Source organism: Varanus komodoensis, unplaced genomic scaffold (genome assembly GCF_004798865.1).
Source record: "Varanus komodoensis strain SLA01 unplaced genomic scaffold, ASM479886v1 scaffold2, whole genome shotgun sequence".
Lineage (NCBI taxonomy): Eukaryota > Metazoa > Chordata > Lepidosauria > Squamata > Varanidae > Varanus > Varanus komodoensis.
Genome location: NW_025335568.1, coordinates 37,019,105 through 37,163,283, shown reverse-complemented (window position 1 = coordinate 37,163,283; position 144,179 = coordinate 37,019,105). Strand labels below are relative to the sequence as shown.

Genomic DNA, 144,179 nt, shown 5'->3' with positions numbered 1-144,179 from the left:
CCATAAAGCATAAAAGATTTACATTAGCTCCACTTAGCTTTGTGAACAGATGCTCTGTCTTTATAGAACTCCACAAAGAATTTTTCCTCTTTCAGATTTGCCAATATTACTGTCAGTTATTGAGTGCAGCTATGGCATAAGAGAAAGATACTCATATATATATATATATATATATATATATATATATATTATCAAAGAATTAAGTTTTCTTTTTCAGTGCAACCTTTGTATTATGTTTTGGTTTAAGAACGAAATGTTGCACTAATAAAGGCTTAGTTTGGTTTAGCTTGGTTGATGAAAATAAATGTAAGGAATTTCTTCATTATTTAATCTTGTTCACACATTATTTACATCCACTCTGCATAGCCGAATGCAAGGCAAAAAGCAACAAATAAAGTAACTCATGCAAACACCATGTAACTTTGTTTCTATTCCATTCTTGTGCCTCGAAATGGAGCCCAAATCTTCTCAAAAGGTCAGAAAATAAAAGAATTTATTTATTTATTTATAACATTTCTATCCCGTCCTTTGCAAACCCCCCCCATCTCAGGACGGCTTACAATACAATAAATTGTATAGCTAAAACCCTGGAGATGGGCTGAAAAGCTTTGTACAATGTGTACATGATTTTATTTGTGTTTTACAAACTACATATTTATATAAGAACACTTCACCTTTAGCCTAAATAAAATAAGGAAAGAATTAAACATTCTGGAACCCATCATCTGTTGCAGCCCTGTGGAAAAAAAAGTTGTCTCTTCAGCAGTTGGTGCTCAAGCAAAAACAAAGTCTGCAAAAATCCATCAGCACAGAGAACCATTGTGGGCTGCAGGCCCTTTGAAAAAGCCCGTGTGCTGAATATTAACACCATTTCACACATTCCCAAGATGTATGCAATTACCTCAGGGAGAGGAGCTGGGAATGTGAGGTCTCAAGGGCTTGGATAATGACATAAAATAAATTGCAACGATTATCCATGTATTTTTCCAAGAGATGTGTTATTTAAAGCCGATCTGGGCTTTCCAAAATGAAAGACAGAGGAATGTCCACTTTATGAAATTGCTATTAATGCGTGACCTAGAGTTGAAGACAAGGTTAATTATGGGTTTTTAACAGAAGTTTCATTTTGGCTTAATATCAGTGCCTGGCTCTTAAATATTGAAGTAAGTTACATTTTTCAGGGACAATTGCCTTTGAATGAAGAATGACAGGGCTCTGATCTTTGCTGACCCTTACAACTCCCACTGTGTAATCCATAGCAACTATGTTACTAAGGCAACCAGAGAACACGTAGTAGAATAGGATAAAACCATGAAATCTGATGTCATACTTTCTCCAGGATACAAAATGGAAAGTAATCTTTTAAAGTGGACTTATTAAATATTTCACCTATTGTGTAAAAGGGATGAATTGATAAATGTTTAATGGGGCTCCGACTAAAATCCTGGACAGCAAGAAGTAAATATGTTTAGGTTTGAAGTGGATGGGGGTTGAATGCTCAAGGACTCCACCATGAATTAAGCTGGCCATAGGCTGTGGGTTAGCCCTCCTTGTCAAAGATATGACCACTGCATCAAATGGTTCTCTTTGCTTTCCCTCTTATTTCTTGCAGAAATGGGGTTCAGAATATTAACTTTCCAAAAATGAAGAAGCTTTGATTGCCTTTCTGTGAAATCCAATGTGAAATTTAAAAAAGTATTGGATTCCGTAAATCTGAAGAGAACTCTGCTATAACTATGCACTGGGTAGTTTGGTAATTTTAGACTCTAGACTTAATTATTTTCCTCACTTGCGCAAGCTCTCTCTCTCTCTCTCTCTCTCTCTCTCTCTCTCTCTCACACACACACACACACACACACACACACACACAATTAGAAATGTGATGAACAGGACCTGCTGTTGTGGGGGGACCTTTGATCATTCTGCTGAGAGGCCCGCCCTGGACATCTGCCCAAAACTTCTGCCCTGACAAGTTTTGCAGTAGGAAGTCTTTTCAAAATGTAAAGTTCAGAGATGTGTTTCATCACTACAGAGATATATTGTCTTCCCTACGAAAGGTTTGCTAATTGGGTTTTCCCCATCTACCTCCACTGAAACTGATTACTGAACAGGTAATTTTGCCTAAATATATAGTAACTTGAAATTAACAAAAGAAAGAAATGTGTTTCTTCTCTGAGAGGGTAGTAGAGTGAACAATACTAGCTTCTACTTTCTTTTCCCCACCTTTGAAATCTGCTCAGAGGTAGTGCCATCTTAAATTGTAGCCTTGTATCTTTATAAAATCATTTGTATGGGCAGTGTTTAGTCAGGTTCAGGTAGAAAAAAGGGGACAAAATTTTGAACAGAGGTATTGGCTGAGATATAACATTGGCCAGAAATGTACTGACTTTCACACCACAGCCTACTTGCTACCCAATTCCCCCCCCCCCCACTTGGCCTCTGTGCGAGGAATGCTGGTGGTGGGTAGCCAAGCCACATGCTCACCATGAATGTGAACTGCTTTCCACACCTGTGGATATGGCCAGCTCACTGGCAGCCTGCTGGGCTGGTCTTGATGCCAGATGCCCAGCATTCCTGGGTGCGTGAGGAAGCACAAACCCCAGTCCTGTCACCCCTCTCCAATTAATCTAGCCCAATGCAATGACACTGATAGAGTTGCCCCAATGATCTAAGCTGAAGCAGTCGAAAAGAATAAACAGATAGTTCCAATCCATTTACACTGGAAATTAATCTTACAATGAAGATGGGAAAAAACCAACCCTGCACTATTTTGCCACATGGTATGCATGCAAAATTAGTGGCCTCCTTTTGACTGGTTGGGGAGATTTTATGCTGGTGGGGTCTGACTCTTTGGCCTTATCCCCACCAACCCCCTTGGAGCACCCATAGGCTCAGAAGGTTGCCCCCTGGAGAGGTCTTGACATAGTAGCCAAGCAGCTGCCTTCTTTCATTCTCTGCTTGCCAGTCTGCCTGCCCACACACATTACAGCTCCCCGGGATGCAGGGAATGCAACTTTCTGAACTGTAAAGAATTAACTAGACACCATAACACTACTAACATTGACACTACTAGTCAGTTCCTTACACTAGCATTAATTCTTTATGCTAACCATACTGCAGAGTTACATCATTCAGCTATAGCAAGGCTGATGCAGTAGCAGAAGGAACTGTTGCCTACTGCTGTGTAAATAAATGCTTGGCTCACAAAACTTTTATATAGTTTAATTGCTGCCAAAGTATAATTCACAGATGGTTCATCATTTTGTAGTCACCAGACTGTACAAAGCAAATACACTTAAGCAAATCCCATGAACCAACACTAGGCCTGAATTAAGGACCAGGAAGTGGTTCTACCAGCAATTGTTCTAGATCTTTCCCAACTTCATTAAAGCCTTCCAGATGAGTAGATGACTTCACACTGTCTGGTGGAGCTTTCAATTCACTGTCCAGTCAAAAGGAGTTTTAATACCATGAATGGATTGCTCCCCTTCTCTGGGCTATGAGCTCCATCTGCCTTTTCCAAACCATGCCTGTACCAAGAGGATCATATGCTCATCACAAAACCTAGTGAAAACAGATCATGCAACATCATCAATTAAATCCTGAGAGTCAATCATGAAGTGAGAACAAGGGAACCATTTATTTTGCTGATGCTAGCATTTGCTGATACAAAATAAATCATAAGGAAAATAGCAAGTAGGGAAGCAGATCAGGAGAGGCCTTTGAGCAAGCATAACAGCTTTTGAACCAGTTTGCTCCAACTCTTGCATGATTGGACAGCTGCTTCCTCGCCCTCTCCCTCCCATACCAAGTGCCCTAAATATGCTCTGAAGGGTTGTCTAACCCTCTGAAGCAGGTCCAGGGATACAGGGAGCTATAGGGGGAGGAATCAACCATTCCACCAGAAGTTTCCCATTGCCCACAACTTATTATACAGTAAGAACCATCTAATAAGAAAGCAGGAACCATTTAGACCAGGTATCCAATATGACAGTATAGTCAATTAAATAATTGGAGATTACCATCTCCATGTGCCTTTGCCTGAAGCTTAAAAAAAAATGCCCCATTGCCATCATTTCTAGTTGCAGAAAACCCACTATCAGCTGAAAATCCAATGAGCTAATTTAGCCATATCCAACAGCTTCCATCATCCCAGAGGGAGTCTGGACTTAAATATGACTCATATAACAAAGTGCTTCTGAAACTCCACCCACTTCTATATTGGTGTGTTATATACAGTCAGATATCTGAGAATCTCCTCTAAATGCACACAAGCAGTTATATGGTTCTTGGACCCTGGCCAGTGCATCCAATACAAACGCTAATGCTAATGAAGTTTTGTTTAGTAATCAGGATCAATAGAATAGTGTAATTCAAGGGATGTCCCCATTCCTCTCTAGACGCGGCTAAACAATTGCTGCTCTGTGATGGTGACTATTAAAAAATAAAGGAACTGGGCTGGTTAAATCTTGACGTTTTCAGTTCTTACTTGTGTAGAGGACTTTTGTTTATGTTCTTAGCCTGGTTTTAATCTACTTTCCAGGATTAATTATTTTATCAGCTGAAATGCTGGAAAATATCCTTATGTCTAAACACTTTCATGTTTACATTTCAGTTTGTTTCTCTTGGCCAGTCCCCACAGTACTGTTCTAATTTGATTGTGCTGTGTAGCCGACTGATAGAAAAAGACAGCACACAGTGCTCACAGTGCAATTCTATACCTGTTTACTCAGAAGTAAGTCCCACAGAGTTCACTGAGACTTACTTTCAGGTAAGTGGATACAAGGTTGCAAAATATTATCTAGAAAGACTTTTCCATTGAGTCTACGAAACACAAATAAATAATGCACCCTCTATATACAAGAGAGGAATATGTCACTATATTCATCTCCACTGGACTACACTATAATCTAAGCTGCATCATCCTCATCCTCATCCTCATCCTCATCCTATACCATCCAATAGCTAGCAATGGTTAACAGCTAGCAATATTGCTAGTTAATTTTTCCGCTGCTGTCAACAGAAGGGGTTTTTTCTCAGCATCAATGTCATGCAGCAGGATTGTCAGAAGCTACAGTATACAGGGAAGGGAGGGTAACCCTTCTCTCTATACCAGTGATCTCCTGAAACACGCATGCACATGTGCGGGCAGCCAAGTTTAGGGAAATTTCCTCATTAGCACCAAGCCATGTGGGGATTGGGGTTGGGGGCTACAGCAGCACGTGGGAAGATGGGCCAATCCTTCACATTCTACCAACAATCCCCTTGAATGTTGCCCCTTGCATGGCAATTAAAAGGAGGTGAGAAGAAATCTACCCTTAGCACCAATACTCAATTTGGTCTCTGGAGAATAGATCCAGGTCCCTGGGAAACAGATTTGGAGCCAGAGTCTCATGAACCCACTGACACAACACATGACAAAAACCACACGGCTGGTGCTTTCTCTTCCTCCTCCTCCTCCTAAAGGCTTCGTAATCCAAAAGCATGAGAAAATGCCACCTTATTCTGACTTTTGTGGCCTCAGCTCCACTTAATTGGCTGTTGCTTGCCGGGGTGGGGAAATTGGAAGCATGGTAACATCAACTCCTATGTCTTGGATTACTAGACATTACCAGAGAACAAGATGTGGGAGTTGTGGTTTTCCAGCAGCAACCACATGAGTTTCATACTGTCTGGTTCCAGCTTTCTCAAGAGCTGAACTCAGGACCTTCTGGACTATTAGTCAAGTGGCATAATCAGTTAGCCTCTTGTGCCCTGCAGCTGCACTTCCTTTAATCAAAGGACATTCCCATGCACATTCTAGGTCAGAGTACTATCGCTGCTCTGTTGTGTGATTAGCTGGAAAACTACCTGATCCCTGACTGTGGCTGCAATTGCAACTCAGTTTCGAGAAGGAAATAACAGTTGAGTTGCCTCACTGCCAGGCACATGAACTTTTACTGAAGGAGACTGTCGTGATGTGGAATGTCTTTTACCTTCTTGCCATTTCCATCTCTTCCTCTTGGTATTTTTGCCAGAAGCAGCCCCCCGACAGAAGGACAGCCTGGGGGACCCCAGACTCACACCAAATTGAGTCCGAAGGCGAGACTGAGAGCAAAAGGAACGAGCTTTACTCTAGTGCACTGAGAACCAAGCGGAGACAAGGGGGTTTCTCCCAAATCGATGCCTCTCTGATAGTACCGCAAAACAAGCATTATATGCCAATGTAAGCAACCTGATCATCTAATTCTTCCCCTCCTTGCAAAAGGGTTCAAAGGGTTCTTTCTTCTTCCAAGGACTGTCCATTTCTCATGTCCACCCCTTATCTCCCTTGTAATTCACACTTGCTTGGACCAAATAATTCCCTACATTTTGCAAAACAGATTGCATCCTTTAGAGCGGCTGTAGCCTGTTCTTACTGACCTCTTAAGCATCAATTCAATGTTATATCAACTGTGAATTACACTTCGTTCATTCCACTCTCCTTTTCCCCACTCCCCTCTGAGCCAGGAAGCCCAATAGGACTGCGGTTTGGACAATGGAATTCTGGTGGCAGCCAGCTCTGGCAACAGCATGTAACACTGCCACCAGGAATTTAATTCCAATCTTATTAATTAACCTCTCCCTCAAGAATTGTGCTATAAGGGTCCTTCATTGGACCATGTAGTCCTGAGGATGAGACAATGGCATCCACAGCATATGACTCTGGGTTAACAATAAACCATACAAAACATTATTTGTTCAACAAGTGTATTAATTTCAAAATGTTCAGGAACTTATTTCCTTAGGAAATAACAGGGCATATTAATAACTTCTGACTGAGGTGATCTCACTCTTTCCCTGTACAACCACTCCTCACTCTCACCCCTTTCTCTTCTGAATGCTCTTGGACCAGTCTTTATCCTATTTCTCTCGGTTCACTCTTCCCCTTCTGCACTCAGGTTTCTGTCAGCTTCTTCGGTCCCTCATGCCCTTGACAATATTCAGTTTTGTCTCTCCCTGGTTGCTAATGTGTCCCCTAACTATTCTTTACCTTTCCTTTTGAATCTTAATGTTTTTCACAGCACTCCACAAGATTCCAATGAGAAGGCTGCCTCTTCAGATTCGGCTGACCACAGCTGACTGTCAACTGCTGACTGATAGTATCTATTTCTCTCTCCTCACACACTTCCAAGCTCCACTCACACACTCTCAGCCACCAATCAATCATCTCACTCATTCATCCCTCTCTTTTTTTCCTCCCCCCCCCCCACTCTTCTGAACCAATATTTAAAGGAAAACACACATAGCACTTTAAATCATTACAGAGACCATTCAGTCCAGTACAGACTGGGATTCTCCTCCCAACTGACTTGCCATGGGCTGAATGCAGCTCCATTGTCAAATCTAAGATGGATACCAACATGCCACAGAGTTCAGTAAGCTGTCTTTGACTAACTAGTGCATAATGATGAGATATATACAAAATGGCAGCCCCCATACGCTGTCACAGAATAATGATGAGATAGCATAGGAATGTTATCGATTATAGCATCCCAAAACACCCCAACAGAAGTTAGCCTAAGGAAGGCCGCATAGTAACAGCCCTGCAGTCATATGGCAGTTCCTGTCCAGGAGGGAGCAGGGAGAAAGAGTGAGGAACCCTGGGTAAACTCCTGGGGCAATTCAGCAGAATCTCAAAAGAAGGCAGAAGGAGAGACTACGGGTGCCTGAAACTGGTTTGAATCTCAAAGTAGCAAAATGCATTATGAATTACAGTAGAAACATAAGATTGGTGTGAATGGTTGGAAGATTATTAGCAGACATGTGGGAAGAGAAGCCTTGGGAGAAGAAAGGATTCCTTCAATGAAATAACAAAAAGAGGGAGATTAACAGTATGTGAATGTATCCACCATGTATCTGGACATCATGTCTGTCATGTAGGGTATAATGTATGTTTTCTGTACTCTTGCAAGACTCTGATTTGGAAGCCTTTCCCTCCTCTGTTTATTCTAACATGCACTAGAATAAAGCTGTTTTCGCTCTAAGTCTTGTCTCAGACTCTTTTCGGTCTGGGGTCCACCCAGGTTCACCTATTCTGTTTGCCCGGTCCGGTCTGGTAACAGTAATATCATGCAAATAGCATGTGAATGATCTGTAAAATGTTCTGTTAAAAAACCATCAATATTAGAAACCAACAACATGCCAAACAAACATACTACAAACCTTATTCTATAGATTCCAGTAGTGAAGTCTGCAGAACAGAGTTCCATTCATGCATTTGAAATTCTGTTGTGTGCATTTATATTCTACTTCATGCTTTTTTCTAGTTTACCCTCAAATTATATTTTTATCATGTATGATTCACAAATGCAGGTTTAGCAGGAGGCCTGATGAGTAACTCCAAGTTCCTTTTTTTAATCAGAAGATTTGTGTAGCAATTATGGTTTGATGGCCTGTCAGATGCACGCAAGTCACATAATTGGCTCTAATTTTAAAAAGCAAGCAAGAAAAAAGAATATGAATCCTGCTGTACAAGTAGCCAAAGAAAATATGAAAAGGGGATGAGAGGTTAAAATCTTAGTCAACTGTTTTTCCTCAGGAAATCCTGCAGTTTCAACAAAAAAAGAAAACATGTGAGGGACTCATGTTTGCCACACATAAAGAGAAGCTTTCCTTTGCAGGTATTCACTGCAGGAGCCCATTTGGGAGGGTCCTCCAATAACTTCAGTCCCCTGCAGCCTGTTCTAGTTCTACCTAAATTTGCCTGAATGAAAGAGGAACGATGATTTTACTTCATACAGGGCATTTTTTCAAAGGAGAAATCCTACATCAAAAATTGCAAAACAGGTGGCCGACACCAGTGAATGCAGAACTGACTTGCTGAAGGGTTTGGATGTGAAGTATCATACATGGTGGTAAAAGGTTAGGGTGAAGAATGTTCCTTGAAGAAATTAGGCTTTCTGTAATTCTTCGTTAGGCTAGCCTTTCAATCACTTTTCTGGTCCTTGTTGTCATACAAAAATTCTTTGGAAATGCAAACTCAGTGTGTTCTGGGAATTGCTGTACCTTCCACTACTGTCACTTCAACATCTGCAGATCTCAAACACCCAAGAACAGTTTCATTTCATGGATCAACAATGCCTTGCAAATATCGTTGGGATCAGGAAATAAATTATACCAAATGTTGACAGAGAAAATAGTTTAACCTGAATGGTATGGTTTGCACAATTTCCCTCCTCTTGCTGGTAAAGTGACCTTTTCTACACAGTTGCTATGTGCAACACACCATATATTTGCACAGTAATTGAGATACATATTTATTGAAAACTAAAATCTGAGGATGGACTCCCATGTTATACTTCTCAGGACATCTTGGTGACCCAGTATGGAATGTCCCATTTTGCAAGGCAGACAGACTTGAAAGACAGACTTGGTTAATCTATGAACAGGCTCAGTACACCTCTGACTGCCTCAGGAGTCAAACATATAAGTGTTCCCACAGGACTAGAGTACTTTTCCAGAACTTACTGATAGCTGCAAACAGTAATGTGATAAAAGGTTTTGAGTGCCACTGCAGATAAACTGATTATCTCACAACTGACAAGGAGTTGGCCGATGGGTTTTTCAACTCATTAATTTGAAGCTTGGGGTCCCTCCTTCCTCTCTTTCATCTCTCCTGTACCCCGTCCCACCAAAAACACACACAGACCAAGTGCACTTGAAATGCAGCTGCTGTTAGGAAGTGACCATGGTCAAAGATACTGGTAAGTCAGCCCTGTATGTATTTCTGGTGACTTTATCATAGACCACGGCAAGCCCTTCTTTTGAAATGTGTGGAAAGTCACTTGACATGCTTGGTTTGCTACATGAGCCACCCTCCACAAGGCTGAATTTTTCAGATTGCAGCTCCCACACAACTACACTCTTATATGAATCTGGTCACAGTTATTTTTTCCCTTAGCAATTAATCCATCTGCAACACTCCAAATAGAAGCGAGTGGAATAAAATATATAATATGAAAAGAAAAGAATGAAAGCCAATGGAAAGTTGCTTTAATTAATTAGAGAAGCATCACAGAATGTATTCATTCCTCAAATGCCTCATGGAAGAAATTTTCCCTGGCTGATACACACAAAGTGAAATTAATTACTCTTAGTCAAAATGTAAAGACAAATCTTGTCCACAGCTGATTCCAAGTTCTATTTCACAAAAATCCTATTTCACTTAGCAGCATCTAATTGTTTAACATCTGTGCAGCAGAGTTTAAAGAAATGTCTTTTTTAAATACAATACAGGCTGTTACAATAACTCTTGCTTTCCTCTGGGCATCCGTTACTTTTCTACTCTGTATTTTAATAGGATTTTTATAGGTGGTGAACAGATAAATTTATAGCTCTAGGGTTACCCTGCTACCTCTTGGGCTTTGCTCGAGAGAGAGAAAGAAAATAAAGTGTTTTTCCACTGTTAGTCAGAACTGACAGCAAAAAAGAAAAAGAAGAAAGAAGAAACTGCCTACCAGAAATTTGATTTTGCAGGCTTCACAACCTGCAAAGCATTTCAGGACAGCAAAACGAGATTTCCGGATCATCACAGAGGAAAAGTCATGCATCTGATGCTTACAGTGCAGATATGTGCTAGATAACCTTGGACAAGTCAGCATCTCAGCCTTAATTTTCTCTAGTATTGACACTGCACTCCCACAAGTTGGTCTGGTAATAAGAAAAACATGACATTGTACAGCAAAATAAAACAGAAGAGAGCAAGGACCCAAGAGCAGGTGCAATTGCATGCACGGAGCTGCATTCTTTGAACTTGTTCTTCTCCTCCAAACCACGATGCAAGGCAGGCTGTTCTTTAATTAGGGGCACTTTCAAAACTGTTTGTGATATGGCATGGGGTGAGGATCCTGCTGTTCAATAGTGGGGACTTAAGACATGCCACTGAGCACAGATCACTCCCTGTTTTCCAACAGCCTGGGTTCAAATCCCTCCTCAGCCATGAAGCTGTCCACTAAACTAAGCTTACTGGATTTCATTTGAAGCTAAAATAAGTATTCCAGTGACAGGGACAGTATGCCAATGTACACCCAGTTGCTGGAAAATATAGGCTGCTGTAGGTCTATATAGAGAGAATATTAAAGGTGCTGTTGCCTTGATGTCCTTCTTGTGAGTTTCCTGTGGGCAGTGATTAGCCACCATGTGAACAGAATGCTGGACCTTTGAGCTGATCCAGCATGGATCAGACTAATATATACACTACATATATTAATATAATACAATTATGAACTAATATAATTTAAAAGCAGCTATTTTTACATTCCTATCTATGGTTCCAAGTTTAAGGCACATCTGTATGCTTGCAACCAGGCAGAATACTGCTAACACCAACAGTTAGAAGGGTATGCAGCGGTTCCACTGATTCTTTCCTAACAGGTCCTCCAGAGTAAGAAAAAAGATCCAAGTGGTGGGAAAACAGAGAAGGGAGGTGCTGTTGGCTGGACTCCTCTCCATAGTAATATTCTGTAAAGAAGAAAGGCAACGCCTTGTCTGGTAAAATAATCTGCCTGGACTCACCTGTGGAGTAAAATGATGCCTGAAGAAGTTGCTAAAATAGGATGCCAAAGAAAAGTTTCAGGGAAAGCAGGTCATTCTGTTCCTGCAAAATCAATAGGCTTGGGGGGGGGGGGGAGTGGGGGAAAGAAAAAAAAGTGGCCATGCTCACCGTAAGAAAAGAATCCAAATTCCATATGAGTGAAATACTTTTCTTAGGCCAACCAAAGATCACTAAAACTCTGCAAGCTTTTGAGATTTCCGGATCTTTTCACCAAACCAATGTTCTTAAAAAGGCAGATGTGGGGTGTGGAAAGCTGAACATGTAGAATCAGTGTTTGGCAGAATGCACGAGGGCTCTAAGTGTCTGTGAACCTGCCCCATCTCTGTGAGCCTCTGCTGCAGACCTTGCCTGAATACCAGCACAGCTCACCACATGATGGGGGAGTAGAGAGATTCCCCCAAGCCTGCCCACCACTGAAATAAGACAGAGGCCCTTCTGATGGGTGGTTCAGGTCTCCAGGTAAGTGACTTCGGCCCTGTCCTGGACAGGGTTGCATGCCCTCTAAAGGACAGGGTCCACAGCTTAGGAGTGCTCCTCGACCTGGAGCTGTCCCTTTAAGCCCAGGTGATGGCGGTGGCAAGGAGCACCTTCCTTCAGCTTCGGCTGATCCATCAGCTGTGTCCTACCTGGACAAACTGCCTACATGCCCTCCGCCCCTTAAGATCTGCAGCAGAGGCCCTGCTCTGGGAACCCTCCTTGAAGGAGATCAGGAGACAGAGTACACGGAGAAGGGCCTTCTCTGCGGTGGCGCCGCGGCTATGGAATGTGCTCCCTAGAGAGGTCCGCCTGGCACCGTCATTATGTGCTTTTCGGTGCCAGGTCAAGACCTTTTTATTCACTCAATATTTTAATATTGAATAGATTTTCATTATTTTTATTTCAGTTGTGGGTTATTTAGTTTGGGGTATTTGTGATATTTATATTGATATCGTTGTATTTATTGATTCTGTGGTGAGCTGTCCGGAGACCCAGAGTGATTGGACGGGCTAGAAATATCCCAAAAAAATAAATAAATATTATGCTGAGATATACTTTGCAATACCTTGCTATGAACCATAAGGGTCCCCCTATGCTTGCATGGACAGGAAAAGGACTGCTGCTTCCATGCATGGACTTCAGGGCTTGGAGGAATGCTGGATGCCAATTTATTGCCTCGGAGCTGCCCTTTTAGGCCTAATGCTTGCCAAGATTGTAAATGTGTGTCTTTGCCTCATGGCTTCAGGTAACATGTGCTGGTGCTCAGATGACTTAACTGTGCCTTCTTACAAAAGGAGTCCATGCACATGCTACTTTCTATGTATAGGTGTGGGTATGCATGCCCCACCTGGAATCCATACATTAAAGAAAGATGATGTCCCATGAAAACTAGGTCACAGGTGCAGATTTAGAAATATTTCTTCCTTGGCACCCCCATACTCTCTTTCACTGCAAATGCAGAATAGTCTAAGTACCAGTATATTTAGGAAACAATGTAAGACCTTCTGGGTTCAATGTCAAGTTGACAAAGGATAAGGACATGGCAATAGTATTCTAATATTCTAAGATCTTACATAGTTTCCCTGGGTTTTTAGCTGCACTGAACCTTGAGGATGGGTTTGGCTATATTTTTACATCAGGGTAAGTGACCATTTTGGGCCCACAGGAACATGTGACAATCTTCTGAGGGAGCCAAAGTCACATGTGACCAATGGAGGGTGCAGGTAATATTTATTTGATCTCTAGGGCCACAAGCACGTCTCACTTTTCTTCAGGAAAGACAAGTAAACAAAGGAAAAGTATATTCACAAACAGGTGAATATAAGCAATTTTGTCTCCTTTCTTGGATTCCCACTTTTCTTGACCCCCTTTTTCCTCCTCCTCTTCCACCTGCTTCATTGCTTCTGTGCCTTCTACCACATCTTCTGTCTTTTTTCTTCCCACAATATATCCATTAAGAAGGAAAAGATGGAACAGCTGCACAATGTCTTTTGATAGGCAACAGGAGGAGCTGTGCCCGAAGTGAATTTCTCGTAGCTCCCTAGATCATTCACAGACAAACTGGAACTTTAATGAAGGTCTCTGCAGCCTAACTCACAAACATTGTCCTGGAATATTCCGCATGGCAACATAGCCAGCTTTAAGCCAGCCTGTTTAGGATCTGAGATGTTGATTTTGGTTCATTGGTTTTACCACCCAAACTCTAAAGCAGGGCTTTGGCTCTGAGGGCTGTGCTGGGTGGTGCCGGGGGCCTCATACACAAGGCAATGCAGGCACACAGAGTAAGATCGGCTTCAGAGCTTACACTGATCAGGAATACCAGGAATACATTCATCTATGCCAATTAACTCTTTCAATTCTCAGGAAAAGAAATATCAGTGAGTATATCTTTCATGGACATGTGGAGGGAAGAAACACAGTGAACAGAACTTTTAGGAAAGGAATGAGCACCCTTACCTAGAAATTGAAAATGTTGCCACATTCTTTTTTTCTGTCAATCAAGTATTAGGCAGGCAGGAGGTGAAGATAGGATTGTTCCTTTTGTGCCACTCTAAAGGATTTTAATTTTCCAACAACTGGAACTAAGCTGAGAAAAAAACTGCATTACTGAAGGGAATAATGCGCACTTGTGATCAGGAGAGACAATATCATCAAAGAGAATCTATTGATTCAAGCTTTCTCTTGAACAGTCTGGCTTTTATCAGTAGAAAAGAAAAAAAAAATATAACGCTGCACTTTCAGACATGACACAACTACAGTCACAAAGAAATGCAGTTTCCTCATACGTCCCTGCCACTGGGAGGGGCAGAAAAACGCATATGTGGTGTTATGCCTCAGCCTGTGTTCAAAAAGTTTGAACCATACACGGTGGAACTCAACTCACACAACTCAACTCACAATTTTAGTGGTAGACTCATGTTCTTTCAAAAGGTTTTTAAACTAAATTATGCCTTGTGCTGTTTGGGTGAAGCATTCTCCACATTCATTACTCAAATCACATTTATGATGTTCCCAGAAGGAAGGTCAGTTTCACTGCAGATCTGAGGCTCAGAATGGGAGTTTCTCCCTGGCAGCATCCAGTAAGCCAATATGTGAGCTAAGGGGCAGCCCAGTAATCTTCAGGTTCTTAACTCAGGTATTCTTAACCATGACAACAAATCATACTCAATACGGTTAAGTTATATCAAACTGATTAAAAGTCAAATGGGACTGTATTTCTGGAGATAGCATAGCAATTTTTACCCTAAACACTTGCAGATGGGTATGCCCATTCTGGTGGAATATTTTGCCTTGGGTACAGTGCTTAGAACACAAGGCTTTCAACATGAAACATGCTTCAGGCTTCACAGGTCTTTAAAGCAAATATAAAATACCATAGAATTGGAGTGAGGGATGGCATGAATTGAAATTTAATATGTACCCTTCACTGTGTCCAGATCCATCACAATCAAACTGGCTAGCTTTCAGCAGCTTTTATTGTGGCAGGAAGCCTCGTTTGGTGGCTCAGGCCAAGAAAGGCAGACCTCAGGCTTGGGGGATCTACTTTACTGTTGTTTTTCTTACAGATCCTTGTGATCCATTAGCCAGAACTTGGCAGAAAAAATTTGCTGAGCCCAGGATCTTTTTTTAAGATGCCGATAACAAGTAAAGTTGCCATTCCCTCCACACACGAATCTGCTTACCCCAAACTTTATTCATTTCAGCAGTATAATTTAGAGGAAGAGACTAATATTGTTGCTGCTATTGAATTAGAAGTCCAAAATTATCCAGTGATCTATCAGTAGTCCCCGATCTGCCCATCCCTGGTTTAAGCATATTGTCCTTTGGATTTGCATATGGGGTTTGAATTCTGGAGTGCCTCAGCATGCCTCTGGAGGACCTCTCCTTAGGTAGTACTGCTAGGAAAAGTTCTGCTTGAAACTTTGGTCAGCCACCGCCAGGTCCAAGGCAGCTTCATATATTCTGCTCATCCAACACTGTGCTATTCACAAAGACCCATATATCAGTAATTTCAGGACTGTGCCTTTCTTTTTTTCCTACAAGTTCTACACAGAGCTGCTTTTGAGACTGACCCCAAAGCTGCAAATAGTATGAAAAAATGTTATGCGGAACACGGTAAGGGAACAACATTCTGGGAACATATTACATGGGTTCTGAAGGAGCTGCACCAGCTGCCAATCCGCCACTGAACCAAGTTCAAGGTGTCTGTGTTGACATTTATTGCCCTATGTGGCTTAGGATCTGCAGTTCTGATAGAGATGTGCAGATCCTAAGCCATGAATATTATAGCTGCTGGGGATTTCCTCTTAATGGCACTGAACTTGCCAGGCATTGGATATGCAGCAGCCTGAGAGAGGCAGTTCTTAGTGCAGTCACCCCATTACATCGTTCTGTAGGCCCTCCATGGCTGGTGGCCCTCAGAAGCTCTTGGCACCAGCTCTAAACTGATTGGTTCACTCAGACTTTTCAATAAATCTGTGCAGCTGCATTTTGTATCTATTTTATTTATATATTATTTATATACTGGCCCATAGTCACAGGCTCTCTGGGCAGTGTACAGTTATTAAGATTATATCTACATTTATTCCAGCTGCAGATGTCCTCTCCCCTGCCTTACTGGAAAAATTAGGCAGATGGCCTCCACTTAAATACATTCCAAACCAGCCTTTCCCAGCATTGTGCCCTCCAGATATGCTGGACTACAACATCTAGCTTCCCCCAGCAAGCTCTGTTGGGATTTGTAGTCTAGCACTTCTTGCAGGCACAGGGTCATGGGAGGTTGTGCTTGTGCAGCAACTTCTTCCTCCTTCTCTTTTCTCCTCCTATATTCTTTATTTACTTATTTTATACTGTTAATTTTAATTTTATATTATTATGTTTGTATCTCAGTGTATTTTTGTATTTTTGTATTTAATGGTAATTTATTATGTCCTATTCTATTTCAATGTATTTTATTGTGTTGTAAGCCGCCCCGAGGCTTCGGCAAGGGGCGGCATAGAAATGTTATAATAATGATGATGATGATGATGGTGATGATGATGATTAAGAGGTCAAATAGTGAAGGAGAGCTTCTGGAATAGGGGGTGGGTAACTTGTGGACCAAAACATCGGGAGGGCCACAACACCCATGATCCCTCATTGTCTCTGTTGGCTAAGGCTTATGGGAGGTGTAGGCCAAGATATCTGAAGGCCACAAGTGGCCCACCCCAGAGAAATTGGACTTCTTAAAGATATGCTGCCATCTATCACACATCAATGATGTTGCACCTCCATGCTAGTGGAAGACCAACTCATCTGTGGACCAAACTGGCAACTTTCCAGTGTCTCCATATTTGTGTTGCCCACTTCCGGCATGCTGATCTTGTTTTGATTTCTGCTTTTCCATATTATAGCAAGCGGCTGGGGCGAAATTAATTCCATCCGAGGAGGGAGAGAACCTTCCATGGGCATGATGCAGCCCAGACTCTCCTCCCACAAGATCTGGTTCTTTTCCCTTTGGTGAGCCATGCAGTCTCCATGTGACTCCCCCCACCGCCTTTTAGATCCCATTATCTCTTGTAACCTCTCTGCCCTGCCCTTGTGACTGAATGACACCTCCACTGCATGGGGCTCAGCTACCTTCGGGCTTTCCCTTTGTGGAGGCTTTTGTAAACTCTTCTTTCAGAAGTCAAACAAGGCCTTGCAATTATGAAGTAATCCAGGAACACCTCCCCACCCATTTTAACTTCTTGAGCAAGGCCCCATGCAAGCTCTGCTTGAAGGAGATAAATGATAGAGGTTACAGTGACCTGTGATTATCTGAATTGAATCTGACATGGATATACTGGAGTCTAAACATTACATTGGCCCTTGGCAGGCTGTTAAGCTCCAGCAATTCAACCAGCTGATATTTTCCTCCTTGCTATCAGAATGATGACCCAGCTGAAATCCTCATATTCTTACCCTCTGAGGAACTGGAAGCTTTAACTGATCATTTTGTCAGGAAAAACCAGCCATTCTCTCCAATCAAGTGATAACCTTAGGCAGCAATGGCCTCACTCAATTAGCACTTTGCCTTGTAAAACTGGCCAGTGTATATGTTGGCCTGAGCGCTTTGGAAGTTAAGTCAGAAGCAAAAGAACAGCCAAAAATGTGATTGCATTTTATCCTGGGCAAGTTGTAAAAGCAAACGAGAACAGCAGACTTTAAAAAAAATGAGGAGAAAGAAACTGTTCAGCACAACAGACTGTCTAATAATTTTGCCTTAAGGGACAACTTGTGTGGAAAGGAATAGACTGGATAGGTTTTGACTTGGTTTTTAACAATTAATGCATAAATGTACAAGGTTGTTCTTCTAAAAGAATACTTTTCTCTTTTTTGGCTCTGTTGTATGTGTGGGGACGACAGAGATTTGAAAGCATACAGGAGGCTAGGAATGCTATTTAAAGCAAAGAGTTTGTATGCCTCTTGAAATGTTCATAGGATTTCAGAATTTAATTTCGTGAAAATGAAAAAAGAGTACAGCAAATGAGCAAAGGAAAAATAGCAATCTTAACAAAGATGTGTTTTGAACAAAGATGTGGTGGGGGAACTATGGGATAGATTGAAGAAGACGGTAGTAGAGAAAGAGAAGCTAGGGACAGATTTAAGTACCACCTCTGTCCCCTGCTGCTTTCCCATTCTAAGTGGCACTGTAGCTCAGTGACATGTACTAGCATAAAATATATACTTGGAGAGCGCTTCCAGACAGAAGGCTCTTAGCACTACAGCTCAAAATGTATTGTGCGAGTATTCTCTCTTTTACTCCTAACTGACTTTCTTAAAAGTAAGAAAAAAGATGAAAGAGGTGGTGGGAGGATACAGAGAACACTGTTCATCTGACAAAATGGACTCTGTTCCATGAAAGCTTAAGTCATAGCATAGTACCTTAATTTAATGTGTGAAGGAGCTTTTCTATACAAGGATATTGCCGTGTGCTTGTCATTCCATACTAACAGTATGGGTTTTCTAAACAGTATCACGTCCCACCAGTTTTACTTGTTTTTAAATAGGACTTTTGTTGAAGGCTGGTGCTGTGTGTGTGTGTGTGTGTGTGTGTGTTAGAGCAGGGGAAACATGAGCATTATTTTTGGCTAGTGAAAGAAAATAAAATTTCCTCTTGTGTATTTGTATTATCCCACTATACACAGTGCCACCTACAGGTTATATAGTGAAAAAGCAGAAAAGTTCATATAGTGGTTGCTTCTCCATTCTGTGGCAAAACTCAGAGTAAATGCAGTGAGTACATTAATAGCCTTATCTGCATCTCTGTCCTGTTTTAGCTATTCTATGCTGTTCCCTCTCCTTCTCAGTAGTCAGTTTTTCCTCCCACTCATTCAGTATTCAGTGTTTGAATTACTACAGTGTACTTTGTGTGTGAGTGATGGCATGGGGGGAGAGTGACCCCTTAGGATTTTTGTCTAAAGGTTTTTTTAGCTTTGCAAACTCATGGATATCCCACATCAGCCTATAGGTACCTTCTTGTGCATGGGTGCTATGGTTTTTGCTATATAAAAACAACTATAGGAAGACTTGGCTTGGTATTATAGACTGTGAACAAAATGCTTTGCACTCTGGCTCCATCATTCATAGGCCACCTTTGGAAAGTAAAGCTGGTGTCCTGATTTCACATTCGACAGGAAAATGATGAACACCTTAATTTAAAAGATTTTATTTATTACTCAGAGATCTTGAGCCAAGGGTTACCAGCTTTTCCCTTAAGTGCAAGATTTCTGTGCAATTGAAAGGCTGTCTGATGAAGAAAAATTAGGAGTTGAAACTTTCCCCAATGTATCACATCAGTGCTTAGAAAACCTTCTCTCTCTAAATTCTTCTTGCCTATCTAGGCAGTGCTACCGTCCTTCCTTAGAGGGGAAAATAACCTGACAACCCACTTTGGACCTGATACTGACACACTAGTTTTGAAGAGCATGCTGTCTGTCTGAGCCAAAGGATTTTAACTCTTCAGTCAGTCAATACCAGACTCCACCTGTAACTCCCAAGAGATCAAATTCCTCTATCAGTTGATGAAACTGTCCCAAGCCAAGCCCATCAAAGAGAACATCTGATCTCATTTCTCTTGGTTGTCAGGCCTAAGAATTTCTCAGCGGAAAGCTGCCACTAGTGGGGAAGCAAGGAAATCAGCCGTTATCTTGGCGGAAGGAAGAAAGAAGCTGCCAGTTTCTATTTTAGCATCATGGATCTGGAAAGCAGAATCAGTGGATCATCTCTCTAGTCCAACCATATGGTCCTAAAACAGAATATACCAAAGCATCCTGTTTTGATCAACATCATTTGTACCCAACAATAAATTCATCTCAACAAATTCAACAATAAATTCATATTGTACAGTGGGGAATACCATGCTCAATAACCAGTGCAATTGTTCATCACTGGATTTTTAAATGGGGCTATGCACTACAGCCAAAACCATGCATACTCGTTGCAAGCTAGTTGTAAGTCCACTCTACTCCCTGATTTTCTTTTTGCCATATCCTTCTCTGTTTCTCCTTCCAAGTCAACACAGCAGATACCACACCATTCACATTTATATATAATGGGGAAGGGTCTGCGATCATGGACACGAGGTACTACAGTATAACTGCCTTTCTAATCTTCAAGGTCCTACTCCTGCAGTTCTTGCTATATGGCTGCTTCCCGCCTCTTTTCTTGCCATACATCCCTTCTCTGTGAGCCAGTGGTCTGGTAAATATAGCCAGGGAGGAGGTAAATGAGACAGTTCAGTAGATGAAGCTAACAGGTTTGGTCCAGAACCATGTGGATGGAAGAACACCTGGGAAGCATACCAGCTGCTGTGAACTCCTTGCAGAAGGAATGGCATATCATTAAATAGAAGTCACTCGTGCTTGCTTTTTAAAAAAAATGTACCAGTGTGTTAGCATGTACACATTTCTGCATTCAGGAAAGTCTTGTCATTTGTCAAGAATCTGTCAAGTCCTTGTCTTTAAGAAAATTGTTAACATTGATTAGAACAACTGAAATTTGTCACCTCTGCTAATGGAAGTCTGGAAGGAAAGTGTCCAAGAATTCATTTCTGGAGATTAAAATATGAGAAAGAGAGAATCGAGGCAGCTTTGATTTTATCTTCCCCACCCCATTCTTTTAAGTGCACCAAGGGATCCTGTTTAGAAGCATGAATGAACACCCCATGGGGATAAGAGAAAAATATGCAGAAGATCATATACTTGACACTCATGATTTCAAAGTGAAATACGGAAATGTGTTAGAAAACGTCCATTTGAATTAAAATGTGAACTGCGTGGAGTCTGACTTGGGGGAAAAACATATTTAGACATGTTCAGTATAAGAATTAAAGAGAGACAAACTATATGAGAAGGAACAGGCAAGTACTGATGCGAGTCTTTCAGGGGAGTTTCCAATCATTTAATCCACAAATTCTTAAGAATCAGAGATATAGCCACTTTCCTCTTCTTCCTGTCTCTCATGTTTTCCTCCCTCCTTTCAAATAATTTAGTCATTATTTATGTTCTAGTTCATTACATTTAGATCCTGCCTTTTTGTCCTAAATGGAACCAAAGGCATCTTAAATGTCCTTCTTCTTTCCCATGCTATTCCCACAGCAGCTCTGTGAAATAAGTTAGCCTGAGAGTCACTGACCCAGGTGAGCTGGATAACCCACTGAGAACTACAATCTTGATCTCCCAGGTCTCAGGTCAATGTTCTAACTACTACACCATGCTGTCTCTATGTATGTGCAGGGAATATCAAGTTGCACATGTTTCACAGAACCTGGGTATGGCTGCCAACTTTTAAAAAGAAAATACTGGACCTAACTTTTAACAGCAGCGTGATGCACAGAAATTCAGCAGAGGGAACATCTTTCAGCTTCATGTTAGGTGTTTTCACATTAGAGGGCTCCTGGCTCTAGTAACCTGAAGGCATTATGCAGCTGTTTTTGCTTGTTTTTCCATAACTGCACTTTTGTATCAAAGAAAAAGATGAAAAAAGGGGAAAACATGGGAGGATTATAACTGGGGGGCACTGCTGCCTGAGGCACACCCACCCCCAGCTTTAAAAAAAAACCCTTGTGTGATTTATTTGGTTTATAACCCACCTTTCTTTTTAAAGAACCAAAGCAGCTTACACCATTCTCCTCTTCCTGCACTGTCTTCACCCCACAACAGTCCTGTGAGGTAGGCTGGGCTGCGAGTCTGTGCCTGACCCAAAGTCACCCAGTTGGCTCCATGGCTGAGCAGGGACTAGAACCCGGATCACCTCCCAGACCTGCTCTTAACCACTACACCACACTGGCTGGAAGGGCCCTTTATATCCATGCCAAAGGAAAGTGTCACCCAGCGACATTCCAGCGTGCCAGGCCACTGCTAAAGACATCCGAGTAAACAAGGAGGCAGCCTTGAAACAGGGTGTGGGGAGGGACTTGCAAACTCCCATGAAAGGCACCGAGGGGAAAGCCCAGCTAGATCAAGTGGGTCATGGCTTCAGTCCTTTAGACAGGAGCCAGACAAGGGGAAAAAGCTCCATGATTGCAGAAGCGGATTGTATTATCGTTTCTCACATCTGAGCAGCTTTCCTTCAAGTCCTTTTTACTGATATTACTAGCAAAACAATTCCCGTCTCCCTTGTGAAAGATAGACTAGTAGGTAAGGTGATACTTTTTATTGGACCAGCTTCTGTCTCCCTTGTGGCAGAGTCATTAATCACTCACAGCTTCCGCCTTGCAGCAGGGTGGCCTTTAGAAACCACAATTGTCCTTGCAGGAAGCCTTAAATCATCCACAGCAACTGACATCAAGGCAAAGCACCTCAGCACTGGATACCTAACCCATGACCAAAGTACCCTTAGTCCCACCCTGCCTTTGTCCTGTTATAGCTTATTAATTGGTTCCAGCCAGATCCATCAGCTTTCTAATGGGCCACGGCTGTCATCTCTTACCTTCACAGTGCTGACTTCTAGCCTCCTCTAGGCTGGTCAATTCAACGCAGTAAAATGCATACTGCAAAATAACTGTGAAGCATGAAGATTCCCAAAGCGTTCCTCTTAACAAAAGAAGCAGTGTGGTGAAGCTGGTAGCCCAGAAAGACACTCAGGAGATATGGGTTTGAGTCCCCACTCAGCCATGAACCTCAACAGGTCACTACAGGGTTGCTGTGAGGTTAAAACAGAGAGGAAGAGGACCATGTAAACCATGTCAGGATCCTTGCAAGAGGAAAAATATATAGGTAGATGTAAGCATAATGCTGACTAAAACAGAAATTAATAAATTAGAAGCCTATGGTTAAATGTTTGCCTGCTTATTGCAAAACTGGTCACTGCAGCTGTAGGCCATATACACACCTTCTCCTCACTAGTCCTCGCTCGGGAAGGTTGCATGATCACTGCCCAGCCACAGCTGGTTGGAAAATTGAATATTCATCACATCTTGTTTAGAATCCAGCAACTGCCTTCTTCTAGGGAAAGGGCTCTCCAACCAAGCTGAGTATTCTCCTCAACTCCCTACCACAGCCCAGCTCATTCGGGATGGGCCGCCTGACTCTAGGTAGCAGTCTTAGGAGGGGCTGCCATGGGAAGAAGGCAAGATTACTTCAATCCCTACAGCTGCTCCAGCTTAAAACTAGATTGAGGCTTGGCTGTGGTAGCTTTCTGTGCAGGCTGCCTGACTTGGGAGGCTGGAGGCATTGTATCAAAGTTCTTCTCCTCCCTACAACAGCCTAGGGGTGATTTGATGAATATGCAACGATCCAAAAAGCTCATGCAAACTATTATCAATAGCTACTAGTCTTGGTGGCTGTATGGCATCTCCAGTATCAGAGGCAGTATGCCAATGTACACCAGTCTCTGGGGAACCTGAGGTGAACGGGGATGTTCCATTCATATTCCACCCTTGGGAAGTTCTGGGCAGCTATTTGTTACTGTGTGAACAAAATGGTGGACAAGTGGACCATTGGTCTGATCCCATGTGGCTTTCCTTATGTTCTTATCTGGTGGAAAGTTCCTGTAGCACTGCTCCAACTTCAGTAGAATAAATGTCATACTATTATTCAGTTCCTACAACAATAGGGTACTTTTTCCACTGAGCACTGCATCACATGTAGGCCTTTCTGAAACTTGTCTTAATTGCCAGAGACCTAGCCTACCCGTTAAACCAGCCAAACCTGCTCTTTCTAGCAGAAAAATGCAAAACCAAAGCATTAATTAAAAGTGTCCAGATAATTTCACATTAGTTTTGCTTTGAGTATTCTGCCTCTTTCCTCCCACCCCCTTCAAAAGCAGCCAGACACAGAAAAATGGAGGTGAAACTTTTCCTGAAGTAGAGAAGAATATTTTTCCACTGCTTACCTCCATTCCAGGAAAAGACTTATCTGCTAGATTTATGAGAGGTGGGCTACTGTTAAAGGCACAGGAACATAGTCAGAGAAAAGGAGGTGACACTTCCAGTATCTGGAAAACCCTTGAAAATATATTGGGTGGAACTGAGATATCTCCCCATCCAAGTACATGCCTCTCAATTATCTTCATCATGGATTCATAAGTCTCCCAAATAAGCAGAGCCATTCTGTGCTTTTAATCATGGTGTTTCCACATATGGACAGGCATGATCTGGTAGCCATTATTTACTTGGACTTGACCAAAGTCTCTCACCAAAGGCTCCTGAGCAAACTTATCTGTCATGGAATAAGAGGGAAAACCATTGTATGGATCAGTAACTGGTTAAAGAACAGAAAACAAAGAGTAAGAATAAATGAGAAATTCTGCCAAGAACAGATGTTAATAGTGAGCTTCCACAGGGAATCTGCATGGGAACTGATGCTTTTCAACTAATACATAAATGAGCTGGAATTAGGTGTGAAAAGTGAAGTGGCCAAGCTGGCTGAGAACACCAAGTTATTCTGACTGATTAAAACAAAAAGGGATTGTTGGGAGATTCAAAAGGATCTTTTCGAACTTGAAGAATGGGCATCAAAATGACAAATGTGATTCAATGTAAGTAAATGTAAAGCAGTGGACATTGGGGCAAAAAAAATAATAATCCCAGCTTTAAGTATAGGCTGATGGGATCTGTGCTAGCAGTAACTGACCTAAAAAAGGATCTTGGATTGTGGTAAGCAGCTCAATGAAAATGTCAAACCAGTGTGAAACTACTGTGAAAAAGGAAGATCCCATGTTAGGCATAATTAGGAAAATTAAACTGCTAATACCATGTTCCCTTTATATAAATCTATAGTGCAACCACACTTATAATACGGTGTACAGTTTTGGTCACCCCCCCCCCCACACACACACACACACACATATAATGAGTTTGTAAAAGTGCAGGTAGTCCCCAGGTTATAGACAAGTTCTGTTTGTGAGAATGTCATTAAGTCGAATTTGTTTGTTAAGTCAGATCACATGGGTAAGCCAATTGTTTGTCTTAGGATAGAAATATATTTTATCTTTCTATGCATATACAGTTAAGAGACACTTACATATTCACTATAACATTTTAAACACAACTCGGGCATCTCACCATAAATACAGCATTGTAATGCTGATAATAATACAGTAATAATAAAGTAACCACAGGTACTGAAGACGGAGAGGATCTGTATGTATGTGTGTAGGTGTGCTGGTATGCAGTATTATAAAAAACAAATAGAACAAGCAGTTCTTAAAACAGTTTAGAACATTACTGAGATAACATTAAGCGTACCATTAACTGATGGACCTGGGGCTAGAGAGTCAAGGTTTGCTTGTGCTTCTGGAGGCGGGCGGGGGGGGGGGAACGTGTTACCACTGGAGTTGCTTTCTTGAAGTACAGCCATTGTCTTCATCTCAATTGTCTTGTAGCAACTGAGGGCCTGGTTACAAGAGCAAATGCTATAGAAAAACCAAAGGGGACCTACAATCCCTACATGTGCCCCAAAACACATTGGCTTGCGTATGCTGGAGAATGAAAATTTGCAACGACTGTATCTCTAGGGAACTAGACTGCCACTGATGACGTGTCACTAAACACTTGTCCAGTTCCCTAGAGATATTCATGGCTTTTCTGTAGAGATATTCATATATGGTTTATGGCAGTCTGCTCATTTGTAAGTATGGATTGTTCGTAAACCCAGTCATTCCTAATCTTGGGAGTGCCTGTTTAGAAAAGGGAACTAATGTGATCAAGGGATTGAAGCAACTCACCTATGAAAAAGGCTTACAGCCACTGAGATTGTTGAGATAGCTGAAGAAAAATAAAGTGAGTAAGGGAGGACATCTCAGAGTTGCATGGATAGGAAAATATTTTTATTTCTGTCTCGTAATGCTAGAACCCAGGTTTATTCCATAAAACTGACCGGGGGTGGGGAATTCAGGACAGAATGAGAGCAGCATTTGTTCACACAGCACATAGTTATGTTACATGGGATGGCCACCAAACGGAGTGGCTTTAAAAGGGCAGTTGGACAAATTTGTGGAGGAGAAGGCCATCAATGGCTGCCAGTCCTTCTGGCTGTGTGCTGCCTCCAATATCAGAGACAGTGTGCCTGTGTGCACCAGCTACTGGGAGACATGATAGGAAGGAGTTTGTTACACTAGTGTCTCACTTGTAGGTTTTCTGGGAGCAGCTGGTTGGCCATTGGGGGAATGAAATGTTGGTCTAGATGGATGCATGGTCCTATCCAACGTAGCTTTTAAGTTATTAAAAGGCCCTGCTTTCCTCAAAACCCTAAAATACTATCGCCTAAGAAAAGCCCTTCTTTTGCAGCTGGGGTCCTCAAACTTTTTCAACGGGGGCCAGTTGAACGGCAGTGGCGGTGGGCACAGGCCAGCAAGGCAGCAGCAGCAGTGCGCATGGGCCAGCGAGGTGGTGGGCGCAGGCCGGCAAGGCGGTGGTGGGTACGGGCTCACATAATTAAAAATAGATTTTAAGTTATATTTTTGTTGCCTTCAATCCTTTCTTCATCTTCATCTCTCTTTCTCTTCCGCCGGCCTCTCTTCTGTTTTCCACTCCATTTTCCCGCTCAGTATATGCAGGCAATGTGGGGGGGGGTGGGGGGGGGAGAACTGGTGCATGCGCAGTTGAGCTGTTTGGGCAATTTGGGCAAGCGCCATCTCTCTCTCTGTTCAGTTTTAAAGAATGTCTGTGCCAGCTCAGAGCTTGTGGACTCTTGGAGTTTTCTCCGAGTGAGTCCAAAACCTCTGAGGCGAGCCAGATATATGGGCATGGTGGGCTGGATCCAGCCAATGGGCCATAGTTTGAGGACCCATGTTTTACAGTATATTACTAACAACAGCAGCAAAAGTACAGCGTATTACATGAAAGTCTGTGTCATAAGGATCACAAACAAACAAAAACAGTGGAGCCCCTTCAGATGTTGCAGCTCCTGTTATCCTTGAGCATCAGCCATGCTAGCTGAGGCTGATGGGTTGAAGTTTAAAACATCTGGAAAGCATCAGATCTTGGAAAGCTGGGATAGAATAAGGAGGAAATTGTCCAACAGCTGTGTCGAGGCTGAGTGTTCTGGAGAGAGAAGGGAGCTTTTCTGGAGGTGGCCGAGGGAGCCTTGAAAACCCAGTTCTGGACTAAAAGCCTCACCTGCACTGTTTATACCTTGCATGGGAGATTAGTACAGCATGCATGGCCCACAATAGGCTGAACAAGTCTTTTGAAAGATTAGAAATGAGACAGACGTCCAATCAAACCATTCAAAATGGCAAGCAATTTAGTTGTATTGTGAGAACCATAAGCTCTTCCAATGCTACACAGTGGAAAGTGGGCTTTAAGCCATTTTAAAATTTTATTTTATTCTATCTGTGGTACAGCAAGAGTGTGCAAACATCATGTCTCTAACAGCTGCAACAGAGAAATGGAAATGCTTGTGTAAGTACATTTTTGGCATACAGAGCCCTTGCTGCTTTGTCTTTAAAATATTTACACGAGGGGGGAGAAATGGCAAAATAAAGTAACCTACCGCTGCAAAGCAGGATGACAACATGGGGAGAAAGGGAATAGGTGTTTAAGTTGGAAGTGGAGCTTGTTGGTATAAAGGGATTGTACGTAATCAAAAAAGCTCTGCTGGCTGGTGTCCTGTACGGCCAACCACGCATGGTTTTATTGCTGAAGGACTGGTGCTTCATAAATAAGCCCGGCACTGGCTAGCAGAAGTACAATTCAATAAGGGCTGCAAATGTTCTGTTCTCATCTGTATTGACTTTTAGAAAGTACTGATTTTGACATAAGATGAAGGGTGAAGATAGGTTAAACTTCATTAAAACTGTGAGCTGAATTTAGAAGCACCTTCAGTATATCCAGTCTGGATGTATCTTTCCTCTTCAGGGTCAAACGTTGGGGTTAAAGACTGTTTCTACAAATGTCTGACAAAAGTTAGCTGTGCTAAATAGGGTGCCCAAATTTCCATAGCTGTGTAGAAGAGGGAATTTCAGCAGATGTATCTTGTTCAGCCACAGTGCTCATTGGCTGCCCCATGGTGTTCCCAAGAAACCTCCCCAACATTCTTCAGAGCAAACAGTAAAGGTGAGCTGGACTTACCTGCAAACTGTTTATTTTTATCAGTTTTGCTTTCTGTTCAAAGCTAACTCATCCGTGTTCCATGATCTGTGCAGATTGGGCCCCATTCTAAGCAACAGCACTGATTTTCTGGGGCCAGATGTTCGTGGAAATCAGCTCTGTATCTATCCTGCAGAATGCACTGGGAAACTCTGGATTTGTTTGTAGAAACTTGAAGAATGTGTTATTTTATAAGTGAGAAAATATTTTTAAATATTCAAACTACATTTCTTTCCTGCTCTATCAAAGGGTCCCAGAGCAGGATACAACGTCATTTCCCTGTAGCATATTGGCAAGATATGTAGAGCTGCCAGATACCAGCCTTGTTCTGCAGCTCCTCTCCACATTCTTGGCAATTGTGTAGAGTGGAAAGCAGGACTGCACCCACCCTTGACTTTGAAGCACCTGGTAACTTGGCCCCTGATGTTGGGGTGCTCACACATTAGAAAGAACAAAACTTTGGAAAACTGTATGCATGAAGACACTCCTCCTGACCGAGAATCATAGTTCCACTCTGTTTCCCTTCAAGTAGATGCTAGGTAAATACACACAACCATTGTAGTAACTTACTTTGAGTATAATTATATTGTCTGCATTCTTCAGTTAAGTGATAAGGATAAAGTTATTGCTGTCTTGCCCATTTTTATTGATTAATTAAAGTGTCATCAAATTCAACTTACCATTTTGCAAGATGACCCAATCTTATGCTTCCTTTCCTGTTTTCCTGTTATATAACCTGTAAATAGCACTGTGGTATGGTAAATTTCAAATTATACCACATTTTCCCTGTTCCTAAAAAGCAAACTCACCAAAAATGCTCTTAAAAAAAAAAGGAAAGCTAGAGTCATGACATCATCAAAAGAGCCTGTAAACAACTGAGAGTAAGGAATGACAAGTGCATAGCAAATGTTTCTAGAAAAGTTTCTACGGGAAAGTTCTTGGGAAGAGGCAGTTCCTAAAAGACTCTGGTTTCACTTTGTTTAGGGCTTTCCAAGTCAAGCACAGTACTTTGAATTGAGCCCAGAAATAAACTGTCAGCCAATAAATTGACAAAAATACTGTCATCATATTACCATCTGTTTGATTACCAAAAGAAAAAGAGAGAGAAATGAGCACCATGATTAGTTTAAGAGCAGTGAAAACAACACACAACATTATAAGCAAAGCATAATCTTTATGGCAGCCTGCAGTACCCAAGGTTTTCATTGTCTTAACATCCTGAAAGCTGCAGAGGCAGTTTATAAGGGGAAAAAACACCTTATAAGGAAATATGCTGACCCTTGAAACCCCTAGCCTGGCCTCTAAGGTATTCCAGAGCAAGGGATGGGGAGTCATGGTGAAGGATATAAGCTGGATCCAGACCATATCACATTGCAACTTCATCTGCACTAGCAACTTGAATTTTGCCGCCAAACTCTGGTGGTTGCTGGAGGTCATTTCCTTCAGCACTGCCATAAAGTGTTTGCTTTATCTTTCTCTAGTGAAGTGCCACATTCTTGCTGACTTGAAATTTCTGAGCAGTCCACAGGCAGCATATTGTTGCAATCAGACTAGGAGCATCACAGGGTGTGAGTGGCAGTAACTAGATCCCTAGGTGAAGAGTCACTGGCAGTGGAGCTGAGGTGTTAAACCTCTTGCTTGGGTCTGCTCAAAGCCAAACTAGCAATATCCAATTCGTATGAAGTCATTTCAAGGTTCAATTCACAGCCATTTCTACCTCTTTCTCACTAGTCTTACATTAGTGGTGTTCTTGCATGAGTTAGTAGTTCAGAGAACCTTTCCATGATTGCGGAGACTCTGAAAGGGGCTTCACTGGGTTGCAAACTGTTGTCCAGAAAGGTTCCAGTGCTTTGAACAGACAGAAATGTAACCAGGCATTTAACAACATGGGATGAGGCGCAGGAGCTCTTGGGAGACTGATGAATTGGCCATATTTTCCCACAAATTGTCCACTTTTCATCGATGAATCTGCACCTAAAAAGTTTCTGCCTGACATGCAGCAGTTTACAGTACAGGATCCCTGCAGGAGGAGAGAGGGAACACCAAGAAGCAATCCCGAGATCGCTTCACTTTCTTCAGCTTTGGTGTATTAGGCCATAGCTTACATAAGCTCGTGCATTGGACTGAAGCAATAAAGGTGTAATTGGCATATGGTGGAAAAGGGTAATCACTGATAGATGCTGCATCTGTTTAATTAATGCATAACATGCCAATGGTACTTTATTTGGCTAAGAGATATGCACCTATTTGAATTATATTGTTCAGTCATCTTTAATGCACATTTCACGGGCAATCTTCAAATCAGTTGCCTTTTCCACAGAAAAAACAACAAGCTAGGAAGTAATGTTCAAAAGCACTAGCAGCCCGGTTTCTGAGCCTCTCATTGAACATGCATGTTTATCAATGCAACATTGTACGTATTTTCCCCTGTAAAGCAAAATACCAAACACTTAGGAATCACCATTTCCTTACACATCTTTTCTGAACGGCTTATCCCATTTTTAAAAGAATGCCCTCCTATTCTTTTTGGGGTTGATCTCAAACTGCACATGATCATTTTATTTTCCACTTAGAGACTCTTGATTCAGGCTAGGCTCTCGCTTAGAGAAACACACTTCATAATGAGGTAATACATTCTTATTTTTTGTTCATATGGTAATTAATAGTGTCATGTCAGTGCAGTTTTAAAAGCAAGTACATCTTTTCCATTTGAGTTATAAAACATGAGTTGCAAGTCAGCTTGCTTTTGTGCTGTATGTGTTTCTGGAATGTGTACAGCTCCTACCAAGCCCTTGCTTGCATTTACTCTGTAGACCTTGCTTAGGAATATAAGAATTTGCCTTAGACTAAGCTAACTATATAGGTGAATCCAGCCTAATATGACTGGGAATGATTCTCCAGGATCTTCGATCTACCCAGAGATGCCCAGGATTGAAGCAAAGACATTTTGCATGCAAGGCATCTGTTTTCTCAGTGAAAACAATAGCAGCCCTGTTCAGTTGCAAGGCTCCCGCCCAAATCCACACAATGGCTTTGGCACCTTATCAGTGGCAATGAACTAATGCCTGATTTTTAAATTGCTCTACCTGTGTCCGCAAATATGTAACTTTAGTCACACACCCCAATCCAGCTGAATTGTTTTCAAGTGATGCATTCAACCAACTGCATGCTGAAAAATTCAGGTATCTATGAGCATTTTGCTGAATGGAAGGCCCATATAAATCCTTGATCTATATGGGAAAGGCATAGTAATACAAGGTACCTGAACATACAGTGAGGATCATCTGACCTAGTAAATACTGCATTGTATTTGTAGACATAGGTTTAAATTTCAGTCGAGCCCCATCTAAAATCCTATACATGTTTACCTATGAATAAGCCCCACTGAATTCAGCAAGGCTCATTTCTGAGTAGACATGAAGGATTGTGATTGGAATACACTGCAGTACAATTTATCTGCAGAAACTAAAAATAAGTCCATGCCCAGAAGAAAATGATGCAGAAGCAAGCAAAGGCTTATGGATAGTGAAGACATATACAATGACATATCTAAAATCCACCAAAATCTATTTGTGTGAGAACCACAATAGCTATGACACATCTAAAGACAGATAACATCTTTCCCTCATGTTTCATTACCCAAAGCTGATCAAATGAAAATGCTCATAGATCTTCCAAAAAGTATCTTATGATCCTTCATCTGGGTGGTGCCATTCTTTTCAGGTGAGTAAAAGCATCTGAGATAATAGCAATTTTCTCTAGTATAAGGATACATATGGATCAGTGGCTGTGTTAAACTATTTCAAGTGGAAACCTAACCAGGCATTAGCATTTTTTTTTTTTTACTGAAATTGATGCTTGAACTTTTGACAGTAAAAGATATTAGTATAAAATTTGCCTTAAATAGAGTAATTCTCCATCAGCACATATCACTATAATGTATTGCTATATCACTGATATCCTTTCCATACTGTGGCCAATGTATCACCATTGTTTTGACATTATGAGAAAACGCCTACCTCTGAAAATAATGAAGACCAAAGAAGATTCAGTAAAGTTGACAGGAGGCTAAATGAAGCCAATTCAATTCATCCCAGTCAAAAAGTTTCCTCCAAGTCCAGCAAATTCACAAATGGCTGGTTAATTCATTCTGTTTACTCGTTATCCATCATGGCCATAGAGGTATCCTCAGAAGCAAATTGCTGTATCAGGCCTAAGTTGCTTCTCAAATGAGGCCAGTATGACTGATAAAGTTGGCATCTTTCTATGGCTGGTGTTCCACATAAAGCTAAGCATGATCATTTTTAAAAAGAAAAATTCTGTAATTGGGCCACTGAAAACACATGCATAGGTATTCATGAAGCATAGAAGCCAGTGTGAGAGCCAGTGTGGTGTAGTGGTTAAGAGCCTGGGACTGGGACTCAGACAATCTGGGTTCTAGTCCCCGCTCAGCCATGGAGCCAACGGGGTGACCTTGGGCCAGTCACAGACTCTCAGCCCAACCTACCTCACAGGGTTGTTGTTGTGGGGATAAGATGGAGGAGAATGATGTAAGCTGCCTTGAGCCCTTTGTAGGAAAAAGGCAGGATATAAATCAATCAATCAATCAATAAAAAGCACACTGAAGTGGATACTGTTCACCACATTTTCTTAGCCCATACAATGAATAGAGTCTATATCTGGTCCTGTGAGATTGCAATCCTGTTTCATAATTCTGGTTCAGATCAATAATTCTGGTTGTTTAAAGGTTAAATTCCTCAGAGTTAACTGAACATTCACACATGGTTTATTGCTGAGTTACCTCAAAAACAATCCATAGTTTCCAACAGTGGTCATCATGAAATAGCCAAGGAACAAAGCATTCCTTGGTTATTAACTGAAAATGAAAATGGCTTGTACATTCCATTAATCACTACAATTCCCAGGTTAAAGGACCCAGGATACTGTGCATTAATTACAGTACAACAATACCCACATAAAATAAGGGTTTGTGCCCATAAACATACTTATACCAAGGAGAGTTTGTCTTCTTATTTAATATTAGTTTCATACCATAATAAAGGATTATATTGGGAGGTTTATTATATAGACTTCTAAAATATAAATATTATAGAAGTATGTGAACTAGTATTATTTTTGCATCAAATTTCACACTGTCTTTGTGGGATGCTGCACCAATTGGAGTATGTCAAGCCCACCTTTAAAAGAGGCATAATTTGTTTTCTGTTGCTTTATACCAAAAGAGTTTTATTCAATTGCTGGATATATGATGCGAATTTAGCTAAAAACATTTATTGGATTTTAAAGTTTTTACAGGGGAATATGTTCCAGTAGTGTTACTAATATTCCTTATTATCATCTATGGAATGGCCTTTCAAAAGTAGTTCACCTGGTGCTACCTTTACTATGTTTTCTGCACCAGGCAAAAACAGTCCTCTTCTCCAGACATTTTAATAACTGATTTTATACTTGGATATTATTTATATTGTTTTTACCTTTAATATATTTTAACTTACTGATATCTGATATCGGCTGCATATTTCTCTGTTTTATTGTAGGTTGTTTTAATTATTATTTTATGAAATATTATGATCCACTTGGAGAGTCTTCAGACTAGTATAGTAGAATATAAGTTGAATAAATAATAAATGATATTAGTTTTACACACATACATATATATCTATATATCACTAAATTGTAAATTTTTATATGCTAGATGCTTCCTTGGAAGGGTAATGCTAAAATGCATGCCACATGTATTTTAACAACTATTAAGTTGAATTTTGATGTGTTGTACATATCTTTATCTTTCACTTCATCAGTTGTTTTGCTTCTGTACCATTTCTATAGCAATTATTGTGCTGCTGACAGCACTTGTGACTTCTTTACACAAGTGTTATAAATGAGGTAAAATTTAGGAAAAAGTTAATTGGAAACCCTATAAATCCTACACCAGACTCTCACCCAAATGAAGGCTCATTTACAATCACACACAGGTGGATTCCAGGTGGCCTTGCAGGATTTTCCAACGGGCATGTCAGGCATTCCTGTTGATGCTCAGGTCACCTTGTGGAATATGGCGATCGCCCAGGTGACACAAACACCCCAAAGCTCAGTCTTCCCTCTTGAAGAACCCAATCGGCCCCCTGGTACTTGCCAGAGCTGTGCACAATGCAGCAAGAGGAAAGATGGCTAGAGCGCTGGTGGAGGAGCTCAAAATGAATCTGACCCAACATGGTCTAGTGCTCATGATCAAGCCTTTTCCATGGCTGTGAAGGCGATGGTGAAGGCACACGGAAGTGCTTTATTGCTGCCAGCATTGTGTCACTGAGTAAGCTTTCCTAGGTGGTTTGGGGCTTTTACATCTTGGCCCTAAAGGAGACCTGATTGAACCCTGGAAGGCACGCTGTGAGGAATTTGTTTGCCACTTTGAGGATACAATTGTTCAGACCCACAGCAACCTGGACTCTGCAGTTATTCCAGTTCCATCAGCAGAGGCATCCAATGCGCCATCTGATTCCATTCTACTGGATGAATTTCAGGTTTTGCAGCCTGATGATGTGGACAGGTGCTTGGATGTGTCTGATCTATGACCTGCTTGTGTGATCCTTGCCCTTCTTGGTTGGTTGGAAAATCTATTGTGGACGTTCGAGTCTGGGTCCAGGAGATAGTTAATGCCTCTCTCAGACAGGGAGTGGTGTCTTCTGCTTTTAAAAACTCCTTAAGAAACCTACTCTGTACCCAGCCAATGTGAACAATTTCTCACCAATTGCCAACATCCCCTATTTGGGCAAGGTGATTGAGCAGGTTTGTAGCTGGACAGCTCCAGGAGGAAACTGAGTATCTACTCGTAGATCTGTTTCAATCAGGCTTCAGGCCTCGGTTTGGATCGGACATGTCTTGGTTGCCCTGTGGGATGACCTTTGGTGGGAGAGATACCCAGGGAGTGTAACCCTGTTGGTTCTCCTGGACCTCTCAGTGGCTTTCAGTACCATCAGCCATGGTATCCTTTTGCAGAGAGTGGCCAGACTGGGAGCTGGGGGCACTGTTTTGCGGTGCTTCCACTCCTGTCTGGCCAACCATCCCCAGATGGTGATGCTGGGGGACTGTTGCTCTGCACCATGGAATCCCACGGGGCTTTATTTTGTCCCCCATGCTTTTCGACATCTACATGAAACCAGTGGGAAAGGTCATCTGGAGGTTTGGGCTGATGACACTCAGCTCTACCTCTCCTTTTCATCATCTCCAGGTGAGGCGGTGACTGTTCTAGACTGCTGTCCCTCAGTAAGGGGCTGGATGTGGGCCAATAACTGGACTACAAATTTTGGGAAATTATCAACCTCCGAGATAAAATGTGCTAATTCTTACATATTTTGATTAGATTAGAAACAGGTGATAAAGTTGCTGGTTGGGTAACGTTTTCAAGATATTTCACAAAAAAAGATTTATACACAGGCGAGTATATTTGCCTGCAAGGGAGGGAGGTGTCTGATCATCATGATGCCTCGTAACTTCTGAACAAAGTACGGTAGAACAATGAAAATGGTACCACATGGAAGTGTATAACTTTATCTTCACTTTGAGACCAAAGATTATTACCTAACTGCAATGTATTTGTCTGGGTCAGATCTGTACATCATACAGTTTCATCTGGTGGCTTGTGAAAGTGTCATTGCCTAACATTTCAAAGTAACAGTTGTGTGATATTTTTCCTCAGAAGTCAAGATGCCTCAAAATTGTGTAAACAACACAGATAGCTTCTGCTACATTTGTGGCAAGGTTACATTTGTATCTCAAAAGTGCAGTCTGACGACAGTGGTAAAAAAGACAGACCACCTATATTTTGGATGCAAAATAGGGGGTCAGGACAAGAGTGGAGCCCCTCATTATTCTTGGATTACATGTGCAACTTATCTGCATCAACTTATCTGGCTAAACAAGAAGAAAAAGTCCATGCCTTTCACAGTCCCAGTGGTGTGGAGGGAACCCACCAATCATAGTAGTGACTGCTATTTTTGCATGGTTCCCCAATTGCAAAAGGCATCTCAAGAAAGAAGAAGTGAACCGTGGAATATCCCAACAATAAAAAGATAAATTTATAGTGATTGATGTTGGCACCATTCTCATTGCTATCTCATTTTGCAGAAAAGTTATGGAGCACCCCCTCATAATTTTGAATTATTTTGATGCAATTTTTGACCTGAAGCTTTATCCAATTCATACTCAGGACTTAATTTTATTTATTTATTTAGAAGACTTCTATGCTGCCCCATTCGCCGAAGCCTCAGGGCGGCTCACATCAATAAATAAACTTACATAAAATAGTATAAATTAACAGTATAAATTAAGTCGCCCTGGCCAAAGAATAAAATGAATAAATACTATTAACAATTAAAATGACGTTTGAATAAAAAGGTCTTCGCCTGGTGCCGAAAAACAAATAACGATGGCGCCAGGCAGACCTCTCTGGGGAGCGCATTCCATAGATTGGGTGCCACCGCAGAGAAAGCCCTCCTCCGAGTACTCACCCTCCTGATTTCCTTCATGGAGGATTCTGGAGAAGGGCCTCTCCCACAGATCTCAAGGGGCGGGCGGGCATATATGGATGTAAGCGCTCCTTCAGGTAACCCAAGCCGTTTAGGGCTTTATAGGTTTTCCTCTATTTTCCCTCTATTAGTGACCCAATTCTGGTAAAATTTAGCTACTTCCATTTCAGAGGTGTTCTCTTTGTTAGACCAGTGTAAGCTGATGCTCAGTCCAGACAAGACGGAGGTACTGTTGGTGGGGAGTCCATCTGTTTAACTCGGGAGTTTCCAACTTATCCTGTTGTGCGAAAGGTTTGCAGTCCTGGAGTGCTTGTGGATCCTGAGTTGCCATTTGTTGTTCAGGTGGACTTGGTTTCCAGGAGTGCTTTTTATCAGCTCTGGCTGATTTATCAGCTGCATCCCTACTTGGATGAGCAAAGCCTTGACATGGTTATCCATGCATGACAACCTCCCACTTGAATTACCGCAATGCACTCTATCTGGGGCTGCCTTTGAAAATGGTCTCAATCTTGCAACTTATCCAAAATCAGGCAGCCACCCACTGACGAGGACTGTGTTCGTGAGCACACCATGCCAAGTCTTACACAGGCTGCTGGTTGCCGTCTGGCTCACGATAACCTAGTAAGCCCTAAACCACTTGGGAACAGGTGATCTGAGGGAGCACCTTTCTCCATATGTAGCAGCGCTATCACTGCCGTCTTCCTCTGCATCCCTCTTCCAAAGGGGAAGTGAAGGGGGAGATTGCGAGGTAGAGGGCCTTTTCAATGGCAGCACCCGCTCTCTGGAGTGCCATCCCATTGGAGGTTCAGTTGGCACCCATCCTTAGGCACTAACTTAGGACCTTTCTGTTCCAGTGCTACTTTGATGGGTGAATTGTTGGTCAGTTTGGAATGACAGTTTTAAGAGTTTATATTATTAAATGTTGTTGCCTTATAACTTTATCAATTTCATACTAGATATTGATTATGCTTTAATTGGTTTATGGATTCCCTTATAGGATATATTATCCATTGTTGTCATCTTTTTGTTTTACTCAGTTTTGTAGTTTTACTCATGGATTTTTATTGCAATTGGTTTTACTGTGAATTGTGGATTTTATTGTGCTGTATAGTGTATTGTATCTTTTTGGATTTTATTGTGTTGTGAGCCATCCAGAGAACGTATGGCTAATGGGGCAGCATATACATTGAATGAATGAATGAATGAATGAATGAATAAATGTATTTCACTGTCCCCGCAAAATGTTCAAATTTGCCAGATGTTTTTTGGTTTTTGTTTTAAAGAACCTTTTCTTTTTACAGCTGTCAAAAGTGACATGTACATCTTGCCTTTCTGGAGTATCTAGACGTTTGAGTAAGTGTGGAAAAGGTGAAGGATCACACGCAAATGGAGAAGGCAAACTTGTCACTCCATATGGGAGCAAAACCCCCTCACTGCTTTGCTTTTCAATCAGCAGCTCACCATTTGATAACTGTTAAGGCAACCTATATGCAATTTCACATGGTCCATGTCCATGATACAGCTACAGCACTCTGAAAGCAGACACCAGGACACTGGCCAGGTAAGACTCATTTCAGGAACACCTGCAAAGGACAAAAGCAAGCCCTCAAATGTGTGCATCCGAGGCCAACAAAAGTTACAAAAGGGTACCTTCAGTGGAGCAGCTGTCACTGGTGACTAACAAAGCCCTGGAAAAAACAATGCCATATTGGGGTTGGGATCAGAGTGGGGAAAGGAGGACAAGATAGATTCTGCCGCTTAAAACCCTGGGATACCAACTGGAAAGCCAAGGAACAAAGGAGAACAACCTACAGTGAACCAAATCATCTGTCCAGCTTCCCATGGATGCTTCTGCAAAATACCTACACTACATGTGTCATTCACAGGATGCATTGCCATGCTGTGCGAATGCAGTGTTTCTACAATATCGCCAGTTTTTCCTCTTCCACGGTTTTTCTTGTTCCGCCTTTGATACACAGGCAAATGAAAACTACCTGGGGAATAGTAAACATACTGCCTATGAAACCAGTAATGGTGAGAAAATGAAATGCAAGTATTACAAAACCCTCTCCATTTGGAAGAGGCCCCGCTTGTAAACCTCAGAGGAAATGGGAAAGATAGAGCTGCTCAGAGAAAAGGCAGAAAGACTTAACTATAGCATGACAGCACCCTCTCCTCCTGGGTATCCTTGACCAGAAGTTAAATGGCTTCACAGGATCAGGCCGTATCATGCTTGCTTCCATGCTGCAAAGGTCAATGTTTCAATCTAGGTTTCAGACTAGGTGAAGTAATATGGACTGCATTATTTAATTCTAGGGCTGGCTCAGGTGCTATTGCTGCATTACTCTACCCTTATGTGGTAGGGCAAGGAGTGGGAGGAAGCAAGAGCCCTGCAGGATGAGACACAAGTCCAACATTTTGCTCACACAGTGGCTACTTGGCTTTCCCCAGGAAACCCACAAGCAGGACCTAAGTGTAATCATAGCCTCACACCCATGCTCCACAGCAACTGCTATACTACCTGATAATGGGAGGCTGCATGCAGTTATGAGGACTAGTAAACATTGTCTTTCCTCTGTGAATTTGCCCAATCCCCTTTTAAAGTTGCCCAAATTAGGGCCCTTCATCTTGTTGACATGAATTGCACGTTTTAAGTATCACTTAAGCGCACCCTGTTGAAGTGCCTTTCCCCTGCCTCCTAAGTGAATCACACCTAGCTGGTGAAAGGGCTATCATAAGACACTTGCACCTGGCTCTAGGATCCATTAGCTGAAGGGACTGGAGACAGTTTGGACAAGTTAGTCTCCTCTCAAATTTGCCAGTGGTTCACAGATTCATTTTGCTCTGTGCTCCAAGTGAACAAGGAGGGCTGCAACGGCTCCATTATCTGCTCACAAAGAACCTTGACATTTAGATGAGGGTTCAGATATCATAATGTTCTCAGGACTACTTCCTTCTGTGCAGGTTTAAGCCTTGTCTCTCTCTTCCTAACCAACTACACTACCCTGTTCACCGCATTGAACATACGTCAATGGATGGAAGCCTACTGCCTTACTCAGAAGGTGGGAACCAGTTCTTTGCAGATGTAGAAAGAATTTAAATGGGGACAGAGAGGGAGGAATGGGGGGAGGGCAGATATGAGGAAAAAGAGCCAAAGAAAATCCATAGAAGGCATTCTTTCCATAGGAAAAAAATATTTTATTTTTTTTAAAGAACAAATTCAGTTTGAAACAGATGTGGAATGTGAATTGTCATAGATTTGATTTTCTGGAAGGGGCTTACTGCAATGTAGAACAAAAAGCAGATTTCAAATCTATGACAGTCTAGTTAAAAAAAAGAGAAACAATTATTTATAACTCAAGCATAATACTGTGTTACTTACAAACGGGACAAAGAAATTCTTAAATAAATATTCATGGTACACAATTACAGCACAAATATGCAGCAATTTGGCAACCTTTTTATACCTTATCTTTTTCCAGGATACTGTGCAAAGGGGAATGACATGGCCTTTAAACAAGCTGTAGCTAAATACATAGCAAAAGTCAGATTTATACAAAACATCTCGCTTAGACTTTATAAAAAACCAATGTTGCTTTATATACACAATCTGGTTAAGAAAAGATGTTTATTCTTGATTCCATGTGTATTTTTATTTTATATTTATTTTAAAAGGTGAATAAGGCTACTGTAACACCCCAAATCCATATACAGTAAATCTGAAATTATTTACAGCATCTTTACTCTTAGACATGATGGTGTAAATTTCAAAAAGTTCAGTGATCAAGGGGTAACACAGGCAAGGCATTTACAGTAACTTTTCAAAGCTGAATCAAACACCAACTAAAGGAAAAGTTGGTAAGATTGTCATTCTTCTGCACAAGACACAACAGAGATACACGGGGCTCTTCCTTTCCCCCCACGATCGGTTGCCGTTGCTCTCCTCCATTGATTCGTCCAATATTCTCAGCCCAAGTTTAGCACATAATCAGAATGTAACCAACTGACTAAATCAGGAACACTCCCGATTTTTTGTAGTTTTTTGTTTAAAAAAGAAAAAACCAGGCCCATCTATTTCCCCCCTCCCCCAAAATAAAATCTTAATGACTTACAAGAAAAAACCTTTCATGGATGGATTCACAGAGGGGAAGGCTTTAGGAACCAACTGCATCTGTATTGTAGTTGGTTACCATGGTAACCTCCCACAGAATATGCTTCTTCCCCGCTCTGCCCTCCCCTCCCCTCCCCTCCGTCTCTCCTTCTTGGACCAACATCGTTTTCAGGTTCAGGAAATACAGAGAGTAATAATTTCTATGACAGTACATTTTTGCACGTGCTCAGTGGAGGTTTGAAAACCTTAAAATGCTGTAGTTACATGTACTTTCCAGTCCAGAAAGTGAAGTGTTGCTATGGTAACAGGGCTATGTGAAAAGACATCTATTTTGCATAGCACATAAAAAAGTAGATTTATTTCCCCCAGGGTACAGAGGTTGGAGGGAGGACAACAACCATGCTTCAAGCAGAAACTTTATACCAAAACTCTCCCTTTTGTGACCAGCTGAAATACTCCATCTCATAAGGCAAGGGGAAAAACAAACAAAAGCACAAAACAGAAGAAAAAAAACCACATCGGCACATCTTGTTGAAATACATGATGTAGTTACACTAATTTCATGATTTGTGTGTGTGTGTGTGGGGGGGTGTTATTTCCTAATCTACTGGTTAGGCAAGACAGTTTAGAGGGCTTGGTTATTTTAATATTTCTTATTGGTACTTTTTGGAGTGAAGCTCTTTTTCCCCCAGAAGTAGTCGCCCAATTGTTTTGCTTTAATGCTGACAATTTCAGGTGGATTTCACATCTTCTGGTATAGATTCTGTGCAATCTCAATATATAGATATATATTAGTAATCCTCATAACAAAATCTGCTACTTTATATCCCTTGGGTTCTATACACCTATTATAAATAAAGTCATACCTTACTTTTCCCCCCCTCTTGTGTCTAAGTGTGTTGCATCTTAATGGATCCTAAGCAGTTTACCATATGTGCTTTAACTCTGAAAGAGCATACCCTAGTAACAGCAGGGTCCAGAACAGGACTGCCTCACAGAGGCACTGCCAGAAACCCGAGTGTCAAAGGCTTGATTGGAGGAAAAATAAAATTCTGATCCATTTTTTAGAGATGTGAATGCTTTTTTAAGTGATGGAATTATAGCCCTCTTGATTGTTAAGCTTGTGATTTATTTGAATGTCAGATGTTGGTTGCTGTTTTCTTAAACACTTGTTTCCCTGTGATTAGATAAAAGGTGGTAAGTATAGCAGCTATGTTTGCTTTAAAAAACAAAACCCAAACGTCATTTGAAGCAGACCAAGATTTTGCTACAGCTCGTTCAAAGCTGTATATCTTATTGCTGGTACAGGACAACAGCAGTCCTGCCCTAATATGTCACCAGCGGCCTTCTATTGCCTTGTCTTCCAGGCACATTCAGTGACTTACACTCTTCGTCCTACTTTGAGAGAAAGAGAACTATTTTCTTCTGCAAGATGCTATTTGAGCATAACCTTGGCATTTTTCAAGTGCAGGCCCTAATCATCTGCTTGTGTTACTGTGTCTAACCTGCTTCTTAGAACTCCAGATATCAAAGTGCTGTGCTACCCAAATGGCCTGGCTTTGTCCCGTTGATATTCCAGAGGCAGTAGCATTCTATCAGCCCTTCCCTCTCTCTCTCCCTCTCTCTCTCTCTCCCTCTCTGAGCACCACTTATCTTCAATTGTGGGCTCTGGTGATGAGCAAACTTTTGGCTGAAAGATTCCCTTCTTAGCCAGCCCAGGTTCTCTGAAAGCAGTATCCATATTCAAGTGAGGCTGCTATCACAGACAGATGGAGTATGAAATGGCAAAAAACATTACATTTTCCAGTAGCGATGCAGGATGTGAAGTGAAAGAATTCTCATGTGAAGGATGCCAGAATGCTACCCAACTGAAGTAAAATGCAACAAGAACTGACTAAAATCAAGGAAATGATTGAAAGTCTTACTTAAAAGCTGAGGTCTGTATGACAAATCCATAAGCACTAAGGGAGAAGCGCACAAAGTCACAGGGCTTCATTTCAAGCATGATGACTTAAGACTCCTTTCCAGAATGCCTAAAACCATCAGCATCTGTGAGCTGTTCCATCTTCCCTGGGCTTTTTGTACGTGCCTGCATGCCTGCAGCACATGGCTTAGAAGGTGACGAACGCACAGCAACTGGAGTGGTATCTTCTACGCAAATTCTTCCAGCTTCCAAGTAAAATGCTTGTTCACTGAGACATGAATTCTACAGACTAGAGAAGCTGTCCATCTCAAAGGAGCTTTCTGCAACAGGGTGGGACTTCCTATTCCCTGCACTGCACCTGGTCCAGCAACCAGCACAGAGGACCCTCATAACCCCCACCCCACCCCCGCATCATAGACAGCATTTGACCGGAGAGTTTCAAAAGGTACCACGCTACGTGTTCATCAGACCTTGTAATAAATGTTTGCTGGACTCTGAGGCGGCATCTCTTGAACAATGTATACGGGATGTCCATAGTCACCACTGACCTTTTCATAGTGAGGGCAAAAGACACTATCTGCAGTCCTCAGAGGAATAATAATGTCACTGGGTTCAGACCCATTGTTGTTCCCACTGCGTTTTGGAGTGGCTAATGTACTAAGTGACAGAGTTGTCGTGTGCTGTGGCGAATGCTTCCTGTGTCTCCTTCGGTACTTCAACAGTAGAACCACCAGAGTGATGATGATGATGAGGAAGATGATGGACCCTGAAGCTATCCCTGCAAATAAGGCCACCTCTGAACCAAGGATACTGGAATGTCCAGCTTTGCTCCCGTCTGAGTTGGAACCTAGAAGTAAGGTTGGGTGGGGGTGAGGGAGAGAGGAGAGAGAGCGCTAAGTTCAAAATTATCACTGTCCCATCACCATCTTGCACTACTGAGAGACTTAACAGTCACTCGTACTTTGACAAAGCAATTACCTTGCAAAATTGCTAGGCACTAGCTACCCAAGTCGGCCAGTCCTAATAAGCAAAACATTATGTCTGTTCTCTCACTTTTATGTTGCTCCCAGCCCACCCTGTGTTTCCATCGATCGTCACCCATCAGCAGCAAGGACTGACACTGACAGGGGCAGCCTTTGAGGTACACCACGTCTTCACAGATGCAGGTCAGCTCAAGGCCGTTAATGGAGATAAAACAGGGGAAAGGAATTCTTCAAAACTCACTGCTGTCCTACCACTCTTTTCCAGATACCAACTGCATAGAGCCCTACTGCTGAATGTCTGCTCCTTTCTGGAGATGCAACTCTGTTATTGATTCAGGGAAGTTAAAGCAGAGTGAAGGTAATCAAAAACTGTTCAAAAGCTGCGAACAGATTACGTTGTTTTTCGTTTTTATTCTAAAACATGAAAAGCAGTGCCAGAATGAAGCTTGGCCTGGCCTGCGCCAGTTTACCTTGTGCCTGGGTCCCATCTATCAGGGCAGAGTACAGCCATTCATAGGGTTTAGTGCAACTGTTGCAGCACAGACACAAAGGGGCGACTGATACCCTCATACCAGACCCCAGCCCAGCAGCTGATTTCAGCACTTTTCCATTCTCTGTGCAACTCAAGACAGCTGGGATGAAGAAAAAGCTTGCACGGGTCTTCTGAGAGTCAGACGGGGGTTTTGCCTGCCCTGGCGTGCAGCGTCCAGTGGAGCAGCTTGGCCCACTGGAGCTGCAGAGGCCAGAGTTCATAGGTACTGGCAAGAGCTGGTAGCAAGGGGGCTTGCTTGCCACAGGATCCCAGTGTAGCCACTGGCAAAAAGCAGAACAAGGATGCTAGCTCATCTGCAGATCACACTGCAAGGGTGTTTTCGCGTAATGCACTTTGGTGCTCTTTTGTTGAGAACATCTGAAATAATTTCACTCCAGTTGAATGCCCATTTCAAGACAGAATGTTACTGCAATGCTCTGTTGCAAAAATTCTGCATGCTCTAACCTTAGAACCACAGAACAGAATTGTTGATGCTGGCTCAACAGCTGCCAACTCAAGAAAAAATAACAAAAACTTATTTGCATGATAGAAAATAATGCTGCACAGATAAGAAGCCATGAAATAACCAGTGAGGACCCTGATGTCAACTGCTACCGACTATTTATTTATTTCATTCATATCCCACCTTTTCCTCTCCGACAAGGAAGCTTCTGTAACCTTTCTCCTTTCCATCTTTTCTTCACAACAGCCCTATGAGGTAGCTTAGGCTAAGAGGCACTGACTGGCCCAGAGTTGCTCAATGAGCTCCATGGTGGAGTGAGATCCAGAACCCTGCTCTCCTGTGCCCCAGTCCAGCATTCCAACCAGTGAGCCACACTGCTCTCAACAGTCTTGCTCTCTTATTCATCTTGCTGACTTCCTCCAGCCTGTTCTTTCTTCCCCGCAGCAGAGAGAAGAAGCTGATGTTACAGCGATGGCTGTGAGGCAGTCCACTACGTCAACACTTGCCACAACGTGGCGACGGAGAGGGCAGAGGCCTTCCCAGCTGCATGTTGGGAAGTGGGCAACAGAAACCCCAAACGCTGCAACCAGAACCATGCAGACCAGTGATTCCTGGAGCAGAGGATTACCTGGCACAGCTGCAATCTAGGGATGATGTCAGGGTTGAGATCTGCTCAGCAACCACACGCTAACAAGCTCTGACAGGTAAGGGCCAGGTGTCTCCCATGCTATAACAGCAGATGACAGTTTTGCCTTATCGAGTACTAATGAAAACGTCCGTAATATATATTGTCAGAACATAACGGCTGCAATCCAAGACCCCAGCTATGGATCTTTAAGCCTCATCGAAATCAACCAGAATTAAATATGCTTAACCATGTGCTGGACTGCAACCAATTATCATAAAGACCTTTGTCCTTGTAAGCCAGCTTTTACCCATGCAAAGCTATTTGGAGCAATTCCTATTTCCTACAAATCAACAGCATTCTCACATGGAACCATTACATTTCTTTGAAATGCAAATGGAGAGCTTGCTTTTTCAAAAGTCACAATGCTGGACCTGCTACGCATTTGCTTTCTTTCACGCTACAACTGTTTACTATTCAGTAAATCTTGGGGCAGTATCTAATGTTGTCACAGCACTAGCACAAGCCAGTGCTTGTGCAACATCATTCACACTTGCTACGTAATGGAGAAAGCGGGGTGAATTACCACCACATTTTAGCAACAAACCATGTCTCCAAATTTCAGCCACAAATCGCTTTTTCTCTTTGCCTAGCAAGCACTAATGATGCTACACTGCTGTTGGGGTTTATGCTCGTGCTATGACACTAGTGCCAGCACCATGACAGTATTGGATTCTGCTCTCAGGATGCAGCCCTATGAACCTTAGGGGTGACTTCACAGGATACCAGAAACTCCCCTCTCTGTGGAGGAGAAGAATGGTCTTGCAGAGGTTCTCCATGAACCAGTAGCCAGAACAGGTAAGGGTATGAAGAGGCCATGCAGGGGTGGATCAGAAACATTCCCCCTTGGAACAGATGTGGGGAGTGGAAAACTGTGCCAACTACCTCAGACTCTACAAGGTTGCTCTACTGTGTTATATAAAATGTAAGCAAATCGCCTTTAAAATATTCTCCTTCAATGACTAGAAGCTCTCCTGTTTACCTGCATGATCCTTTACAAAGGGACTTGTTGTGGAGCTTTTCCCGTTGGTACCAGCTTCCTGTTCCGGGCGTTTAGTTGGATCAGCATTATTTGGGGACCCACCAGAATTGGGAACTGAAAGAACACAAATGATTCACTACAAACTAACAATAATGTGCTTTATAAGCTGGTTATCAATTTCCATGAGGCATGAATGGCTTTGAACAGAAGATCCTTTATGTGAGAATACAAGGAGATATGAGAATGTAATTTTCCCCTTTAAAGCAAGCAAAAAAAAAAAAAAAAAGAGGAGGAGGAGGAAAGAAAAAAAGGGTGGGGGAAGCTATATAGTTATTTCAGAGATTTGGATTGTGAGGCTATCAGCAGAAAATGAAGGGGATTCTTGAAATTGGCAGGAAAACCTTTGCAGATGACATTTCAGCATAGCCAAGCAAGTTGATTGACTACTAAACCAACCTCTAATTAGAAAGAATAATTCTTTTCTCCCTCTCTGCACAATAGGTTATCTGTATATGAGAAAAGAACAATGAACAAAAACCTCTCCTTTTAGTGAGGTTTTGTAACAAACAAGCCATGGCAACATTAGCTCCCTCTCCTTTTCATTTGTTTTAAATTATCTTGAGCTGCGAAACTGCACTTTAATATTTAGAATACAAGCAAGAATAACTGGAGCACATGTTGTTCACGGATGACCTTCCAAGAAGAGCTCTCCAATGAAGAGATCTTATTGCATTACCTCTCTTCCAGTAAAAATTTGTCAGTAGCTTAAATGCAGAAAATAGGCTTTGCTTTCAGAATTTAGAGGAAGGTGGACTAATCGACTCCACTATTTCATGCTGTTTCACCCTATTCTCAGATGCTAAGGCACTTGATAGGGCCCAGGAGCTGATCAAAGTTGCTTAATGAAAAACCCACACTACACAGTTGCTCTTTACCTTGTCCAACTTTCATTAGGATCTTCATGGCTTTTGTCTGGCACACCCCTCCCTCCTGGTTATCCAAGCCTTCCACTGATCCATTGGATGTTGCTGAATGGAAAAGAAAGAAAGAAAACAAAACAAAACACTAAGTGAAAGACTTCAGGTTATCAGCAGGTGCAGCCACACAAAACAAGAGTACCTGAAAGCAGATACCATCTGTCCAAATGTACTCCTGTTGTTCAGGTTTACCCAGAAAAAGTTGTGAAATGTCGACAGCCAAGGGAATGAATACACCCACCAAGACAGGCTGTGTTATATACCTAATGCTGGAATGCATTATCAGGTTTCAAATTTATCCAGGCATTTTTCTTTCGCAAACAATCAACCGCCTTGTTATTATGCCACCAGCTGAAAGACACCCATACCTCCACTCCCTTGGAAAAACTAGGAGTTGGCTGGAAACAACAATAAGGGGAAGTCCTGCCAGGCTCAGCGGAGCGAGGAACTTGCATTCCACTGGAGTTCTACAGATTAAACAAATGGAGCTGTCGAGATTGCAAAAAAGCCGAGTGTTGGCTTTTATTGACAATTCCCTGCTGCTCATTTGTATATTCTAGTACCTGACCACAGGGCCCAAGTCTTCAGAATTAGGGACTCTGAATCTACTTCCCTTCTCACCTTCTTCTAAGGGGCAGGGAAATTGACCAAGTTTGCTTTGTTTATTTAGCTTATTTTAAATATTCATGAACCAGTTGCATGTATGCAGATTCTAGAGCAGTGAACAATAAAACATACACGTCGCTAAAAAGAAAAGGCATAAAATAAAAACAATGGGTGGTCAACTGAGTAAGGTTTCCTGAAATAGCACAGTGCCGGTGCCTGTCTGAGCTCCCAAGGCAGGAAGTTCCACAGAAATGGAAAGGATCGTAGGTCCGTGTGGGACCACCAGGAGTGTGCCATCTGATGATCTTGGTGCCCAAGCAGGTTGCTAAGGTACAAGGCACCATATGCGTGGTCCTGGTTCCAAGTTGTTTAGTGCCATTCCTTCAACAAAGGAATCACATGCTAAAAAGTGGTGGCACTAGACAAAAGCTGAGCTGCTACACACGTCAGCACCAGCTTTTGGACAAGCCTTAAAGGCAGCCCCAAATAGATCCTGCTGCTGTAATCCACTCTTGAATAATCCAGTCTTTAGGCACATACCCTGATATTCTGAGGTTTACAGAAGTGGGAACATGCGCACACGAAGATATAACAACTAAAGGTGAATATCTAATAGTATGAGAGCAATTCACAACCAGCATTCCATTTCATACATTACATTTTTGTTTACCTTAGCAGAAAGATATAGATATCCAACTGAACTGTATATGCATATCCCCATAAGACAGAAAGAGAGAGAGAGAGAGACTTTTCTATCAGCGGTAAACCCCAGTACATTACAAAGGTTTCACTGCAGCAACCCTGCTATTCCAGTTTCAAAAAAGCTGGGGAAACAAGCAGATCAGCTGGAAGCGAAAAGAGAAGTTCGATAATAGTGGTCTCAGATCTCAAGAAAGCTGCCAAAGGAATAGTTTGTGCATTGCCCCTCCTGGATGCCCGAACTACCAATCGGAGAATCTGGGGCACAGGTGGGGAGAGGGAACTCTGAAAGCCAGAACGGAGGGAAGGAACCTGCAGGCCTCCAGTTTGCACTGAAATTCTATATTCACTTACCTGGAAGTAAGTCCCAATGAACTCAGTGAATCTTACTTTTGAGTATATATGTATAGGGCTGCACTATTAATCCATGGCATTTAAAATTAAAGTTATTAACTAAAAGGATTTCGAAGCTGCAAACAATCTTTTAGGTGCTTCAACAGAAAGAGTGAAGCAGATAGTCTGATGATGAACAATGGATAAAGACAGACTTTAATACAGATAGCCCCACTCAATTTGTTATCAACATGTTTTAAGTACTTTTCCTGTGCCCCAGTGTCCTTCTGTCTTACAAGATACATATGCAACAACATCTGGCCACCTACTCAAATATTAAAGAAAAGGAAAAAGGCCATGAAAGTACTTGCAGGGGGTTCCCATTGAGAAAAGGCAATTAAATGGCACTTTTGGTACTAAGAAGACTCACCTTTTCATCTAATTTAGATAGGGCCCCATAAGTCTTTTTTTTAAGTTATCCCACATGTTTCTTTGGGGAATTTTAAAAAAAGTATACCTTATGTACATTTCCTTTTTTCTTCACAACCCTGTACTCCTTTTCACTGTCTTCCCAGCCCCATGTTGATATTTTTCTTTCTCTAATCTTCTCACTAGCTGCAAACACTAGGAACTTTTTCCATTCCTTTGATCTACTTCTTGCTTTTGTTCTACTTCTCCCTCCTTGTGGGTGTAACATAATTCCTCCCTACATGAACTTCCCTTCTTGCATCTCCCTCCGTATTTTCCTTAAACCCAAGACTTCCACTCTTAATTTTGTTTTCCCACCTTAAACAAAAGTAGTCAACCACATCTCATCTTTTCATTTTCTTACTTTTTGTGCACACTTTTTTGAGTAATTTAGTGAAAAATAGATCTGATGTGTACATCTGCACTGCCAGGCACGGAAAATAATGGAGATGTATAGTTTTGTTTTGTTGAGATCTTTTTCTCCCCCCAAGAGAAAAGAAAATCAATACTCAGAACCAGTTTTCGACATAAATCAAATGCATCTTTTTGCTGTGTTTTTTATGACCTCGTTGTTTCTGCCCTTGTGCTTGTATATTGGACAACAGTGCAGTATACAGAAATACCAAACTGAACTTCACTAGAAAAGATACCTAATAAACAGTGACCATCATGCTCTTCTTAATGCTAAACTGAAGCAATTCACCATTCTTTAGTGACCTAGTTTTTAGCTGATTAAAATGTAATAGAACTGAATGTAGTGTCGTTCTCTCTTCAAAAAAGGGGAAAAAACTTAGCAAGTGATTCAAGCTATAGCGACAGTCTAGACAATTCATAGCTTAACTTCTACACAATAAAACAAAGAAGGATGAAGATAAATTCTGCAAGCAGTACAGCCGAAGGATCCATGTTAGATCTTGCATGAAACAGGCCAAACAGATTGAAGAAAAGAATATGGCACAGAAGGCAGTCAACATATTATTACATGTGTAAGGCAGAACGCCTTGGAACTGTGTAGGACACGTACGTAGGACAATGCTTTTATAGTTTACCTCATCCTCTGACAACTTGTCATAGGCCCCCTTCTTTCCCGAGGCTGGGAATGTTCCCCTCTGTTCATACCTAAGGTTGACCCTTTCAAGATACAGCTCAAATGCTCATCCTTGGCCTTCTTGTTCTCTCTTATCTAGGATCAGTTCTCCTTCAGCTACATACACACACGTTTCTCTTTAACCTTGTATTTGTAAGCACTAGGAAGACATCGTCTTTTTCAACATCCACAATCTGTCTTGATTTCTCAGAATCACAGTTTCAATGGGGTTTCTAGGATGTGCTGGAATTTTACATTCGTATTTACACTGCAGAATGTTACAGTCTGGAGGCATGGAGACAATTTGGCACGTGATTATGTAGCAAAAGGCCTTGTGCTGAACATTAACCAATATAAACTGTCTATTGCAGGAGTCAGTAGCTCCTTTTCAAGCCAGTTTTCTCTAGGAATCCTCACAGGAATCTAAACTGCTTTGCTTCTGATAGGCAACCCTACATTCAACATTAGGTAAAGGTAAAAAGTTCTCCCTGCACATGCTCGCTTGTCCTGTCCAACTCTAGGGGTGGTGCTCATCCCTGTTTCAAAGCCGAAGAGCCAGCGTTGTCCAAAGACGCTTCTGTGGTCATGTGGCCGGCATGACCGACTTTCATGCACAGGACGCTGTACCCTTCCCGCCAAAGTGGTCCCTATTTAGGGGCAAGTAACGGGAGCTCACTCTGTTACGCAGCACCAGGGATTCGAACTGCCAACCTTCCAGCCAACAAGCTCCTGCCAAGCCACTGCGGGGCTGGGCAAATCCATCAAGCTTGACTTTGCTCATGGTCTCCTTTGTCTACTCCTACATATTTTGTCCCCACTTTAATTGCAATTGCATTTTTAAAAGTCTGACAGAATTCAATATTTTTTTCATATATTAATATAAATCAAAGGTTTTTCAAAATATATGCATGTTGATTACTATTTTCAAAATGTACACTGAAGGTGTAAACATTTTTGAACGTACTAATTTTTGCAAGTAAATTTTCCATTGAATATACCATGCTTGTGCCTATTTTTTCAAATATATACATTCTTTGTGTGAATTGTATCAAATGTACCCATTCTTTTTATGCATTTTATTTTGTAAAGTGTATCACTACCTTCAAAAGGTATGCATTTCAGTATCCATCTGTTGGTTTCTTCCAAAATGTAGATTTTGGAAGATTATACTGAAGTTCAAACCAAACAACTTGCTCACACATTCCTAATCTGAATTGAGAGATTCATGGTTTTGATGACTAAAATCTGTCTCCCCCTGCATGGGCTGTATTCATTATGCATGTGTTTTATGGTTCTACAATTTTAGTATTTCCTGTACTAAAATTAGTATTTCCTTGAAAGACTATGGACAAGTATTCAGTTTATTACATTATTTTACCACCACGGAGGGGCACTATTTGTATTTTTGTATTCTCATGTTCCCTGAGCCCAGTGAGGGTAGGTTGCTGGAACAGCTAAGAAACCACTCCAGAACTCTATGACAAGCTGCAAGTCCTGCGTGGAAGCTGCACCCAGGAAGGGTGACTATATCATGACCAGTATATGCAAGATGTTTATCAAGCCACCAGAACATACAAACCAATCCTGTGCTGTTCTATCCAGCTTGATCCAGCAAGCATCAAGCTGAAGAATGAGTAAAATATCCTTAGATTATTTGTACTGCTCACTAAATAGGGGAGGAAGTAGCAGTTTGGCTATAGAGGCTTGGAGCTTTTGTCTGCTGAAAGGCTCTGCTGGTGGCAAACTACTACTTTTTTCTCCTTTTCCTGTGGGCAGCACAGCAACAAGAGCACAGTGTTGGAGTCCTGGACTGCTGAGAGCAAATGCACTCTTGCTTTAAAAATAGGTTTATATTTCTAAAAAATGAGGCAAAATGAAACTTTACCCCAGCCAGGGGCCAACAAGGTGGCTTGCACAATTCATTATCTCATGTAAAGAAAGGCCTTAAAACAGTAGTGGGCAAGATGCAGGCTTGTTAGAGCTACTTTGTATGTTCCTGAAACCCCAGGATCCACCAACAAGAAGCAGGGAAAAAAGATATATTGCTAGAATTAACTAGTAGAGTGAGTCAGAAGCCCTTGCTGATCTCCAAATCATTCAGAGATCTAGAAGTAGACTTACCTTCCTCCTACCTCTGACAGGACCTTAGGGACATGCTAGTTAGAAAGTCAGGCAAAACAACTCATCTCCCACTTAAACAAGAATAAATCATAGAAACATAGAAACAGAGCGAGTCAGAAGGGGTCTCCCGGGCCATCTAGTCTGACCTCCGGCACCAGCCAGCTCCGCTCACGACATGCCCACCATGTGGACGTCCAGCCTATCCTTGAACACCCGCACCGATGGGGCCTCAACAACCTCCCGTGGGAGCCCATTCCACACCCTCGGGGTCCTGACTGTCAGGAAGTGCTTCCTGGCATCTAAATGGAACCTTGGTCCTGCCTTCCTCTGCAGGGGAGAACAGGTGAGGTATAGAAGGAAACTCCTGACTCCATCCAGATACACATTAAGTCCCGAGAGACCCAGTGACTAAATTGTACCATGTCACTATCTACACACGGTATAAGAGAAATCCATTGGAAATGCATGGAAAAATATCAGCAGCACAACAAAAGCAAAACTATTGCAGTAACTGGTAGATGCTTGAGACTTCACATTAGGGATGTCAGAGAAATGTGCAACAAGTTCAAATGTGTTTGGATTTTAGGGCTTTGACCTACAGATCAAATCATTTTTGTGGGGGGTGGGGGGAATTAGCTAAATCACATTGGTTGGTGAAATTCTGGTTAAAAATCAAGTTCCATCAGTGAACATATAAAGAACACCACCTGATAATCTACAAAACACAAACAGAGCACCATCTGTATATATCTAGTCCAAATATATAAATTCACATTCAGCACTGCAAGTTTCTTAGAAACAAACCAATGGTTTACTAGTATCAAAAAAAAAAAAAACAAGTAAGAAAAACTCACACCATAAATGAGAAGGTTTAGCTTATTCATCAATGATTTCAGAGAGCCTTTCCTACCCCAATCAAGTCAACAGTAAGGTACCCAGTGACTAGACAGACATCACTCTATTTCATTTTTAAAATCTCACATGTCTGTATTTTTTAAACAAACTTGCTATGTGGGAAGTCACAATAACAAGAAGCATATCTGAATATTGGTATGTACCAGACTAGAACTGCAGAAAATGTCTCTCCACTTGGTAAACAAAGCTTTTAAATCATTTTTATATATTGTCCTGTGGTACCCAACCTGCAACCCACCAAGGAGCAACGAAATACCAATGTGACTGATATTATCTGCTGCTTTAGAATTTAGAATATAATTTGTAATTTTAAAAATTGCATTACATTGATTTCTTGTTGCTTTTGAATAATTTGTGAGCTGCTTTAAGTACCTTAAATTGAAATGTGGTATATGTATGGTTAATAAAGTAAAAATACATGGTAGTCCACCAGGGACTCAAACAAACGATTTTTTCCAGTCTGTGTAAGACTGCATAATGCAACCACATACATTGCTGTGGTCTGCTCAGTATGTCACAAATTGTGCTGGTCTAATGCAATGCATAGTAAGCAGCACAGTGTGGTTTGATGATCAAGATGTTATTAAATTTATCTCGCCATCTCAACTTGCATTAACTGGAGTTATAATACTATAAAGAAAGCAAGGTTAGAGCAATTGTAACAATAATTCCAAACATGTTTGAGTACATGGTTGGCCTTCAATAGGTACTTCATACATTAAAAACAATGGAAGTCCTAAAAATGAAGGTTTGATCTCTTACATTATGTGCTTCAAAAACTGTGCTACCCCTGTTTAGAATGAAATGCATTGTACTCTTAATGCAGAGGAAAAGAAATCACTGAGATAGACAGGCAGACAGACAAAAAGACTTTCTGGGTTATGATTTTTATAGAGTTCCCAAGGAGTGGAAGTAATATTACATTTTAATACATCTTCATTTGATTGTTATTACTCTGCCTCCCAGGAGGCTAAGCCACTGCCTGAATCTTGGCTGTTTTTGATATATCAAGTTGGTAACATTACTCTAATCAGATGGAGAATTAAGCTGTTGGATTTGTGCCTAGATACAACCTTTCATTCACAAAGAGATTAAAAATGAAGGCGAAGACACACAGACAAAATCAAGACTCATTCCCTATTCCAAACAGAATGAATTCTTTTTAAAAAGAAAATTGTTTTGTGATGAAACCACAGATCCGAACAACCAGCTACAACTCTTATTTTTTAGGTTTTAGATATTCCAGCAACAAAACTGCAACAGCAACTCTATTTTTGTTTAATGTGATATCCTTTGGCATAAAGTTGTGTGCCTCAGTCCATTTGGGCTAAGTAATGTGAATGATACTTCGGATCCACAGTACCCTGGGAAAAGAGGCTATGTAAAGCTGAATAATACTGAGTAAAGGAGTATCTATATATGCATACTTGTAATCAACTGCTATATTTCTCGAGCAAAGTACCTGTTTCCATTACACAGTGTAAATGCACATTTCATTTTAAATTGCAGTGTTCGAAGGTTGGGAGAGATTTGTAAGAGAGAGGGTACAACCCTTCAATGTTTATATTGCATTACTTCAACCACCTCCACTATATTCTACATTTTAGGCAGCCCTCATTTTAGTTCAGGGGTCTCTTCTTCATCCTTCTACTTGCCACAAGAATCCAAGCAGCCAGCAAGGAATGTGAAATTAACTCAACTATACCCAAGCCATCCAGATATTCTGGAAAGACAAGAAAGGAATTTAAAGATACATGTATCTCGAGGTGCAGACCCAGCAATTAAGATCTTCCATCAGAAATCCTTCCAATATTAGGCAGGTGTTACCTGGAAAGAGGATCCTTTCAGGGGAGATGCCAAAATTGAGGAATCCCCTCCCAAAGTATTTGCACCTTCATTATCATGTTTTTATTATATTTGGAGTTTTTCCTGTTTTCTCATTCTTTCATGGTGCAATTCTATGCCTATTTAGGCAGCTGAATACTGGGAACTGCAGGACTTTTTTCTGTCTGAAAAGGCGTAAGACAGTGCCTTTAGTCCGCTTTGATCTACCTTTTAATATGTATGCTCCCCTGTTTGTCTTTGGGTTACCGATGACTCTTGATGTGTTTTACTGATTTTGCTGCTGTTTTTATTATACTCATATTAATTACTTTATTGTATTAGATTGTTTACCTCTTCAAAACTTTGTTAGGAGGATGAATATGAACATTCAAATAAAACACTAAACAGAAAACAGTGAAAGATCCTCCCCCCTCTCCCCCCCCCCATCAAGAAAATCAAGAATCAAGAAAATGCTGCATGTGGCAGTTTTTCTATATTAGCCTAGAGCAACCTTCCCCTACATCAACTCTTGTCAGATCCAACCAGCATCATGAATGGTCAGGAATGCTGGGAGCTGTAGTCTTAACCATCTGGAAAACACTGTGCCAGAGGAGGCTTCCAACTAGTTCTCTCAACTATACTTCCCAAAACCCTAGTGTTCACTGAAGATACCCCACAACTGACAATAACACACCTCCAAATGATATCAAAGCAATGTCCCAGTTTGCACCCCACTGCACCCCACCATGGCTTGGTGAGATGTGGCAGCCACAGGCACCAGACTGCCAAGCTCCAGCTCCACCTTCTTCTGTAATCCAAACCTATAAGGAGCCATGAGTTTTGGGTGGTTTGTGAACCATACCAAAAAGCCACATCAACAGAGTCAGTCATAAGCAAATATGCCCAACAAGGGTATTTCATGCATCAGTCAGCAAATGACTAACATGCACAGCATGGTTAAGAAGCCACCATGGCCAGTTAACCACCTGTGATCCTGTAAATTACACCACCAGATCCTTACAAAAATAAGAGGTAGTATCTTTGCTCAGGAACAGAGGTTGACAACTGATAGTTTTTAAGAGGCCTTAGAATGAGTTGGGAAGAGGTGTCCCTTCCTATAGTACTATTTGTCTTGTTGCTGCTGATCATAGAGGCTTGGGGATGTTGCCAAACAGAGGCAAAAGTAGAGTGTGCACAGAGATCCCTCTCTCAGCATGGGAGGGGGACACATTTCATTAGTCTTTGCTCCAAGGTATCCTGTGCACTGCACACACAGAGCTACTGATTCCTAAAGTTCTGTACATACAGTTCAGAGAATATGACCAGAACACAAATTACCAAATTATGGAAATTGCAACGAGCTCAAACTTCTCTTCCTGGGTGACCAAGCACAGAGGCACTTTGGTTGCCATCCTCAAGCCGCTTTCTTTTATTGTCTTCAGTGGGATTACAATGAAGTAGTACGCAGAGTACAGTACGGTCCATCTCACAGACAGTAACACATATTATCTGAAGCTGTATTTTCAGAAATTAAGGTTTTTAAAAGTTAAGAATCCTGCAAATATGAGCTATTATCTAACTTTCCCCAAAAACTATCCTTAGAGACAGATAAGCAATAAAAGATACTGTCAAGTGGACAGGGAGAATCACCAAAGCTTTAGCTCAAATAAGAGCAAAATGAACTATTCTTGATGCAAAGCCGTGCTTGATCTAATGTGAATTCACAGGATTACTGAGTACATGGCCTTAAAATTAAAAAAAAAATGGAAGGAAGAAGAAAGTGTATTTGCTATAGGATTGCATATCTGTGCCGCAGATGCTGTCAGTTGTTTGTACTGTCATTAAATGCCTTCCTTGGTAAAGCGTAAAGTAATTACTTCTTCTTACACATATGTTATCTAATTTTATAAGACAGCTTTAAAAACACCCAGACCCACACAGACAGAAAATCCACAAATCAGGTGCTTGTTGCTGGAAGAGTTATAAACTGCATGTAAAGCAGCTGTGGTGATCTAAGTACCATGTTTTAATTAAATTGCATTAAATTTGTTTTTTAGAACCAATGTTCTGATCCTGATCCCCGAGCTTGGCAAATATAGATGCAACTCTCAGAGAGGGTTAAAAGCACACAGAGGCCCTCCATTGCTGTGCTTGTTGATCTGTAACAAATTTACATAGGATGAAGTCTACTTTAACTAACAAAACAAAATACAGTACTTTCAGTGTAAATTATCTTTAATCTTTGAGTTAAACATCTTTCTAATGCTAGTGTTAAGTTGATCCAAATATAGATTCTGCATAAATACACATCTATTGTTGCTTCAAGCAGTGTAGGTTGCTAAGTAACGTTTTGTACATGCGGCCACCAAGTAGAGGATCAGCTGATTCACTCCTCCCAACCAAAAGCCCCTACTTTAAAAAGTCAAGAGGATTCACAGAGTATCAAAGGAGAGGAGGCTACGATCAGGTACCTGCCCATCATTCCTAAACCCACCTCACCTGAAAATTCCTCTCCACTCCTACCATGCAACTACCAAACCCTTTCTTCTCTCTGCCTGGTGTGTATGTTCTGTTTTCTTAGACCTGCAAAGTTAATCACTGAGACTTACTTATTTTAATCTCTAACCTATGGAATTGTTCAGCAGTTCATGTACGTATATATGCACACACACTTCAAGAAAGAAGACTCCATAATTAACTATCCAGTGTGTGTAGGACAAGCAATGCCCAGGTTCGCCTTAACAGTCTAGTGTTCCTGAAGTCCAGAACACTTTCTTCACAATGCTCCACCCTGGTATTCTCCATTTGAAGGCCAAGTATGATTCACACCAGCTGACTCCTATGCCCAAACTCCTCACCACTACTGGCCTCCTTTTCAAACCAAACCCTTCACAGAAGAGCTGGCAGATGAGTTTCTGTGTGTGCACAGCAGCATGTGCCTATTTTCTCCAAACCCATTTAAGTATGCTACCCAACCAAGTAGACTATTCATTAAACAAGGGAAGCACCACTTGTCTCCCCACAACCACCAATATTCTCTCTCGAGGCTCCAGCCCCCTTTCAGCTGCTCCTGGCACAAAAAAGGAGGTCAGCAGATGGTACAAGCAGAATAAATCTGGTTTCACCACTATAGGTTAAGAGTTTAGCTCACAGAAGCTGACATTCTTTCCACAACTCAGCATGTATCACACTAGTCTTACTAGTTCCGATTTCTCATTTACATTCTTTTCTGGTCCCTAACTGCAGGTCTTTCACAGGAAAGAGCCTGTGTTTCTTTATTACCATTTACCAGCAGAAGCAGGCAATTTGTAGGCCTCAGTTTTGCCCTGTAACTCCCATAATCCCTCACCATAACCTATGCTGGTTCAGGATAGAGGAGTTGTGGGGCAACAATATCTGGAGGTCTACAGGTTCTTCATCCCAGCTGCACAATAAAGCACAGCACAGCACAGAATGTATGTCGGGCTCAGCCCCACAAGGCACAGCAGCTGCACATCTGCTTTTTTTCCCTTCCATAAAGGCAAAGAAATAACATCCAATGTCCAGAAAAGCTAATGGAGGCTGCAAAGCAAGGAAGGCCTTGGCAATCATAGGCGGCCTATAAATACATGTAAATAAATAAATAAAGCAGTGCCATTTTGTAAGTTTAAGTTCTTGGCTCATTTTCTCATTGTCCTGCCTATGGTACCTTAAACGCGTTCCTCTTCCAGTATTTTCTTAAATTGCTAAAAAAAATGGCTTGCTTAAGTAAAGCAATAACCTAAACGTTCATCACAGTTAAGAAGTGTGTGCAGCACTGTTTTAGTTAGTATGCTTTCCCTGTCAGTAATGCCTCATAGGAATGTTATTTGTTTTTTACAGCCTTTCAGGATGGAAAGAAAAGGCAAAAGTGTGTTAACACTACAGCATAGCATGAGAGTTAACACCAATACTCTCTTCCCACAATAGATGCAGGTGCAAGCAAACTTGCTGAAGGAATTAACAGGTTAGGGAGGTATAGGCAGTTCTCCCAAGGCATATATATATATATATGTGATAAGCAGTCACTGTTGTCCACCAGTCACATCACAGAAAATTTGGAAATAAGTGCCCAGTTCTCAAGCAACTTCAGTCCAAACAGCATCAAAAATGCATGCACTAATGGGAAGTCATGTTTTATGTGAACTACTTAGGGATTTTATTATATTTAAGTCATATACATATCAGACATAGCTATAAAAATAAGACTCACATTCACCAAAATGAAATTATTGTCTTTAATGCTAAAAGGATGAACTTGCATCTGAAAATGCATTAGCTTTGGGAAAGGGCATCTGAATCCCTCTCCAACAGAGTACTAAGTTGCAGAATCTCTTCCTCTGGAAAACCATTAAGGGCATGATCCTGTGCATGTTCAGAATGGGAAAAGAAAGAATCCCAGCACTCTCAGCCATGCTGGCTGAGGAACACTAGGAGATGTAGGATTTCTTTCTTTCTAAACTGGCATAAGATTGTGCCCTTCTTGTTACACTGAAACCATCCATACTGTGAACAGGAATTACAATTAGCTAACACTGTGTGCACCGTCACATGGTACCTTACGCAGTTACACACGCAATGCAGACAAATCCCTGCTTCAAAGCAACTCATCATCTAAAACAGACAACTCAGGGAGAGAGAGGCACAATAATAAGAAAAGGAGAACGTGGGCAAATGCCAATACATGCACTTAAAGCTTGGTTACACCTTGGAGGCAGAAGATAAGCTAAAATCCATGCAGAAAAGGGTGGAAATCTTTAAAGCAATACCATAATTTCTTTTGCTAGATTCTTGCTCTGAACAACAGACTAGTGTTCTATAAAATTCAAAATCTTGTTTCCCATATTTTTATTTTTGTTTCATGAATCCAGAGTTGTGCTTGTTCTATATTTTTTTCTTCCATGGGACCAGCGTTGCAATTTACATTTTAAAATTCATACAGTTGTTATTCTGTAAACTCTCCAGAGTCAGTTTCTAGATAGTCAGGAGTACAATCCTGTGCATACTTACACAGAAAAAGTCTTACAACTTCATTCACTGGTTAGGGAATGCTGATAGTCACACCACTCCTTTTCTGTCCGAACAAGTATAGGATTGCATCCTAAATATATCAAGTTTCCCAAAACAGATTATAATTTTACTCCATTTATACTCTGCTATTAGAAAGCCATTCAAAAAGGCATGAAAAATAATCCCTAGATCCAATTATGATCTTCTCTTTAAATAAAATTGAACAGAATGAATAAAAGAAGTTCAGGTTTGGATTATTGGTAATGATACACACACTCATTCATAGGAAAAAATGCTGGGAAGATAATCTAAAAATAATCTGGGACAATATTGTCCACTAACTCATAGATTCACCATGACTGTTCCCATCTGCCACCTCAAAAATTCCTAGTTTGTTATTTGATCCCTTGTTCAAGAAAGGTTAGAATAAGAAAAATATAACAAACTCCTTGTGCAGTCTACTGTCACTAATTGCATGCAATGATATTAATGACCCTATAATTGCTGTAAGAGCGGCACTGAAGTGGAAAACATCATCTTGAGGCAGGGTTCATCTCTAGGTGGTAGGACATCACCATTGACTGAGTTAATGCCTAGTGACATTTTAGAATATAACACTACAGACGAGAAAATGTGCCACTCGCATGCCTCTAATGGCTTAGATGGACATGACGTTATTTGCTGTGACTGCAGAGAGTCCAGCAGTAACCCCAATGAAGTGACACAGTCAGGGTTTGCCCTGCAGATGAACCTCATTCCTTTCAGGGGAGATATTCTGTACTATAACAATCTAGTGCAATTTTCCACATGTTTGCTTCAATAAAAAAATACCTTCATCTCCTGCTTTTATTCCTAGCACAAACAGAAGTGTGCTTTATTGCACAACACAAAAAGCTATTTAGATCCTCTGGCTATTGTCTGTCACAAAAATGATTTAGCATTTTTAAGTCTCTAGATCAGTTATGAATCCTATCAGAAGTTACACACAGTTGTGGTTTTTTATGGCCACATAAATAAATAGGTGTGCGACCAAAGTTACACATATAATTAGATTAAGTGCTATATTTTGAACTGCTAAAACTATTGGTTTCAATGGCGGGAGTGGGGAGCTTTTAACGTTAATTTGAATTTTAATGTTAATTTGAATTCTCTGCACCCCAGCATGAATGTGAGCTCCATCTTTTCTTTCATACAATAACAGCAATACAGGCCTACGTGCTGGTGTGAGGATTACCAAATATGTTTTCATATACTTTGTCATCAGTCTTAAAGAGTTCCTGGAATACCAACAAAGGAAAACTTCCTTGCAGACAGAATAGGAAAGCCTTCCTTGTTAAACATTTAAACCTTCATTACGAGCTGTAGGATCATACTCCAAACATCTTCTAAAAGTTAGCTGAGACTAGCCTTAACTATACAACCTATGTGCATTGCATGCTAATTTTGCTTAGCACGACAGTAAGCCAGTCTTACGACACTCCAAGAGAAACATGCATGCAAACGCAGTCTTCTACACATGGGAAACGGAACGAAACTGGGTGTTGCATGCGTATGAAGTTTCAGGATTCAGTGCTTAGAGGTATGGAAAAACTTCTGAACCCTAGCCTGTGAACTGCTTATGCAGTGCTAGATGGATGAACAGTATTGCCAGGGCTGACAACATTGATCGCCTGCCGCCTGCGGGACTGAGTCACCTGCCCACCTTCCCTGTTTGAAAGTGGTAAGCAGGCTTGGATTCAAGACCTCTCCATCCCTTTCAATTAACTGGCACTATCAAAGAAAACATTAGAGGCTATCTGCAGGGTGGCTCTGCCAATGCATCACTCTTTCACAGGATCAGCATTCCTCCACATTCAAACTAATGCTGTTTGAACACAGCTGTGATACTATTTCATTTTCCAGAGAGACACCAAGCTTTACTATTAGGCACTGGGCAAAGCATACAATGAGTTCCCTAGCTTAATTCTGGAAAAATTAGCCAATCGTTTTTAAGAAGCTACAACTCCAGAGGTATTTCCTAGCACCTAAAAACCTACTTCTGAGTAAACACAGGGCATTGTGCTACACAGGTGCTAACCATATCAAAATTTTATTTATTTATTTATTAAAACATTTTTATGCCGCCCCATTCGCCGAAGCCTCGGGGCGGCTTACAACATAGACAAACAAACAATAACAGTTTGTCCACTGATTTAGGCAAGATGCGTATTTAACTTTGCTTTTTTTTAGTCTTCCAAGTGTGGGAAATGCTTCATGGGTGTTATGATCACTCTTTCCTTTCCGTCGGAAGATAAAAAATATCCAGAGCATGCAGTTTTTTTAAAAACTTTATTGCAATGAAGGGAACAGAAAAGAATGGTTTCCTTCCCATTTTTCTGTTCACCTGAGCACATGCTCGCCTCCCCCTTTTGAACCCTGCTCCCGGTCGCTTCTTCCCTCCTCCTTTCCCCTAATTGGCTGGGGTACCGGGAGTTTACAATCTTTCCGCCCGCCTACTCCACGCTGCCTCAACACTGGCCCTTCTTCCCAATCCAGCCCTGCCCCAGGTGGGCTACGATAGGCTCATTTTGTTCTGCCAAATTTGTCAATAAACCATCAGGAAGTATTTGGCCCTCCTGCCTATGTGCCTGTTTCCCCACACCTTGTGATATCTGATCTTACCCCTCCTCTCCTTTGGGCTAAGTAATTTTCTTTGTTACCTTTTTAAATCTTTCTACTCCCTTGTTTCAAATCATCCTTTCACATCTATCAATGGGGAAGAATTCTTCAAATCCACCTGCTGGTTTTTGATTTTGCTCATTTTGCTCATGCAAGAAGTATTCTGAAGTTATTAAGTCAAAGCATCTAATCCCTTTCAGATCTTCCAGAACATCACAATTTGATAAGATATAATTGGTGTACCTTATTTTCATACAGAGGATGATAAAGGTTGCTTATTTAACATGCTACTACCCAAAAGTGTCTCTTGACATTTTGAGGTAGCAACTATTTAAACCTAGCAATGTTTCCAAGGAAAAACTAATTCCAACAAAATAATATGAATTATTTGTAAAACAAACATCAATGGTAGTCTTTCCAGTTTTTCTGCCATTTCTAAAATGGTGCAGGAAAAAAAAACAGCATCATCCATACTTGTGTGTGCAATTCCAAGCATCTTTAGACAGAAGCAGTTTTTCAGTCTAAACTTGCATAGGATTGTGCATTTTATTTTTGGATTAAGACTCCCCCCCCCTCCAGACTCCATAAAATTAAAGTTTAATTAAATAAATCAAGAGGAGCATTATAAATAAATAATTACAAGTGAGAACCTATAGCTAGTGCTTGCTGTCACGCTGATATACATGCTATAGTGTGTGCGTACTACCAGTACAATTAAATATGTATTTTCTGTTTGCCTACCTGTTAACTAGTTAGGAAAAATTAAGTACATTTCAAAAATGTATTATGTTACTCATTTAAATTTATTCTGGTGCTTTTTCACAGGATCTAACACTTCAGCAAGATGCAAATGACTCCCTCTGATTTTATGAGAGTTCTTCAAATCCCACAGCAAGATGAAAAGGGCCGTAGGGCACTCATTTTGCAGAGTTTTACAGTAGTAGTTAACTTTACACATGGGAGTAGTCCTACTTAAGTCACAGAGATGCGTTATATACATAAAATTAAACCTCTGCATGTAAGCCTTTGTAATACACTGGCTTAAGTCATTTATTATCTTTAAAGCATTTTGGTTCGTTTAATTCTAATCTGCATAATGAATATATAAAGGCTCCTTGAGAAGAGAAATGGCCCTCTGTGGCATTTTATCCTAGGTATTGTTAAATAATTTACAAAGGAGACAAGGGGTGGGGGGTCTGGAACATCATAAACAAACACTATGGAAAAGCTGGAAATATTCAACTACATATATTATAAATAATTAAAACCAGTCTAAATCTGGGCAATTCCCACACAATTGCTTTTCTCTTCTAAGCCACCATTCCTTGTTTCTCTGCTGCTTTGATATCTAGTATGCACTGGGAAGAGGAAGTTCCTTTTTTGCTCACTAGCTCCCCACCTATTAACCAGCAAGAGCATTTTGGTCTCTCATTTATTATCCCAGAGAACAAAGTAGAGGTACTTAACAGATTTCCTGCAGTAGTACCTTTCCATCTAGTTTTGAATGAGCTCTACTACCAGTGCCGCCTAGGTAATGGCACTGTATATGAACAAAAACAACCTCCAGTAGTCGCATTAGTACGTTTACAAGCCCCTTGCGGACTGGGAAAATAATTTCAATGGACTGTAACTCCATTAGCCCACCGTGCTGACTAGAAGCTGAAACTTTGCAAATCCTGATGGCTCCCCCCCACCGCACCTCAGTAATTTTATTTGTAGGATTTATATTTAATTCAAACAGAGCTGAATTAAACAAAAAATCATTTAACAGATGAAAGAAGCAAACCTTCCGTATCATCTTACAGTAAGAGGAATTGACGGTTATTCATTTTGTTTTCCAAGGACATAGAGAAAGAGGGCAAACAATGTATTTTTCGCCAACTGACTGAAGGTGACCTTTAAGAAAGGCATTTGCCCATAGTAAGAAAAACAAGTTATAGTCTAGAGATCTGCAGTTCTTATAGATTTAAGCTTTATTTTTTAAAGCAGTTATGCAAAATGAAACAAGGCCAACCTCTTGAAACAGAACAAGGCATAAAGAAAGTGGGCACATGAAAAAAAGAAGAAAGAGAAGGCTGAGTCAGCAGTAAGCCAGGGAGTAACACTATTGTTAGGGATAAGAAGCATAGCTGAAAGCAAAAGTGGAATTGTGGTTTGTCTTTGTTTAAATTTTGATTTAAATAATGATTTCAAGATTGGAAACATATTTATTTTTCAAACTTAGGGACAGTACAAGCCAGCAATCTAAACTGCTCTTTGCCCTGGGAAACAAAGCACTGAACACTGTCATTTCAGATACATTTAAACAGCAAAAAGAGAAAACAGGCATGCTCAAGACTGACCATGTGGTGAGGTGCACAAGAACCGGAAATCCTGTGACATAGTGAATATGTGCACGAGAAAGCAATCAATGGACTATTTTGTTCTGGGTAAGTCATCTACTTCTATTCTTGACCAAATGACAAGAAAAACTCACAGCCTACTAAGATTTGGTGACACAAATAATATATGAATAAAGCAGTTTTGTTTTGAATCATGAAGGACTTTTTACTGTGGAAACCTTGCTTGCTTGCTTGAGCTAGCTAGCAAAAGTGAGTAGTTCACGAGAGAAGGCAATGTTCGGAAATAACCAAACTACATTTACAGTCTTGGGGAAGTGGATATCCAGCACTGAATTTAAGGTTGTCTGCTAGAAATCAACTCAAGTTTGTGAACAGTTGAACATTCTTTTCAATGAACATCAAAGCAAAGACTTGCACAAGAGACAAATACTCTTTATACAGCTCAGTTTGTTCACATCTATGTAGCCGGAGCTTATGCATCCTGAGTCAGCGATATGACTTCCTCAAGTACAAGGTAACCAGCAGCTATAGCATTCTTCCATCCAATAGGGTGTGTGTGGGGTTTTTTTAATTACAAATTTGTTCATAGTTTTTATTAAATCTTAACCACAAGGTAATTACATAAGTGGGTTAACTGAAAAAGTTGACAAAAATGAAGGAAAAATATATTTTATTCTTCTGTCATGAAAGCCAATGATTATCCTAGGTAGACTGCTGATCTAGGTACTAACTTGATGTAGCACGTGAAGCTGTTTTTTGTGTTTGGGTTGCAAAGTTCAAACAGGGAATTTGTGTATCTCCCAATTCTAAGAAAAGTAGGCTAGACTTGCATCTGACGCTCCTGCATTTTACCATGGCGAAAATGCAGTGAAGTTCTTCATTTCAGATATTATACCAGAAGTTAAAATAGATACGCTTATGGCACTCATTCAGTTGCTATCCCATGCACCTAAGTACTGTGTAAAAAACATACCTTTACAGTTAAAGGGTTAAATTGGGGCTAAATGAAAATAACACTGAGATCAAAATAACTGTAAGTGGCAGAATAAAACTGGAGTCTGTCCTAGAGATGGGTTTTGATGAAGCACTAGCATATCTGATAATATGAGCAGGAAAATCTGAAGAAAACATTACTGTTCAGGGCGTCAGCCACTAATGGTCAATGGATAATACTTTCTTGTATTTTCATTATTGTATACAGGAAACTTACAGCAATTCTAAATTAATCTCTATTACTCTACAAGATGGTTTACAAATTCCCTTAAAATAATAAAATCAAAATTATCCATCCCTTCGTCAACTAACTTTATAAGGCAGCCAATACTGTAATGCATATACCTGATTATGTAACTAAATAGAAGGTTCTGTGTTGAAAGGGCATCTGAAGTGCATTAAACAATATTTTAAACAATATTTCAGTTGTTCTTCAGACACCTACTCAAGCATGGATAGGAACAAAATTTCGCTCCAGTTTTGCATTAAACTGTGACAATCATGCTGCAATATAAATATGCTTCACAATGGACATATCTGTCTAGTCAAATCTCTTTAATGTCATCTCTGAACTCTGGATTAGATTTTTTGGGTGGGGTCTTGCCATAATTGGTGATTTATGTTATGCTGAACAACCAACTCAGTATTTTAGATAATTGAATTGGATCAAGATCAGAGCATTCACAACGCTGCCCAGAAGATAGAGAGAGAAAGAGAGTGCGCGAGCAAGCGAGTGCGTGCGCATACCATTGATTTCCACAGCAAGGGATGACTTCAAAATCAGCTACACCTCTACCAGTATCTGTGTTGTGACTGAAAAACTGCACAGCTTTCAGAATCCTGATTGGTAAAAAGTTGAAGACAGAGAAATAAGAGCTCTTAATTTTTCTGCCCTTCTGTCTCAATCAGTTCAATAAATTCTGTTTCCTACTCCAAAATTCTATTCCCCACAAAACAGTCTGCAGAAGAGACTTCAATGGGATAATCTGTTCTAAAGCTAGCCTATCTCTGTATTGATAAAGACATGACCAAAAGTTGCATCCATGCACATTTCTTTGAAAGAAGCTTTCAACGACTATTGATGTTTGCATATAACACCTCCATGTTAACTGTGCTCAGTTGCTTTTCTAACATAAGAAGTGTCTGCCCGATAGAGTTGACAAACCAGATTGTCAAAGGCACTGAATTAAAATGAATTGGTCTGAACAAGCTTTGCAAACATCCTAACAAGTCTAGTATTTGCCCCTACTCAGAAAATTTGCAGGAGATTGATGGACTTATTCACTTCTTCCTGACCCACCAGCTCTTTCTGTCTCCTTGTTTAGGGGCTGCATCTTTCTACTAAATGAGCCAGCACAAATCTTCCTACAACTTTCCTCGGAAGCTCCCGGCTTTATTTTAGTTTGTTCATCTATTTGAGTCCCAGTCTTTGAAATAATTGATTCAGATGTCTGATAGAACTTAAAAGCCAAACAAATTTTAATCTTTTTAATTTACTAATTCAGTTGCAACAAAAAAATAATTTCATTGAAATATTGTACCTAGAACTTCTGAAACAATCATATAGTAGTAGTTGTTATTGTCCAGGGTCAATTTGCAATAGATTTGGGAGCCTTCTTTCCTAAAAAAAGGAACAATTCCTGCTATTTTCCCAGCATCATGCCTTGTTGCTATGATTAATTACATTTTGCAACCAAAATAGTACTGTTAGTGATACGTTTACATATTATTTAATATAAATAAGATCATATAAGGACATGAGCAGCTAAAGATGGGAGGGAGAGCAGAAGTAAAATTCTGCTATGTGGATGTCTGATTTTTATAAAGAAAATAAATACCTCACTGAGTTTCAGCTCAGGGATGTATATTCACAGATGATCTGAAAGCAAACCTTTAAGGCACCATTGACCATTCATGGGTATCATTTTGTCAAGGCATTTCTATTTCAATCAATAATTTTCCCTAAAATATTGTGTTAAGTCTAGTACCATTTCTAAGGCACCAAGCTGAAGGGACAATGAATTCTACAACCCCTAAAGAATGCTATAATCCTCCCGGAAATGTAATGTCTATTATACCATATTGCCATAATGAAATAATTATACAAAAAATGAAGAAAATGAGTCCTACTTATGGATTTACTCAGAGGGATTACTGACACAGATACGACAAAGCTGACAGTCTACCATGAAGTTCCATTTGTGTCCATAACTCTCAAGTCATAATTAAAATGGTGCCATTTATGTCACAGTTGGCCTACTGTGGAGAATTAATCCCCATAGCATTAGGTAACTGAAATATTTCATCCTCAGAACCAGCTATTTGAGCACAGACAGACATTTTTATGTTGCACTTTTTCATCAGGCCTACTGGCAACTGTCTCTTGTTTCGACATTATACTTTTTACTCAAGCAAAATAAAATTCACTGGTACTTTTTTCAGAAGTCACAGGCTACAGCACTGAGTTCTTCTGCATTTATACCAACCAAGAGATCAATGTCTTAAAATGTGATCTTACAATCAGAAAATTACATTTTTAAATATTCCGCATTTGTTACTTCATCAGCTCTCTGATTGCTGTTTTAATTACACTGCATTTGCTAAATTATTTGCCTGTTATTTTATTTATAAATGAATTTACTAGAAACAAGCAGAATGAATCTAACTTTGAGACACCTCTTTACTTTCTAGTTATTTTTCCTCAATCTGATTCAATTATCTCTCTCTCTCTCTCTCTCTTTTAGTTAGTTAAACTTCTCCCAAGGGTCCAGCAAGCCAAGTGAGAAGACATACACTTGGCATATGCCCACTTACTTGGAAAAGCCCTACTCAAAGCCGTGAATTCACTTTCACAAAAACATGCATTTAATTTCCAATCTGTTTTAATTACATTTTATCTGCATTTTACCATATATTTATGGAGGAGATGGGGAAAGAAAAATTTACATGCAGAGAAATTCCACACGCATTAGCCCGACATTCAGTTTTGGAAACAGCAGTGAATGCATTGGGAGCAGGGGAAATACTGGCTTTTTCCTGTTCCTTCTCATAGACTACAACTGTATAGGATTAACCACACCAGTACATGGCCATTTCTATGAATCTGTTGAGGAACTGAATATCTGTGCCTGCCTCTTTTTTGAGGACTGGACTGGCAAAATACCTGTAATTGTGGAGCTTTCTGCCAGCATGTGTCAAGGTGAGGAGTGTTCCTACCTTTGTACTGTATTTATGCCAACAGCATATTAAATATACAAGAAAGTGTCCTGCTTTTCTGTAGTTTCAGAGACAGAACCTGCACAACTTTTACCAAGGAACCATAAAGCACTTAAAATCACACAAGTACAAATTAAAATCACTTTTGGATGCAACAGACCTATTTGTGAATTTTCTTTCCCAAGGAGAAATTACTCCATGTTAGGAGTTCCTTATTTTTTCTATATAGAACGAATACTTCACTTACTGTACTTACTGATTTATTTTCTCTCTGCACATTCTTCTGTTTCCTTAATCTAATTTCCAAAGTTATTGTTTTTTAAAGTTGTAGTCTATTATAATTCATTTATACTGCTACATTCATTACTGTGAAGCATTGAACAAGTATTTACAGACAGATATCATTGTGATACCAAAATGTTGCTAGAGAGAGAGAGAGAGAGAGAGAGAGAGAGAGAAAAACTTTAAAAGAGAGAGTAAAATTTCTTGTACCACAAAGTTCTGCCAATGTATACTGAAAAGCTTTCTTTCTCCATCTACTGTTTGGAACCAGATTAAGATACCCATGTTTCCCATAAATTGCATTACTAGCATCACTACCAAATTACACAGCCTGCAGCAGTTATACGAAAACCTGGAAATAAAAAACAGGATCTAAAACAGTAGGGAGGTGGTTAATAATAAGCTGCCATGAAAATACTTTAAAAGAAAACAATACAAATCCTTTAAGCTTCTTAGTTGATTGAATATAATGAATAAATTAAGAAACAGCAAGACAGAAACATGGGAAACAAAATTCACTTACATATGATGTAATAATCTTTGTTTCTCTGAAATTCCAGGCCCCAAAGGTTAGGGCTGAACTCTTGAAACTTGATGGTAAACTTAACATCTTGATCAGGCTTGGCACAGTTGAGTAGAGGTGTGTTGTCCTTTTTAATAGTGCAGCTATCTGCTTGGTCTTTATCAACCATATAAACTTTATAGTACTCATACTGGCCACCAGTTTTAGAGTCCACCTTTGGGCATATAATATCCAGTTTGTCTCCTATCTTTGGGTATAGTACCAGTCCTTGTCCAGGATGGAATCTAAAAGAATAAGGAAAAAATGGCAAAAGTGAGACATTTGATAAAAGGCCTCGTTTGAGACATGTCACTTTTCAAAAGGAAGGGGAAGCAGAAAGGAACAAATACAGTTTGGAAAACAATGAAAAATGGTCTAGGCCAGGAATGACAATATTTAAGAGCAATGGGAAGGCTCCCCCACCCCCCACCAACAAATCTGCTTTGGCAGCAAGATAATGGATCAAAAGAAGCAGATGTGAAGAGAGAGCAGGGATGCGCACAGAAAAGCGATACTGCAGGGGATGAAAGTCTTCTCCCCACCATTTTAAAAGAAAAACACCTGGCAAATTAAGAAGAGACTGTTCTCCATAGTGAGACATTTCAGGTGGAAGGTGGTGTTGCTGTGTCTAATATAAATGTTCATGAAATACAATGGCCGCTGGTATCAACATGGGTTTTTTTTTTAATCTCTCAGACTGGCAATTATTTCATTAATTATAATCACATTAATATCCTGCCTTTTCTTCCCTTTGCAGGAAATCCAAGGTGGCATCTATCAATCTCCTCATTATTATATCCACTAGGCAAGGCTGCAAGTCTGTGAAGTAACCCATGGCTGAGAGGTCCTGCAACATCAGTGCTCTAATCATTACACTACACTGCCTCTTCACTGTGATGACATGGGGAATCTCTGGCTCTAAGGTATGTCACAGGCCCTAACCAATAGGGAGCTGTGATGGGTTTTGCTCGATTATGCATTATGTTTGGTTTCCAACTAGCAGAGGCACTGGCTGGCCCCTCCCTCTCTCAGGCTCCTACACTGACAGGCAGAAAACCAACATTTGACCTCCATTTTTGACAATGTCTTTCCAAGTTTTTGCTGATCCTTTAGGAAAGCTTAAACTATCACAAGAAAATCTTCTCCACTCCTCAAAACTGTAATTTTAATTCACTTCTTCTTCATAAAACATTAACTTCAGAATCAAATGGACAACTGAAATATTTCAAAGTATTTATTATTGCTACTATCAGTCAAGTAACTGCCCTTATTTTAAGGTACTGCCTTAGCAAATAAATGTTTAAAAATGGAAATAATTACTAGTAATATTGTTTCAACACAAAATTAAGATATGGTCCAGTAAGCAACAAAGGCTACTGCAATTTTTTTCTCTAAGATGCATGTGTTCAAATTAATGTCCGGAAGCTCATCTTTAAAGCTATGGATACAATATCCCTCTAATACCTACAGCGGAAAGCCGTTTTTTCCTTTTTTTAAATCATTCTTGCCAGCCATATTGCCATAAAGATCTGCCTTAACAGAAAATGTTTTTGAAGACTGAAACAATGTCTTTCTAATGAATAACTCTGCCCAACAGCTTGTGTGGGTGTGTTTGCGTTGGCTGGTGCCCCACTTTCTCTCTCTCACGCACACACATTCTCACGCACAGAAGCACATACACGCACAAATGCACATGGACATACAGATAAGTTTCATAATAAACATCTTAAAAAAGAATTCATTTATCTTGTGTTTGATTAAAGTAGTTCAGCAACTACCTAGCCTGTACCATAAGTAGAAGATGGGGGGGGGGGTGCGCCTTACTTATGAGCTAGACCTGTGCCTCAAGTTGCCTAAAAAATAGATATGGTACAGCAGATCTCCCAATTTTTTTGGCAGTTTCATTCAAAAGTATGACGAATGTGTCAGGTTTATCTTAACAAGGTTGGTGGCTTTCATTCAAAAGAACTGTAGCAAAGCAGGAGGCGGCCTGATAGCTAAGAAATGTTTTCAAATATATGCTTTAAAGGTGATGTAAAGAAAAGCATACATAAAAATATGTTTTCTAAGTCACCCACTGTGGTGGTGTTTACTTAAAAAACTATGAATTCATCACAAGACAGGCTTATAGTGCAGATGTGACTGTCCAAAATTTTACAATGGACAGTAATAAAAAAGCTATATAAAGCCTCAATTCAGAAGTCAGAAAGTTTATATATTTTAAATCCTTGGATGCATTATCTCAGGGATATATATCCTCTAATTGTTTTGGACTTCTTGGACTACTCAGAAGCCCTGACCATTACCCACGCTTCCTGGAGCTTATGAGAGTTATAATATAAATAACTCAAGGGCACCAGCTTGTCTACTTTCGTGTTATATTAAACAGGAATGACACTGAAAACAGATTCAACTTTAAATCCAAATTCTCTGACTTCATTGGCTCATTGTAGGGTACATAGGTCTGAAGATTTGTCTTATGTTAATGAGACTTCCCTATGAAGATCATAAGAGAGACAATGTGGCACAGTGGTTAAGAGGATGGGTCTAGGAGTCAGGCAATCTGGGTTCCAACTGCCACTCAGCCATGGAAACTGGGTAGCTTTGGGGCAGTCACAGACTCTCAGCACAACCTCCCTCACAGGGTTGTTGTTGTGGGGATAAGCATGACAATAGGAGGAAGAGAATGATGTAAGCTGCTTTGAGCTTATTGGGGGGAAAAAACAGGTCAGAAATCTAATAAATAAACAAACAAACAAACCATAGGCTAAACAAGATCAAACGATATTCCAAGTGGTGGTCCAGTGAGTAACTATGCAAATCACACCTGTCAGTTTCCCCTTTCACCCTTTCAAAACAACAAAAGCTCTTTATTCTCCAACATACATCAATCAAAGCATAACCAGCAAAAGAGTGTATGAGCAAGCAGAGTCTAGGAATTGCCTCTGAGAGCCCTCCTTTTGCCCTCCTTCCTGGGCCCCACACCTCTGGAGACAGTCCAACCTCTTGGCTATGCACTGCCCCTCTAGCTGGCTGGCCCTTCTCACCTGACACTGCACCATGGGGTCAAGGATAGGATTGGGCTCATCTGGCTCCTGTTCCATGCCCCCTCCAGGCAGGTGCAGACTGTGGCTATTCTCCACCTGAACAGCTGGAGAGGGCGGCCTAGAGATAATCCCTCCGGCGTCCTCCATCTCGAAATCCAGAGGCCGTTTCCCAGGGCTCATCCTATTCCCCCTCCAAATAGTCCCAGTCTCCCTGACCTTGAAATGCACACCAAGAACAACTGCCTCTTTCATTCTCAACAACACCCAGCACGCACTGCCACAGCTTGCTTAGCTTATGATGGTTCAAAAAGGCCCATTGGCTACTAGATGCCCCGTACATCATCCCTGCAAGAGGACATGGGCTGCATACCAATTTAAGCCATTTTGCTTGTCCGTAATCCAGCCAGGTTCCCTGGTTATGTATTAAAAGGTATACAATGAGGTGTAAGCCCTACAGCTAATTAAAACCTCTGGTTCAAGCAAAAGTGTAACTAATACAAAATATTAAAAGTCTTCCAATTTTCTGCCTGGTGCCAAACCAATGTTGCCAAAGTCATGTTCTCTAAAGAGTTCAGCTTGAAGCTTCACTACAAGGATAGCTTAATTATGCCCACAGCAGTTGGATGTCTTCAGGAGCAAAGGCATGCCATGCAAAGCACCAAATCCAAATGCAGAAAACTGTGCTATAAAAGCAGCCATCCAGCTGTTTTTCTGTCCTTGCACTGCAGATTTTTAGTCAAACAAGAAGCTACTGAAATTAAACAGGACACAAGCAAGGAACACTATATTGTTAACCCCCGTGCACACACATGTGAAGGAGCCTGATTAGCTTAACTAATGTTATTTAGTTCTAGCTTAAGTAACCCTATTTGCTTTTGTAAAAAGCTGCTTGCTTAGCTCAGTTAACGCCATTTGCTTTCTGTATAACTGCTTGCTTTGGAGAAAGAAAAAGGGGAGGCAAAAGAATGTTAGGCAAAAGAATGTTAGGCAAAAGAATGTTGATAAGGTAAGATAAGGGTAGTGTGAAGAGGAGGACCCCCAAAACAAAGGGCTCCCTCTCCCTACAGCCCTCTCCCTACGCAAGGCCTGACACACTGTGATCACGCTCCCCCTGTGAGGGGATTGGACGTAGATAAGCACCTGCACGAGGACAGGCATGCAGTGGACATGCAGACCCCGTAAGGGGATTGGGCAAAGGGTCAGGCAGACTCTGGGAGGTGATTGGATGAGGGAACAATGGGGGTGAGACTGTGTGAGAAAAAAAGGAAAAAGAAAAGCTATAAGAAGGATGTGTTGATGGAATGTGGTGTGTTGCTTCTTGCCTGTGTACTGGGAGGCTGACACCTGGTTGCTTTTCTCAGCTGAATAAAAGAATCAAATGAATCTCCGCCTTGCTGAACCTTATTGGCATTTGGTTTAGGGGTCTGTAAGTCACCTGGCTAGCAGGGACATCAACACATGCATGATAAAGTAGACAGAGAACATATTACTTTTAGGGCTAGCATACATGAGCAGATGGACCTGATGAACAAAATTGGTTTTAATCTCTCTTTGTCTGCCTTAGCCGCCCTTCTCATGGCTGCTACAGCAGAAAATATGGAGCTGCATATGGCTGCTAGGATCCATTCCAGCAGCCAAGAGGCACAGCCTGATGGCACCTTTTGCCTAAGCAAAGCCAGCTTTTACGCTGACGTACTGGGGCAAGCAATTTGAACACGAGATACATGGTCCAAAAACAGCTTCCAATTTACTTTTAATCTAAAAAGGTTCACCTTACTCCTAAAAAGTCAGGTGGAAAAGCAGCATTTTAAACTTGAAATCCACATGATGAATTAGTATTTCAATTTTTAACTAGTATTTTAAAACAAGGCCTTTGCCTTTGTCAAAGCTTGTATTTGAACAACACACTCTATAAACACTGTAATTACATGAAAGCTTTGTTACAGGCATGCCCGCATGGCCCTCATCCTAATTTCAAGGAGCAGATGAGGGAGCGGGAAGTGGGACGGCATCAATGGGTTGTGGTCCCCAGCCCCCAAGCATTTGGAGCTAGGGACAAAGAAGCCGCAGGCTGAACACAGGACTGGCATCCACATCTCTAAGGGCATGTCCACCAGCATCATCACTGGCATTACTAGCAGGCACATTACTGAGGGCATGGCAGTGGGTAGAATCCTGCTCCCATCTCCTTTTTATTGGATGTGTGGGGTGGGGGAAGGCGTGAATATCCCTTATTCGTTCCATCAAACGTTAGTTACTGTGCTGACGTGTGCATTAAAAACTAATCCGCACAGAGAGGTGCTTCTCAAAAGGCTCCTGCCACAAGAGCGCCCATGGTGGGGAAGGAAATGTCTCCAACTAGGTCTGCAGAACTCAGCCCTCTCAACGTGAGGGCTGAATCCTATTTCAGAGAAGCTTTCAGAGGCTGGACTGGGACCCCAGGCAGCAGTTTCTGTGCCTGCCTTAAATGTCACAACAGATGTTCAAAGACATCCTTGTAGTATTTAATTTCTATCTGGATTATCAAAATCTAAGTTTAACAGCATAAAACAAAGTTTTAAAAAGTTATTTAAACTTCTCTGCTTCTTTATACAGCTTGTTTTACTATTCATCATTGTTAACTGAGCTTCCTGAATCTATCTCCGTAAAGGAAGAGGACAAAACTAGTGCAGAATCACCCCTCAAAAAATATTTCCATCAGAAATACAGACATCAGATAAACACCATATCAACCAATTTTCTTTCGCTTTCTACATTTGCTGGATTGTATGTAAAACTACAGAGGAGTCAGATCCTTCTTTTGAGAAACCTATACAACATTATCAACTTACTAAGACTTTGACTCTCTTTACTACTTTACACCTTCCAATGTCTGTCTGTCTGTCTGTCTGTATTTATTTAGAATATTTATATGCCGTCCTTCCGCAGAGCTCAGGATGGCTTACATGAATAAATAAAAATAGTAATAAAAACATAATACAAATAAATTCCAGATCCACCCTGGCTGCAGATTAAAACATAAATAGCTAATATTAAAAGTTATTAAAATATTGTTGAAATAAAAAGGTCTTAGCCTGGCACCGAAAAACAAATAACAACGGCGCCAGGCAGACCTCTCTGGGGAGCGCATTGCATGGGCAGGGCGCCACCGCAGAGAAAGCCCTCCGGGTACTCACCCTCCTAATATCTTTCACGGAGAGTTCCCAGAGGAAGGCCTCTGCTGCCAATCTCAGGGGGCAGGAAGGCATACGGAAGAAGGCGTTCCTTTAGGTATCCAGGTCCCAAGCCGTTAAGGGCTTTATAGGTAATAACCAGCACCTTGAATTGAGCCCGGACTTCGATGGGAAGCCAGTGAAGCTACATAGCAGGGATGCCAGGCATTCTCAATGAAACACTTCTCTTGAAGATATGCTGCTAATTATGGAAGATACTGGATGCTAGTAAGTAGGCCAACTAATCAGGCTACAGTTGCAGGACTATTGCTCACAATAAAGGCTAGTGATAGTGAAACACTACTGAAATTAACAGACCTTCCCAAGTGATACATTAAATTTACTTGAGAATTTCCAAAGATCTCCAACATTAAATAGCTGAAGAAGTGCTTTCCTTACCTATCCTTAGAAACCAATTATCTGCTCACTGTTCCTCTGAATATGATTGCCAGATCCCAGCCTAAATTTACTTCCTGGAAGCTCACTAAGCAGGCATTCTCCAGTTATTTATGTTCTAGGCTTTCTCACTGTCAAGTCAAAAAGGCGGGGGACAATGGATCCATACCACAATCGGAGGAATGGAGACTTTTAATTTCACAGGAAGGAAAACTTCGATACCATCGACCATGGTATCCTTCTGGATAGGCTGGCGGGATTGGGGGTCGGAGGCACCGCTTTGCGGTGGTTCCGCTCCTATCTCAACGACCGATTCCAGAAGGTGGTGTTGGGGGACTATGGCTCTGCGCCATGGCAGCTTTGCCATGGGGTACCGCAGGGTTCCATTTTGTCCCCTTTACTGTTCAATATCTACATGAAACCGCTGGGAGAGGTCATCAGGAGGTGTGGGCTGCGGACCCATCAGTATGCTGATGATACCCAGCTCTACCTCTCGTTTTCCACCAATCCAGGTGAGGCAGTGGCTGTACTGAACCGGTGCCTGGCCGAGGTAATGGGCTGGATGAGGGCCAATAAACTGAAGCTCAATCCAGACAAGACGGAGGTCCTGTTGGTTGGCGGTTCGGGCTTCAGAGAAGGTGACCTGAACCTTGTCCTGAATGGGGTTGCACTCCCTCCTAGGGACAAGGTCCGCAGCTTGGGAGTGCTCCTCGACCCGGAGCTTTCACTTGAAGCTCAGGTGACAACAGCGGCGAGGAGCGCTTTCCTCCAGCTTCGGCTGATTCATCAGCTGCGCCCCTACCTGGAGTACGACTGCCTTGCAACAGTGACTCATGCGCTGGTGACTTCCCGTCTTGACTTCTGTAACGCGCTCTACGTGGGGCTACCCTTGAAGACGGTCCGGATACTTCAATTGGTTCAGAATAGAGCTGCCAGGCTGCTGACGGGGACTGGACGTTATGTTCACATGACGCCAGTTCTCCGTCAGCTTCACTGGCTCCCCATTGAAGTCCGGGCCCAATTCAAGGTGTTGGTAATGACCTATAAAGCCCTAAACGGCTTGGGTCCTGGTTACCTGAAGGAGCGCTTACATCCATATTTGCCCAGTCGCCCCCTGAGATCGGCGGGAGAGGCCCTTCTCCGGGAGCCCTCCGTGAGAGAAATTAGGAGGGTGGTTACTCGGAGAAGGGCTTTCTCAGCGGTGGCGCCTAAGTTATGGAATGCGCTCCCCAGAGAGGTCCGCCTGGCGCCGTCGTTATTTGTTTTTCGGCGCCAGGCTAAGACCTTTTTATTTAAGCAACATTTTAAATGCTAAATACAATTGAATTTTATCTGGCCAGGGCGGCTTATTTTATAATGTGAGTTTTAATTAAGATTATTTTATATGGATTTTAACTTGTTTTATCTATGTTGTAAGCCGCCCCGAGGCTTCGGCGAATGGGGCGGCATAAAAATGTTTTAATAAATAAATAAATAAATAAACTACAATAAGGAATTGCCGCTCAGTGCTGGAACTTCACCAGGCACAAATCCTTAAATATGGTGTTGCCAAGGAAAAGATCTGACAGCTTTAAGGGGAATTATCTGTCAATAATGGCAGAGTGTTGTAGAAGCTTCTCAATCAGGGCTAGGAGACACATAGCCCATGGACTGCACGGACCCTTCTGGTTTTAAGTGCAATCTCCAACACCCCTTAATTTGTCTCTGTGGAGCTTATTGCTGCCAGCACCTTTTCTCAAAGCAAAATTTGGCTTCAGGTTGGTACTGCAGTTTGCCACTAAAATATGACCAGTGTTTTGCTGATGCTGCCACAATTCAGCAGTGCAACATCCAGAGGGTTTTAAGAGGGACTGAAAGGAATCCAGCCGAAGTTGCCCCCCAAAGTTATCTAGCCCTGTTCTAGGCAATCTTATCACAACAACAGATTTGTGCAGCAAAACTTCTAATAGTGTGGATGTTGCTTTTTACAACTGCAACACACTTAACGCATTCCATTCTCTTAAGAGATAAGAAATGTACACAAAGAAACATAAAGGCCACTTGTAATTAGATATGGCTCTTACATGCAACAAGCTTGCCTCATTCTTCTGTTCTGCAGACAACTGTGAAAGAGAATGATAAAAGTGTTGCTTTATCAGAAATGTTTGCCAGAAATGTTCATCTGTTGCCCAGGACATACATATGGGGAAGAAGCACAGGTGCCCCTTCAGCACAGTCAAGCCCACAATATTGTGACCGGGTCAGAGAACACAATAACCCACACTCAAGGGCTGACTGTGGGTTGAATGTGGGCTATCACTTGAACTGTGGGTTCTAGTGTATTCTGAACCCAGTCAAGATTGCAAATCATGGTGAAGAGCCCACAGTTAACAAACCAACAACAAATCATGACTTCTCTTCATGGGTTTTTCTTGGTTAATAATCATGGATTATTAATGCAGTTAGGTTCAGAAAACACGATAACCCATGGTTCAACAAGAAACTACAGTTCAATAACAGCCCACACCCAAGCCTTGAAGGTAGTTTATCATGCTGTCTGAACTTGGTCAATATTTGAGACTGTGTGAATACCAAATTATGTGGAAGCACTGTTTGATGATTCCCTTTTGGATAATTCATGCAGAATCTTTGTCCTAGGTGTGGTCCATTGTGCATTTATGTCCATTTATGTGGTGGATGAAAGAAGGTAAATCAGTCATCCAGTAAATATCCTAAGGATCATTTAAATTGGGGCAAGTTTGCAACAGGAAAAAAATAATTCACAGGTATCACATACAAATGGAGAGTGAACATTTCCACAACTTTGAAGCAGAGGTGCTGAACCATAGGCCTGTAGGCCAACTTAATCCTGCTTGAGGAAAATCCAGTGCAGCTAGTTTCACCAAATGGCCACACCCACTTACCTGGGCCCCATTTTGTGCTGTCCTGACTTTTGCACATTTTGAGCCCATCCTAAAAGTTGAAATGGCAGATAGAGGTCTAAGCTAAAATATGCAGTTATTTTGGCTACTCCGATCACTAGAATAAGACAAGTGAGAGCACCAAAGCTGAATTCAGTATTTTTGGATAGAAAAGCTTCAACGCCTCTGCTTTAAAATGTATTGTCTATATTAGCCTCAACTCTACCATAATTTCTTTTCCAACTCACTGTAGCTAGTCATCCACCTGGTTCCCTCTATCAATATTTTCACATGACACTAAAACTGTATTTTCAATGTTCCCACATCTACAATGAGAATGTAGAACCTACTTCCACTACAATGTACATTCCACTTTAGGATCTGCTCTATATCCAGTTTTAAGAGTAGGTACCCAAGGAACCAGACTTCTAAAATAACCTGCTCACACATACACTCACGTATTAATCCACATCTGAGTTGTAGCAGATCAGGCATTCTAACACAAAACTCTAAAACTGACCAGGAGAACTGAAGAGTGACCTGGTCAAAGGTAAGCAATCAATGCTCATATTTTATATATAAGGAACATTGAGGCTGAGAACAAAAAAAAGTTACTAGAAAAAGGGCAGCCATTTTGTGAGTTCCATTTTACTTCTTACTGTCAAACTACTGAGAGACAGAAACACTTACCGATCTAGTAAAAGTTACCCAGGCATTCGTAAATAAATCCTGATCTATGCACTCCTTCCTTCACAAGCTCGTTTTAGTACATGAGCATAGCAAATTATCATAATTTGGTGACTCTTTCACCTCTAGAACAGTTAAATGAATTGACCCAAACTGTTTGCCTGTATTCAAGAGGCTGCAATAAATAGGTAAATGTTTTGTAAACACAGACTCTTGTTTACTAGCTAAATTTCAAAGAAAAATGCATTTTAAAATTATTGATTACTGGTAGGTGTTGCACAGCACGAACAGGGGATCATACTTTATGCACTACTTTTAGACATGATTTCAGTCCAGTAACTAGCAGCAATGCTGCGCACTTCATGATTCTTTCAGCTGCAAGCTTTATCTGTTAGATTTCCCAAACAAGAAAATCTCTCCCATTGGCCCCCCTCCACACACACACCAAGCTGCTAGGCTATCTAGTATCTGAAGAAACAGTAAACTGGAAACTATGGTAAAAATTAGCCAAATTTAGCTGAAACTATTCATTATAAATGCTGCTTTCAGAAATTACCTATTTGCATGGTAGTATTAATTGCATTTATTTACCTGTAGTCATGTGAGAAAGCAGTTACTGGATGCCATAAATACTTATAACACTTAAAGAGTTTTTATCAGTTTGTCAAATCAATTTAGTTTCTCACCAAAACAAAACAAAATTAACCTTATGGGCAGCAGCTTTTGTCTACCAAAAATGCTTTATGGATATGAATATTCTATTTTAGAATTGTATTATTACTCTGGTAATATGAATAATCACTCGAGCCATATGAATCCAGTCAACTGAGCTGGACCCTTGTCACCATCAGAAATGCGCCAGTCTATGCAGTAGAAGCTGAATTCTGCAGACATCACTGCTGTATGATAGTATTTTCTTCAACTGTTCTTGAAACAGGAAAAATGCAGAACATCTGTAGTAAAATTAGGAATGTGTCTCTACAGAAATGAATCTGCCTATAGAATTACTAGAAAGGAAGAAAGTCATAGGTAGATGCAATGCAATTTGATGCTCATTCCTCCTATTTCTTGATGAATCATGGATGTGCCCAGCTCTTGACCCCATGACCCTTCTCCACATTTTAGTACTCCAGATCCCAGGCCCCAAATTCTTCTCCCTCCCACACCTTTTTGTTTGTTTGTTTTTGTTTCTATTTGCTTTTCCTCCAAAGGAATACACAGTTAATATGGAAAGAAAGAAAACTGTTAAGCTCTTAGCAAATGTACTCACTGGAAGAATGTGCACAGAGAAGACTTTGAGGGAAAAAAGACAAAGAAATGTCACTCTGGGACTAAAGGACCTGGAGGAGAAAGTAACATCTATTCTACAGCATTTATTTTTAAAAATGGTAAGCCTTATATACACAGAAACACATGCAGTCACATTTTAAAAACCACTAAATGCAGGAAAGAGTCACCTAAAATAACAAACCAATGAATAATTGAGATAACAAATCGAAAGTAAAATGAGAATTTACAATTAAAAACCCCTGCTCTTCAAAAAGATAGTGTTTTCTCGATAGCACTTTACTGCCCCCTTTTGCACTTTAACATTAGAACAGGTTTGAGCATGAATGCACTGTTGTGAATCCCAGCAAGGTAACAGAGGACAAGAGAAATGTAGGTTTATAGAGGAATGCTGTCAAAGGCTGTGTTCTGAACCATTATAGTAATTACTGAAGATGTAAACGAGTAGCGATGGAACAAGCCAGTGAACGGAGAGCTAAATCAAAGCGCTCTGCAATTGTATATGTATATACACACTTCAGAGGGGAGGTCTTTTCTGTCAAGCTACCTTCTTTTGTACATGTATAAAGGTGAAACCTATTGTTGGTTTAAGCTGGGTTGTTATACTTATGGGGAAAAAATTAAAGAAATGTACGATGGTACTGTTGGCATTTGTAGAGTGTTCTATAAATAGTACTGCTATTCAAGCTGGTCATCAGACACTCACATTCCATAAAGGGGAATAGCAGAAATCCAAACTAATTCTAATGCCCTGCAAGCTTACAGGACAAAAACCAGTTAAACAGCTCTGATTTGGAATTGCACTAGTAATTGCAAACTAGTAGTAATGTGTGGCCATTTTCCCGTATACCTCTTCCTTTTTTAAAGGGACCAAATCTACCAACTAGGGACTGGTTATTTACTAACTACTAATTCATACTGACAATGGGAAAAAAGGCACTCCCTCCCTAAGTAACCTCATATTCCATTTGACAAAGCCCATGTGTGGTGTGCGCCTTTATATTTAAACTTAATCCATTTCCCTCTGTCATCCTAAAATTACTAAACATGTCACAATAATATTAGATTTCCCTGCCTACAGCACTGAGCAATTGAAGCTTCAGAGTAATGAAAGCCGACTCCCTTTGATATAAAGACTGTTGTTTCATTTTGTAGCCACAGAATTCAAGAAGAACCTGATGCTGTATTAAGGTGTGTGTGTTTTCAAAAGTACATGGCACAGAACTTTTTAAAAAATGCTGTCTGTGTAAAGATAACCAGCTTGCTTTTTTTAAGTTACACACACAGTGTCTGCTGCAAAAGCCTGTTGACTTGGAGTATGTTTGCTGGACTCTGCAAACAGGGAAGCAGGAAACATGCTTTTCCTGGAGAATTGCAGAGATTTAGCATACATGAAGAAAGAGGGAAAGTCAGAAGGAACCTAACGTATGTCTCTTTCAGAAGTCACAGATATTTCAGCTCTAACTAAGCTAACAGACCAGCTGGCATCTGCCAATGAGTTAGCTCTTCTAAAGGGCACAATTAAGCTGGGACAGACTAAAGGGCATTCTTGTTCTACTGCTGGACTACCACATTCTCCCCTTTTAGAAATCCTTTTGTCAGCCAGAGAGTGAGGAGACAGCCTTAAAAGTTGTGAGACTGTCTCTTAATTACCATTTGTCATCACCTGCACAGTCTTGTTCTGAGTCATATAGAACGAACAGAAACGGGTGGGGACTGTCTTGTCCTGTGGCTGGAATGTTAAAGCCACAAGTATGCCCTATAATATAGGAGATTTTGGTTTCCCTGTTCCTTGAGAGAGAAACAGTTGTAAGTAAGGAAGCCACAGGGGCACGGAAGCTCACTAAAACACCATTTCCAAGCTGGGCTGTGGTGCAGTTGCTTCTTCACACTGGCAAGCTGAATAGCTGAGGGCAGTTTTCACCAACGTTTTCTCCTCTAAAGCCATTTTTTCAGTGACCTCATGATATCACTCATGAGAATAGTTCCAACACACATACAGGCCTAGCAAACCTCAAGAATTAAAATTACAAGGTGCATTCAGTAGGCGAACTAAGCTGCTTGGTACCCACAGAAAAGTACTAGTCACACAGATCTCATAAAGTAATTGAAAATGTGCATAGAAAATGCATGAATCAGCGCCATCTATTTTCTGTATTTTAGAATTTATATGCAGATTTTCCTAACATTTGTGCCAAAGTATTCCCACTCACGCTCTGTGTGTTCTGTTCATGCTCATCTGTTTAAAAATAATTTAAAGGGAAGATTTGTTAAGAAAAAGACAAAAGGAAAACCAACTCAATATCCCCAACCTGCCATCTTGATTTAATTCTGATATCTGTAACACATAAAAAACAGAAATGGTTGCAAGAAGCAACAAACATGTGTCTTTAAAAGCAGGAAGAATGTGGAGTGGATTGGAACAACACTGCACCATGTTATTCAGTGCAGGCAACAGAACAGTAATCACGCCAGCATCACTGCAGCCCATAATCTGAGTTCTGTTGAGATGCTTTAGGAACCAACACCATCAATTGATGATGTTCAGACAATCACATCATGATGCCAACTGCATGTAAAGTCTCTGGATTTGCACCCATTCATGTCACTGCTTCACACCTTGTGGAAGTGCACACCTTTGCTATCATGCGCACACTTAACAAATGGCAGTAGTTGATCCTGGCTTCTTCTGTGTACCTTTAGGACATATGCTTGAAAATAAGTATGTATCAGTCATCGTAAGACTTCAGCATCTAGGGTTGCATCCAGATTTAAACAGGATCAAACTGTGCAAATGGAAGTGGACTTTTCCACTACCTCCCTCCCACAACGATTCTTCCAGCTCTCTGAAAATGCTATACAACGACTGGGTTCGAACAAGCATAACTATCAACCATAAGTTGTTGAATCACAGATTGTTGTGTTGTGTGAACCCAACTGCACTAAAAAGCATTGGTTTGTTAACTACAAATAATCTACAGAGAGAGCCACAGAACTGTTGGACTGTGAACTATGGGTTGCTCAAGGTTAATAGACCATGGATTGTTAACAATGAGTTCACACACCACAACAACCTACTTTCAACTCAGAGCCTGGGTTGTCATGCTGTATGATCCCAGTGAGAGCAAGTCAGTTGATCTTATTAAATGCACTCAGTTGTAGGATGGGGGGAGATCCCCCCAAATCAGGCAGAGACCATTCCTTCTCACTGAAGGTCCTTCCTATCACAGAAGGTGAATCATTGATCCAAACTTTAAAGTGCATTCAACAGTCAAAACAGATTTGAATCTTAGACTGCTGAATACCAGGAATAAATGACAAAGATTCAGACAACCCTGTGAACTGGTGTATTTAATGTGGTAGTCTCATTATGTCCAGCTGCTGCTATTCAGTGGACCAAGTTATGCCATTAAGTATTCTTATTTCCTACCAAGCAAGATTAGTAAAAATCCTGCTCAGAGCCAAAAAAGGCATTACCTGGAATTTGTATTAAGTGCCTACATCTTACACCAAATAAAAATTAGTCCCCGGTAGGATCAGGGGAGAGGCTGTAACTCAGTAGTGATCTGTTTTGGATGCAGAAGACTCCAAGTTCAATCCCCAGTATGGCTCAAAAGAGCCTGAAGAATTACTGCCAATTAGAGTTGGCAATACTGGGTTGGACGGCCAAAGTTCTGACACAGGATGAGGCCACTTCCAATGATACTACCAGAAAAGGTGCTCTTGAGTTCCAGACTAGGGAGTCCTATTACTGCTCCAGAATTGAAATGAAAAAAGATGTCGCTGCTATACTTTTAAAACAGTCTGCTTTGGCTGAGTTTTTGTGAAATGCAACCATGTGGTTTTTTCACTTTTCTAGAAAACCCTGTTTCCTACAACAATTCAGCAAGAGACCTGAGAACAGGCTTAGCTTAATCATGTGTATGTAATTGAAACATCTTCCCTAAAGTTTAGCATGGTGACAAGAGTGAATATACTGTAGCTTCATTCTTTTAATGACTTTAAATAAGTAAGGATTTGGTTTGCAATCCTTTAAATAAAGAATTGGAATGGCACTTATTTGGAAGATTGAGGCATGGACACCACACAAGTTTTAAAAACTATTAACCCAGGTTTTAGACTGCAATCCTAAGCATGCTTTCTTAGGAGTAAACCTCAGAAGACAGCATTTAAATTGCATTTCGGTAAACATACACAGGAATGCCCTGTTGGTGCCAGCCAAACTGATTTTTCCCTGCTCATTTCACAAATAAAATCCAGAACTATTCTGAGAAATGAAAAGAAAAAGGGAGGAGAGGGAGAAACAAAGTTTAAGCATTACAGAATGATTAAACCAGACTGCTCCTGAAATAAAACTGAAAGCTAATTAAACGTGAAGAAAACAACTGGAGTGTGGACAGAAAATGCAAAAGGACCGTAAAGCCCCTTCCACACAGGAGTCAAGATGTTCTTAACTTCAAATGGAACTTTTACCCAATCAAGCGTACAGATCAACTGCTGCTTGGGCACCAGTTGAGCAGATGGCAAACACCAGCAGGAGCAGACCTGCAGTGACGTTCGCCCACTGGAGAGTCAGCATTACAGCGATGCAGAGATGCAGATACGAGATACTCTGCCTGGATTCTTGAAATCCCACTTGCCACACGTCACTAAACTGGTAAGCTTCAACGAGCAATTTAACATTCAGGAGTGCCAATGCTGGCTTGTTGTAAAATGAGGTCTGGGCTTGAGTGGAGTCTTATTTTTAGCCTGGAGAGACAAGCTGCTTCATCATCAAATACATTTTCAGAGGAGGATGCAGCAGCTTTTGCAATGGCGCATCATGGCCCCCACCTGCCCAAGGCAAAGGGCACGAACCCCGAGCCTTCTAGCTGCCATGCATGGAAGCCAACAGAGCAGCAGCAGAACCTTACTGCAGCATGGGACACAATGATGGGACAGCAGCATCCCCTAGAAGAGCTTGCGGGCCACAGGGCTGGCCACATGGCACCATGCTCTGCCTGCCGATAGCTTGCTGCCATTGCCCTCCCAGCCTCGCCCTGCCTAAAGGCAAAATCGGTCCTGGATGGCTCAACAGAGTATGCCTTCCTGTCCAAGCCAGAACAGGTCAGTACTGCTAGAACAGCTGCAGGCACTATCGCTGTTTCACAAGCCCGGTTCCATAGCACAGCCCCGGTTAGAGAAATAAGCATGACGCATCGAGAGTCCACACATTCAGTTGTCATGGCAACCACCACATCAGCCCACTAACCATCTCATCTCATGAAAGGCCCGGAAAGAGCTCTTCCCCTCAGAGCTCTCTGGGAATTGAGGTAACTTGAAGCAAGAAAAAGCTTTCATCTCACTGGAATTTAGGGAAATGGAAGTAGCAAGAGAATCCCATTCCATCTGCTTTTTGTAAAAGATCCACCCAAAGTGGGAGAAAACTTTTTCCTAAAGCAATCTTGGAGAACATTTCCTGTCCGTGAGCTTTCTGCGTGTGCCAAGCTCTGGGAGGGTAGTGATCAAAAAGAAAGGCTGGAAACTAAACTAAGCCAAAGTTTCTGTGTCCCTACGGCTCAGATATCGTATGTTCAGTTCCTTTTCAGCCACTCTGCTATCAGCTGGATTGATTGATTGATTGATTTCTATTCCACCTACGTATTAGCCAAAATGGCTATACTGTACATCACTAGTTGCTACAGGCTTTTACTAAGCTGCATTTGTGCACATTAATTTCTTGCTGTTCTTGCCTCTTTCTCCCTGCATTCCCCTATAACATACTAAAATTTAGATAGCAAGTTGCAACTGTTATCAGCACTTCCCAACTTCCAAGTGCCTGATCCTGTCTTATCTTGGCATCTAAGCAGGGTCAGGCCTGGTTAAAATCTGGATGGGTGATTTAAATGTTATGAACGGCTGCATGGGTGGTATAGAAATATAAAATGATGGTGATGAGAACTGCAGGTCACCAATAACTGGAGGGATGCATGTTCCACTTTTCCTTGCTTTATTGTACCCACTGGTTACAATCTGGAAAATTTCTCATCCCAAATAAAAATGGTGTGGGGTTGTTCATTTCTGCTTTTGAATTCTGCTTTTGACTGCTGAATTCTACTTTTCATATAACTCAAGCTGGCTATTACTCATCTCCCCCTAATCCCACTAATTCTACATCAGTGAAATAAGATATATTGGCACAGGTTTAAACGTGCTGCAAAACCCCAACACTGGTGACTGAAAGGTCTTAGAAGAGTTAATCCTTGGGTCTATTCTCAATCAGTCCCTTGGCCTTCACAAGTTTTCCATCAATATTTAAAGCATGCACCAGGTACCATTCACCTGTTGGGCTTTATGGTTCATTCACAGTGGAACCCTATACAAAAAACAAACAAGTAACAGTCACCACAGGACAAAGGCCAAATGATTTCCAGGCACTATGTCCCACTTTTTAAATAATGTGAGCAAAGGATTGCCTGCAGCAATATGTAACCTCCCCCTCTGAAACTCTAGCACAGTCGAACCATCACATAAATGCAGAGTTTTAAAATCTACCCATCTACTTAGTTAAATTGGTTACTTTGGACTTCATACATTATTCTACAGATTTGTCATGACTGCTGCAAATTAACCATGATGGAAGTGTTTCAGCAGGAAATGGCTTCAACTGCTGAAAAACTTTAGAAACTGACTCAACTGAAAAATTCCCCAACCTCTTAATATATTTCTAATGCTTATGATGATAACTAACTTGAAGACTGAAATACACATATTTTGGAGAAAAGATGGAATGATGAGCTAATCACAGTCTTTCTGCTTACATTCTCATGGATGAGGCAAAGAAAAACTCTGCCCAACTAGATCTAACTGTTCTCTGAAGTGACAACCAAACTGGAATGTAGTGAAATGACATGCCACAGTCCATTGATATGTTTTCTAATTCTGGTGTATCACCTTTACCCGCATTGTCTAGGCCTGTGTTGCAGGGAAGCCTTTCCCAACCTGAACCCATCCAGATGCATTGGAGTACTACTCTCAGGACTAAATGAGAATTATGGGAGAGAATTTGGTTCTGATCCGGCATGGCTCTTCTTATGTACCCAGATGCTAGACAAAATGGGAGGAAGGGAAAGATAAAGACCAAGGAAAAAAACAGAGCCCAAAATTAATTACCTTAAGCTGTGACTTCACACAAATTTATTTGCAAATATTTCCCTGTCATTTCTTCCCTGTTTAGGCCTGTCGAATTTTTAACAACTTTTAGCAGTTTAGTGGAAACAGACTGGGATGCACTTTCTCCCTTTCACGAGCACCTAGAGCCTCAGGAAAGGATGGAAAAGGTAGGGGAAGTGAGAATGATGGAGGAGATGACACTAAAATCCAGAGGATCTCACTGTGAAGGGAAAAAAAAGCATGCATTCCTTTTCACACCCAAACTTCCCTCATGGCTTTGCTTTACCTTGACAGTTGTCAGGAGAGCACAAAGTAAAAACTAAACTTATCTGCAGCCACTCTGGATCAATGTGCTTATTTGGTACCTGTATTTGGTGCTTATTTGGTCCACAGTAATGTGCTTATTTGGTCCACAGTAAACACCTCCTAGGACATTGACCAGGTCAGGCTTCTCATGTCAACTTCCCACATCTCTCTACCTGCTCAAGACCAACTCCAATGTATATAATTTCTGAAAGGGGGGAGGGACCAGTGACAGCCCCTTGGAAGTGCTGCTTAACACCCAGAGGAGCTAACACCAGCTGTCACCTTAGAGGTTCCACAAAGTGATACATAAAGGTAAGGGGGCTCCAGTGACCACAAAAGGGTTTCTGTTGCAATGAGTAAAGGCAACAAATTGACCTCAGCCATCATGTCCCCTGGGATATGGGAAGGACCAGGAGAAGGAGGGGAAAAGACATCTCTTGAGCGGACCATGAGTTGTTCCATGAACATAGCTTATTTGCAGGGTGGCTTCTTCTGACACAGAGCCACACAGGAGAGCCGGTGTGGTACAGTGGTTAAGAGTGCTGGAGACAACTCATCCAAGAAGTCAACTGGGTGACTTTGGGCTTGTTACTGCCTCTCGGCCTAACCTACCCCACAGGATCATTGTTGTGAGGATAACATGGTAGGAGGAAAACTTGATAAGCTGCCTGGGTTCCTTCTTGCAAGAGAAAGAAAAGCAATGTATAAATTCGTTATAGTTATATTAATATTTCACCCAATACTTGGGGCCAAGTTTTCCCTATCAGATTATAAATTGAGTGCTGTCTATAGGTGTGAGAGAGATACCTTTTCAGCAATGACAGGAGGATGAAACAGGTTTTGCAAGAAGGATAGGACATGGAAATGGCTTGCAATAGGAATATAAGTAAACATCATTAAAATGCTGCCCCGGCACGCACCCAGGAACTATTCTTTGGGCTGATGTCTGCCTTGCACTGCTTTAAGAAAAAAATACTAAAGCGAGGTATCACGAAGTAATGGCTTATTTCATGTATTGTGAAGTTTCTTTGCAAACAGAAGCATAGTCTCCCAGCTGCAAATGTCAACATACAGAAAATCCTCATTTGAAAAGATGTACCCAGGTAAGTGCACTGTTAAGATTTGCATTCCTGTTGGTTTCAAGGGGTAATACAGAGAAGCATGCTTGACAACTGCTGCACAGGAAAACACTCAGAGAACCGTCGCTTCTTCCTTTATGCTGTATCAACCTACACAGCTTTATCTGCAACTCTTCTGAAATGTGACATGACAGGTAGGTTCGAAAGCTAAACGCTGGATAATGGTTAGCAAACAAATGACACTGGTTTTTGCATTATTTCTTTAATCACTTTAACCCTTGTTCCAACAGAAAGCATAAGGCCAGAGTAATTCAGCTGCTTCTTTTGTCATTTGCCTTCCATAAATATGCACCAGTCTGTATTTGAAAAGCTGAAGGAGGCCGCAAGCTTGCTGGACATTTATCATGCCCTGTTCCCTGTGAACAAGCAAATACTTTAGCTGAATAGCCCATTAGCAATCATTGTCAAATGCAGAAGGCAAGGTGCTTGGATGTGACCAGCCTGTAAAATAGAGGACACTGCCCTGGGCTTTGCACATTATCTGTGGCCAAAGTGAATCTTTTGCTATAGGTTTATGATGGTTATAGTTTGGATGCTGAAAATCATCACAAAGCTGAAGCCTTTATGCATTACACAAACATACTCATTTCTCTATGGCGCATATGCTAAAAACCATATCAACTTGGAACAGCTTGTCAATTTCGGTTTGGAAATACAGTTATGGCTCAAAAAGATTTCAAAGAAATTGCACAGAGGAGAAAATATATTGTGATGATTCTTTGTAACTAGCCGGCTTTTTCAGAATATGCCAAAATTCAAAGCACAGTGACCCACAAAGATAACAGATTACAACTAGCAAGGAAGTGCTAATATATGGATTTTTGCCAAACTTACCCTGTGACCTACTTCTCCAGAGACCCTGCATTTTCTTGCAATTCAACTTACTGTTCCTATCATATAAACAGCCTTGTGATACAACTTCTCATTTGTTTTGTGGTAGCATAGTATGCAATAATAGTTGATTAGCTTACGGCCTTTTTCCTTCTGGTTCTTCTGCAGAGTTATTTTACGAGGGGCAGTTAAGATCAGATGTACTAAAGAAAGCATGTAGCCTTCAATCATTCATTTTCCTACTTACACAGCTACCATAAACCCTAAGGATATAAGGCAATTCAGTAGGGATAAATTCCCTTTTAAGACAGCCTAATTCCATTGAAATTAATGCAACAGAGTTTGGTCCAACTGTTTTAACATCAAGCAAGTCCACCATGGCATTCATCTCTGGATTTCAGCCTTTCTGAAATAAAACACCACCTGGAATAAGCTCTTTAGTTTATCTGGGATTCTTGAGGAAAAAAAAAACCCAATGGATTTTTTTCATTTCTTTCTTTTCTCAAAGGTTATGAAACTAGCAACTTTTTTTTCCAGAAGACTCATCAAGCAAAGGGAGGAAGACAATATGGAGTGTTTGTTTTAGCTTCTCCTGCAGAGTGCAAGATCGAGAGCACTATCTGAAAGATGGCTGGAATCAAAAGCCTTCTCTTTTCTTTTTGGATGACCTCAGCACTACCTAGCCCCTTCACTCTCTGTTCCTTGCCAGCATGTCCCTGTCTGAATCCCAAATAGATTAAGGAAACAAACTCCAAGTGCAGCTAATCCTACAGAATGGCTGTCACTGTTAGGGCAGGAGTTAAAAAGAAAAATCTTCTACATCTGAACAATTGCAGAGATCCGAAGTTTTAATCAGCCCAAATCTCAGCAATAAAAAGGCAGTAAATGAAATCTACCTTTACCATATTATAACGCCAATGAGCAAGAACTGAGCAGCTTTTCTTTATTGCTTTAACCAGCCTGGCCACAAGTAGGCCTTTCAAACTTCCTAATCCCAGTCCCCCAAGTTTTTTTTCCAGTTCTCACATAATACCTAGCAGCCCTGAAGCAAGGCCCTTAGTTCCAACATCCCTTTCATAGACATGTCATTTCTAACATCAAGCTAATCTATATGTTGCCATGGTATCCCCCTTTATCTGTCTTTACATCTTATGAGCTGCATGGATTTACCACATTATTTTTATCTGAAAGACAGAAAATGGTGGTTTTATTGCCATACAATCAGATTACTGCTGCTAGTTTCTCTATGCCTTTTTACCATACTTCAATCAAAAGGGATCACTTTCTTTATACCCTGCCCTTGATTTACATTACATCTGTAAAGGCCTAGTCTGGGTTGTAATCCCCTTATTAACTAGGAGCAGAGTTGATTTGCCTAAAAATAAAAGCAAATTGTGTCAGACCTTTTCACTTTGTTTTTGATTCGGAACTACAAAATGGATTACTAAAGAAATCTTCAGAGTTCACACGGCCGCTATACTACTGAATTTAAAATGAGAATTAAACAAGTTAAACAAGAGGAGGGATGTCAGTGGTTTACATTTTCCATCATGGGTGAAGGGCTGAATAGGGTTATGTCTTTGTATGGGCTGGCTTTACAAAAAACAATGAAGCCACGGGAGTTCTGTTCCCAAGCAGCTCTTACTGGCTTGTCACCATCACCCCTCCCTGTCTACTTTACATTTACCAAATACAAATTAGGGGGATCTATGACTTGGAAATATGAAATGGTATTAAGTCTTAAACCCATCATCTAGGCTTCCTAGGAACATGTTTTACTTAAAATATATTAACCAGTCGATCCTTCTTCACTTACTCTCTCTCAAACTATATAGAGTTCAAAGTATATGTAGGAGGAGGAGGAGAATTAACTTGCAGGAAAAGGAGACAAGGTCTGGTAAATAAAGGAATAAAGTTTTGTCTCCCCACCATTACCAGCCTCAGAACATTGTCTATCTTTGCATCAATTAACCAGATACAAACCCATCTCAGTGAAATTTCTCTAAGGGTAAACTTTCAACTTGCTTCCCATTAAAGAAATGTTTCACGAGCAGATAAATGTACTTGAAGCACCATATTGAGGCTGCTTATGCCCCTTAAAATAGGACAGGAGAAGAAAGTGAGGTAAAACCTTTCTGATTTCAGTTTGACTTTCAGTCACCACCTGACAGCAATTACTGATTGCTAAGAGCTGCTTTACTTTAGAAGGCATGCAGTTAAGAGGTTTTGAGATAATTGATATAAATATAGCAATTATGCTTCCATCTGATTGTGTGTACAATGGGCTACAGCAAATGACCAAATCAGAAATTCAGACTTTACTGTCAGGAAGGTTCATGTAGCCATGAAAAGACATTACCTGAGTTAGGATCTTGATTTCGTGGCAAGAGAAAAGAAAGTGTTTAACGACAGGAACCCTGTAACATTTTCCTGAAGAGGGGCGGGCAGGCAGGCAGGGAGAGGTAAGCTCACTGCAAACAGAGTGCCTTACATCTTCTTAAGCATGTCCAGGGTGTGTCTTTGCCTTTCAACAGCAAGTGACAAAATTACAAGTTGAGACTGCCAAGAAGAAATGGTCTTAGTGTGAGCCTCTAGTATGAGCTCCACCTGCAAGGCAAGTTATCCTAAGAGTCCTGCTAATGTGAAAACACCTGAAACGCTTTGGGATATGTTACATGTCTCATTTCTCTTCAAGGAAGGGACACCACCAGGTATGTCATTTTCCGATTATCTAGAAGTACCCAACGATTCTGATACATATCCAGTCGGAGTCAAACATGTTTACGTACAATCTATTTTATTTCTCCAATGTAAGTCTGTAACAGTTAGGGTTAAGAAGCAAAGCTTCAGGATTCCCAAATAAATCCTTGCCAAGAAGGAGGGATATGAAACACATTGCAAGATAGCCGCTTGGTAACTCTTTATGCTTTAGGGGCTTTATTCTCTTGTGAAACAAGACTGTCCATTACTTACTGTTTATCATCCTGACAAAATGCTAGGAATGGGGATGTGACGGCACTAACAATCCCACCCCCGGTGCTTTGTCCCCACTTCTCTATATTAAAACTGACAAGATTAACCCAAACGCAAACGGTGGAGCACAGTTCAAGGGGCTATTCATTCGGTGGTGAATGTGCATTTGTTTGCCTACAAAAAAAGAATAAGAATTTCACAAACAAACAATGAGAGACAGGCTGGTTTATGCCCCTGAAAAGAGGACTTAAAGAGGATCCATCAATTGTAGGCCATTTTATCAGTCTCTGACAGGTTAGTGTTTATTCAGGCTATCTGTGGCAGATTTCACGTGTAACAGGTTATCATTAGAGGTTTTTTTAGCAATTTGTTTGCTTTCCCTTGGTAAAACTATGTCTTGTTACGGAAAAGCATCCTAATGTTGATATGTAAAGGCTTAGCTGGCGGATCTTCTGCAGGTTAGGAAGGAAAGCTCAGTTTAGGCAATATTATTGATAAGTAAACTTTCATGTCCTCCTCACTGAAACCAACCTAATAAATTTTAGTTAGTGGTTTTTAGAAGGTAGGCAATTGTCACACTGTCTCCAGCAGAGAAGCAGCACGATACGGTAATAACTTTTCACTGACTGGAATAATGGCATAGAAATATCCACGGCTGATAACCGAAGTGCCACTGCAGTTACACAAGAGTTTACTTTACCATGTTCACCTTATATCTCGTTTCCAGAATGTTATTTCAGAACACAAAATTAAGATCCAAGTAAAATATTCCTTTCCACTTATTAATATGCTTGCAGCCTTATGCAAAGCATGTCATAGAACATATTCCTTACAGATTTTTATTTTTAAAGGAGTATTTTGATCAAGAAGCTACTAATTTAGAGCTCAAGACAATTGATTCCGATCACTAAAGGCAGTCTGAGAACAACTGTAGTTTAACAGATTAGGCCACAAAAAAAAATGAGCCACTGTCTTCTACAGTATCATCACATATTCACTAAAATTCTTATTTAATTGCTTTTCAGCACAATAGATTTATGAATGTTCAATGGAAATAATTTATTCATCTTCCATAAGTGAATTAAATGCTTAATGTCAATTATGGCAGTTATCTCTACAAAGGATGGAGCAGATTTACAGCACAACCCTCCACATGTTTACTCATGAGGAAGCCTCACTGTATGCCACAGTACTTAGTCCCTAGAAACTGACTTCCACATTCTACTTGACAGGGGATCTCTGCAAAAAGACAGCCTTTTGTTTATGAATGACTCATTCATTATTCTTAAGGAAAACACAGAGATGTATTCTGAAATAAGTTACGGTAGACTGAAGGTTATCAGGTACATACTACGCACCCACACAAACTCAGGAATGTCTTTATAAATCTGTCCAAACGCCACTTCTAGCATGCCTTCTGCAGTGAGGTGAACAAGCCGAACAGATGAATCCAAGTACATTTAAATGACATCAGCAGATACCTCTTATCTGCAAGGAATACATTTAAGGTAGGGAAAAAGCAGGGGCTATTCATTCAAGTCATAGTTAGCAGTGCTGTTGATAAGATGGGGGGGGGGAGATGGATTCATGCAACAGAGGGAAGTAGTAAAACAGAACCGCTACTTTGGGGACAAGGCCATACGCCATTAATGGTGACTGAAGCAAGCCTTTTGAGAGAAAATGCAAGTGTTTTGGCTAACATTGGGAGGAGGCGGGAGAGAGAGAAGACAGGTTAGGCCTGGAAGCCACTGGAAGAAGAATGACCACTGCACAGAGTGCCATTATGTATTGGAAGAGTGACCTCTGTAGGAATAAAGCAATCACTAGACTGCAGCAGCAGGCGGGAGAACACCAGTCGCCTCGGAGGCTCAACTTTACACTATCGCCCATTCAAGTATGTGCAACTTGCCACTCCAGCACAACAGAGAAATTACACCATTCCTTTTAAGTAAATATTGTCCTGTTTGTTTAAACATATTTCACACCCGCCCTTTTCTAGGTTTGAAGGAGAGCTACACTAAGCCTGGATCCATGGTGCTAACTGGAAGCAAGGGTTGTTTTCTACACACAGGGTGGCAATTTCTTTGTATGTCTTTCTAGGGAGGGGAAGAAAGCACTGCTGAGTTGAGCAGGAGGGCTCAGGATGACCTAGGTTTCTGTATTTTAATGAAAACAGCCTATTTGCATTTTTTCATATTAAAAGGAAAAAAAAAACTCATCAAAGGCCACTGCCCTGGCTGTAAATCTTCCTTTGCTCAGAAAGGGGAAAGGGGGAAATCTATAATGGAATGGAAGAAAAAACAATGGAGTCAGAATGTGATTTATTAAATAAACTCCTGTAGTTTTTAGATCTAATTCCAAACTTGCATCATATCAGCTAGATCCCAGGGACCTGCAAGCAATAAACGCTACCCAACCAGAGAGCTATTTCACACTGATGAGACAGGCCATTTTCCCAATGTGTTGTTCTTTTAAAAGGTATTTTAACAGCCATTTAACTGTGTTTTATAGAAAAGCTTGTACTCTGTTCACATCCAGCAGGCTCACTCAGAATTTACAGGCAAGTTGATCTCCTTGTTTCCCAAAAAGTATTTCCAAAGAAATCATTAAACAAGGCACTGGTATTATAGCTCCTTAAACATTATTCTCTGCTGCTAGCTGAAAGAATTTCATTTACGCTCCTCTGAAAAGTACACAAAGAAATCCAACTCAAACAATGTTTTGTTAGATTTCAAAGTTTAGCAGAGCCTATTTTAGCAGTGGTAAAACACTTTCCAAAGAGAAAGAGGAATATCCCACTGCCGCTTGTCATGTCTCTCCTTTAACTGAAATATATGTTAAGTTTATCATTAGCCACCCCCTGCATAAGACCCTCCATATGCAGTGCCACCATCACCTTGCCCCTCAGCCGTCCCGCTAATCCACATAGTACTAGTGGATCACATCTTTGCTTGGTCTCTTTAACCCGGTGGTTTTATGAGGAAGGGAAATTTCTTCCTTGGCTGCACAACCCAACAGAGGACACTATCTTAAATTAAGACAGAAATTCCTACTGCCAACTCCCACCTTCGAGTTCCCTGCATCATCATTTCCCAGAGAGACTCCCTCTCAGTTCAGGTCAGCATTTGTAGGCCTTTACCCTCCCACAACGTTCTCCAGGAGTTTCTGAGGGTCGGTCGGGGTCTCTCTCAGACAGACAGACAGACATGGCAGTGGTCTTTCATGACTCATCAGCCTGGTTTCTGCCAGCCAATGTAGAGGCTGCGACTTCACTAGACCTAATGCCAAGGTAGGTACGAGTTTCAAGAGCAGGAGGGAGAGGGCAGCCGATTCCCCTGCTTTCTCACGCACACGCCTCACTCAGCACCAGCACAGCCCTGCCCTCGGCCTGACCAGGGGGGCCTGCCTACGCCCGATGCGTTGCCACAAGCCGCCGAAACTTCCGCGAGGTTCCTCCAGCCCGCGAACCGTTCCCCATGGTTCGCTTTGCCGTCGAGTGCTTCTCCTCCTCCTCCCTCGCCCCATGCAGCCTACCTGTGCTCCGCCACCTGGTCCCCGAGGGATACGTGTGCAAGGGCCTTCCCGCGGGCCCTTCGCGTTGCACGGAAAAGCAAGCGGCTGGAGGATCCTCGAGAGAAGGATCCAGCTGGCGGGCAAACGCTGATCTACCTCTACGGGGAGATCAATGGAATTGCCTTTGCATCGATGCGCCCAGGAGCAGTGGGGCGCACGCATGTACGAAGAGTTTCTCTGCACACACGGCCACCTGGAACACTCATCTCCGTGTAGCGAGGGCCCAGCGACTCGGACTCCTCGGAAGCGGCGGGGTCGGGTCACACGGGGAGAGGGGGCAAAGCCGAGGCCCTCCCGCTCCCTTCCGAGGGTCGAGCCGCTCCCCGGGGCCGAAGCGCTTTCGCCACCCGCTCGCCGACCCCTCCGCGCGCTCCCACCGGAAGGCGCGCCGCGAGCGAGGGATCCCGCGGCCTGGCTGGGGGGCTCGGCCGCGCGAGCGATGCGCCGGCGCCCACCTGCCCGCCTCGCACCCGCCGGGCGGAGGAGATCCCGGCCCCCCGGGCACTTACTTGGAGTTGGAGGAGTTCCAGTAGATGGGCTCCAGCACCAGCGAGCTGGCCAGCGCCGTCCGGCACAAAAGCACCCAGATTCCCCAGCAGCACCTCCCGATCGGGGATCCCCCCCGGCGCGCTACCATGGTCGGGGGCGCCGCCGGCGGGTCCTGCCCCAAAGGCTCGCCAACTCCGCGGCGCCCGGACGAAGAAAGACGGCGTCCACAATCCTCCCTCCAACAAGGAGCCACAGCGAAGGCAGATCCCGGGCAGCCAGCGAGCTTGCCCTGGCGGCTCAGCGGGTCCTGCAGGGCACGGCTGCCGACATGGAGCCGCGATCCCGAAGTGGGCGCAGGCGCGAGAAGAAGGAGAGGCGCCCGCCACCGGCGCCCGCCCAGCGGCGAAGGAGAAGGAGAAAAAAGGAAAGCCGCCGGTCGCTCAGTCCGCTGCCGCTCCGCTCCGCCCCAGCTGCCACCTCGCCCCCGTGGGCGCCCGCGACGGGGAACGGACCGCAGGCCAGAAAAAAGGAAAGCGAGGATCCGCCAATCCCCGGCGGCGGCGGCGGCGCTTCCTTCGACCGCTCTATAAATCCACCTGGAGAAGGAGACGCAGCAGCAGCAGCAACAGCAGCAGGTCCCGCCCGGCGGAGCACCCGCGGGGCTCCATCGCCCTCCTGGCCCGGGCAGCCTCCCGAAGAAAAAGCGGGCTCCTCCAGGCGCCCGAGCCCGCAGCACCCGTCTCGGCGGGGCGAGCCCGGCGGCGAAGGCAGAGATGAGGCTCCGGCGGGCGGGCAGCCCGCGCCCGCGCCGAGGAGAACGGAGGAAGGCAGGGGAGAGCGCGCGGAGGAGGGCGGCCGGCGGGCGCTCGCACGCAGCCTCCCGGCGCCGCAGCCCGCGCCTCGTCCCCGCCGGCGCGCCCCGCTTCCCGGCTCAGCGCTGGCTCCTGCGCGGCTCGCCGGGCTCCTGCCGCGGACGCCTCCCTGGCTGCAAAGGCGAGCGCGAGCGAGGCTCCGAGTCCCCACTCGCGCGCCCTGCCTCCTGCCTATAAACCCGGCCGCCCCCCTTCTCCGGCAACTCTTGCGCTGGTTGGGTGGCGTCGCTGTCACTTACGCGTACCTCGCTCCGAGACACATGCCCCATATTCCGAAAGGGGCGGGCCTTGCCGGGGAAGGGAGGGCGAGCGACAGGTAACGCGCCTATCCAGTTGCTCAAGCCGCTCCGAGAAGGAGCGTGGCAGCCCGCGGGGGAGAGCCCTGCTGCCCGTCCGAGCAGATCGTGGTGCCCCTCTGAGCATGCAAATGCGCGGTGCGGGAAGGTGCACGGCTGCAGGGCCGCCCTTGGGTGGGGGCTGGGCCGCAGGCGGTGTCGTGCTCGCAGCGGAGGAAAAGTTCCTTGAAGTCCCCCGCTCGCCGACCCGGTGCGGGAAGAGGCTCCCCGGGCTGCAGCGGGTGCTCCTCCCCTCTGAATCCCGCGGCAAAAATTTCGCCCTCCCGTCCAGCCCCCGTTCCACGTAGGACGCCTCCGTTGGAGTGCGATCCCAATCCTTAGGCGTCTCTCACTGCACTCCCGTGCCCATGACCTCACTAAACTCACTGGGACTTGCTTCCGAGCATCCAGGAATGGGGCTGTATTGATAACTCTGCTGATTTCACTTGGGAGGGGCGGGAGGACCGGGCTGCAGCGAAAGGCGCCGTGCGGCCCTGCTTGGCGCACCTGGAAAAGTTCCTCTTCCTTGCCCCCTGCCAGTTGGGGCGGGGACCCAGGGGCAGAATTGGGGTCAAAATTCTCCCAAGGATCCTCGGTCGCGGAGGGGGGGTGCGAGCGATGGCGCTCCGACGGCCAGCCGCCTCTAGCGGCCTCTTTTCCATCGGCGGCGCGGTTTGCCTGACCGTGGAGGGGAGAGGGGTCTACTCAGCGGAGCCGAGCTCTGAGGCGGAAGCATTGGTTCCGAAGGGAGAGCTGCCCGGAGCAGGGCCCTGAGAACCGGCAGTGCAGCAAGTCCCCCCGCCCGGAACGAATCGCCGGGTCTGCCGGGCTCGCACAGCACTGGTGCGCACAATTCCATAGAACCACAGCGCCCACTAGTGGTCGTCGCGAGAACCGCAGCCAATTGCAACTTGCGATCCCCTCGCAGCTTTACCCTCGCTGAGTTCGCTGTCTGGCTTCTTCTTCTTTTTCAATTAACGGGGCTTCCGGAGAAGTTGAAGTTGGTTTGGGATTACAAAGAAATCCTGGTTGAGATCTCTTCTACCTAATCGGTCGCTAGCCAAAACAAAGGAACGCCAACATAAAAGTCCGCGAGAACTGGTTGAAGCCCATCTGTTACGAATTATAAATTATTTTAATTTAAGGGTTTGTGGAGCGGAGGGGTAGAAACTCAGAATTATCTGAAACGATGTGAATTTGCAATGGATAGAACAATCAAATAATTGTGCTGTATTTAAGGATATGCAATATCTAATTTGGAACGGGTCGGCTATTATTAGATTGATTTTTTAACATTTAAAAATAGATACAATCATGCCTCAAACTGTTCTTTGCAGATTTAGGAGTTTAAAACTTTCTCCAAATGTTGTTTCGAACTTCAGAAACAATAGAAATGACAAAAGAAAGGTTAAAACCATGCTCAGTTTTGTTCTCTTTCTTCTCTCATTAAAACTCAACCTTTTCCTAGCATTTGAATTGAAATAGCCTGAAGAAGTCATTATAACTGTGGGTATTAATATTTTCAAAGGCACAAACCAAGAATTGCCTTTTAATATCACGCACTAGAGAAAATAGTAGGCCAGTTTGTTGGATGGGGTGGAGGCTTTTGAAAGAAAGAAAGAAAGAAAGAAAGAAAGAAAGAAAGAAAGAAAGAAAGAAAGATTCCTTTCGAGGCAAACTGTTTCTGGCCCTGTTTGGGCAAATTAACCAGAAGCGAAGGGTTGGACAAGCTGCCCCCCCCCCCCCACTCCGCTCCCGGGCTTTGCTAATTCCCTTTGGAGACCCTTTGCTCCGAATCCTCATCCAGGGTCTCCACACCCATCCGGCTCCGTTTGTTTCTCGCGCAAAACTGCTAACGGGCACTAAATAAACTTTTAATACGGTGCGGTTTGGAAAAGACGCGGCGCCTTCGCGGAAAGCGCAGGAGATTCGCTCGCCCTGCGCGCACCTAGAAACAGTGGCTGGGGCCAGGCTTGGAGGAAAGAGGACAAGCGGCGAGGCTGCCACAACTGTTGCGCCACGCCGAAGGGTTCCAGTGCGCAAACTTTTCCTTCCCGGTTACCGTTTCCTAAAAGTCCCCGAGATCAGGTAAGCTTACCTAGCCCTGCTTTTTTAGAAGCGCGGTGGCTTTGCTGCCCTGGGGTTGTATCCTAGGTTAATCGGCCTATCCATTTCAATAGGTCTACTCTACGAAGAAGATAGTCGCCGGATGCAAACTATCTGCATGGGCTGCCCTTGCTAAAGGGAGGGTAGTTTCCGCTACCTGCTCTTCTGCGGTGGTGCTGATTGTCCGGTGGAAACGAAAACAGGCTGAGAAAACCAGGATAGCCAGAGCAAGCGCCAGCGTTTCCGAAATTAGTGCCAGCCTGGAGGCTTTGAAGGGCTTCCCCTGCCCCGCGGCTCTCCCCTCCTCCGGAATCGGGGTCAAAGAAGGGGATCTCCCTTCGGATTAAAGCACATCTGGAAAGCCTAAAATAGCCCCCGGGAGGCTAAATATACAGCACGGAACAAATGGGGCTTGGCTGGAGATAAGGGCAACTGTAAATAGCCACGCTTGGGGCTAGGAGCCTTTTCTAAAACAGAAGTAAAAAGAAGCCGGCGAAGATTTCTGATTGGGTAAGCTATTCCATTTTCATTTTCAAAGCCAGCGGCTTTCTACGAGACTTTTTTCAGGGAAAGTTGCAAATACTTTTAAAGATCTTGAAAAGCGCCTCGGAACACGTTTAGATGGAGGCTGGGTGGGTACCTTTGCCCTTTTCTCCCTCTGCCACTTCCCCACCCCCGACCGAGCATCAAGAACTTGCATATCTGCAGGACAGGCAGAAAATCGCCCGGTGGACCTTTTCCAGGCATTGCTGTGCGAGTGATGGAAAGAAACGCTGCTCCTGGTGAATTCGTGGCTGTCGGGGAGCTGCCGCGACAAGCACGGCAGCCCCGCCGGGGCGGGCGTGAGAGACGGCCACCCCGCGATCTACTCCAGCCCCATACGCTTGTGGGGTTTACTCCCGAGTAACCACGCAGAGAGGATCGGGACCGCACAGCCCCACGGATCGTATGATCACTGCCTCTTTCAGCGACCCGGTCGAGTCCTCCACTTCCACTGGAATGGACGCAAGAGCGACTGGCCAAGGAGGAGGCCAGTTGGCTCGGGATCTCAAAACACATTTCGATGGAAACGGCTTTCGCCTTAGCAATCACATCAAAAGTTTGGCGGGAGGAGAAGCGTGCTCAGGATCGTTGACACTGCTCGTTTCCTGAGGCTATTGAATTAATTTCAGAGAGTTAATGTTTCTTTGCCCCCCCCCCCCCCACGCCCTAAGTCTGGACTAACCTGAGTGCAGCCAGAACTAGAGCCACTTGGTTTTCCCAGGTGACCAAAATTGCTCCAGTGCTTCCTTCCCCACCCATCCCCACAGGGGTCAGATACCTGCCAAGGGTTCCTAACAAGAAGAACTGGAAAGTTAGAGTGCCAATGACATGGCTGCTCTTGTCCTTATTCAAAGGAGCCTTCTGTGCCCTGGGAGAAGAAACGGTTCTTCCTCGCACAAGTACTTGGAATGCCCACTAATAGGCCACACTCCCAAGGAAGTGGCAGCTGGGTGTTAAACGGGTATCTGATCAGCAGCGTAAGGAAACCCAGTTGAGCTTTCCGTTGTTTCTGGAAAACCAAGCTAGGGGCCTATACATAGCGAGGGAATTGGGTGCACAAACTTAAGCTGCAAGGACCGAAAAACAGAATCAGACTTATCAGATCCGAGGGAGTGCTCAACTTGGTGGAAACATGACCTTTTTAATTTTGCTAAAATCTAGATGAAAACCCCAAGGAAGCGACTCCCTGATGCATTTGCATGCTTGCTTTCTCAGATGTAAATCCATCTAAAACGAGACTTTCTGCTATGCGAGTGTCCGCTCTTGCATTGCAGCCCTCAGTTTTGTTCATACTGTTTTAAAATAAAACAAGGGGCAATTATTATAACCTAAAACAAATGAACAGAAATCACAAGGGCGTTTCTGAGGCCATCCTTTTGTCCAGAGCAATTTATTGTATAACTGGTATCTGAGACACCTGCATGACCCTAACCCAACCCCACTTAGAAGCAGAACCTGCCAGCCTTTAAAGCCACAGCTACCATCTTCTCAGCAGCCTTTACTTGGAAGTAATATCCACTTGCACTGCACGTTCTTATGCATGCAGGCATCAAACCCACCGTGTTTAATGAGATGTACTCCCATTTTATAGGAAGTTATTAATTACATTTCTATACCACCCTCAGCTGAAGCTCTCTTCCTTTGATGAAATCATTAGAATTTTATTCTAACCAGTCACCATTAGGACTGACTTTCTGGGTGCCATCACTCACTGCCTCAAAGTATGAGAGCCAGTATGCCTCTGCCAGTAAGAGGGTATCCTTGACATTAAGAGATGCAGTTACGGTACATATTGGGAGCTTTCAGTGGCTGGGATTGATCCTCTGAGAGTAGGGTGAGTGTTTGAAGAATCTCATTCCTTCAGCTTAAACAGAATATACTTCAAAGCACCCAGAGCAACCCTTTCTGCAGATCCAGCCCACAGGCTTTTGCTTAGGCCAAGTCCAAAAACTGTATCTAAAAGGAAGGATATCACTTCTGTGGAGAATCCAACACAGGAAATTGAATCAAAATAAATTAGCTCTAAGGAAAGTACCTTTAAAAAATTACCCAGCCCTTCTTTCTCAGAAACTACCCCAAGCCACAACTTCCTTTTTTAACTGTACTTCTTTGGGCTGCCTTGGTGGGACCAAGGCCAGTCTTTGAATGGATCACAGTAATACATCAGAAGGCAGCAACTGTTTCCTTGTAGTTACAGGAATCAAGCATCAAGTCCATGTTCTTGGATACATTTCTGAGAAAGAAAAACAGGCAATTGACAGCATGATGTTTCACTCCAAGCAAGGACAGGTAACAGGAGAGCAAGAAGTAGACCTAATAAATAGGGGATTTCTTTCCTACCTTTTAGGAAGAATAGGTCAGCCATCAGTATGACTCTTTAAAAATACAGTACAGTATACTAGAAAACAGAACTTTTATATATCACACTGCATTTGAAAAAGATTAGAGGATCCTCACATACCTAAAGGCACTTTGCAAGTTCAGACAGGAAGAAACCTACAACTTCCAGCATTCCCCAGCCAGCCATCCTGGAAGTTGCAAGCCTTTCATTTGTCTAAACTTGCATAGGATTGCACCTTAAGTTTTAAAACTATAGTTTGCTTCTACAAACAGCAGCCTAGGATTATTTTTTTTTTACAAATTAAACACTACTCTTCTAGGTAGTGAGTCATCTCTAGAACAAGGTGGGATGTTTCTGTGTTTGTAGCTAAGAATGCTAATCCGCAGTGCAACCATTTTGTTGAACAAAATGAGTCCCTACAGGCCCACACTATCAGCACCCTTTTGCTAACTGCAGGTGTTCATAGAATATCAAGGTATTCTCTAGATATATCTCCATCCACTTGAACATGTGGAAGTATTTTCATATACTGTCCCAAGAAACTACAGGAAATGTTTGGCCTGCAATAAAACTGGGATTATTTTGTGTTCAAGCATTTTAAGGATACCTATTAACTCAATAGCTTGTTTCAGCAAGCTTGTACACTCTCAAGCAGAGCTGCGAAGTACTAATCAAGAAATAAGGCCTTGTTTCTATCACTAGCAGAAGCTGCTGTAAAATAATTTCACTCAGTAGTGTTAAGTATTTTGCACGCCATGAGTAATTGGCTAACCAAATGCCCAGTTTGTTTCACAAGTTGGAATGTAGTGAAGGATTTTTGGTATCCCCTTTCACGGACAGAAGGGCTTCTTCAGTCCATGGAAGGTTTTGATTCAATGGATCATATCAACTGGTGGAATGACAAAAGTGTTTTTGTGCAAACTGTTTATACTCCTCCCGCTACACACACACAAATTGGAGGGTTCTTAAAATAGCATCAGAAGTGGCACTAGGAGCTCCAAGGGAAGATAATGAGAAGAATTGCTTCTCTTGCTTCAAGCAAGAGAAATCCACTCAGGAAGTACTTGCTCTGGCAGAACCACCCCAGATTCAGCTGCAAAATGAAACAAGGCTTTGTGTCCATCCTTGCAAAGAAGCAGATCCTCAAAATTCTTTTAAAGGTAAGTGCTGCTTTTTAACCTTTGAAGAATGAAACAGCAACAGTACTTGGATAAGGGACCACCTGATCAGAGGAAGATCAGCAGGAGACCCCTTTGAGGGCACCATTTCTCGTAGAAGCTTGTTTGCAAGTTACGTATTGCCTCCAAAGCAGGCGCTCCCTCAAGAATTATTAGACTCCACACACTTGTTCTTTAGAAACTGTGTGAAAATACAGCATCAATTTAGCCTTTTATAATTTGCTGTTTTAATGTTTCAACAGTTTGTAATGTTTTGGTTGTGTTAAATTGTATACTTCCTTGATAGCTTTTTAGCAGATCTGGCAGTATACAATTGTTAATAAATACAAACTACTGAGGATTAAAATAGGCTACAGTTTGCTAGCTATTAGGAAAAATGCAAGTGGAAGTAAGAACAGAACAATGCTTACAGCAGTAATCATTTATTACAGACATTCTCAAATATTTTGACTATTCAACTCTATTTCATCATCTTTTCATCCTGGACTCTGAGCAAACAAAACAGGAGGCTGCTTTAGATCAGGGCCACATTCTGAAAACCTGACAGCAAAGATGTTACATACTTGCAAAATGAAAAGGGCACCATCACTTTTTGATCCATTTTGAGTCAAATACTAACATTAGGAATGCTGCAGTTCCAGCAAAAACAGTACATGACAACTGAAAAATAAAGATCCATACAAATTTCATGTTAGATGGATTAATTTTCAATCTGGTGCCAAAAATATTCAGAGATTGGCAACAATGAGCAGGATCCCTTATGTTCTGTCTCTGAAAGGCGGGAATGTTAACTTGCTTTCAACCCTATCTTCATTATTTTAACCACAATTTTACACGAAGAAAAAACTAATGTTTAAACTGTACGATGTGCTATGCCAGAAAATAAGTGCATCAAGTGGGACATCGATTGCACTAGCCTAATACCACAAACAATGATATTAAGCAGGCAGATATGCTGATGCATGCTTTTGGGGTCACAGCAGTCTCGTTAAATATATATCTATATCTCTGTGAATGAAGTGTTATTACTGGTCAATCCTACTCTAGTGGGAAAGAAATCAAGGGCAAGTTCAAAGAACTGTGGGCAAAAAACACTTGTCACATGAGCAGAAGTCCTCTAATGCAGCAGGACATTCTAAACCTCTCTTCCCCCATGTAGTCTCCTCCGTGCCACCAAATCTGCTCCAGAAAGTCCTCCAACCTTCTGAGGCAGACACTGAAGGCCTGTGTGGGGCTGCACAGGAAAGAGGGCAACCCCTCCTTTGTACTTACTAAAGCAGTTCCATCAGTGGAAAAACTGAAGGAAACCAACTCTTTGGCTCCTAGCCAGAAAACAGGAAAAGAAAAGGAGAGGCTTAATGGACGAGATAACAGTAGCTTTATTTTGATGACGCTCTTGAGTCAGCAACAGCCATTTAATGGCACAACTATACTTGTTGCAATTATAGACTGAAACTTGGCATTAAAAATATGAAAAATGCTGGAAACCTTAATACTAGTGTGAATTTGACTGTGGGGAAACTGTGGTCCTGTTCATTAACAAAAATATACATGCACTAAAAAAATTTACTTAAACGTATGAATTTAAGACTTCACTTTATTCGTCAAATTGGTTTATTTACACAATTGGGAATGCTGGTTGATTTTTATCAGTGGAATAAAAGCAATTCTAGCAGAGACAATACTGAACTCCCTTGACACATCTCCAGCAACACTGACCAACGTTTTCCTTACCTGTATCAGGAACATCAAGCACAATAGTTGGATAGTATCAGAAGACACCAATATAACAAACCACTGAGGATCCAGTACACTTTTGGGAATTTACCAATACTTTTGCCGAACTTTAAAAGGTCAGCAAAACCAGCATTAATAGTTAACACCAGAGTATAACTCTGAGATCAGTGGGTCAATAAAAACCTTATCAGACCATACATAATTCATAAAATGACCTGACCTGCATCAAGCCACTTTATCATAGAATCAAAACAGATGAGAAAAGATTATTTAAGAAGACAATGATCTGATAAGGATTTAACTCAACAGAAGTTAAAATAAGAGATGCAGAGCACAGCCCCTATTAGAACAAGCTAACTTTTCAGATGTCCAAAAAGAAAAAAAAACTCACAAAAGAAAATAAAAAACCCACTTCAACATGAAGCTACTATACAAAGTTTGTTTCATTTTCGATCAGAGTTCAGAGCTGAAATTTAATCCTGACTCTTTAGTGAGAATGAGAGTTTTGGCCTAGACTTTCCCTTGCCTAGGATAATTTTTTGCTCTTCCTTTTGCTGACGTTGTCTTTCTTGTTCTAGTTTCATCCTCTCCTCATGAATTTTTCTTTGTTCTTCAACAATTTTCAATTGTTCTTCAGCCTATAACATTGAAACAGTAAAGTTTAGGTAACGCATTTTGCCATTTTCACATGGTACTTCTTGTTCCAGAGTTACTGAAGAAAGAGTCCAATGTTGTAACACACCAGGAAAATGCTACATTACTAAATTCATTAGCATCAGGTGAAAGGAAAATGGCTGCTCATGCATTTTCAAGACAAGAAAGCAAATGCATACTCTAAATATGCACTTCTATAATGTTCTGTAATTATCACCCAAAGGGAACTAAGAAACAATTTTTTAGTTCTTCTCAATTACAAATCCAAAGCATTCGCTGTTTTTAAAAGTTGAAAATCCTTTCAAAAAAATCCAGCATGCTCCAGATAGGCAGTAAAGAAACTGCAAACCGAATTAAGAAGTTTCTTTCTTTCAAATTCTCTTGTGATTATATACCTAGAGTCTAGCTTTGATGAGGTAGGTTAAGATCCCAGAAATCAGGCTTTTTAATAACAAACAAAAGACCATGTTTCACTTAAATATGCAAAAGAGCGTTTGCACACTGCTAGATTATTTCACAAAAAAGTGAAACTACATCCAAGTATGTTTTTCCATTTCCACAAAATAAAACCTGCTGTTAAAACATACTTATCATGTAACTGTGAAACTCATCCACTAGCACTTATGCAAACATTTGTGGAACCACACTAGAGCTTGTTCTAGTTTAGTTTGGTCTCAGACCCCCACCGCACAGCTACTCTGGAGGCTTCCCAGCCTCCTGGAGCCAGTTCTCAGGGGCTATAAGGAAGCTATATGGCCTACACAACTATAATGTGGCATAGCACTAAATGCTCTTAAACTGATTGATTTCAATGGGCTTAAGTTCTTAATACTCCACCAGGTTGTAGTCTACCAATCTTCTCCTCATACAAGTACAATCCTATGCATGTTTACTCAGACACAAGTCCCACTATTATCAATGCGCCTTACTCCTATGTATATGCACCCAGGACTGCAGTCTATTACTTTTACTTACCAATTTAGCTTGTGCTTCTGCGATTTTCCGATTATTCTCTTCTAGTATTCGTTCTAGCTCCTCACGCTTTGCACGCTCTTCCTCCTAAAGGGGAGGACAGGGTAAGATGTTAGAAAAGTAAAATACTCACTCACCCATCTGCACTAGTCTTCCTAGGAATTCCTTCTGTGAACTGACTTAAAGGGGCAGCTTTATAGCCACCATATTTGTCTTTCAAACAGCAAACTGTGCAGCCACTAAATTTTGTCTCTAGCTCTAAATTTAAATCATCCCTCCCAGTCCAAACAGCAACCAACTAAACCCTCCCTAATCAGAGAATCCTAGCCAGTTATTACTAGTATTTTAATATCACACAAATCAACAAGGACAACTACAAAAACTGGATAGTATTTACCAAATTAAAAGAGTAATATATAAAATATAAATAAAGTGAATAGTTTGTCTCACCAATCATGTATACCTACGTATTCTTTACCTATACTCCTTTAATCAGCATTAAAAGTTGAATATTTACTGTCTTGTCCAGTGTCCTGCAGAGTGTGCTCCTCGGCTGCCATACGCGCCAGCTTCCTCTTTAAAATGATTTGTACTGTTAGCTTGGCAATGCCTGCATCAGCAGCTCAACCATTTATAAAGAAACAACATACAAGGAAGGCTGAGCTGAGGAATGCAGATGTTTACGGTAAGAAGGAACAAAAATATGTAAAACATTCCTAAGCAAACAATTAATAAGAAAAATACATTTACTGTTAGCGTAAAGTACAAATGGTAATCCATATTCCGTGGAACTATGGGTTTCCTTCATGGGCAAATGGACTGAACATCCTATAGTGTGACAAGCTTCAAGACAGTATAAAACTGTCTTTCTACAAGTTAAACTGGAATTCAGGAATCCAGGAAACTATGGAAATCAAATCTGAAATTGAGTTTCCTTTATAAATTTATAGAAACTTTGTTATGCAAACCATAAGCAAAAAGATTGCAAGAAGTTTCAAGAGTAATTTCAGTAACCATCATTAATATTCAAGTTATTTTAATATTTGGAAGTTTTTATAATTAGCCTGAGGTCTGCACAAAAATATAGTTAATAGGAACAAAGCAAGTATGCGAAGAAAAGATTTCTTGCTATGTCTAGTAATCAGCTACAGGTTGGCACCCTTCACTCCAGGAATTCAAGATTATGCTGTGCAGTAAAAATCCTGATGATATCACTCAGTGTCTTGCTTACCAACTGCTGTATACGTATCTACTGAAGGGTGGGGTGGTGGGGGGAAGGAACCATTATTTCAGCCAAAATCAATTGTACGAAGATTTTCAATTTTGTTTTGATTTTTAAGTAATGCAGCAGTTGCTTAAAATCAAATTTTTGATTTGTTAAATTTGAACTGAATTTACAGCACATGCAATTATTTTTTTTAAAGATGCTGTATCATAAATGAAAGTCCTGAAAGGAAAATGTATCTTAATGAAGCTTCTCTCCTATCATCAACTAATCAACTAAAGCCACCTAGTCAAATTGCCATATAAGGGAAAAAAGTATGAAGTAAGTTGTCTAACTCTCAGCACTATTTTCCATAAAGTTTAAAAGAAGTACAACTTCAAAATTTTGGGATCCTGGAGTGATTAGTGCTGGCAAGCATTAAAACCTCCAGTAGCAAAGTACTGTCTCACAGAAAGACATTTTCAGCTTCTGCTCCAGCTGCTGACAGAAGAAGTCACATGTTTAGCTCAACTTCAGACAAAGACAACCTGCTCTTTTACAACTCTCTAGTCTAGAGAAAAAGAAGTAGTTGTTAGTAGTCACTGAAAAAAAAATGGATCTCATGAATCTGGCATTAGCCTTTTGTGAAGATAGTGAATGGGATCAGAGTTCCAGAATTAGTCCACTGTGTTTTCAAGAAGAATGCATGATTGCCTTAAAGGGAGAATAAGAAAATCTATTTGTTTGAGAGGTACTGCAGCTCAGAGCTGGACCCTGCTTTTAATTTTTCTCCCTGACTGAAGGCATAAAGCCTCTTACAGTCTAGGTAAAACAAAACAAATGGATACATGGTCATAAATTGTTAAACCCATTCCCCCGTAAGAAAGGACTGTGGGTATATCCTGCAGCCATGGCAAAAGTTTCAAACAATGCTCAAATATGTAGGTCAGTTCCATTAAAATTCAAGTATCCTTGCACAGGTTTTAGGAGAGTAACCATTTTAGGTATCAGTGGGCTCCTCTGAATAAGTTAGAAATTAGGTTTCGCAGCAATGCAAGTTTATACAAGAAGGGAATTAGATTTGCTGTATTCCATCTCCTTCTGAACGCAACAGGAGGCACAACCCAACACTGAAAGTTTTGCCATGGACTGTCTCTACTTTCCAAACGACCGAGCGTTACCTCTCTAGCCTTTTGTGCTGCAAGTTCAGCTTGTCGCTGTCGCTCGAGTTCTTCGAGCAACTGTTTTTCCATGATGCGCTTAGCCTCCTCCACCCTGCGGAGAACTTCCCGCTCAATCTCATCTTTTCGTTTCTCCAGTTCTTCTTCTACTCGCTTTGCTACAAGCTCCTCCACTCTTCGAGCCGTCTCTTCTTCAATAAGCTTCTCTTCTATTTCTTGTTGCCGACTACAAGGACAGAAATACTAAGTCAAGAATTTTTGCCACCTCATCTAGTCCAATTAAAGATTATACCATACTGATTCAACATGACATCATATACAAAGAACTGTACAAAAGTGTGTGTGAGCTTGTAAGTGTGCACAAAGGATACAAGTAGAAATATATAATATGGCATCAAGTATTGTGTTCTGCCATCAATGGCATGAGTCTTCAAATGCAGCAAAGGCAACCATATTGCAATATACTATTGTTTTGGATCTTAGCATTCTATGTCTACATAACCTATGAACTAACCTCAGAAATGTTTATGTGCCATGCTCAAGATGAAGCCTGTGACAAAGTACATAGGACATTGTATAATTTAAGTCTACACTGCCTTCCATACCTAATGGCAAAAAGGTTAATACATTTCATAAGCAGCAAACTGATGTGCTGTGTTACAAAAGAGAACCATCACCAACAGTACATTCTAACACTTTCAAAAATTCAAAAGAGAACTTATTTCAAGCAGTGCATATAATGCAGATAAAAGGCCAGACTTTTATTAAGGTCAATACATAAAAAGGCCTATGCTAGTGGATAACAATACAAACTTGAAGCAACAACATGAGAAGTCCGTCATCAGTCAAATATCTGCCTATTTGTTAAAATGCAATTTGCACATCATTTCTTTGAGCCAAGCAGATGCTTAAAATAGAGGTCTAATGGTAACTAGAAACAGAAACAAAGCAAGTCAGAAGGGGTCTCCCAGGCCATCTAGTCTGACCCTCTGCTCCAGCTGGCTCCGCTCAGGTAATCCCCAACATGCGGTTGTCCAATCTTTTCTTGAACACCCTCACTGAGACCAATACCCTCACTGATGGTCTCAACCACCTCTCTTGAAAGTCCAATAGAACTACAAATACAAATAGATCGGTATGATAAAATAGTTCACTGAAACGAAGTTCAATTACATATATTATAGAATTAAAACCATAAATAAAAATGTTAATTTTGAGCTTATTTACTTGTCCATACTCTTTAACAGATAGTTGTTTCATATTTTAAGTGTTTTTTCTACAGCCATGAGGGCTAGAAGCACTGGGCACAACTCCAAATTAAAGCATGGAGAGATATATGCTTATGTCCTTCCTACTAAAATACAGTATTTAAAAGTCATTCATTCTGCTGGGTAACAATCATGCCGAAATGAAATTTATTGTTTAGACTTGTACATGCATGCCACCTAGAAGTCTCTCAAACTGCCAGCTGAGTCTTACGACTAAGTTAAGTGTACAATGTGTCATGCCAGAAAAAGTTAAAGTGAGGTACAGTCTCCACCCATAAACACACGTCCTGCACTACCCCATACTTTGGCATTTGTTGTGCAGACTGGAAAGGAATTGCTTCTGGCTACATGCAAAGACTGTGTGGCTTACGTGGACTGGATTTTGTTATTCTGTACACTGCATTCATGATACAACTTCATGGGGCTTGCCTGCCTACCCCTAACCTTAAGTCATGGGCAATTCTTCAGAATGTGCTGCCCAAAGATTTGTAATACTAACGTATGAAAAACATGTATGTGAAAACAATGCAAATCATTACATCCTTCTAAATAAGAGAAACTCACATATAAAGGTATAAGACATTGCCTTATGTTTGAAGATCCTACTATGGGTTTTCTCGATGGGATGGGAAGAGGGTGGCGTGGAAGTGAGAAATTAGATCTTAACTCCTTTGTCATGGTCAGCCTCAGGGCTGATCTCTGCCTCCAGAAGGGTGCGGGCCCTACTAAGATGGTCCACTCCCAGAGCCGGATGGATGTAGATGGATTCCTGAGGGCTCTGGGGGATTTTCCGGCCAATAAAACTGGCGCTCCTGTTAAGGTCCTGGTCAATTTGTGGAATAAGGGGATGAGCAGGGCAATTGACACAATCACTCCTAAGTGTCCTCTCCCACCTGGCAGAGCCCACTTGGCACCACGGTATACGCCTGAGTTGCGGGCAATGATTAGAGCACAGGTGGAGAAAAATCTCGGGACAAATCTGACCGAACACACTTACGTGCTCATTATCGAGCCTATGCTGTGGTGGTGAGGGCGGCGAAGAAGCAGTCTGGTCAGGAAAATGATGTGGTTGCACCTTCAGCAGCCCGTTGTGATGACTTTGCCCAGCACTTTAAGGAAAAAAATCACTTCAGATTCACCATGATCTGGACTCTACAGTTGATATGACTCCAGAACGGGAGGTGTCCACAGCCCCGTCTGGTCCATCATTTTTGGATGAGTTTCAGTTATTGCGGCCTGATGATGTGGACAAGGTGCTTGGAATAGTATGTCCTACCACCTATCTTCTTGCCCCTCGCCCCTCCTGACTACTTAAAGAAGTCAGTCACCGGACTGGTGCCTGGGTCTGGGAGGTTAACAACGCCTTGCTGAGAGAGGGCCAGGTACCTGCCCCCTTGAAGGAGGCAGTGATACAGCCTATCCTGAAGAAGGCATCTCTGGACCCAGAGCTGGCCGCCAATTTTAGACTGGTGGCCAACATCCCATTTTTGGGCAAGGTGTTAGAGCGGGTGGTGATGGGACAACTCCAAGCACTCTTGGATGAAACAGATTATCTGGACCCATTTCAGTCTGGCTTCAGACCCAGTTATGGTACTGAATCTACCTTGGCTGCTCTGTATGATGACCTGTGCAGGGAGAGGGACAGGGGGAGTGCATCCCTGTTGCTTCTCCTGGACCTCTCAGTGGCTTTCGATACTATCAACCATAGTATCCTTCTGGATAGGCTGGCCAGGTTAGGCTCTGCATGGTAGTGGTTCCGCTACCTGGGCAGACGATTCCAGAAGGTGGTGCTGAGGAACTATAGCTCTGTGCCATGGCAGCTTTGCCATGGGGTTCAGCAGAGCTCTATTTTGTCCCCCATGCTCTTCAACATCTACATGAAACTGCTGGGAGAGGTCATCAGGAGGTCTGCGCTGCGGAATAATCAGTGTGCTGAAGGCACCCAGCTCTACCTCTCTTTTACATCTACTTCAGTTGGGGTAGTGGATATACTGAACCGGTGCCTGGCTGAGGTAATGAGCTGGATGAGGGCCAATAAACTGAGCCTCAGTCCAGATAAGACGGAAGTCCTGTTGGTGTGCGGATCAAGGTTTCAGGTAAGTGATTTTGACCTTGTCCTGGATGGGGTAGCACTCCCTCTAAAGGACAGAGTCCGCAGCTTGGAAGTACTCCTCGGCCTGGAGCTGTCGCTGGAAATCAGGTGGCAGCAGTGGCAAGAAGTGCTTTCCTACAGCTTCGGCTGGTCCATCAGCTGTGTCCTTAACTGGACAAACACTGCCTAGCAATGGTGATTCATGCTCTGGTAACCTCCCAGTTGGATTACTGTAACGCACTCTACATGGGGCTGCCCTTGAAAATGCTCCGGATACTTTAGCTGGTACAGAATAGAGCAGCCAGGTTGCTAACGGGAACTGGTCGTTATTCTCATATAGTAGGTCCTCTATCAGCTTTCCAGCTGAAGTCCCGGCCCAATTCAAGGTGCTGGTTTTGGCCTATAAAGCCTTGAATGGCTTGGGACTGGGATACCTAAAGGAACATCTCCTTCCTTATATGCCCTCACGCCCCTTAAGATCTGCGGGAGAGGCCCTGCTCCAAGAACCCTCCCTGAAGGAGGTAAAAAGGATATCTACTCAGAGGAGGGCCTTCTCTGTGGTGGCACCCAGGTTATGGAATGAACTCCGTGGGGAGCTGTGCCTGTCGCTAAGTTTATATTCTCTTTGGTGCCAGGTTTAAAACCTTTTTATTTAACTGTTATTTTAAAAACTAATTTACATTTTAATGTTTAACAGTTGCTTTTATTTAACTTATTTAATTGTATTTTTTGGTTAATTGTTAGTAATTGTTGTTGTTTTAATGACTGTAAGCCATCCAGAGATGCCATGAATAAGGGACAGCATACAAAAGTTTTAAATAAATAAATAGTAGCTTCTGAAGGTCTCTTCCCTAGCTTAGTGCCAAGTAACCTTTTAAAAGCACTGTTTGGCAGGGTTTGGATGCAAACCACGTTCTATACTGCTGATTTAGAATCCATTTGGGCATTTAGTCATTCCCTTTACTGTAATTTAAAAAAAAGTTAAGCCAGTTTTAGCCTATGCATTGCATAAACCAGGTGTGCCACCATTTTTACAATACACTTGACTGAGCTCACATGACACAGTAAGCCACAGTGGCATCACATGTTTCTGAACCCAATATGCTTCCTGAGTCTTATAAGCCAGCCCAGCCCACAACAGCTTCTTGCAGGGTTTGTCTGATCCTCTGCGGCATTGCATACTGTCCAAATCCAGACAAAGCCACCAGTCAGTCACAGAGCCCCTTTGCAAAAATGACAGAAGGGTTTGACAACCTAGCCAAGTGGTTATTAGGGGGCAGGCGGTGCAACCCATCCAAAGCACCACTGGGAAAGCCGGCAAAGGCATCCCCGCACCCACCACAACTGCCATAAACAGTTTCAAGTTCACCACAATTTGACTTTATGATGATGATGAAATTAAAACTATAATCTGAGATCATGAAAGCAGGCTGTCAAGCTCTCTTTCACAATTCGAATGGGAACATCAGTGGGGTACACCTCCTCATGGAGGGGCTACCCATGGTCCCCCCCCCTTTTATAAAATACCCGTATTATGTGTGCAAAGAGGTGTATTCATAATAATTTTCCCCTAAAATCTTCCATTGCATTATCTGAGCATTTGGGGTTCAAACCAAGGGGCATGGGGTAGATACTGGTGAGGGAGTTGCCTGCAAATCATATCTAACACCTACCCACCCTCTACGATGCTTAGAAATTTTCACCCTTAAAGCTGTTAGCATATGGGAAATTTGCAAAACTAGAAGAGAATCATAGCAACAAGAAGTGGGTCTTCCTTTAAAATGTGTCAAATGTACTAGGATTCCACGCCCCCCCACAGCAGTTTTCTGGGTAAGTGGCAAAATGGAGCAGATGCTTGCGACTTGTTAGTACTCTCCTCCCCCTGGGATCCTACTTGGAAGAGAATTGAGATCATATTGCACAAAACACTAATTTAGGCAGGATCTTTGTTTTTGGAGCATTGGGCCCTCAGTTAATCACACTTGGAAAAGTGGGAGCAACTCAGGGCCATGTAAGCACTCTTCCAAAACAAAACAAAACAAAACACAAAAAACCCTCAACAACCTTAAAGAGTCTACTTTTAAGGGTGCTTCTCACAACCTCATTTCATCCCCCCCCCCAAATGTTTTTTGCAACTACAACTGCACCTTGGGATGTTTACTTTGTGTCTCCCAGCAAGTGTACAGCATTATGCTGGGGGGGAGGGGCAGCAATTTCACAGGAAGCCCCACCTCCACTCACTTTGACTTACTCCAGTTTTGCAGGATCCCTCTGTGCTATTAGGAAAGGGGCTGCAAAATTGGAGGACAATTAGGGAAATGTATGTCCTCAGCTTGCACAAAACCATGAGATCATGCTGCAGAAAGGGTAGAAAGATCCTCTTTCTGCAAATACAATCTAGTTTAGCAAGAAGTCTTGCAGACCAGATCTGTCAAAATTGAGAGAGCCTGGTAAAGTGTAGGGAATGGGAAATACTTACCTGCAGCCTGGGCTACAGAGGGTAGGTGACTGCTGGATTTGGCCTGCAGGCAACTCTTTCTCAACAGTACACATCCCAGGCTCCCCATTTTTAACCCCAAATTCCACGTTTGCATAAATGATATATTTTTCAAGGAAAATGTTATGAGTACACCTAAAAATAATGCAGGTATTTTTTTTTTAAAAGGGCCCCCTCTAAAGATAATGTGGGGCGGGGGGGAAGGTCTCGGAGCAGCACTTTGTGTGTCCCAGCTGGGATTGTAGAAGAAGGCTGAAAAGCCTGCCTTCGTGATCTTTAAAAAAAAACAACAAAAAACCCTATAAAGGCTTGACTAAAAAATCAAGCTGCAACAAGCCCAAAATAGTTCGTGGCAGAAGTGGGGGAAACCTGCAGAACAAACTGTAGAGGAAACAGGGTAAAAGGTAACTCAGGAACCATGATGTGTCAGCTCATTTGTTGCACATATCACACAGTCCCTGTGGTAGACAAGCCACAATGTGTGGCATGTTCTACAGTGCAGCTTGTTGTGTGAAGACAAATGTCTAAATGCTAATTGCTCTTCAGTACTAGCTATGGATTCTTGGATAATCAGAAGTACTTAGTGGCTACAGATCACTTTATGCACCTTTAAATTCTACATTGCAATTTGAGTTATGTATCAAATGTTTACTTTTCATTAAGAAATGATACTTGCTTTCAGTGAGCACTCTATATAAGGTTATAACAATATACTTCACAAGTCTTATGTGGGCTTTCTGACACACTCAGAAGCTTGTGCATATAGAGCCCAGGAAAATGAAACTGAACAACCAGAGCTAGAAATCTAGAGATTTAAAAGACAATAGTAAAATCGCAAGACAATGTGGCAAAGCAGCTTTAATTTATACTTGGAAAGACTACTGTCTCTCCAGGCTGAAAGATCATAATAGTTTAATTACAACAACTCAAAGTCAGTTCAGAGATTGCTTGTGTGGCTTTTTCATGGAAATGACTTATGAAAGAAGAGTCTATATTATTTCTGAATAATATATTCACAGAACACAATGCGTAGGTGTGCAGGGGAATGAAGAAATTCTAATTTACAGAAATTGTGATGCACCTTTCATGAACAATGTTATTAACAAGTTAGACCATTCACATGCAGGATTTTAACAGTGTTCATCTACCAGCAGAATGGAAATTGCTGACAGATCAAATTACCCCTCCCTCTGCAGACCCACTCACTTCCACCTAAGGTTTATGGGACCCTGCAGTACAGGGTCATAAGATGGGAAGGAGGGAAAGGTAATCCCATAAGTCCACACGCATAAGCTTAGATTTATCCCACAGTTATATGCATGCATAAACTCCTGGATACTGTTACTCTCACGTAACGCAGGCCCTCTACCAGCTTCGGTGGCTTCCAATTGAAGTCTGGGCCCAATTCAAGATACTGGTTTTGACCTATAAAGCCCTAAATGGCTTGGGACCAGGATACCTGAAGGAACGTCTCCTTCCTTATATGCCCTCACGTCCCATAAGATCTATGGGAGAAGCCCTGCTCCGGGAACTCTCCCTAAGAGAGGTAAAAAGGTCATCAACTCAGGAGTAGGGCCTTCTCTGCTGTGGCACCCAGACTCTGGAATGTATCCCCCAGAGAGGTATGCCTGGGCACCAAGTTTATACTCTTTTCGGCACCAGGCTAAAACCCTTTTATTTAAACAGTATTTTAAAATGACCTTCAGTCGTTCTGTTTGTTTTGTGATTGTTCTGTTCTATTATTTATTGAAATTGTTGTTTTATTTGTTCTTTTAAATATTGTAAGCCATCCTAAGATCTTGTATAATAGGATGGCATACAAAAGTGTTTAATAAATAAATAAATAGGCTATAGTTTTGAGGAACTATAAAATGCAATTATTTCACATTGCTTATGAAAGTAGTATTGATGTAACAGGAAAAAGATCCTGACTGAACTTAGAAAATAAAAGAAAACCCATGCTGGATCAGACTAAACATCTTTCCGGTTGAGCATTCTGTTCATTAAATAGCCAAATGGTTGCCTGTGAGAGGCCCACAAGTAGATTATGAGTGCAAGAGCACCCTCTTGCTCCCAACAACTGATATACAAAGCCATACCATCTCTGATATTAGAGGTAGTATAGCCCTATCTTCCATTAATTTGTCTAATATTATTTAAAGCCATGCAAGTTGACAGCATTGTGTGAAGTATGTACACTGTTAACCATATGATTTTTTTTTATTTTTCCCAGTCCACAAAGTGTATCAGTGAGAACTCTTAACTAAATTTAGTAATTTGTGTTGCTTATCTGCATGTGTGGCATTTGACAGTTTTAATGACAGTGACCTATAACAACAGGAACAATTTTGCTTGCTCGCATCTCCATCTCTGGAAACAACATGCCTCACATTGAAGCTTTTATCAACATACTCTTCATCAAGCCCCTGTACACAGCACCATACTTGCTTCTGCTAAGGAAAGCTTGGCTCATCAGGAGAGGAATGTATCACTAAATACTTCAACATGAGGTACAGACAGATTCCTTTAGAGTTAATGCTCTAGTAGCAGTATAATGAAAGCAAAGACAAGCAGTGGCCAAATGCCAAGGTGGAAAAGCAAGGCCTCCAATAGGAGCTGTTTTTTGTCCAGTGCAAAGAGCAAGTGTGATATCCACCTTTTCATTTCCATATCAGTACCTAACATGCTATTATCACTCTATGAATAATCACTGTACTTTTACAACATTCAATACTGCAAACCCTATTATAAATTAAAAACAGTATGAAATACTGTAAAATACTGTCTAATTACAAAAGAGCAAGAAATTATTCCAGGAAAGCATCAATTTAGTACAACTGTGTAACATTTTCATCAAGTGGATCTAGCCTAGTTCTCTCCATCCCCACCCAAATGTCAACCTACAACAGCCCTAAGCTACGGGTAGTGATTAGCTCTGCTTATTACAGGCATTAGATAAACCAAATATCCAATCAGAGTGCTGAATGCTCTGTAGAGAAAGTAAGTGCTCAGCTGGGCATTTCAATTATAAAAGGTGAAATAACTGAGGGGAAAATAAAAAAGACTGGGCTGAGGCTGGCTGGTGGCTGCACAGGAATGACAAGTCAGTTGTAAGTTATAAAAAAGGCCTTACCTATAAAAGATGAATGAAGAGGTGGCAATCACGAAAAAGTGCTGGTTGTATTAAGCTGTTGTGGGAGAGGATGGGCATTTGTATCTAAGACAGGTGGCCAGACGGAAGCAGCATTGTCTCACGTGTTACATGGGACCATGGTCTATTCCCAGTAAATATGTACAACTACCTTTCATCATTGAGTGACCATTTCAGTCTCACTTTTGCATAATCTCTCATTTTTAAATCAGAAACGTCCTACAGCGTCCTTGCTCGTCCCTATAGCCGCTTCCCTCGCCCGCGCGCGCACGCCACCAATCTATTTCTTTAAGAGCTTCTTTCCGGTTTCATCCGTAACCCTCTCCAGATATTAAACCAAAAAAGCCCCAAAGCCCACTGCTACCGCTACCTCTCCAGGCTTCATCCAGAGCTTCCCCAAGAAGACCTGTCTTCGCAATCTTCCCCCACCCCAGATCTCTTTTCGTCCCCGCGCCCGGGCTCACATTTTTCGCTGCCGCTCGAACTCGGCTTTCTTCTCCTCCTCCTCCCGCTTCTGTTTTTCATCGAGGCTGCTGCGCTTGCTAACGGTGCGGCCGAAGATGTCGATGCGGTCCGGCGGGGAGGAGGCGCGTTCTCGGTCCCTGTCACGTTCCCGCTCCCTGTCGCGGCGGGACGGGGCGGTGTTGGAGCGGGACCTGGAGCGGGACTCCCGCCGCCGGCTTCGCTTGCCTTCCCGGGACTTGGAGCGCTTGCGCGCCCGCTCCTTCTCCCGAGAACGGGACCGCGAGCGGCTCCGGTTCTTCTTGTTGTGCTTGGAGCTCTTGACGCGCTTGGAGTGGGACGAACTCCGCGACCGGGAGCGGCCCATCCCGAGCGCCTCACCTGGCTCCGCGAACGCCGGCCTAGCGGTCCTCAGCACAGGCCTGAAGGCACCCCCGACATCCACGCCGCTCGGCCCCGCGCACCAGGACAACCTCGCAGGCTAGTCCACCAAAGCAGGCCCGAGGCCCAGAGGCAGCTAGACAAGATGGCGGCTATCCGACTCCGAGACGGGAATTCTCGTCCTTCCTCCCGCCCCACAATGCACCGCGCACGCCCACAATGCACCTCGACGTCGCGCCTTGGAAAGGGAAAGCGCCGCAGTCTTGCACGGAAATATCCGAAGTAGCTCGAGTGGTCTTTTCCTCAGGTACCCGAAGAACGGCAAGGGCCCTTCGCGGAAAAAGCCGAATGGGTCCGAGCCGAACGGTATATTACGGAAACGCCCGAGCGCGCGAAAGAAGTGGAAACAGGAAGCTCAGGTTCGGGGGAAAAAAACTGGGGAGAGAATGCATAGATAGAGCGGAGCTGAGAAATGGTGACAGGTCCTTCTTTGTACGAGCCCCAGTATCACTTGTGGGGCGTGGAATTTCTGCCTATAATGTTGTTCGTTCCACGACTGTGTAAGCAGTTCTACTTAAATTGATAAATTTATAGATTTCATTTCTAAACATGTCTAGTCTTCATTGATACATCATACTCAGGCTTGCATGTATGATGCAAAACTTGCTGAGGTGTTTTTTTGTTTTTTGTTTTGTTCCAAAGCAAAACGCCCGTCTGTGTTAATAGTGATGTCAAAGATATTTTAGGTTAGGGCACTTACTATTGTAGTAGCGATGTGAATGAATACTAATCTCTATAAAAACTTTGGTTGTGCCAATTTGCTGGCATAACAAAGTGGAACACCTGAAGTAAAAACAGCTGGTAGGTTTTGAAACTTGGATTTCATTTCATTAAAATGACCTCTTTAGTACTCCATGGCTAAGTTGTTGTATTGTCCTGGAATCCTTTCAAATATTTTAAGTGGCAGGTTAGCATAACAGCTGGATTTTATATTTTTTAAATTTAGAAGTTCTTTTCCCCTCCAAAAACCCCTTTTGATCCAATGAACTTTTCAAAAAGCAGTAAACAACATTGGAGAAATTTGAAGTCATAGAATTGTATAGTTGGAAAGGGCCAAGAAGGCCTTCAGGTCCAATATTATCAAACAGTTTGGCTCAGAGACCCTAAAGAGAGAAGATGAGATGTCCATACCTTAAAATGAGGCTTCGGTGAGGGTGAATTGAACCTAATCTTGAATGGGGTTGCAGTCCCTCTTAGGGACAAGGTCCACAGCCTGGGAGTGCTCCTCGACCCAGAGCTTTCACTGGAAGCTCAGGTGACAGCGGTGGCGAGGAGCGCTTTCCTTCAGCTTCGGCTGATTCATCAGCTGCGCCCCTACCTGGAGTACGACTGCCTGGCGACAGTGACACACTCGTTGGTGACTTCCCGACTTGCCTTCTGTAATGCGCTCTACGTGGGGCTGCCCTTGAAGACAGTCCGGATACTTCAATTGGTTCAAAATAGAGCTGCCAGGCTGCTGACGGGGACTGGGCGTTATGTTCACATGACTCCAGTCCTCCGTCAGCTTCACTGGCTTCCCATTGAAGTCCGGGCCCAATTCAAGGTGTTGGTGATGATCTATAAAGCCCTAAATGGCTTGGGTCCTGGTTACCTGAAGGAGCGCTTACGTCCATATATGCGGCAGAGGCCCTTCTCCGGGAACCCTCCGGGAAGGAAATGAGGAGGGTGAGTACTCGGAGGAGGGCTTTCTCTGCGGTGGCGCCCAATCTATGGAATGTGCTCCCCAGAGAGGTCCGCTTGGCGCCGTCATTTGTTTTTCGGTGCCAGGCAAAGACCTTTTTATTCAAACGTCATTTTAACTGTTAATAGTGTTTATTTATTTTATTCTTTGGCCAGGGCGACTTATACAGTTAATTTATTTTATACTGTTAATTTATATTATTTTAATTGAAGTTATTTATGTTGTGAGCCACCCTAAGGCTTCAGCGAATGGGGCGGCATAGAAATTTTCTAAATAAGTAAATAATAATAAATAAAATGTATTACTTCAGATCAACAAGTCATGATGGACTTAAGTTAACTCTCAGAACAGAAGCAGCTTATGAGTCAGTCCTAATTTTATGAAATAGGAGGAGGGTCCTGCTTTACTACTGTCCTGTTGATGGGATTTCCATGGGCATCTGGATGGGAATGCTCGACTAGATGGCATTTTGGCCTGATTCAGCAGGCCAGAAAAACTGTGGCTGTCTAATACTGAAAATCTACCAATCCATATTTAAAGCTCAATTCTAACCATGTTTTTGACTTACAAGCTGAATTAACAGGAAATAAATCTCTGTCACATAGTGAATAGTATCTTACATATGACTAGGTGACATCTGTGAGGGTGCAATCCTATGCAAATTTAGACAGACTAAAGGTCTACAGCTCCCAACATGCTTCAGCCAGTATAATATGCTGTGAGGTATAAAATTGTACCTTTAATTTATAGAAACCCAGCTGAATATAACAAGACTTACTGATAAAGTGTTATCAGTTAAAACATGCACACTCTTTTGTGTCATACTGTCTGGTTGCAGTAAAGGTATTTCCCAATTGTGAATGTTTGATCTGTTAAATGTGTTCCTTTTCTTTCTCTCTTTAAAATCATTTCTAGTTCCACAAAAGGTACTTAGGTCATGTTCTATTTTCTTGTAACTGCACTGGGTTTAGCAGAATGTATATGTGGATTGGCCTCTTCACAAACAAGAGATGCCTAACATCTGTGAGATCAGGAGAGCATCTGGGTAAAAATGTTGGCAGACATTCAGAGCAGGTGGTGATGTGGGAAGCAACTGTTTTATCTTTTAGAATGGGTTGGAAAAATACTCATGAGGCATTAAACTACCAAAACACTCAAACACTTTTGAAAAGGAGGAACTACTGCATTAAAAGGTCAGAGGAAAAGTCACTGCAATAACAACTTTGGGCATTGTGAATTACGCATATTTGCGATAAGGTGAATATGCAACCTGCCACACTGGCAAATGTCAATACTAGCTGTTCTGCTAACGAGGGGAAGTGGAAGGGAAGAGAAAGAATATTGAGAAGTGAAACTGAAATGTGTGAAATGTGAAGTTAATTTTTGTGAACTGCCCAGAGAGATCTGGCTATTGGACAAAATAGAAATGAAATGAATGAAATGTTAAAAAATCACATATTTTGGATGTAAATGCCACTGTCATAGGCAAGATTTGCATGTCATAACAATGCAGCCTGTGAGTAAGCTACAGGCAATCTGGATTTCCGCCTGCTTCTTCCTCCTTGGCCCTCCTGGGAGTATCCCAGGGGATGCCTTGGCACAACTGACCTTGTCTCCTCTTTCATCAAAATGGCCGTGACACTGATTGTGCCCCTGTGGCTTTCCCCCTTTTTTTAGAATTCTGATTTGATAGGAACACATCCTTTTTCGGAGTGCCCAGGCAGCGCACTGAAGGGGCTGTCACTGGTTTGCCAGCCCTTTAAGCAACATCACTTTGCTTTCTCTAGGCAGCTGTTAAAAGGTGAGCTGTCACAAGGAAGCAAAGCTGTGAGTGATTTGAAATGGGGTGGCCAGTAGATTACCCTTTTTGTACCAAGTTCTGGTGGAGGGGCGTGGTAATTCAACCTTATTATGGATGATGCTGTTGTTTTTCCTCTTTCCATTGAGAGAAAGCCCATGCAGTACAGCTATATATAAAACCAGCCTTCCCAAAGTAATCCTGCCATCCTGAACTTTTGGGCTGCTGCTCCCAGATTTCTGACCACTGAATAGAGCTGTTGGGAAGTAAAGTCCAAAATATCTGGATGTTTTAAAACAGACAGTGGGTATACTGTATGTATCTTGTTGTCTATTCCTTTTGTATGGTGTTTATTTCCTGTACAATTGTGTATATGAGACAGAAAATGAAAGATCTTCACATTTGATCTCATGGTGAACAAATACATCTCAAAGGTGGTTGTTAGGGGGAATGCTCTCTAGATTATTATGTCTGCCTCTTGTGTCAGCCACTCCATACCAGGAGAGGCTCTTTGTTTTCTATTTCTTTCTTTCTTACCTTGTGCAGCTACTTAAAAGCCAAGCTCCACACAGGCTGTACAGGGATAAATAGATGAAACAATTTTTTAAATGAAAAGAGCATTCTGGACTTTCTCAAGTATGAACAACAGATGCTATGCAATAGCTATGAACAAGAGTACTCCTTTAATCTTTTGTTGGATCATTGGAATGAAAGATAAGCATCAATATCTTTCAGTATCAATGTGTATTTTGGTATATAATTGATTTTGTGAGGGCTTTGGTATATAATTGCTTTTGTAAAGACTTTCTGTATAAAGTATAAGCAACGGTTTATGAAAGGGCATTAAGGGACTAGATAGGATATAACTAACTTCATAAATGTTTGTTTAATAGCCTTAAAAGTGATAGATAGACCTAGTTTGAATGACATGACCGAGAGTTAATTTCTCCTTGAGAAGCTGTGATGCTTGCCAGTCGCCTTAGGAATATGCAACCCTTTACCAGAGGCTGCCATGCCTTGTGAACTTGGCTGGTGAAGCTATCTGAGAGATGAACGATCCTTGCTAACCCATGGTCTGTTGGTACAGTTAAGCAAGCTTGTTTAACCCTCCGTTATTCACCACTAGCCAAGTTCACATCTCGCTAGCAACAACAATAAAAGAGTCACTCCTTGGTCTAGGACTGTATATTCGTAACGGTTGCTTATGTGTTGCAGCTCTTCAAGGGCAAAATAACTCATAGTCTGCTCAACTGTCATGCATACTTGGCCCATACTATCATGCTGATGTCTTTTCATGGGATGTGGGAAGCACTTGACTAATACATTAAAATAACTGTGTGCAGAAAAGAGCTTGTGTCTATGGCCATTTTGTCTTTCTACCAGTGTTTCAAACACAGTGTTAAAAATTCTGCTAGCTCTTACATCACAGGGTAACCTACCTCACAGGGTTATAAGCAATGATAAAATGGGGGTGGAAGTGGATTATGGAAGCCACCTTGGGTTTTTGCAGGGGAAAAGACAGGGTATAAATATAACAAATAAATGTGGCAGAGGTTATATTATGGACCAGATTATCCCAGTCCTTTGCAGAGGAAACACTTGTATCTAGACCCTAAACTGAATCTGTACTATTAGAATCCTTCAGAACTGATTGGAGAAAGATATGGAAAAGGGCATTCTTCTCAGAAACAACATTCATGTGTGACATGCAGATCTTTTCTGCCCTTGCTTTTACAAATTCAAGACCTATCAGTGCTGCTGTGGAACTAATAAACCAGAAAGCCAGACATCCAGAGGCCTTTCTAAGGACTTGTTCACTAGAATTGGTAAATTATAAACTTTTCGAAGGAGTGGACACTCTGGTAAGGCAAAGCAACTCAAATGAATGCTTATATTGTTATAATTGTCATCTCTGAATACCTTCCCTGTTCAAGAGAGCTCACATAGAGTAGGGAATAATCAAATTCATCCTGCAACTGAATGCATCAACTCTCTCAGTCACACCAAGATGCAAGGCTTTCAGTGTGTCTCATCACACTAGAATCTCAGACACTTGTGCCACAAGTTGCATCACCTTATGGACAAGAATACACAAGGAAGCAAGTGACTTCTTGTCCTGATACTGTGCTCTGTCCTCTGTCTTACGTCTGGTCATCTGCATCTCCTCTGTGATCCTACCTTGTTACAGCTAATGTGGATGACAACCAGAGAGAGAACTTTTGCATTGCAGCTTCCCACCTATGGAATGACTTCCCAAGGGAAGCTTGCCTGGCCCCACCATTACTCTCTTCTAGCTACTAGGCCAAAAGAAGGAAGCCTTTGTTTTGTCAAGGGCCTCATTCACTCCAGGTAATCTTACAGGGATCTCACATTGGCTGTGGACAGGACCAGAGCCAACAGGGCGTGGCCCAGGCCTTTCCCTCTTTCTGCCAGCCCCTTTTCTGCCTCTCCCTCTTTCTTCCCATGAAGCAGGCCATCAGGGAAGCGACAGATTGCTCATGCCAGTGGTCTGGTCTGGTCCCAGGCAAAGGACTTTTGAAATTAGGCTAAGGGCTGCTTGAACTCCTAGAACCACAGGTTGCCTGCCTGTGTACTAGGCAAACTCTTTTTATCCTCTCAAGCTTTTACCATTTTAAAAAAAACCTTGCTATTTCTTTGTTTGAGTTGTTGCATTTTTCTTCTAATTATTTTTTTTAATTTATTTTAATAGTGTAAGCCACCTTAAAACCATTTAAAAGTCAATGCATTTTATACCCTTGGATAAACAAGAGTGATAAGATCTTAGTTCTGTGGTTAGTTTAGATAATAGCCTAGCAGCCAAGTTCTTTGAAAGACACCTGGCCTTCCTGATTACTCCCCCAGCTGCACTGAAAGGGCTTGAACTTGAGGGCTCTGTGCATGTCAAAACACACAGAAGCAACGCAAGAAAGCTGATAACACAGAGGCCACCCCGACTTGTTCCATCTCTTCTCCATCCCGTCTTAGGGGCAGTGCTTTATTCTGTGCTCCTCTCCTGGATGCATCCTGACACAGCCTTTATGGCAGGTAGGAGCAGCTTGGCTTTGCACAGTGCTCCCAGGTGAGTGGTACATTCTTAGGTGCCTCTTTTGTGCCTCGAGAAAAGAAGGCGTGAGGGCCCCCCCCCCACTGGCCCTCTCCATCTTTTGTCACATGTCCCTCATCACCAGCTTCCCCTTTTCTGCTTGTAGAAGGAAGAGAGGTGGTTGGAGTTATTTCAGAGCACATCCATTTCTGCCTAAATGAGGCCTTCTCCTTTGTGAAACCAGATGGTGCCTAGAATGGCTGAATTCGATTTCTGCAACTATTCCTGGACTGAACATGATTTGGTTTCATTGATGGAAATGAATGTTTCAGGAACTACTACCAGAAATCCAGGAACATGATCTAACAAGGAGATCAAATTTCTTGTGGGTCAAACTAGGCAGAAGACATTTAGGGACTTTTTTAAAAAGCCACATCTTTATAACTATGAATTTCCTCTTGGCTTTGGCCTGCTACTGTATGAGAACTCTGATTAATCTCTCAATATAAGAGGAATAGAGTTTGCCAAGTTCTAATGGAAACCATGTCTGGTGGGACCATTTCTGTTTCTTGTTGTACCCTTATCAGATAGAAACTTTTAAAGCGTCATTCTGTTTCAGCACTGGGGGAAAAGGCAGCTCATTTTTAAGTAAGGTGCTGAAAAGAGAAAATGAAGTTAGTGTTTCAGCAGACTTCTCAAAAACAAGCTGTCTATGGATGCTTGAAAACATGAGCACACTGTACCGTGAAATACTTGCTTGAGGCTTGGCACATGCGTCATGAGCCCATGTTAGAACATCCATTCTCATCTCAATGGGGGAATGGCTCTGTTATTTATATATTTATTTCTTGAATTTGTTTACCACTTTTCTCCCAACTAGCATATACGCTTCCCCCTATTTCATCCTCACAACAACCCTGTAAGGGAGGGATGAGAGAGAGTGACTGGCCCAAGGTCTCCCAGGGTCTTCGTGGCTAAACGAGCGTTTGAATTCAGCCCCTCCTGCTGCCATCAGTCTCAACGTGCACAACCACACTGGTTCTTAGTCACAGATGTGGATGTTTCGGCCAGTTTTGACTTCTCTCTGTTTCACATTTTTCTTTCTCATCTGGAACTTGAAGACTTTTTGTTAAAGTTCACCTAATACATGTATTTTGCGAGCACTTTTGACTAACAGACACTATTTTTGCAAGCAATTTTCCTAATGTACAATGATGAGGACTTTTAACATTCTTTTCTCTAATGTGTTATTTTCATATTTCCATGTACATGGTCCTCTAAGATAATAGTTTTGATAAGAGAACTCCATTATAAAATTCTGAGAAATACAAATTTTGAGAAATAACTCTTTGTTTGCATTTTGCCACAAAATTGTAAAATGAGGTAAGTTCATATCAAAAAGCAGACCAAATGAAACACAGAAACACACAGAAACAGAGCAAGTCAGAAAGGAGCTTCCCGAGCCATCTAGTCTGACCTTCAGCTCCAGCGGCTTCGCTCATGACATGCCTTCCATGTGCGTGTCTAGCCTATCCTTGAACAACCTCATGGATGGGGCCTCAACCATCTCCCGTGGAAGCCCATTCCACAACCTCGGGGTCCTAACTATCTGGAAGTACTTCCTGGCATCCAAATTGAACCTTGGTTTCCTGAGCTTCGCTCTGTTGGAGCACGTCCTGCCCTCCTCTGCCGGGGAGAACAGGTCTCTATCCACCTCCGTGTGACACCCCCTCACATACCTGTATGTCACCAACAGATCCCCTCGGAGTCTCCTCTTCTCCAGGCTGAAAAGACCCAGTTCTCTCAGTCTCACCTCATACGGCTTTCCCTGCAATCTGGCCACCATCCTTGTGGCCCTATGATACACTGACTCTAACTTGGCTACATCCTGCCTGTACTGAGGGGCCCAGAACTGAACACAATACTCCAGTTGTGGGTGCACCAGAATCCTATAGAGTCCTAGTAATACCTCTCTTGATCTAGAAGCCACACTTCTGGCTATGCAACCAAGGGTGGCGTTCGCCCTCTTGACCGCCGCATCACATTGCTGACTCATGTTTAGCCTGCAGTCAACCAGCACCCTGAGATCCCTTTCACAAGTGCTGCTCTCCAGCCACTTGTCACCTAACCTGTACTTATGACAGCTATTCCTGTGCCCCATATTCAAGACCTTGAATGCCATTCTGTTGTTTCCTGCCCACTTCCATAGTCTGCCCAGATCCTTTTGGATCTGGAGTACCTGCTCCTCAGTTGGTTGGATTGCTTTCCTATCCCTACTTAGTCTTTTGTGAAACAGAAACCGCATAGTGACAGATGGTGCACTTCTGAATACTAGATACTAGGGACAAGCAAGAGCAGATTTGGAACAATCTGGATTGCCACAGTTGGAAATAGAATGGTGGACTAGACTGGGGCGGGCACCCCGTGGACAACAAAAATGTTGAACTACAGCTCCCATCTTCCTTGACCTCTTGCCATATTGACTGGACCTGATGGAAATTTGTTTATTTATGACATGTATTGCCCAGGTTTCATTATAAAATAATCCCAAACCTGGGTGCAGAAGCAATAAAATGAAGTGAAATCATTGTAAGCAAATGTCTTCCCCAAACATTAAAATTCCCGTTTACTCAACACTGGAGTACTGTGTCCATTTCTGGGCTCCAGAGTTGAAGAAAGATGCAGACAAACTGGAAAGGGTTCAGAGGAGGGCCACAAGGATGATCCAGTGACTGGAAACAAAGCCCCTGAGGAGAGATTGAAAGAACTGGGCATGTTTATCCTGGGGAAGATTGGCGGGGGGGGGGGGGGAGATATGATAGCATTCTGCAGGTACCTGAAAGGCTGTCACAAAGAGGAAGTGCAGGACATGGAATAACAGGCTCAAGTAACAGGAAGCCAGATTCCAGCTAGATTCCAGAAAAACAGTTCCGGAGTGGTAGAGCAGTACAACAAAAAAACCAATTACCCAGGGAGCTTGTGGGCTCTCCCACACAAGAGGCATTCAAGATGCAACTGGACAGCCACCTGAAAGGGATGATTTAACTTGGAGTCCTGCACTAAGCAGGAGGTTGGATCCAGTGGCCTTCTGGCCCCTCCATCTCTATTATTTTACAATTCTGTGAACACCGAAGCAATGGAATGCACATTCAGAGAGACCTTTTATTTTATTTATGTATTTATTAAAACATTTCTATGCCGTCCCATAGAAGCCTCGGGGTGGCTCACAACGTAAAATAAAATACAAAAATAACAATATAAAAATAACAATATAAAATAAATAACAATATAAAAGAAGTCGCCCTGGCCAGATAAATAAGCAAATACTGTTAACAATTAAAATGACGCTTAAATAAAAAGGTCTTCTCCTGGCGCCGAAAAACAAATAATGACGGCACCAGGCGAACCTCTCTGGGGAGCGCATTCCATAGATGGGGCGCCACCGCAGAGAAAGCCCTCCTCTGAGTACCTACCCTCCTAATTTCTTTCACGGAGGGTTCCTGGAGAAGGGCCTCTCCCGCAGATCTCAAGGGGCGGCCGGGCATATATGGACGTAAGCGCTCCTTCAGGTAACCAGGACCCAAGCCGTTTAGGGCTTTATAGGTCATCACCAACACCTTGAATTGGGCCTGGACTTCAATGGGAAGCCAGGGAAGCTGATGGAGGACTGGAGTCATGTGAACATAACGCCCAGTCCCCGTCAGCAGCCTGGCAGCTCTATTTTGAACCAATTGAAGTATCCGGACCATCTTCAAGGGAAGCCCCACGTAAAGCACGTTACAGAAGTCCAGACGGGAAGTCACCAGCGCATGTGTCACTGTCACCAGGCAGTCGTACTCCAGGTAGGGGCGCAGCTGATGAATCAGCCAAAGCTGAAGGAAAGCGCTCCTCGCCACCGCTGTCACCTGAGCTTCCAATGAAAGCTCCGGGTCGCGGAGCACCCCCAAGCTGCGGACCTTGTCCCTAAGAGGGAGTGCAACCCCATTCAGGACTAGGTTAAATCCACCCTCTCCGAAGCCCGATCCGCCAACCAACAGGACCTCTGTCTTGTCTGGATTGAGCTTCAGTTTATTGGCTCTCATCCAGCCCATTACCTTGGCCAGGCACCGGTTCAGCACAGCCACTGCCTCACCTGGATTGGTGGAAAACGAGAGGTAGAGCTGGGTATCATCAGCGTACTGATGATTCCGCAGCCCACACTTCCTGATGACCTCTCCCAGTGGTTTCATGTAGATGTTAAACAGCAAAGGGGACAAAATGGACACCTGTGGTACTCCATGGCATAGCTGCCATGGTGCAGAGCCATAGTCCCCCAGCACCACCTTCTGGAATCGGCCATTGAGATAGGAGCGGTACCACTGCAGAGCAGTGCCTCCAACCCCCAATCCCGCAAGCCTATCCAGAAGGATACCATGGTCGATGGTATCAAAAGCTGCTAAGCGGTCCAGGAGAACCAACAGGGACGCACTCCCCCTGTCCTTATCCCTGCACAGGTCATCATACAGGGCGACCAAGGCAGATTCAGTACCGTACCCGGGTCTGAAGCTGGACTGAAATGGGTCTAGATAAGCAGTTCATCCAAGAGCGCTTGGAGTTGTCCCGCCACCACCCGCTCTAACACCTTGCCCAGAAACGGGATGTTGGCCACTGGTCTATAGTGAGTGGCCATCTCTGGATCCAGTGACACTTTCTTCAGGACCGGTCAGACTACCGCCTCCTTTAAAGGGGCAGGCACCCGACCCTCCCTCAGAAAAGTGTTAACCACTTCCAAGATCCAGGTCCCAATCCCGTGCTTGGAATTATTTATTAACCAAGATGGGCAGGGGTCCAATAGGCAAGTGGTGGGACGTACTCGTCCAAGCACCTTGTCCACATCATCGGGCCGCAATAACTGAAATTCATCCAATAATACTGGACCAGATGGCAGCATTGGCGTCTCCCCAGAAACCTCTGATTCATTAGTGGTGTCCAGCTCGTGACAAATCTGAGCGATTTTCTCCCTGAAATGCATGGCAAAGTCATCACAGCAGGCCTTTGAGGGTGGAACCTGATCTTCCTTAGGACCTGGACGAACCAGGCCTTGCACCACTTGAAAAAGCTCCGCTGGACAGCATTGTGAGGAGGCAATGGAAGCGGGAAAAAACCTCTTTTTCGCCTCCCTCACCGCCACAGCATAGGCCCGATAGTGGGCTCTCAAGCGTGTTCGGTCAGATTCATCCCGTGATCTCCTCCACCTACGCTCTAGCCGTCTCCCAACCTGCTTCATCGCCCGCAATTCAGGTGTAAACCAAGGGGAAGAGCGGGCTCTGCCCGGTGGGAGAGGACGCTTAGGAGCGATCGTGTCCACAGCCCTGGTCATCTCCCCGTTCCACAGTTCGACCAGATCCTCGACAGGAGCACCAGTCTTGTCAGCCGGAAACTCCCCCAGGGCCTTCAGGAATCCATCCGGATCCATCTGGCTCCAGGGGCGGACCCACACAATCAGGTCTGCACCCTTGCAGAAGAAGAGGTCACTCTCAAGCACAAACCTCACCAGGAAGTGATCTGACCATGACAGGGGAGTCAAGCATAAATTCCACACCCTCAGACCACCCTCTTCCTGCCCCATCGAGAAAACCAGGTCCAGAGTGTGTCCACGTTCATGGGTCGGGCCGGAGACATGTTGAGACAGCCCCATGGCCATCATGGAGGCCATGAAGTCCTGAGCCGCCCCAGTCAGACCAGACTCAGCATGGAGATTGAAGTCCCCCAGGACCAACATCCTGGGGGTCCTCAACACCAGGTCTGAGACGGTCTCCGTCAGCTCAGGCAGGGAGACTGTTGGGCAGAAGGGTGCACAGTACACCAACAGAATCCCCAATCTGTCTCGGTCGCCCAACACCAAGTAGAGGCACTCCAGCCCTGGTCTCGAAGGGACCGGAAGTCCCGTGAGAGAGATGGAGGCTCAGTAGACCAAAGCGACCCCCCCCCTCCCCTCCGGGCGTGAACAGTGCTGAACCAGATACCCGGGCGGGCACAGTTGAGAGAGGGCAACATCCCCCCCCCACCCAGGTCTCCGTTATATAAGCCAGGTCGGCCCCCTCATCCACAATCAAGTCATGCATGAGGGAAGATTTATTATTGACCGACCTGGCATTGAGCAGCAGCACCGTCAGGCCCGAGGGGCGGTTGACAAGACTACCTGGCACCCTCTGGCTGGGGGCAAAACCAGAAGGAGGGATAGGTGTCAACCATCTGTCCCTCCTTCTACGCGGACACGTTAAGCCCCCACCACTGTTACGTCCATTGCCCAAGACCACCCCAATGGCGGCGCCCCCCCCCCGCACTCCCCAGGAAACATAAACGTCGACATGGCCAGGGACGACTCCATAAAAACAGATTAAAATAGAATAAAATTATAAAAACAAAAACTCCCCCTTCCCTAACGTTCACAACGGCAGGTGGGCCAATTACAACAAAAGCCCCTGGCCAGCCCAGCCCCCCGCTCGGCCCCCAAACGGCGGCGACCGCCCTTTTCAGATCAGTTGTACGATGACTTTGACCGATTTAGCCAAACACACACATGCATCTAAATAGCTAGTCTGAACAAGAATTGGTGTACATATGATAATGAGAACTTAGGTAATTGCAGTTATCATAGGAAGGCACTTCTACAAATTCTAGTGTAGAATCAATCAGTTAATACGCAATGAAAAAGTCCTAAGAATATTGAACACATAAAGCAGAATGGATAAGTTTCTTGTCCACAGGTAGGAACTGAAATGTGAAAGTGGCCCACAGCCCTGCCAGGTGTATGAACTGAGAACTGCTCTGCACAGAAAACTAAGGCCTGGTTATGTGTCCAAGTTTGGAGGGGCTGGGGAAGTGGCAAGGCAAATTGGGACCCTGAAGCTAACTGGGAGGGGAAAAAAACTCTGAGGAAGGTTTGCAAATCAGGAAAGAAAAAACAATCCATAGGGGTTTGTCTCTAGGGTGATGCAGTTTTAGTAGATAGAGCCGATCTCTTCTATTCCTACAACAATTTTATCAGCTTTTCTAAGGAAACAGGAAACTTGTAGCTTAGGCCAGCCTGTTCTTGTGCTCCAAAGTAGAATCTGTGCCACATGACAATGCTTGTGGGATTGTGCATGTTGTATTTAAAGGTTGCACTGTATTTTCCCCAAAACCCGACCATGTGTTTGTGTTTAGGCAGGCGCTTATGGCTAGCAGTCTGTCAGCATTTCCATTAGAAATCCTGGGGTTTTTTCAGTGCCTCATATACTAACAGCTTCTACTGTTTCTTCCCATGAAGAACTTGGCAGACAGACTCTCATACCAATTATTTTGTATGAATTTTGAAACAAGGATGGTTTAGGACATTTTAAAAGCTTCATATGCAAACTTTTAATAGGCACAGGTTTTCCATGCCCCTTTTCACATCACATTTAAAAAATAAAACTGTCGTAGCAAAAAGAAGAGAATAGTAAAATTATCTGCAAATGTGTCTAAAATTGTTCAAAAGTATTTTTAAATACAGAATTTTGCATGCATTTTCTCCTAAAATATGCAGCTCCAGACATTTTTATTTCTCTAAGAACACATTTCTAAATGTATTTTCCTTAAGTCTGCATTTTGGTACATTTTGTGGTAGACTGAATCAAGAAATTTAGGACATTTGGACATGTATGAAATCTGAAGGATAACTATATTTGGAGTTATGGTTCAGATAAATTGCCTTTGAAATGTGAACCAAATTAAATCCTTAAACACCCATAGAACCAATATAGCATGCACAGAAAATTCTTTGGTTAGCCACTTTTTGTTTTAAATAGTTCTGAAGAAACAAATAAATGTTATCTTTGAGAATGGGCAGAGGAATGCAGCTTTGTTTCTGTTAAACAGGCTACATGTTTTACTTCGAAGGAAGAAGTCAGCAAGGATAACTCCCTTGTCAAGACTGTCATCTTTTAAATAGTCCAATGTATGCATGGAGTAAATCCCACTTAACTCAGTGGTGCTTCTTTTAGTGCACAGCCAGGGTTCTCCCCCCCCCCCCCAATTTATATCCTGCCTTTTTCCTACAAGGGGCTCAAGGCAGCTTGCATCATTCTCCTCCTCCATCTTATCCCCACAACAACCACCCTGTGAGGTAGGTTGGACTGAGAGTCTCTGACTGGCCCAAAGTCACCCAGCTGGCTCCATGGCCGAGCAGGGACTCAAACCCGGATCGCCTGAGTTCCAGTCCCAGGCTCTTAACCACTACGCCACACTGGCTTATTTTGACCTGAATGCTGACATAGCCTTGGGCAAGGACATCAGGGGCATACGTCCAAAGTGCTTGGCCCAAAGCAGGCCTTGCTTTTATGGGATAAGCAAAGCCTCAGAGAGGTGCTGCTCCAAGGTGCAAGAAGCACCTTGATGTACTTCTCTCTTCAGGTGACCGGCTTCACTCAGCAACCGGAAAAGGTGAGAGGAGAATAAAGCAGACTGAACCACCCGGACAAGGAGCACTCCTCAGGCCGTTGGCTTTGTTGGGAGCTGCTCTCCCTTCCCCCTTATGGAAGGACTGGAGGGCTAAATTCAATCCATTGGGTAGAGGTTTCCCATCTCCACTCAAAGTAAATGTGTGTAATTGAGCTGCTTATGTGATGGATGTGGTTTGTGCCAATGCTAAGGTGTACTTGGGAAGTACAGGAACTACTGAAAATATAAGGATTATTTACATATATATATAAAGGCAAATGCCATATATATAAATGGCATTAGTTCTCCAGCAGATGCCTGTTTTCCATCAGATGCCTAGTGATTTCCTGCAGTCTGACAGCAAAGTCAGCTCTTTGCATCCTTTCCACATCCATTTCCAGAACAGCCTGGCTTCCTGCCACACATTCAGAGACCTTCTAATATCTAATGGGGCAGGAACTGGGGGCTTCTCATTTCATGCAAACCTGCCATGGCTTATTTGGAACCACTTATAAGTCAAGCTGCTGGGTTTATAAGCCACCTCTCAACAGGCCATGGCTTAGTAGCCACCCCTGGGCTTGTTGCACCATCAGCACTCAGACTGCACCACAACCCCAGGATAACCCAAACTACCAAAGAACCACTGAGTAAGAGCTGCAGAAATGCTTGGCTGCTCTCACCAAGTGGCTGCTGGGTAAGTGCCTCTGAGAGCCATGCCCAAAGTGCCCATGGAATACCTGTGGGAAAACCAAGGGGGGGGGGGGGAGGCATCCTACCTGTGACGTCGGTTGGCAACATTGTTGGTGGCTTTTAAGCCAGACTGCAGAAGTTTGGCATGTCATGTGAGCCTCCCACAGCCTCAAGGTGCCCATTCTGAAAGTTTTACTTATGGAAAACTTGCTGTCAAGGCTTATATTGTAGGAAGAGATACCAAATCACTTTGCAATTATGGGCCCAGGTCTGTAAGGACCCCTGAAAGGTCATTCGGACCAACCTGGGAACACATATTTGCTCTTCTTCAGAGCAACACAAACTGAACCAGGAACATAATAATAATATATCATGGCAGATGGTTTATTCCGGAATTCCAAACAACCTTTTCAACTTGGGGAAAGTTTAGCAGTTTGGGGCCACCTTCTGAGAAATAAACACTGAGAAAAGCCTTGGGTACATGCAGCCCAGTGGTCTGCAAAACAAAGCAGAATAAAAGGGCAGATTATTATCTGTTGAGTAGTTGGTTTTTCAGAAGAGTGTAACCATGTTGATTTAAACCAGCTGAGGATGTATCACAAAATGTTTTAGGGGTCTAATCTGCAGAAATATCTGTTACTTTCTGGTCCATGTAAGGGCTGGAAATTGACAGTGTGCAATTGAATCCAGCAAATACATTTTCCTAACATAGTAACACACTCTCAGAGCCAGAACAACCATAGCTGCAGACGGAGCTATGAAGCCAAAAGCAAGATTGGCCTGTCACTAGAGAATACAGGCATTTGGTCCCCTATTTTTTTCTTCGTACACTCAGAATTAACAAAAACAAAACAAAACTTTCCAGTTGTTGACTGGAGTAGATTGTGTTCGAAGAGCATGTTTGAAAAGAAGTTGGCACACCCTGTAATTTGATAAAGAAGGACATGATAGAGCAAGTACCTTGGAATAGCAGGACTTCACCGGGGCTTGGGATTTTTGTGTTATGTTGTCAATATGTAGAAACATTACTGTGTTGCAGGTGCACATGAAGTTCTTTCTCTTCTACGTAACAATTAAACAATATAAATTTGTCTTCTGGAATGATGCTTTGCAGTCAATGTAAGAAAACATACTCTGGCTAAGAAACACACACAAATGAAGGCCAAACTAAATATGAGGCAGAAGATGGATGAATGCCTCTTTTGCTGCAAATGCCCCAGGTCTGGCGCAAGCCCTTTCCCCATGTGCTATCGCTCCATTCCAAATTTCTCCTTCAGAACTGCTATAAGCCACAGAGTGGATAACATATTTTAATTATCATCATCATCATCATCATCATCGTTATTATTTCATGCATTTGTACCCTATTCTATCACTTCAAGCGCTCAGGACGGCTTACAAAATAGATAATAAAATAAACATAACGCTACTATAAAAATATTAATTATTAAAACAATATAAAACATCACTATAACATCACTATAAAATGTGACTGTGAAAAAAGAAGAAAGAAATAAAATACTGAAACATCTAAAACATTAATTGTGAAAATAACGCTCAAATAAAAAGGTCTTGACCTGGCGCCAAAAAGAATATAGTGTCGGCGCCAAGCGGACCTCTCTGGGGAGCAGATTCCATAGTCTCGATGGATGTGTAATGCAAGCTCAGCTGTTCCGACGGCTGCTGCATGTCCATAGACAGGCACAGGGGAAATGTAAGCATACCAGTGAGTTCCATCCACAAACTCTGCTTTCGCTTTGTTCTCTTTATGGTCCTGTAAATTTTGAAAAATCAGGCCAATTCACGCAAATCTGTGCGTATAGTGTGATTTCTACTATATGCATACATTGGGACATGGGGAATACACGGTCCCAGTGAGATATGAACAGATCTCACTTAGAACTGTGTAGTTTTTGGCTTCCAGTTTCTGCAAATAGCTCAAATAGTGTGCTTTGCACACTTTTCCTTAATGTTTGTTCATTTTCATTCCGCAATTGCAGCCTCCTTGGTGACAGAAGTCCGCAAGCTGGCTTGACTCTCACAACAGTGAGTTGGTACCAGGACACGGTGAATAAATTGGAACCCAGGGGCACAACTTGTGAAAATTGGTAGGATTTTAATCCCCCCATCATATTTCTCACACATCTCTAATTACGTATAACTTGTTTGCTCATAAAATTATCAGCATATTTAAAAACTTTATAAGAGAACTCAGTATATTTGTAATTATTGTCTGAATAAGCAATGCTTTTGCAATTTAATATATCAAACATGGTAACTTTATGAGCAAAACATAGTATATACATAATGTATTTTAGGTTCCTAATTTATGTTTGGCCAGAGGGAGTTCAACAAGTAGTCCCTGAAACATCTAAATATCCAAGAAACCAGAATAAGCAAGAAGATTTGGAGATGGAGGAAGACAAGTTCAGAAATACAGAATCCTCCAGAACATAAGCCCAAATTGTCAAGAATGTGCCTTTTCTTCCATAGTATGATATGCTGACTATTCACATGTTGGGAAACTGACCATGACTTGCACTATCTCAGAATGTGTATGAGTAGAATTACAATGGATCAATAATTGTAATAGTGACTGGAATAAATGATTAGGCTGAGAAATTTACAGAAATTTTAAAAATTCCCCCATGGCTTTATTATTTCCTGACATTTTGCATCTCTAGTCTTTCTATAAAGTTCTATTACATAGCTTTAAGAATTCCTTTTGCAGGGCGTAAAGGCATGGTAATAATGTATAATATCCTTGCCTAAAAGAAAACATTTCATAATCCAAAGCTATTCATTGCTTTAAAAAAATACCCTGTTTTTGTCCTCCTGTCTTCCCCAGGCCTTCCCATCTTTAGAGAGGACTTCTGCCTCAGACAGTGGGAAGTCTTTCACCCATCCTGGCAGAATGACAAGTGTAGCCAAAATTTTCCCTCCCACAACAGGGAGATTTACATGAGTCAAGATCCCGCTTCACCTGTTCACTTCCTTCTGCATGTGTAGAAAAGGAGATTTGCTCTGTTGAAAGGCACCTGGGATCCAATCCAAAGATCATAGTGTTAGACTCAGGGAGGGATGTTTTAAATTAAGAGTCTTAAAGGCTCCCGAGCCCCTCTTCTGTTTCCTTCAGCAAATACAACATTAGTTTCAATAGTTTAGCCTGTAGGCTGGACCTCCCACCCTCCAGGCTCTTTTTAATGGCTTGAACTGTGTTACTCGGGATATAATATGTCAAGCAGAGGGGGTCAGCCCATGGGCCACAGGCAGCCTGCAGACTCCCTGCCCTGTCCGTGTGCTTCCAGTGCCAGCAAGCCCCCCGAATCAGTGACATGTTCAGCAGCACAAAGGTGATGGCACAGATGTGGCCCCTGATGGAGTCCAAGGGACAAAGGAGCCCTACACATGAATATGACTGATTACCGAAGAGCAACAAATGTGGGCCAGACTCAAACATTTCACTCTGTGGCCTGCTTTTTTCTTACTCAAGTGCCACAGACAGTTTTCTGGAATGGGAATGCGAAGCTTCTTAAATATTTTCTGGAAGCTTTCCGCATTGACAATAGGTTTCCTGAATATTTTTGGATTTTTTTCACACTCTGTGAATGACATATTTTATTTTATTTCCCCTTTTTAATCCCCTGTACCAGCCATTAATCATTCATCACCAGCCTGTAGATATTAGTAGAGAACCTTCAATATTCTCTGAGAGCATATTGTTTTGTGGCCAAAATTCCTACATTTGCACACAACAAGGAAATATTAAGAACAACAACTTTAGAGAAATAGTGCTCTAAGCAGGGAAGAGACGGAACCATGAAAAATACCCACTTTTGATTGAGCATGTTTAGTGAACTCAGTAAGCCGGGTGACTTTTGGGGAGGAGGGGGGAAAAGCATAAAATAGAGCAGCCAGAAAGTGGGAATGGCTGGATATCCTAATTGCACATGCTGACAGTGAAATAGGTGAGGAAGGAATGAAATATCTTGAGAGGAGGTATGTAGGTGGAAGTGTAAACAAGAGCTCTTTATACTTCAACATTTTGTTGCAGACCCCCCCCCCCCCCACATACACACAGTTACTGGACTCAAAATTAAACTACATAATAAGTATGCATAAGTACAGGACAGGACCCCTAATCCTGATCAGGTCCACCATATGTGGTTAGGGGAGATTTAGTACTTCCCTCCCCTTTAGAACTTCCCTTCCTTGTCGTTTCCCTACATTCACCCCATCCACACACACACCCTCTCAAGAAAGCATCTATTGCTTGATTTATGAGGACTCTGCAGCCAAAATGGGGCTACTGGGAAAAAAAGAAGAGCAAAATAGCATTCTTGGGGGAACTCCAAGATTACAGAAGTAGAAAAATACCTTTAGTGGACCCGCAAAAAAAACAAAAACAACAGAAATCGAAATCAAAACCACCAGTCCAATGCAAACTGAATGTTCTCAGTGGTTCCAAAACGCCAGATGACTTGCAGAAGGGATCATGGAGAACCAGCAGGAGTGGGAGGCAGCACAGGCTGAGTATTCCAAAGGAAACCCTGAACTGAAGTTCTATCCTCTGCAACGTTTGCTGCAGGTCCCACTTGTATTGCCTCTTCCTGAGTATTGCGCTGCTTGCTGAACTCCCGTGGGCTATGCCTTCCCAGGTACAAATCTAAATTAAATGTTTTGCCAGAACCCCCATAATATTTTGTGCCAGGATTCTATGCTCAGTGCAAGAATATGGATGGCATGCTTGCCAGAATTCCCGGATCATTTTCTCCATTTCACCTTCCTTCCCTTCTACATCTGCTGAAGCAGGGAACAAGTCAGCTTGAGGTTGGAGCACTGCATTCATTATGATCTTCTGAATGGTTGTTCATGCCTGCAAGAGAAGAAGAGTCTTGCAATCAGGTTAATTTGCCATGTACAAAGTAATTATATCAACATCCAGTATGTAGAACAAAATATGTCTGTCTGTCTGTCTGTCTGGATAGATAGATGGATAGATAGATAGATAGATAAAATGATATCACTTTTACCGTTATTAAAATTTCAAACTCCCCAAAGCACTGCCATGAGAGGGTTGGAAGACTGCCCTTTGAGTCATCATCCTTAGTTTATAAAGAACAATATCAGCTGTGATGACCTCATATTTGCTTCCAGTATTAACTCCGTTATGTCTAACCTGCCAAGAGAGGCGTGGGTAATAAATGAGTGCACTTAGTGTTATGCATTTTTGGGATGCATGGCGCAAAGCAGTTCATCTAAGTGATCTGCTAATAGAAAGGTTGGCAGAAGAAATCATAGAAAATCATGGATGGCATCTTAAAAATTAATTAGAAAATAATAACCTGCGGAGTGGCCCAGCGTCGTTGTGGACAAGTTGCATTAATCATCCTGCACTGCACCTTGTTCATCTTTGCCTCGGTGCAGGAGTCCTCAGATACAGTCAACAAGGACCTCTTGCTAAAATGGCCTCTTGCCTTCCTTCTGCAGAGAATCGAGCTAAACTGAAAGCAGCAGGTAAAGCAAGAGGAAGGGAGAAATAACACGAAGAAGCCTGGGCTGGGGAGGTGGAGGTCAAGGAGGGAAAGAGGAAGGAGTCTCAGAGTGCAGAGGTGGACGGGGAGAGACTGTGTTCGTTTCTCGGTCTCTTCCCAGCAGTGGTGCTTGTCTGTTGAATGGCTGAACTGTGACATTAGGAGACCATTCAGGACAGGGCCAAACTGCCTCTGAGCAGGCACATCTGAAGCTGCATGTCAGCACGCAACCCTTGACTACCATCGCTCCTGGCACGGGGCTCCCAAACTGCTCGCCTAGACCTTATTCATTCCCCATGCACACGCACAATTCTTTCTTTCACATGCAGAGTGGAGATTCCCAGCTGGGAAAGGTAAGCGGTTGGCAGAACCTGCTTAGTTGGCTCCTCAAAAATTGCCCCTTGAGCCAGCTCCTCTCTCCTCATCTTTTCCTCGTTCTGGTTGGGAAAGGCACACAGCAAAGGAAGCCCCTTCTCTAAGGCAATGGGGTTCAGGGACAGCCTCCTCATCTGGAGGCCTGCTGTGGTGAAGCACAGGAGGTTCCCTGCCTGTGATCCAGAAGAATATGTCCAGGGAAAAAGAAATTGTTCTACCAATTTAAAAAATACTGAGGAGTAAGAATATTCACTCTTTGCAACTTCTAAAGGCATAACATCCCTATCCCACCAACACAAGATGTTAACGTTTTTAGAACTCCGGCAGCCAAAACTTTCACAGACATCCTTCAAACATGTTGGGGAAATCCTGCACCTGGTAATATTCTGAAAATACGCGATTAGCAATGCAATCTTAGGTCTCTACTTGTAAGTTCACTCAGGCTTATGGCTCAGCAAGTGGCTACTGGATTGCAAGTCCAATGAATCAACCTATTACCATGATTCCTGGTAAAGTGCCTCTGCCATGCACAGATGTGCTGAGAGTGAGAATGGGGTGGAGATATGAGGCCGAGGTCAGAGAGGATCCCTGCACATGACAGTGGTTCCCTAGCATTGCTGAAAAGTACCGAAGAACCAAATAAGTCTGATTCCACCCAGGAGGGCTGGGAATGCTCTCGGACATCAGCATCTTCACTGAAAACCCCTCCAAGGCCCAGTGAACTACTCTGTTGTATCTCAAAGGATTGTGGGGTCAGGGGGAGGCATTAAAGATGCAATTTCTCTAAGCCCAATTGCCTGAATTTACCCTGTAAAATTTTCATCCGTTCCATTTTGCATAGTTATTAATATTCAACATAAACGGATGAATTGGACACAACATTTTCATCTGGGCATAGATGGGTGTAGTGCACCCTTGGAATTGAATATGCAGCTATCTTTGCCCTCTGCCAACAATGCATCATTGTGCAAACAGGGGTGGGTGAGCGTTGCTGGCTGCAAACAATGATGAATGTATATTGTGCCATAAACCCTTAATTCATCAGTGCCAGCAACATGCCTTTGCAAATCATGTGCTTGTGTGTGTGTGTGGGGGGGGGGTTCTTAAATATTCATAAGACTGTTAAATACAATAAAATGTTAAGGTT

At 42.4% G+C, this 144,179-nt stretch overlaps 2 protein-coding genes across 4 annotated transcripts; both read right to left on the bottom strand.

Annotated features, from left to right (window-relative positions):
* Positions 1-40,938: 40,938 nt before the first annotated feature.
* On the bottom strand, positions 40,939-98,971 carry EFNB2 (ephrin B2). Its single transcript, XM_044428869.1, has 5 exons — positions 98,456-98,971; positions 70,405-70,688; positions 47,268-47,360; positions 46,333-46,446; positions 40,939-43,534 (listed from the first exon to the last, which is right to left on the bottom strand). The coding sequence occupies exons 1-5, from the start codon at positions 98,581-98,583 to the stop codon at positions 43,152-43,154; spliced, it is 1,002 nt and encodes a 333-aa protein (XP_044284804.1). The 5' UTR covers positions 98,584-98,971; the 3' UTR covers positions 40,939-43,151.
* An 8,418-nt stretch (positions 98,972-107,389) lies between these two features.
* ARGLU1 (arginine and glutamate rich 1) lies at positions 107,390-121,582 on the bottom strand. Of its 3 annotated transcripts, XR_006414554.1 has the most exons (5): positions 121,031-121,582; positions 111,559-111,784; positions 109,691-109,748; positions 109,177-109,260; positions 108,050-108,185 (listed from the first exon to the last, which is right to left on the bottom strand). XR_006414554.1 is itself a non-coding variant. In XM_044428638.1 (4 exons), the coding sequence occupies exons 1-4, from the start codon at positions 121,393-121,395 to the stop codon at positions 108,021-108,023; spliced, it is 840 nt and encodes a 279-aa protein (XP_044284573.1). In that variant the 5' UTR covers positions 121,396-121,578; the 3' UTR covers positions 107,390-108,020. The 3 variants fall into 3 exon arrangements, 1 of the variants encoding a protein (XP_044284573.1); XM_044428638.1 differs by lacking the exon at positions 109,691-109,748 and having other exon boundaries at positions 107,390-108,185; positions 121,031-121,578; XR_006414553.1 differs by having other exon boundaries at positions 108,120-108,185; positions 109,177-109,748.
* Positions 121,583-144,179: the final 22,597 nt, after the last annotated feature.

Bases quoted from the DNA above. Each gene is read 5' to 3' on its own strand.
- EFNB2 (XM_044428869.1), bottom strand. From the start codon at position 98,583: ATGGTAGCGCGCCGGGGGGGATCCCCGATCGGGAGGTGCTGCTGGGGA. The intron at 70,689-98,455 runs GTAAGTGCCCGG...TTATTCTTTTAG, and splicing joins TGGAACTCCTCCAACTCCAA to ATTCCATCCTGGACAAGGAC. The intron at 46,447-47,267 runs GTAAAGAGCAAC...GTGTTCTTTCAG, and splicing joins CCTAATGAAAGTTGGACAAG to TTCCCAATTCTGGTGGGTCC.
- ARGLU1 (XM_044428638.1), bottom strand. From the start codon at position 121,395: ATGGGCCGCTCCCGGTCGCGGAGTTCGTCCCACTCCAAGCGCGTCAAG. The intron at 109,261-111,558 runs GTAACGCTCGGT...CCTCCCCTTTAG, and splicing joins CAGCACAAAAGGCTAGAGAG to GAGGAAGAGCGTGCAAAGCG. The intron at 108,186-109,176 runs GTAAGTAAAAGT...TCAATGTTATAG, and splicing joins CAGAAGCACAAGCTAAATTG to GCTGAAGAACAATTGAAAAT.